Source organism: Lepisma saccharinum, chromosome 13 (genome assembly GCF_977018435.1).
Source record: "Lepisma saccharinum chromosome 13, izLepSacc3.1, whole genome shotgun sequence".
In the NCBI taxonomy this organism is placed as follows: Eukaryota; Metazoa; Arthropoda; class Insecta; order Zygentoma; family Lepismatidae; genus Lepisma; species Lepisma saccharinum.
Window position 1 is genome coordinate 39,409,475 of NC_139241.1, and position 144,179 is coordinate 39,553,653.

At 38.3% G+C, this 144,179-nt stretch overlaps 1 protein-coding gene across 1 annotated transcript; it reads right to left on the reverse strand.

Annotated features, from left to right (window-relative positions):
• Positions 1-25,950: 25,950 nt before the first annotated feature.
• LOC145996754 (uncharacterized) lies at positions 25,951-106,703 on the reverse strand. The gene is made up of 6 exons (XM_083133283.1): positions 106,452-106,703; positions 85,585-85,698; positions 62,966-63,229; positions 44,564-44,731; positions 35,911-35,982; positions 25,951-26,989 (listed from the first exon to the last, which is right to left on the reverse strand). Exons 1-6 carry the CDS (start codon positions 106,452-106,454, stop codon positions 26,927-26,929), a joined length of 684 nt encoding a protein of 227 aa, XP_082989409.1. The 5' UTR covers positions 106,455-106,703; the 3' UTR covers positions 25,951-26,926.
• Positions 106,704-144,179: the final 37,476 nt, after the last annotated feature.

Sequence of the window (144,179 nt, forward strand, 5' to 3'; positions counted from 1 at the left end):
GGGGAAAACTCTAGGTGGCGGCGTCCTCATAGCCGTAAAAGAAAAGTTTAATCCTGTATTAGTAAATGCTACACTAGTGGAAGAAAAGATAGATACTTTAATTATAAAATTTAAATCAGAACACGGTCTCGAGAGTTACGTTTGTGTAGTGTACATTCAGCCGCCATCCCCTTTACTGTCATACGTAAACCTGTTTTCCCACATAACTGCACATTGTCCTCTAGTGAGCCCACTTCTCATTGCTGGTAATTTCAACATACCTGAAATAACTAATTCCAGTAGCAACTTACTTTCATTAGGTATGCATTGTCGTGAACTGAAATACTTTCTAGATTTTAACGACTTAAAGAGCAAAGTTCTATTCAGAACGGCAACGGTCGAACACTTGACTTAGTACTCACAAATATCGAAGAAGTAACCGTGTTCCACCAAGATGCTCTTGTGCCTGAAAGACGTTCACCATCCCACTTTAGGAATACTGCATACCAAGACGAAACGTAGAATTCCAAATTCAAACAGTAAACGTTACAACTTTCACAAAGCAGACTTTCTTAATATGTATCACAAATTTGAACTAATGGACTGGAACCAACTAATGAATTTCACAGACATTGATCTTGCGGTGAACAAATTTTATGAAATTATTTATGACATATTTAATGAATGTGTCCCGCGCTTCAATACAGCTTCCAAAAATTCCTATCCATGTTGGTTCACGAAAGAAATTATCAAAGACTTGAGAACCAAATCCCATCATCATAAAAAATGGAAACGAAACGTAAGGAATATCACCAAATAAAGTTCAAAGCCTTAAGAAATAAACTAAAATCTGATATTAGAAAAGCTTACCAAAAGTACCTGGACAATTGCGAAGCAAGCCTTACTCATTCATCAAAACTCAAAGAAGGACCTCACCGGCGCAACCAACGAAATGTAATGATAATCCAATAGACAACTACAAAAATATCCAGGATCTATTAGCAAAATATTTCGAATCTGTCTATTCTACAGAACCGTCTTTTTACAAAACTGCTCAGACGAACACAAACTTGAACACGCATCTTAGTATGTTAAATTTTTCGGAAATGTCACTTGACGAAATCGAGCAAGCCATCAAGAAACGTCAACCGAAAAAGGCAGCCGGCCCCGACTGAATTCCTCCCTACGTAATTAAAGGATGTTCGGAAGTGCTTAAGTTCCCACTCCACACTCTTTTCAACCTAGCCTTAAAAACATCAACATTTCCTACAAGATGGAAAACAACAGAAATACGCCCGATTCCGAAAGCTGCTAATAAGGCAGATATATGTAATTTCAGGCCAATTGCGAAGCTATCGGCTCCTGCAAAACTTCTAGAGCAAATAATATGCAAACATATATATTCTCAATTCAGACCTATCCTCTCCACTCAGCAGCATGGATTTGTGCAAATGCGCTCAACGGTCACCAACCTTGTTGAACTAACGAATTACATTGCATCTAGTATGCACTAGTATCCACTCATACGACTGCTCGCTTCGTACCTACAGAATCGCCGACAATATGTCATGTACCAAGGCTAGAGGTCCTCTTATTACACAGCTAGCTCTGGAGTCCCACAAGGATCGAACCTTGGCCCCTGATTATATTTAATTTTCATTAACGACTTACCAGATGTGCTCACAAACTCTGAAAAACTTATTTTTGCCGACGATGTAAAAATATTTAAAAACATACCTTTACCGATCTTGGAGTCACTTTCGACCAATCACTGAGCTTTCAATCACGCATTGCGTGTATCCTCAGCGAAGCCCATAGAAATTTAGGATTCATAATGAGAATGGGCAGCCAATTCAGAAAGAGGGAAATTTTCTTGTTGCTGTACTATGCGTTTGTGGGATCGAAACTGGAATATGCCTCGGTTGTTTGGGACCCTCCCCCCCCCCCCCAGTCAAGAAAGAAATTGACAAAATAAAGAAACTTCAAAATAAAATTTTGAGGTGCCTGTTATTTAAACTCTGTGGTAAATATCCGAAGTTCACCTCGGGTAACACGTTGCGTGAAATGTTGAGTGTTCCGTCGCTCGAAAAAGGAAGACAAATGCATCAACTGACTTTCTTATCCAAACTTGTCAACGGAGAAACAGAATCTGAAGCTCTACTCTCTCAACTAAACTTTTATGTTCCAAACACTATTTTAAGACCCAGAAATAATATATTTAAAATCTCGTCTCTCATGGAAGAACCAACATGATACAAATGGAACCCCTGAGGAGAATGTGCAAGTTGTTCAACTCTGTCTAGTAATAACCTTAGTATCGATCTTTTCAGATTTAAAAGTCATTGTATTTTCTGAACACTGTAGCCTATACAAACAGGACACAATTAAGATTGTTATGTTCATAATATCACCATAAATTAGACATTATCTACATTTTTTTGTTTAACATTATTTAATATAAAATACTGTTTCAATTTCACTGTCGTATGTTAATCATTGTGTCTCTTATATGTGCAACTTATTACTTAATATCTCTTTTACACTACTACTATTTACATGTATATAAGCTGATTACCTCTGTATAACTTGTATACAAATATTACATAAACTCTATCAAGTCAAGCAATATATGAAATCAGTCATGTTTATAAGTATGTTGTAGATTGAAATGTCATATTTCTCACTTGATGTAATATTATCTTTGTATTTTGTATTACTTTCTTGTTTACTCTGTGAACACTGTAATTGGGCATGTTCCTGTGTGTTCGAAATAAATAAATAAACAATAGTAATTCACAAGAATTGGATATCCCCTTCAATTTAATGCTCAATCCCCCTCTAACTAAAGTACTCGCCATAATCTAAGACCTAGAGTTTGATACTGTCCCCCACAAAGTTTAATTCAGAATCCCCCTCAGAACTCAAGTGTCAATTAAGGCCTAATATTTAGGAGTTCGATACCCCCCTCAATTTCGATAATGCCCTAAACACTTTCATTTCTTCATCTAATGGATTAAATACTTAAGGTGTAAAAGTTTTACATATATTTTGGAAAAGATATAAATGTTGAATTTTATATTATTTGAAGGGAAAAAATTCCCCTCAAAAAATCTCGGTGGCTCAACATGCGCCATAAAAACCCCTGTGGGCACCCCTGCCAGAATTTAGCAACAAAAAAATCACGATAGCAACAGGTTAATCTTGGCAAATTTATAAAGAAAAAACATCACACGAGGAAAGGATTTCTGTTTGTTGCTTTAATTGTGGACACTAGTGTATGTTATTAGAAGCTTTCATCGCGTATGACACCCTATACACATTATGTAAATTAAACGTGCGTACGTTGTATTCGTATACGGAAATATATTTCGGCAACTAAGGGACACAAGCTCCACTTAATGAACCGGTTTCATAACATGTAAGGCGTGAGTAGCTAATTGCCAATCAGAGAAAGCACTATATGCATAACTAAGCTTAGGAACATGCGTATCTACTACCCACAACCAACTACTGATGTACTCAAGTTTCTTTTTATGTTGCTTTTCAATAAGAGAACAAAAATTCATTATCAAGAATAACAGTTTTATTTCACGTAGTCGTTGCTTTTTTAGATTTTTACAAAATGCTTAATAACTTTTTAACATAGATTTAAATCGTCGAGTAGGGACAATTTCATTTACCATTCTTGCGTATTATAGTCTTTGGTATAATTATATTGCATCAAATAGCATCATATTCAAACATCACAAAATGCATAGCGGACTCAAATTTATGTACATGCCGCAGACAATTAAATAATTACTAGAACATTTGCATTCTTACTACGTCACAAAGACTTTTAATGTTCTCACAACAATTGCACTTTAGAATTCACGTCTCTCGTGAACAACAAATGTACATTTACACATATCAATGTTTATATTTATACGAAATACTCATTAATGCTACTTGGAGGTGATTAATGGGATTAATCGAAAATTTAGGTAAGGAAGCTTTGCCTGTATTGAACTACGTCATACTACCTGCACGTATTTGTTACGTAAGATTCACACAATGTTTCAAAACGTTTTAGAAACGCTGGAATATTTTCTCGTACATTTACATTCAAAGTTTTCTCGTTAATTCTGTTGTTTTTAGACTAAGACGCGTGCATGCAATAATATATATTACTCGTTATACACTTCGCTGAAATTTTAGATTTTGACACTTCAGAGAACGTTTTGATACTTAGTTCGTGGGAACAAGAGCACGCAGTAGTTTAGCTATAATTCACAGTCTATTTTGCCTAGCATTTTATCGTGTGAAAGAACAAGGGAACGAAGAATTTAGTTAAGTTCACTTTCGGTTGCACTATTTTGCACTCGCCCAATAATCACCGAGTTCAAATAAGAATCCATTTTTAACGTACCTGTATTCTTATGCAATTTTGGTTTGCCACAAACCTATTCCTTTAATCGTAAACGTCCATATCCTGCTAACATTGTATTTAGATGCACGTGCATTAGCGCAGATTGCATATGGCGACCCGACTTCTTCCTCAGCAATTCCACAGGTCGTGCACGTTAACATGTAGGCACGTACAGTGGAATCCATGAGTATTACCGTGCAAATTGTCCATGACTATTTTCATTAATTTTTCTCTAACGTCCGATGTGCTTGAAAGCGATGGTTTTTTTACGTATGCAGAAGTTGTCAATAGCTAGTGTTGCCCACGAGACGAGACGGGACAGGCTTTTAAAAATTCGAGACGAGACGAGATTGATCATGCGTCCCGAGAACAAACTAATATTTTCGAGACGAGACAGCATTTCACAGCATTTTCACGAGACGAGACAGGCCAAAGTCTCGTCTCGTGGGCAACACTATCAATAGCTTGTTTTGAGTTTTATTTTCATTCTTGAAGCTCTTATTGGGTCAAATAAAGTGCACGAACATGGTGATGGACAATTTGCACGGTAATACTCATGGATCGCACTCCACGCACGAGCGAGCAGCTGTTGCAGCGCGTTGTTCCCAGTCTCTATGTTCCCGGTGAAGTGTGTGGAGGAAAAACAGTTAACCACTTGCCTTACGACTTTTTTCCAAATTGATGTGAAAATTTTACACTTTTTTATTTTATATTTTACTACTACTTTACATGCAAAATTACATTAACAATGATTTTTGGTACAACAATAAAAAATAATCAAAATATTCTACTCCAAATAGGCATTCCTTTATTAACCCGAGTATACTCGGAGCTGTTAAATGTGATATAAATTGTGATATTTACTAACAATAATGCAAGGAACAAAATGGTATGTTATTTATGTTATAAATGATATAATATTGATTTCAAAAGACAAGAGAAGTAATTATTATTTTCACAAACCACTCACATAATTACTAGCCCGAGTAAACTCGGAGCAACAATTTTCTTTTTAACTTGAAAATGTTCGTTTTACCAACGTGTAAGTGTTCTGCTACCTGTAGCATTTCACTTCAGACACTAGGTGCTGTGTGGTATACACGGAAACAGGGCACTACACACAAAGCCACATTACAGTCAGGACAGTAGAAGCGGGATTCCCTTCTGATTTTTTTGCCCCGGGCATCACGTACTCTTGAACACATATAACACTGCTTCGTAGGATTTGATTTCTTCGGAGTGGGTGGCAAATGCTCGAGGAAATGACGACCTGAAAGTCGTAGTGGACTTGGATGTATGCTTGGTCGTCCAAATCTTGGTGACAGTGATGGTGTGTGGTTCTGCTTGATCAGGTCATTCACAAGTTCCAGACGGAATTCCAGGTGTGTTTTTGTTCCACCACATTTTGTGTACAAAACAAACGACTTCCATATGGCCAGATCAAGAAGGTGTAGGAAAATCTTCTTATAGTATTTTTTGCCACGCTTTCTAGGTGTTGCATAATCAGCAAGATGCTGATCTACCCTATCCACCCCACCCATAGTGTCATTATAGTCAATAACAACCCGAGGTCTATATTTTGCTTCTCCCCGCCTCTCTACTTTCACCTGTACACTCGACAATAGACCAACATATTTTTTGTCGTTCCACTTCATAACTGTTACTTTACCCCTCCTGAAACCTATGATTCCTCCCTTTTCAACTCGTGCATCTTTCAGTTCCTTTGGTAAGTCTTTTCTGTTTGTATTTAGTGTACCATAAACGTCTGTCTTGTTTGATATAAGAATATCTGCCAGCTGGGGTGAATTGTAATAATTGTCCATTGTTACGCTGAATCCCTGGTTTAGAAGAGGATGTAAGAGAGACATAACAACACGGGAAGACACCGGTAAATCTTTGTATTCTTCCATGAAGTGTGTATCTTTCCCAGTGTAAACAATTATATCCCAAACATAGACACTTTTTGATTCACAAAGCATATACGACTTTATCCCAAACCTCGCTCCTTTTAGTGGTATGTACTGAATCCAACCCAACCTTCCCTTGAACATAAGAAGACTTTCGTCAATAGATAGTTATCTTTCTGGTGTAACAAGTGTTTGAAATTTCTGCCGCAGATGCTCAATAACGGGCCATATTTTATTTAGCTTTGGATTTGGATGGGTTGCTGCATCATAGGTTTGATTGTTTGAAAAATGAAGGTACCTTTTGATCTCAAGGAAACGACGGTAGCTCATTGTTTGTGAAAAAAATGGAGTTAGCAACAATGGATTTTTTGTCCAATAAAACTGTAGGTCGGGTTTCTTTACAATGCTTTGTAGTATTGTAAGAGCAAGGAAAATTCGCATTTCGTTCAGACTTACTTGATTCCAAGTTGCATTCCCTTCTTGCACGGCAAATGTGTTCGTTTCATTCACTATTAGTCACAATATCATTATCAATGTACTGTTCGAAAAATTGTATCAAGCCCTTACTTTCGTCTACATCATACTTGGCACGTGGTTGAGCCGAAAACGGAAAGCGTGGGGGAGCTGGTGCTGGAGATTCAGGATCAAGTTCTTGCCACACTCGTACAGACGTCAAACTAACATCAGAATGCGAACTTTCGATTGAAATATCATCACAGTCAGTTAGCGTTGTTTCACTGCCACTAGCACTTACACTACACTCTGATGCACTTATGTCTGTGCTTATATCACTCATTTTGCTGCCAAAAGGAGGAGAAAGTTCCAACCGAATCAACGCTTCCGAACAATGCGTTCTTGCAAGCAACCGAATATCATCACAGTCAGTTAGCGTTGTTTCACTGCCACTAGCGCTTACACTACACTCTGATGCACTTATGTCTGTGCTTATATCACTCATTTTGCTGCCAAAAGGAGGAGAAAGTTCCAACCGAATCAACGCTTCCGAACAATGCGTTCTTGCAAGCAACCGAATGTCACGCAATGCAGAAAAGCTGTTGTCTTTCTTCACTTCTTGGCGCCTCAAGGCAGGCACAAAAATTAGTGCACGCTCGAGACATCTGTTGGCCGGACTTGCAACTAACTCCACCTACCCAATTCATCATGAAAGTTCCACCCGACTTAGTACGGGCCGGTAAAAAAAATACATTCAAACTCCTCAGGTTTCCGAGATAACTCGGGATAATATTTTGCCGGAAGAGTACCACATCCGAGATAATTCGGGTTAGTAAGGTAAGTGGTTAACTTTCGACGTACAAACGTAGTATCGAAAAGAGCCGCTAGGAGGCAGCTAAAGTCAAAGAGCAAAGCAAGCAAAGCTGCCATTTGGTGGCAATTCAGAAAACTAGATCAAAAATCGAGAAGCTTCACGTACCCTGCTTATAATGGAAGGAAATTGAGTTTTCGTTGAAACGTCTAATTCTTTTGCATGAAGCATTTAATTGAATGTGATAATTGCTATGATATTTGGTACTTTGGTCTTGAAGATATTAACGGACATTCTAGACAGTCGACCATGTGCTGTTATCGTGACTTTCATTAACAATACGGGAGAAAATATACGCGTGGAATACTCTTGGTAACTAAAGTTTTGTTTATGAATTAGGTTCAGTATTAACATTATAATTATTATCATCATCATCATTACCTTTATAGAAATAGACACTGAAGCATTTGTATTTTTTTATATTTGCTGTCGTTTTTCTTCCGCTTGAAACTTTGATTTGATTTGATTTGCTTTATTTTAGTTCGCCTTTTGTGCCACTTTTGGCTAATTTGCGAAGATGGGGATGAGTGATGATATGATGAAATTTATGAATGGACACTCACAAACATCCATGCCCAGGCCAGGATTCGAACCCGTCGTAGCGCGTTGTGCTAACCACTCCGCCACTGGGGCCGGCCCGCTTGAAACTAATCGCGGCGATGATGATAACTGATGATTGCATGAAACGACAATGGAAAACCTACAAAACTTCCTTAGTGTCATCGACATGAATGTAAGGAAACTTTCAGACGAATGGGACAAGCGACACGGGATGTTCACACTGATGTGACTAGTGACACAGACACTTTCAGACTGTAAAATAGCAGTCATTGCGCATGAGGGTCCAGCAAACCGTTCAGCAAGCGACACGTTCATGTTTCGTATTCGCGAGCTGCTTGTTACTTCGGTTGGAAAGCGCCTTAAAGGAAGGGTGCTCAGACCGAAGTAACACACTACAGGGGGAGGTCCCAACTAAGTGACAAGCCACATGGTGTCTTCAGTCTATTAGCAAGCGTTTGCTGCTAATTGTGCGAACAACATATCTAGGCGACACGATAAGCCGCACGTGTCGCTTTGGCGCTTGCATGTCACTCAAACTGGGCCATTTCCTCAATAGCTTTCAACATGTTGCCGTGGTTTGTTGTTCGCGCACGCGTGATACGATGAGTTCTTTCTTTAGCGAGATTGCGCATCGAAGCGACAACCGGCACGCGACACTTGTCGCTTGAGGATTTCACCAACAGAATGCTGGTCTGTGCTGCCTGTCATGCCGCTAAGGTGTGAAACATTGCTCATGATTGGCTCGTTTCCAAGCAACATGTGTAGAGTGTCGCTTCGGTCTGAAAGCTGCTTTGGACAGAAGAATCCGTGTCGCTTTGGTGTGAAATCACCGTATCGTTTTTCGCGTGCTGATTTGGTCTCCTTGAGGAAACGGTGAAGTCAGATCTTGTGTCCCTACGTTTGGAAACGCTGCATTGATTACCGACTGCTCGCTTCCAAGCGACACTTGTGGTTTGTCGCCTCGGTATGAAATATCTCTCAGGATACAATTTATATTCTAATAACATTGAAAAAATTCTAGTGTACAATCCAACACCTGACGTCCGGAATCACATTGCGATGTTTCTTCTTGTATTACGCATTCTATTTATTTATTTTATTTTACTTTTCTTTCCAAATTAATGGCATTTCGTGACTGCAAATCATTCCACAAATATAATTGTTTCCATCAATTCACTTACCGCCTTTCTAGAGAAACAAATCTGCACAATATATTCCAAAAACTAACTAAGCCGTATTACTTTCATAAGAATATTAGTTGCGGTACTGATCGACCTGCCATCTATGTTGTCATCTGCCTCGGGAACCAATTTTTTGGGTCGTTTTCCACACTACCCATTCAAGGCGCTGTATTATTGTTAAGAGTATGATTAATAATATCGAGTTCGACTAACATTAAATCTAAAATCCATGTACGTCTGACATTTTGAAGGTCGAGTCATCCCTATCGGTTTTCCTGAGTGACGCGTGATCAGCGAAGGGAGTAATATATATTTCTATTCCCCATCTCTATTTCCTTCTAGCAGATTCCAATTGACCTTCAGGTGTTTAGCCAACACCGACAAACAATATACCTTTACCGTTCAACCCCCAGCACTGAAAGCATAAGTTTGCTTCAATATATTACCATTATCATTATAAAGTGAATGTGAGTGACTTTGCCATTGAACCTTTGCCTGGCGCAACCAAGGGGGTGGCCGTTGGGGCTGAAGTCCCACCCACCTCAAGGTCCAAAAGAGAATTGTTTACTATTCCCTAAACAACAGTATTATTTTTAGTGCCTCCCCGATGGCGAAGTTTTAACGTCGTCGCCTTGTAATCGTTAGGTCCTTGGTTGGTTCGTTACCCGGTGGAGGCAAAAGTGTATTTATTTATTTATTACGTCTTCTTTATAGTATCGAAATTAAGGTTTAGTAGCCTCGTCTACCACTTAACAATGTTTACCTCGAAATTTTAGTGTATGAAATATTTAAAAAAATTAAATCATTACATAAAGAGAGAAATATTGAAAACAAAGAAAGAAAAATATAAAATTACAAAGATAAATTACATAAAAAGGGGAAAAATGCATACGGGAATAAAATCTAACCCACTGGTTCCCAAAGTGTGCGCCGCGGCGCCCTGGCTTGCAGGGCCGCCGCGAGAAGTTCCAAAATTTAACCAAAATGACCCTTTTTCCAAATATGTGCTAATTTAGTACTTTTACTGTACATATAAAATGTTTCTGAATTTAAAATATGTGTCTATTTTTTAATTTAAGGCAAGAAACCTAACCACACTAACTGAGCGTTGCAAGTGTTAGACGGGCCTTGATTCTGACAAGAGCACAGAGGAAAAATCTTGAAACACTAAGGGCACCGTGAAACGAAAAGGTTTTGGAACGCCTCTCTAACCTATACCCACGGGCATACAACAAAACACACATACACATCCACACATACGCTCACGGCAGTAGTTAGGGATTTTAAATATTAAGGTGAGAAAGGGGTTTCAGTGTTTTTATGGACTTAGCTGTATTCAATTTTTAACTAACGTATAAGCTTGCACAAATATGATAACTATTTGTGCCCAATAAAAAATGTTTTAATTGTGTCTTAAAGACATATGCATGTCACTTGTACAACTGTCACGTACACAAACTGCATTGTTGTTGTTTGAGGTAGAGGATCATAGATGGCAGCATGCAAAAAGAACGACACTTATATCTGATGATTAGATCCCGGAAGTTTGGCAAAATGCCTCTTTTTATCTACTGCATATATTGATAATTTTTTTCCGGATATACGTTTCGTATGTTGTTTCGAATGTTTTAGAAGCCTTTTCATTTTGCCTATTTGGGACCTCACTGCCTATTTTTAATTATAATGCCTGTTTTTTTTTGCCTTTTTTCAATGAAATTTGACAATTTTTTTTAAAAAAAATGTGTATATAAATGATTTTTCTCCCAAAAAACGTTGTTGGCATTTATTTTTCTTCAATTTATTATGTGAATAATTTTCGCCTTATTTAAGTAATATTGAACTCACGCATGTTTCAACATTGCTGAAGGAGAAAAGTGTGAGAAAAAAGTATTTCATGCTGAGTTAGGATATTGCCTTTTGGTTAACATTTCCTTGTGAATGATTGACTGTTGAAATGGACAGGTTGATTTCGAACACAAAGAAAATATTCCTGAAATCTCCCTCTCGAACCCGAAAATTTGAGGAAGTTGCGACTGAGCTTAGTTTACCTCCGCAACCAGTCTTGACGAGATGGAGAACCTGGATATCAGCAGCTATATATTATGCTAACAACCTTGAAAAAATCAGTCAGGTGATCGATGCTCTTCCAGAAAATGAAGCGGTTTCAATTCGTGAAGTGAAAAAACTCCTGTGCTATTCAAGTTTATTTTTGCACATCATGGTGCATTGCCAGAGACAATTACAATTATAGCATCCATGAAAATCTACGAGGAATCTATGCAGCAGATGATGTAAGTGGCAGGAGAAAAGGCGTCAGCTGTTGCGGAAAAGTGCAAACGGGTAGTGAGTGCAAATGAGGACTTGAAAAAACTGAAAACAATTTGTGATATTCTAAAAGGTGAAAATGCTGTTACCAAAATGAGTCCAGCTACATTAGCTTGCTTTATGTATGCTCCAATAACTTCTGTCGAAGTAGAAAGATCATTTTCTTCTATGAAAAACATTCTCTCTGACAGACGACTTTCAATGGATGTTGAGAACTTAAAAAAAAACACCTTGTACTTATGTGCAATCAAGACGGAGAAAATTGAAATGCCCCTCCCAATGTAGATTTTAATATTTTGCCAGAAATTATAGATAAAAGTAAGCGACTTCCAAATGTGCCTTTTTAAGGTTTATTTTGCCTTTTTTCATTTTTAGTGCCTATTTTCCACATTATAAATGCCTTTTTGCCTGCCTATTTTAACGAAAATAAATGCCTGAACTTCCGGGCTCTACTGATGATGCATAAAGCAGTTTAGAAAGTGGGCCAGAGATGGCAGCACTCAAGAACACGTCTACCATTGTAAAAAGAGAAAAAGGAAAGCGCTTATGTGGTGAAATAATGATTGTAGATATTAATACTAATTATAGTGACATAAAAAACGAACTTAGTACAATAACAGGATAAAATAAGGTGGAAAGGGTAATTAATATTCAGTAATTGCATAAGTGATCATTATATAAAAGTAAAGAAGTCGAATTGTAATTACTATTCTGGGTCTCTTACGGTTCTCATGAACTGAGAGTTTCGTGCGGCTTTTGGGTTGTTTTCCCAGGTGTAGTGCCATTGGTAGGCGCATCTATTGCAGCTCCAAGTTAAGGTTAGCGCTGCCTAGGCGGCGATCTTTAACAACACCTTTCTCTTTGTTTGTCTGGGAGATCGATTTGGATAAGGTAATGCCAAAGAAACGAGGTAAGAGAGGAGGCAGGAAAACGAGAGAATCTATTCTGGCAAGACGAAAAAGGGAACGAGGAGAAATCATACAACCTCCAATCATCAACTATGATCCACTGGGTCTATTGCACGACGTTTCCAAACTAGAACGTGTATATAAGCTGCAGAACCTAGATATACATAGCGTTCAAGGAAGTATATACAAATATACAAAGGGAAGCGTATCTAATGATCCACGTACAAGTAAAAATCAATCCAGCCAGGATCTAAAAGGTTCATTAGCAAGACCAATGAATGAACCAAAAGATGTAAATAAAGAATAAGGAAAGGATAATGTTAAATAGATGAAGAAACTTAAGTAGCATCAGGAATTTGTAAATAAGGATGTAATAATTACAAGAAGAAGAAGCCTTAGTAATTACAAGAAGAAGCCTTAGTAATTACAAGAAGAAGAAGCCTTAGTAATTACAAGAAGAAAAAGCCTTAGTGACTGTAATGCACAGATTGGCAAAGAAGAGACATTTAAACCCACGATTGGTAAAGAAAGTCTTCATGAATTAAGTAATGAAAATGGTATAAGATTGATTACTTTTGCAACCTCAAAGAATTTAATTGTGAAAAGTACCACTTCTAAACATAAAGATATCCATAAATATACCTGGTCTTCTTCAGATGGTAAAACTCAAAATCAGATAGATCATATTCTCATTGATAAGAGAAGGCATACTAGTATAATTGACGTTCGTACGCATAGAGGTGCTGACTGTGCCAGTGATCATTATTTAGTAATTGCTAAATTAAGGGAAATACTTGCAGTGATAGATCATAAGCAACAAAATCCAAAAGTTATAAAATTTAATATAGGAAAATTTGCAGATGAACGAACTAAGAAAGATTACCAAATTAAACTGTCAAATAGATTTGATGTTTTGCAGAATTTAAATGATGATGAAAATATAAATGAAACAGACGTAAATAAGAATTGGGAGCACATACGTAATGCAATAGAATCAGCAGCTAAAGAAAGTATAGTATACCATAAACCAAGAAAAAGTAAGCCATGGTTTGATAATGAATGTCATAATGTAATAGAAATAAGAAATCAGGGTAGACTTTGGTGGTTAAATAACTCTCATGATACAAATCTAAGTAATTATAATAGAATAAAGCGAGAAGTTAACCGCACGTTTAGGAGTAAAAAGAGAGATTGCTTGAAAAGCAAAATTAACGAAATTGGAACAAACGCAAAAACAAAAATATCAGAGATTTATATAAAGGTGTAAATGAATTTAGAAAGGGGTGGCAATGTAAAGTAAACTTGATAAAAGATAAAGACGGTGATTTTCTAGCTGACCCAAGTGATATTCTAAATAGATGGAAGAACTACTTTAATGACCTTTTAAATGTCCATGTAGGAGATAAATCAGAAGTAAATGAAGTACACACAGCAGAACCTTTTGTTCCAGAACCTAACTTGACTGAAGTTAAAAATGCTATTAAAAGGCTAAAGAATAACAAAGCACCTGGCATTGATTTAATACCAGCTGAGTTAATTAAATATGGTGGAATTCGTTAATATGTCAAATTCATAAATTAATTTGTTTAATGTGGAATAAAGAAGAAATCCCTCAACAGTGGAAAGAATCCATAATTGTTCCTGTGTTTAAAAAAGTTGATAAAATGAACTGCAATAATTACCGTGGAATTTCTCTACTCTCAATAACATATAAAATATTATCTAACATTCTTTTAACAAGACTAACCCCATATGCTAATGAAATTATAGGTGATTATCAATGTCGATTTAAACGTAACAGATCAACTACAGATCAAATTTTTCACATCAGACAGACACTTGAAAAAGAGTGGGAATATAATCAAAATGTCCATCAGCTCATTGATTTCAAAAAAGCATATGATTCGGTCAAAAGAGATAAATTATATAATATATTTATTTATTTATTTATTTAATAGAAGATTCCAAATACAGCGTTAGCCATTTTACATTGGAACGTTTTTATAGAACATAAGGACAAAAAAGTAATAACATAATACATCAAAAATAATAACATAAAAAAATTACATAGGGTTAAGAGACTTACGAATACCTAAGAAGCTTGTTAGTATGATAAAAGTATGCACCAGTGAAGCAGAAAGTAAAATTCGTGCGGGTATTAATGTGTCTGACAAATTTGCAATAAATGATGGGTTAAAACAAGGAGATGCATTATCTCCATTACTCTTTAATTTTGCCTTAGAATATGCTGTTAGGAAGGTAAAGAAACTAAAGAAGGACTAAAATTAAATGGTATGACTCAGTTGTTAGCATATGCAGATGATGTAGACTTATTAGGGGATGATATAAATACAATTAAAAATAATGCTAAAATATTTTTCAAAACTGCTAAAGAGAGAGGTTTGGAAGTTAACAAAGAGAAAACTAAATATATGCTTACAGGCCGAAACCAAGTGTTAGGTAATAATCAAAATCTAATTATTGATAACAACTCGTTTGAACCAGTTTCCAAATTTAAATACTTAGGAGTAATATTAACAAATGAAAATTATATTAAAGAGGAAATAAAAAGTAGGCTTAAGTCAGGAAATGCATGTTACTTCTCTCTTCATAAACTTTTGTCTTCTCGTTTAATATCTAAGAAACTAAAAGTTAAAATATACCAAACAGTAATTTTGCCTGTAGTATTATATGCGTGTGAAAGAGGAACATAAATTGAGAGTATTTGAAAATAAGATCTTTAGGAAAATATTTGGACCTAAAAGGGATGAGGAGACAGGTGAGTGGAGAAGGTTACATAATTTAGAACTACATAATTTGTATTCATGTCCAGATATTATTAGAATGATTAAATCAAGAAGACTTAGGTGGGCAGGCCATGTGGCACGAATGGGAGAGGAAAGAGGAGTTTACAGGATTCTTGTTGGGAAACCTGATGGTAAGAGACCTGTAGGAAGGCCGAGACGAAGATGGAAGGACAATGTTGAGATGGACCTAAGGGAAATCTGTAGGGATGGAAAAGAGTATACCGGGTTTTCGTAAATGATTGTCGGGGTTTCCTCATTGTTGTAATCGATCTGGGTGAATGACACGGTGAACACAAATACACGATATTATTGAGAAACTCAACAAGTTTTGTTCCTTATTTGTTTCATAGACCTCTGTTTCCCGATTCTGTCGCCAGGTGGCAGTTTTCTAAAATGGCGGATATTACTAGTGAGAAGGCGTTCTGTGTCCTTGAATATCATGCAACGAGGTCCGTTACAGTTGTGCAACGACATTTTTGTGCGCGATGTCGGAAAGATGCACCGTCGGACAATTCGATTAGATGGTGGCATGCACAGTTCAAAGAAAAAGGTTGCATTTGCAAAGGCAAAAGCAGTGGTTGACCATCAGTGTCGGAACATGATGTGGAGCGAGTTCGTGAAACCTATCTACGGCGCCCGTAGAAATTGATTCCTGCTGGATCCAAGGAACTCAACATTCCGAAGACAACATTATGGAGTGTTCTACAAAAACGGCTAAACATGAAACCATACCGCCTAAGTCTGCATCAAAAGCCAACACGTAACGACAGTCGTGTACGTCTTTCGTCAGCGATATGCAGAATCTCATGGCTGACGATGACAATTTCATCGAGAATTTCGTTTCCACTGACGAGGCGACATTCCACCTAAGTGGAAAAGTAAACACACACAATGTGCGCATATGGGGAACGGAAAATCGTCATCAGTTTGTTGATTGGTTCGGGACTCGCCTAAAGTGAATGATTTTTGTGCTGTGCCACGAGAAAAGGTGCACGGCCCATTCTTCATGGAGAAAACGGTTACGGGATTGACATTCTTGGATATGTGGAATGAGTGGCTATCCTCAAGTGGAAGAAGATTCTAACACCATCATGCAATTGGATGGAGCCTCACCTCACTTCCACTGTGAAGTGCGATCATTGCTCAACAGAAAATTGAGCAACGTTGGATTGGGCGCGGGAGTGATGAGGATGAAATCCTTTCATCATGGCCGCCTCGTTCCCCTGACCTTTCTCCTTGCGATTTTTTTTTCTCTGGGGATACGTAAAATATACAGTTTCCCATTACCCACTACCATTGAGGAACTGAAAACACGCATAACGAATTCCATCAACAGTGTTACACGTGATATGCTATCCCGAGTGTGGCAGGAAATGGACTATCGCTTAGATATCTGCAGGATATCGCGAGGCGAGCACATGGAACATTTGTGACTTTGTCATAAAAACTTGGTGAGTTTTGTAACATTTTGCAAAAAATTGCATGTATCTATCTTTATTACGTAAAATACAGTGCTTGTTTTTAACCCCGACAATCATTTACGAAAACCCTGTATAGATCTTGCTCAAGATAGGGACAGATGGAAGGCCTGGGTTGCTGCAGCCATGAACCTTCGGGTTTAAGAAGGCTAGAGAGTTAGTTAGTTAGTTTAAAAGGCTTAGTAATTATGAGAAGAAGATGCCTTAGTAATTACAAGAAGATGAAGCTTTAGTAATTATAAGAAGAAGATGCCTTAGTAATTACAAGAAGAAGAAGGTTTAGTAATTATAAGAAGAAGATGCCTTAGTAATTACAAGAAGAAGAAGCTTTAGTAATTATAAGAAGAAGATGTCTTAGTAATTATAAGAAGAAGTTGCCTTAGTAATTACAAGAAGAAGAAGACTTAGTAATTATAAGAAGAAGAAGCCTTAGCAATTACAAGAAGAAGAAGCCCAAAGAAGAAGATTGGCTGCAATTAATAAGAAATAAAAATAGAAGAAAAATATTGTATGAAAAGATTTCCAAAGTTATCTAATATTTGTACATGATTATTCAAGAATATATTACGAATTGTACCCTCCGTAGTGTGTTAAATCTATTGTTTCTTTCCATATATTCGTAGTGTTAGCCACCCTGATCTGTGCCCAGTAGTATCTTCTTGTTTCTACCCTGTGCTAAGCTGGCAGATGCACACACGAGAGGGCTTGGCATGCTGAAGATGAGAATTCGAGGGGCACTGAGTACCAAAGACGAGAAGTGGAAAATGTGAAGGATTTTGAATAAAAACTTGACTTATGAAGGGGGATGAGTAGTTGAGTTCTCCCACGCGATCTGGTGTCAAGGCTGTGTGATTTGGAAAGCATTGAGAATCTGCTCGAGAGATAAGCCGGTTCCTTTGAACTAATTGCCCTATAGAGAAGGGTGAGGTTGTGTACCTGTCGCCGATCAATTAACTTGAGCCAATTGATCCCTATTTCAGATCGAAACTATAGCGGACGCAGGCGTTTTGTACTCGTTGAAGACGTTGAGCGAGAACATCTGGTAGGTCGGAATAGACAGAATCGCAGTAATCGAAGTGTGGAAAAACAAGTGCTTGCACCAGTTTAATTTTAATGCTAACGGGTAGAAAATGTTTAAGCCGAACAGGAGAGTGCAATGCAGCAAAAGCTCTTTTACTCGTTAAATTTATGTGATCTAACCATGTTAGATGCTGATTATATATTACACCCAGATTTTTGGCAGTTTGACCTTTCCCTTACGGGCGGGAGAGACGAAATTTCAAACGTGGAAAGCATTTTTTGTGAACCTATAATAATAGTTTGGGTTTTGGAAGAATTAATTAGTTGTCCATGATTAGCTAACCAAGTACTGATTTTGTTCAGATCATAATTTATGCCGCGAATTGAATTGAATTTTCAATATCCTTGGCAGGAAAGGATCGCGCTTCATCACTGGCGTACGCAGGATATTTTTTCAGGAGGGGCTGGAATTGAATGGGTGGATGCTTTCAGTGGCGCCAACTTATAGGGGCCCGTGGGGACGTAGCGCACTTAATAATTTGTCGTGTAATTACTATTATTATTTTAATTTATAAGAACCCATTGTTTTTCAAAACATTGTGCCCCCGGCAAACGGCATACACAACAAGATATTTCGTATATTTAGAACGTTTTTCTCCAAAAAATTTCAACTGGGAGTCATTTTATAGGGCTTGCATTTACTACTGAGTATTGTAACACCATTAAGCCTTGTTCCCATGATATGAAAAACTAAATATGCTGACCAAGGCAGAAATTTATTTTATTAAAAACATAAACTAAACGTAACGTTTCAACCTTCTAGCAAGGTCTTCTTCAGGCTCTGTATCAAGTACAAATGTAACAAGACACAAAGACAGGGCATTATATATACATAAACATTACTCCCTCCAGACTATTAGAAAGTTGTTCTGGAACTTTCTAGAAGGTGGCTTTCCCTTGTCAACTGTACTGTCACCTAAAAGGCTAAACATATTTACTTCCATATACTTCTCTGTTTTCCTTTTTCTTGTTTGCATTCTTCGCTATTCCTAAGATTCTTCTCCCTCCCTTCCTGTAAGTTTTAATGCCCGCTTTCCTAAGCACTTTGCATATCTTTTCTGTGGTCTTTCCCATACTCCTTATTCCAAACCTTCTCTCTGTTTCTTTCTCTTCCTCTTTTTCTTTTTCTTCCAATTCTCCCCTGACCCTTTTCTTCCTTCTTCTGTTTATGTCCAGTTTATCCTGCTTCTCATAGCCATTCTTTTCCAGCTGTTTCCATAGGCTATGTATGCAAGAATGCAAACAAGAAAAAAGGAAAACAGAGAAGAGGAAGAGCAAGGGATTATCTACGAAGTGAAATGTAAAAAATGTCAGAGTGTGTACATAGGAGAAACGAAAAAGAGGCTGAAAGACAGGTTGAAACAATATAGGGATGATGTACGACTTAAAAGAGAGGAAATGCGATATTTAAACACACGAGAGAAACAGGACATGACATAGAGTGGGATGAGGCTAAGCAGATAGGAAGGGAGAAGAGAATGCTAGTGAGAAAATGGAAGGATGCCAAGGAAATAGAAAAAGAAAGGTGAAGAAGACACAATGAACTGGATTGGGGGACTGAAGTTAAACAAAGAGTGGAAGAAGGTGTTAGAAAGAGTGGAAAAGACAAGAGAGAAGAGGAGAGGAGAAGGAAGAAAAATGAAGGAAAAAGTGAGATAAAAAGTCCAACCACATTCTATATGGAAGTAATTGTGTTTAGCCTTTTAGGTGAAAATACAGTTGACAAGGGAAAGCCACCTCCTAGAAAGTTCCAGAACAACTTTCTAATAGTCTGGACGGAGTAATGTTTGTGAATATATAATGCCCTGTTTTTGTATCTTGTTACATTTGTACTTGATACAGAGTCTGAAGAAGACCCTGCTAGAAGGTTGAAACGTTTCGTTTAGTTTATGTTTTTAATAAAATAAATTACTGCCTTGGTCAGCATATTTAGTTTTTCATACTGAGTATTGCTGAGATTTTAGTGCTTGTATTTGAAATGTTGATTATTAAAAATTTCGGAGGTGCTGTAGGCCACTCAGCCCCCTTTCTGCGTAAGCCAGTGATGCGGATTATCATATTTAAGCAGAAGCTGGATTAATAGCAAATGTCTATGTATTTAATGAACCTGATTGGTATTTTTAAAATTCTACCAAGCAAGAAATACAAAAGACCATATACTAAATATTTGACAGCGTGAGGCCTCCCCCCCAACCCTATCCCAGAGAGAATCCTGACTGCACCCTTGTGTTGAAGTGAAAGAAATTACAGCCGATTTTCTGTTCCAGTCATTTATCAGAGATTCATATAATCCTGATTTAATTTCCAAAAGTTACTACCCTAATATATAAATATTGGGAAGGCAGGGTTTGGGGGGAAAATGTAATTTCTTGTACAACTGTTGGGTGGGCGGGATAGCCAGCTATTGCATGTTCAACCACTCTTGTAACATCATCAGTGGTATATGTTGTATAGTACCTATTAATGTTTTTTTTCACTAAGAGCTCCCAAATATTTAACTTTTGGGGGGCTGCAGAAAATGGCGCTACTTCACTGGTGGGCTCTTTAACAGTACAGAGCATGTTGTCATGAACTTACAATTATTCTGTATCTCACACTATGTACCATTATACTTATGGTGAATTAAAACATTTTTGCGAGTTGGTATCTCTGTCTGCCAACCTGCTCTGTCTGCCAGCCTGCTCTGTCTGCCAACCTACGTTACCGAGTCTTTAGCACAGCGCGCCACATGGCAGGGGGCCTGGGTTCGAATTTCGGTCTATCCATGGGTGTTCTTTGCTAGAGTCCTTTCGTCATTTTCATCATATCAGCACTCACCCTCATCTTCACGATTAGCCAAAAGTTGCAGAAAAGAGAAGTAAAATAAACCAAATCAATACACCCTCTTCATCTATCTGTATATCTGTCTCTCTCTCTCTCTCTCTCTCTCTCTCTCTCTCTCTCTCTCTCTCTCTCTCTCGCTCTCACAAACATGCACACACATACACATAAAGAAGATTTAGTAAATTCAGATAACTGAAGAAAAAGGTGGAATCCACTGAAGTGTTGGAGCAGAAGGGGATACTTCAAGTTGATCAGCCAGTGTTATTTCGTCGTATGAGAATCAGAGGAACGTAACTCTGAAAATGTGGTTTTCAATTTTGTTTAAATAAGCTCCTCTAAAGTATTGGAAGCTCCTCTAAAGTATTGGAATCACCAGAAATTTTTGATGGAGGGGTCAAACTCAGGGAAAAGCAGACGCTAAACACTAATCTAAATTCACGAACATATGTAATCTTTTATTCTAGCCTTACTTTGTAAAATAGTATTGTGCATATGTGTTAAACACACAGTGTTGTGTAAAGGTTAATCTGTTAACAACACTTAAATAAATAAATAATAAAAATATGAGCATTTACCACTTTCTTCACTTGTAGAAAGCAACACACAACAGCTCTTCCCGGATACAAATCTATAGACTCTGCCAAATAAGTCAATCACTGTAGAATGAAGGTTTGGATGGATCACTTTGCACTTTTGGTTGGTGAACGTTTAACATATTCAGTCCTGAAAGTCGATCACCCAACATTGTTGATCTTAACTATGTCTGCACGCTTCGCATTGTGCTGAAAGATCTCTTCAATAACTGCATTCTTTGCGACAGTAACTACAGAAGGATACATTGAAGCGGTATGAATCACGAATTTTCGAATGTTGACGGCGTAAGGGAATCTTTGTTTCCATTGGTTCATTTAAAAAAAAAAAAAAAACAGCTTGTAGCCTCAGCCTCCAGGCTATCGAGGATATAGGAATACACAGTTGTCCATTTTGTTACCAACTTGCTGTACTTGTCGAATGTCAATAGTCTGCGGTTCTGAGGTATTTGGGATCAAAATAAACAGTTCCCGACAATGCTGGTTCTCGGGTGAAAATCGTAGATCTAAGGTAGCAATAAGTGAAACGAGGAATAGCTCAAATATTTGCCAGCGAGGTCGTGTTGGTACCACATACATTTGCTCACAAATTTGTTGAACTCGAATCTAAATGTCTGCAAATTTGTTGTAGATTTTTCCCTTGTCTTGCATAATTCAGGGATTGGAAGGGCTTATGCCCTTATGTGGCGGTGCCTATGGTGTCTGCCACCTACAATAGATCGACAATAATGCATTCCAAGCAAAAAAGTACAATGACAGGTGATGGTGTTAATGGGGAAGGCTCCTTGATTGCATGTGCGATGCCCAAGCTCAGTAACAACAGCGCCACTAGCTATGAAATTGGGAACTTACACGCAACGTCAAATGTGAATCTCCTTTGGTAACTTAAGGAAAATTTTCCACAAAGTGGAACTTCTTAATGCAATTTAAAGGGAGAAAGAGAAATTTCCTCAAAAGTAGGCGAAATGTAAGGGAAATCACCACCATGGATTTATCTGAATACATAATTTTATTGGCTACTGGTTCTCTATACGTCCTTATTGTGTGATTACAACCTTGTGCCTTTGAGAGATAACTTAGACTTGGGAATTCTGTTTTTGTGCAAGGATTCTGTTTTGTTTGATCTTTTGTGCAGTCGATGTGAAAAGCAATCTTCTGATGTAAATTATATTGATTTAGAGGTGTGTTGTCTTGCTTGTATATATACAGATATAATAGGGCAGGGTTCAACTTGAAGCAACGCAAAGCTGGAACAATTTTCTAATTATAGTTGTTACTATTTGTAACTTATAAATACTTCAAAATAAAAATGCATAACCCGTGGTGCAACAGTCCATTGAGGGCCTGGCCTACCTACCGACTGCCGGCCTCACTCCCACCTGACCCTACTCACTCACTCACCCGAGGTGAGACATCATAAACCAGTAACGGGGTGACGTGTGGTCAGCACAACGAACCCTAGTCGTTATTGTAAGTTTCCATGACCGGGTTACGCTACTCACTCGTAGCTCCAAAATTTCCTCACGATGATGGGTGACCACCGTTCCCATACGATGGCCAAAATCTCTGAAGAAAAGTTGTTACGCTTCCCCCAGGAGACTCGAAGTTGTACACGTCCCGTATCCCGATCCCAAAGCAGGATGCCACGACCACGGTACGGGATACATTAAAATAAAACCAATATAAATTCTTCCTATACAATTTGGATGTCTATTACTTAAATAACCATAATAGTATTTTTTAAACAATTAACTTGATTAGAATTGGACTTTAATCTTTAAAATACCTACTGAGTGCAAGTGTCTAATATTAATATAACTATTAGCCAATGTAGTGTTTTGACTCATTTTAAGATGTTTACGTATTTGATGATGCAAATAGTGCCAAATGTTCACTATACCAATGAAAGTATTACCAGGTGGAGGAACATTTCACAGTGGTCCGGATCATACTTTAAACTGTAAGTCCAGTCCCGATTAGCCTTCTTCACATAAACAAACAAACCAACGGAAGGGGTTTCAACTTGTTAACCCCCCCCCCTTTTATATTGTGTTGTGATTAGAATTTGATATGTGTTGCAATTGTTTTCTTTTGGTGGAAAATGTTTGATTGAAACAATATTTTGAAGAGATACGCAATGAAATTGAAACACACACACATACACATTCTAATTAAAACTAATAATAGCACATTTAAGCTACTTTGAACTTATTTATACATAAATCTCAAGTATTTCCTACTCTCTTTGAATCCTAACGTTTCATTCTAACTCTAAATTAACTTGGCACTTAATCTCATTACTTGCTTTGATGACAAGATACATAAAATAATCTTAAAATTTACAATAAAAGATTTTCAATTAATGGCACATAAGAAGTTGATGATATCGAAGTGTATTGGTTTTGATAACTCTACAATTCATTACATTTTTGTTCAAAATGGACGAAGGGATGTTCCAAATGTTTGCAGACTGATGTTCTATCTGGAATAGAGTATGACGGTTCCTACTTTGATTATACCTCGTAAAATGGAGAATTTGATCTGCAAAGATAACAAATCAAATATTGTGTGAGAAGATTAAACATGTTTTTTTATGTATGTCGAACCTATTTTAATTGTTCTTCACGATACTTACAAGTAAACGCTTCAATCATTTTATGTCTAAAAAAAATATTTAATTTTGTATCTTTGTGTGTGTGTATTCATATAATCTAATACAGCAAAGAATTATCTCAAATGTTTTGTCTTTTCTTTGGAAGATCAGAAATATATTGTAATTGCCTTTAATATCATGCAATGTAATTCAACTAATTGTATCTTTCGTGTGATCAGATTAAAAATCAATTTACTTAAGCAGCCAGATGAATATAAGTTGTTAAATTTAGTTCAAATTTTTAGAGTTTTGTATTAGAGGAAAGGAAAATATGAACGTTTCAGCAATCTATGATGTGGTTGTTCATTGACTCACTTTTGAGGAAATGGTCTCTTTGTTGTATTTATTTTATGTATTCTACTTTATGGATAGAATAATCACAACTATCACACCGAGACTTGTTGGTTAAATGGCAAAAACCGCCGCTTGGTTCGAACTCCAAATCCTTAGTTGCACAGCCAGAAAAACTAGGCAAATGGATCTGCTTAGATTATTATGTATGAACATATATCAGATGACAAATATACTGACATGATGTTCTTACAATTTTACTAGAAAATTCTGTGTGAGTTTATACATACCTTTCCAGAAAAATTGTGAAAAATATAGTGTCAATATCTTTGTCATCTGATAAATTTTCATCTATACATATACGCTGTCTGGTCAAAAGTATTAGGACACTACCTCGTAAACTCACGTCTGAGCAATAGGTATGTAAGGAATAAGGAGATATGCGTTTTTAAGTGATGAGTGCGAACAGAAAGGGTAAGTAAGTTTAAGGAGCTCAGTGGCTTTGGTCTGCTTATCGGTTGCCAGATGAACAAGAATTTGACCAGATACATTTCAGCCGTTATCAATTTGCCCAGGTCAACTGTTAGTGACGTGATTGTGAAATGGAAATCTGAAGGCACAAGCGCAACAAAACAAAGGTCGGGTAGGCAACGGGTAATGACAGAAATGCAAAACCTTACTTTGAATAAAGTGGTTCGCGATCGCCAGTCATTGTGTGAAAACATCACGCAGACGTTCCGTAGTGCTACTTACTGATTGTCCAGAGAGCATCTTGAATGTACGTCGAGAGTTGAAACAAATGGGTTTCCATGTTGGAGCAACCGCCCAAAAGTCAAATATTACCGCTGTAAGTGCTTATTATCGCATGTAGTGGGTAAGGAACGACGCCACTGGATTGTAGACCACTAGAAATTTCTGATTTGGAGTGATGAATCACGCTTTACCATGTGGATGTTGACGAGAGGGTTTTGGTCTGGGGAATGTTTGGATAACGAAACCTGTCAGAATGTGTAGTGCCGACAGTGAAACTTGGAGAAGATGGTGTCACGGTGTATTTGTTTCATGTAATGGACGTTCCTGTAAAACTGACTAGAAATATAAATGAGGAAGTGTGCAAAGACAGTTTCACTAGTTTCGTCCTGTCTACGATAGAAGAACAATTATATGATGACGGTTTCCTATATCAGCTTGACAACGCTCCTTGTCATTAAGCAAGACCTGTGAGAGAATGATTCGCAGACGATAGCATTACAGAAATGAATTTGCCGGCCCAGGGCCCTGACATAAGTCCCATTGAACATCTTTGAAATGAATTAGAACACAGGCTTCACTCCAGACGCCAACGACCCATATCGCGGTATGCTTTGGATACAGCTTTTCGGGAAGAAGCGGCCCGACATTTCTTTGGAGATTTTCCGACACTTAATTCAAAGTCTCTCCTGCATAGTTAGAGCTGTCATCGCATCAAAAGGTTGACCTGCTCCGTTTTAACGTCAATTACTGAAATTTGTGGCACAATGTAAGTCTGGTGACAGTTTTGAGTAGTTGTCCGGATACTTTTGACAAGATAGTGTACATATAGGATTGAGTGGGTGGTGTACAAGTATAAAAAGGAAAGCCTTTTTCATTGTCCTCATAAAATATATTACATATTTACAATCTCATATGTGTTACAAACATGATACATACAAAAATACAGGCCATGAATAATGCTCAAGATTAATTATTCAGTTGATTTTCAATTATACTTTCTAAAGTAATATTGTGTTGTTTAATGGCATAAATGAAAAACTACATGAAAATTCTGACGCTTCTTTGATGCATTTTAAAGCATAGTCAAATAATTAACTTCTGTGATACGTTATTGTCATGACGTGAATATGAGCGTTCACGGTTTGAAAGCAAATTTAATGTTTTTAGGAAAGAAACGCAAGTATTACTTCATAAATCTGATTTATATATTTATTGAATATAATATCTCAGAATTCTCTTAAAGTAATAATTATCGCTTCTACATTTGCAGTAACAAATTGTTAATTTATACATGCCTAACTATATCAAACTTTCTGTTAAAAGGATATTATAAAATGAAACGAAATTGTAATAAATATAACCTCAAGGGTTCCTTAACAATGACCTTAACTTATATGCCTTTCATAGGTAAATATTTAGTACACCTGCCACGAGTATTAAATATTAGGTACCCAACCTAAGAATGAATTAAAATATGTGATCACAATTTTATCATAATAATACACACATAATGAAACAAGCACATGCATGAACATGAAACAATGTCATTTGTAACAAATAAAATAAACATAATAAATTCATTCGTTTATGAAGCAAAGTGAAACAGTTGTGTAGAATTAACTACACTAGTCACCGTTCATGTAAGGTTAATATTACGTTTCTTAAATTTTCTTAAATTCAAATTACTTTCATTCCAAGAAATTGTTACGAAATATGACACTGAAGAATCTTTGGAGACACTAAAGAGGAACTAAATACAACAAAGTGTGACGTATTGGTATTTAAAATTAAATATCAATTAGGTTTTTGTTTAATAATTGTTCAAGATAAGTTCCAAATGTTTGCAGACTGTTTTTCTCTATCTGGATGAAAGTAGGCCGCTTGCTAGGGAAACTAAACCTCGCAAAATGGAGAATTTGATCTGAAAAAGGAAAGAAAAGAATGAGTGAGATAAAATCATGTGGAATACGTCACATCCACCTTGTTTATTGTTCTTGCATGCGATGCGAGCAGCTGGCTTAGTCAATATACGGGTCAAAGACAGTGATCTGTCTAAATGTTAAAATGTTAGTGTTTGAAGTGTGAATAACGATGATTAAAAATATATGACTTTCTTAGTGAGGAACGTGTTATGCCTATATTTGCCTGTTGCAGAAAATTTGGTAAACTTCTGCAATTTCATACAAAATTAATTGATTAATTGATTGAATTCTTGTTAACCCAAGTAACCCATACGATTAAATGAACGTTTAATAAAGCAATTAACCCACACGTTTTTTATCTACAACCAAGATAAATTTATTGTTTTGTTTGAAGGAATTTTATTTCCGCAGCCAGTTTATCAATTTGCAACTAAAATAAATGTTAATCTTACAATCAGATGTAGTTAACATATGAAGACGATATCAAACAATTTGCTTTATTGCTGATTTTTTTGTTTGATTATTATTACAAGAAAAATGCTTTTTATTAAAGAAATGGTATTCTTAGAAAATGAGTGATTGTTAATAAATTATGTTATTCGTACAAAATATTCACCTTTAACGAATATATTGACAATTTGAACCCGTAGAATACAACAACCATATTGCCTAAACTTTAAACAATGCTGAAACATATTGACTTTAAATATTCAATAACTATCTGAATTCTTTTAATTTATTTTGTATTGTAATATCTATATTTTCTGGGGTAGGTAATGGTTTGCTAGAACCATGCGATTTGCCTCAATCTGTGTTTATAAGTTTGAGAAGAGTTTGTCATTGGTTTTGTATTGAAAAGCAAAATTGTGCTTAACGTTTCAATGTGTAAATACAGTATGAATGTATTAATAATCTACTAACACACAGTAATTCATAAACTAGAAAACAGAAAACAGCTCTGCACGATTCTGTCAAAAATACCTGATTTGTTGGGTGTTAGAGTATTTGTTTTAAAAGAACTGTCTAAAAGCAACACACCATAAGCTGACAATTCTTTAATACAAATAAGCACTAATCAAATCTAAGTCAAGCACTTAGTGCAAACCTTAGGAGTAGACGCAACCCCAAATGTAAGTGTACCTATGAGCTCTATTATCACTGCATGTTCTAAAACCACTACCCGATCACCATTGTCTGCGACTACTTACCAACAGGGTAGATGCGTCTACTTGTAATTTATTTGCTTCAATACAAATGAAATTATTAGCGAATTAAAGTTCTAGAAGAGAGCGGAAAATAAACTCTGAAACACAAGAAGAAGGTGCATATTAGAACCACTGCTACACGTAAAAGTGCACTTGTTCCAGATTGGTGAACAATTTGCGTATGAGAAGAGAACGTGTGGGAATAATATGCTTGAGCCTCATTTCATATTGTTAACAATGTACTTGTCCGAAGAAGAGGTTTTCTCGGGATATAAGTCAGGTGATTTCCAGATAGCCTTCCGTGCTTTCGAGAGCTTACGTCACTCTCATCCCTGAATATGAGAGGGACGTTAGCTCTCGAAAGCTCGGAAGCCTATCCGGAAATCAGCTGGTTGATATCGCGAGAAAACCTCTTCATCATTCGCTGCTAAGAAAGTCTCCGATTCGTCTATTTTATATCCTGTGTGTGTATGTGTGTTTTACAAAAGAATATTAATTGTAGCCAATATTTATCAATCTGAATAATAATTTAGGAAGATTATCATTATGTCTAAGGTGCCTATTTCTATTCATACTATTCTGAGTCGTTGATGTGTGTTTGTGTGTTGCAAGTGTGCAAATTAAGCTTTTCTTGGTGTAGCTGTAATTAGAACTTTAGATCTATATCACATCTGCAGTAGTGTTAAATTAATACGTTTTCAAATACTTCAGTGCCTGTAAGTTTTGAGTATTTACAGCTGTTTTTCTTAAAGAAATATTCACTTAGCAATTTGAAGCATTGGTTGACATTTAACACAATTATATTTGCAATATTTAACATCAACATATTGTACAAACTTGGCAGTAAATTAGATGCTATATTATTCGTATTTAACATCGCTTGTTCAAAAATGCACTTCAGTGTTTCTTGCATAATTTGTATAATGCAAAGGAAATGTCTTTGATATTTGGCAATGAAATATAAAGATAAAGAAAGAAACGACCATTTTTGCAAAGTTGCATAATACTAATCAGATTTAAATATTACCGTTTGTGATTATTTAGTGAAAAATTATGTTTCTGATACTGATCCTTTGAGATGACCATTATACATTTATATGAGAAATGTCGCATGATTTTGTCTGTTTTCCGCGAAAAAAGAAAATATACAATGTTTAGTTTTTGAATTGAGCGAATGAAATGCAAAAGTTGTTACTACTAACGTCTCATTTCTACATTTTATGTACTTTATATCAATTAACTGAGCGATTCATCCATACACAAAGATCTAATCAGTTAATTGAAGGGTTCCATCGAATTTGAGTGCAGGCTATAATGTTTTCCTATAAGCCGTAATTAATATCAAAGATGATGAGTTCTGTTGGAAGTGATAACATATTTAACCAATAAGGAAGGACGAATCACGTCTCTATCATACGTTTTATTGTCATGAACACATGCATAAATAAACAATACCAATAACCCTGGCAGAAGTCCAGTTACCAGCCAGCTATACAGTTATACACTTTTAAATTTAGACCTACAGTCAATCCATATGATAAACGCAGTGATTTACTGAAACACTATACTTGTTCCTGATACTCATTCTTCGAGATGACCATTATACATTTATATGAGAAATAATGCATGATTTTGTCTGTTTGGTTTTCCACAAAACAGAAAATATACAATGTTTAGTTTTTGAATTGAGCGAATGAAATGCAAAAGTTGTTACTACGTACTAACGTTTCATTTCAAAATTTTGTGTACTTTACATGAGTTAACTGAGTGTCTGACCCCCCCCCCCCCTTCGCCTTTCTGCTTCCTCACTCAATTTTTGTTTCTTTCGCCGTCATTCCTTTGAACGGTAGCACAAAATCCTTTCAACTTTTATTCATCTTTTGTCCATAAATGGTAAAGCTTTCTTGCTTGTAATAACGGCATCAAAGGTATACCTGTACAATGCACCTCACCACGAAATCACATTGAATATGTGGAGATAGGGCTCCACAACTTCTCTATCTTAGGTTTGGTGGATATGATGCGATCAGCACCAACCGGCACAATCAAGAGCGCCGTACCATCAATGCGAGGTTAGGTGTTCACCAGAGCCACTTATGCAAGGACATACAAATAATTGCTACTTGAGAATCGAACCAGGACAACTTACACGACTGTCAGACCGACTTTACTAGTGAAATTCTAATATTCTAGTAGTTAAGGAAAGAAAAATTACAATATATTTTCGAAAACATAGACGCCAGAAAATCACACCTCTACTTAATAGACCCTACTTACGTACCGACACTTTATTGAGATGCTCAATTTACAAACAAACCTGGCTCATTCAATCGACACAACCCATATTAAGAGTTGAACGTAACGAAGCTTATTTTAAACCTTGTCAGAAGTTATTTGTATCTACTTTCCATGTTGACGAATTATATTTAGATAGTTACTGCTAATTAAACGAGTAATATAAAGAATCCTAGCTATGTGCCTGTCTATGGCAGTCTTGAAACCAAAAGTCAATTTCTATCATATAATATATATAATATCAGTCGATATGTTTGTTTGCTATCTAGAAATAGAAAATTAACTGCAACAATTAGCATTAAATTTTATTGTAGTGACCCATCTTTATCTAAAAAACAAATACAAATATATTGTTATAACCTAGTACAGTAGTTCCCAAAGTGTGCGCCGCGAAATGTTTTAATATTTTCACTGAAATAACAGCAATTGTTATGAATATGAATATGATTGAATATGATTGGTCGAAATATGTATTTATCTAGTACTTTTTACATGTAAAATGTTTCTGAATTTGAAATAGGGTGTTTATTTTTTCACTTAAGACAAGCAACATAACAACACTAACTGACCGTTGCAAGTGTTAGATAGGCCTACATCCGATATAAATATCGGATTTTGTTGATTGAATCTGTTTAATTAATGGAGAAATGCTGTTTAGCATTTTAGGTAATACAGATGTAAATATTTTTGAACAGATATCAGTATCAAATATGATCTTATTATGTTAGAAACACATATTTATGAACTAAAAAAGGTGAACCTTCTGAGTAGGGAAAGAATAAATAAGCAGATTGATTAATTGATAATTTTGTTCATAGGGTAGGAATGTCCCACCATAACTAACATAATTGACGATCAACTACATGTACGCCTAACATAGTAAACACTACTGTCCGGGACATTATGTTATAACTAGGGCTAGGATTTTTATGACTTAGCATATTATTTTTGGTAATGGTGATGTGTTCCCTAAATATGTAGAAATTCATATTGTGAAGAAACTCATTGAATTAAGGTGCTTTTTAAGGGCACATTTTGGCATTTTTGGCCATTTCTAAGTAATAAAGCATATTTTGATGGATTTTCGATCATATTCAGCATATTTTCACTTTTTAAAGACATATACAGTCGTTTTCCAAGTGGATTCGTTCTTACTCCCATGTTCACTCGAGCGGGCTATTTTTTTTTTTTTTTGGACTGCAGCAAAATGTTTTTAATTTTTAATTGAAAATTTACAGAAAGTATTCATTGTGCATTTCAACTCATCCGGGCCCATAAAGTGAACTAAAAATAGTACGTATATGAAAATATTTCAGCATAAGTTAGATTGATGTTTGAAACAGTCTAGTTATAAGGGCATATTTTTCAAATTATAGTGCATATTTTGTAAAATTTTTGGTCATAAGAGCATATTTTATTTTGTATATTTCGGTGATTTTTAGGTCATAAAAATCGTAGCTCTAGTTATAACATATTTTTGACTTGGCATCGGATCGGAAACTGTGGTGAGATCTTCACGTATCTTTTGAAAATCAGCCAAAATAGACGAACTTGCTAAGGCATATTTTGACATATTTTACCAATTTAGCGTTTTTACAACATATTTCTTCAATTTTCTTGTAATAAGTCATATTTCTGTATACTTTCGTAATTGTCTTGCATAATAAAAGGTTATCTTATAATTTATTCTTCATACCTTTGGCACAACATTTAGATTATACTATCAATGGCAGGATAAGGAAATTATGGACAAAGAAATTACGCGTAAAAGCAGTTGCAGTCTTTTCTTGACTGGTACAGAACAATAATACCTCCCTTCGTTTTATCCCGCCGGCATTTGATTTCAAATTCTATAGCCCCCAAAAGTCTGCTTGTGTATTGAATGCTGCTACAAGATGATATGTGCATTGTGGAACGGAAAATAATATTGAGTGTAACACGTGCTGACAAGAATGTGGTAGGTTGTTTTTCAGATTTTATTTAGTTAAAATCCGCCCAAAAAGTTGTGTTTGTGTATTAATTGCCTATATTTACCAGAACTGTAGAGATCTGCTTTAGTTTCCACGAAGGTGTAAATCTGACAGAATAGTAAATGAAACGTAGAATAATTGAAGTGAACCTCAAGATATTTTCAGTATTTTCCCACTACATTCTTTGGTTAAATGTATTCTGACTTCATTTAATACCCCACCCAACCCCAGTCGATCTTGTCACGTACCCACGCGTCCGGCTCCTTTGGACTCCACAGGTATCGTTACCTTCTTTGATCGGACACTGTTCTTAAGGGTAAGGTAACACCTGATCCGTTGCCAGCGATACAGGTAGGAATCTTCCGTTCTTAATCCTTGAACGGCTTGTTTCTATCTATTGATTAATTTTATTCGATGCTGTTGCTGTTTTCTCGATCACAAATCTTTGATTTGATATCACCAGCCTTATATGATACCGCTATTCCAAGCTGTAGCTTTACGTATCTTGAAATAGCTGCTGCCTGTGAAAAGATCAAAATGCTTGTTAGCGGTGAGAAAAAGGTACCCGAGTGAGAACCACAGTTCGCCTTAATGAAGACTCTGCTGGTGATTTAGTCGAAAGGTCCTGGTTGGATTTAGGTGAAAACCTCATCCCCTTTCCAGGTTTCCGAAGTGATCCTCATTCAGCTAAGTCGTCTTCCAACGGACGAAAACCCTGTTGGTGGGACTTTGGACGAAGTGAATACGAGTGAAAATGACATATGACTCCCAATACCTATCAGATTTTCCTCGCTTTTATAGGGGAAGCCTGTTTATTTCGTTGTCATACGACTTTCGGCTGTTTGAGGTAACTAAGGATTAAATTTAGCTTTTAGCTTTTCTGGCTATTCATAATTTATAAATAATATATCAGGATTATTCTTTGAATTTTATTAATCCTTTAAACAGATAATTTTCTTTAATATTAGTGGCATAATTAGTTTTGCTAAAATATAATTTCCATGTTTTAATATTGATCTTCATAATGTTGAGAATTGGAAAGCGGCCGTAATAGAGGAGTGTCCTGAATACATAAACTTGATAAATCGGCGTTCATACAGGTGAATCCTCATAATTGTCTTACATAAACGTAACTCTCGTAGAGGGGTACCTGTCAATCTTCCCTGGAAGATACTGACTTCCCGTGTAATGATAAATTCGAAAGTACTGTTCTGCATTTTTTTTGGCTTTACTTGGAATATTTCTGCATTTGCCTGACATTTTTAATTTTATGTGACATATTTTTCAATGTTATGTCATAATTACATACATATTTTACAGTTTTATACGACATAAAGTTCCTGGGCCTAGTAATCACTAATTATTATCGGTAGTAGGCCTACTCGCTGACCGAAATATTAATGTTATAAGTTACTGTGTATACTGGCAGCAGCCTGGTATCCTATTCGTTCTGCCAGGTCATGGTATCCAAGAATTGAGATGAAGCAGGATGAGTGATGAAGCTGAAACAGTGTGTCTTAGCCTGCGCAGCGGTGAAGAATAAGAAACAATACGGACAGCGGTTAAATTATGTTGAGCATCAAATAATTGAATAGGTAATAAAATATATGAAGATGAATGAAATATATAAAGCGTTTAGATGATACAAAAAACATGACTTAGCTTCAAACATTCCGCAATTCAACAATAAACGGAGGTTTCAAAAAAGTTAATGTACTTCCTTTGAGAAACAGTTCATGATAAGGAAAACTTTAATTAGAAAAAAATACTTCCTCTGTGGCCGAGTGGTTAGCACAGCGCGTACGACACCAGGTACCGATTTGAATTCATCATCAACAGGCAGAAAAGCGGCGCATATTAACGAAAATTGAAAATTAAATTGTCCACATTTTGAAACAAAAAAATCTTACCAACTGTGATAGGAGAAAAGTTATACCATTTTAATGGATCACAGCGGAACGATCTTAGCTTACACTAACAGCTAAGCCTCATATCGTCAGAATCACTCATTCATCATTTGCTGAAATTTTACTTACTACTTATTCCATGTCAAGGTAAAGAAGAGCGAGACGCCAAAGAAATGGAAACATTATAATTAGTCCTTTTCAACGTCATTAAAAGTGATGGGCATACTAGGTGTTATGTAGATATAAACACTTAGTACATGAGAATCCTTGAGTTACTTGCACTTCATATCTACAGATTCTTATTGTTATGAACATTTAGGAATATTCGAAACAGGTTAGATGTACTATCAAACTGTTATGAATTTTGACAAACATAATTCAAAACTTTTAAAACCCAACATAATTGAACGCTACTAAAAACCAAAATTGTGGCCTTGGATAGAACTTTTATACTTATGCTAATATTTTTAAATAAAATTTGCTTGAAAATACAAGCTACAAGGAAGAAATATATGGGAAATAATGGTGTGAATAATTTTTGAAGTGACAATCCTAGAGTTTGATTTTCGTTTATAAAATGATTTCGCGTCAAGCCTGCACCCTATCGAACATATTTGTTGGGCTTTTCTTGGAACAATTTATTGGTTGATAACTATGAACTGCATTTTCTGTAATATATTTTTAAGCTAAGAAATGTTTTCCTAACTAGTACCTACCTATGTATAATATTATTACTTAATTAATTTATCCAAAATGAAATTAAAAACTATCTGTAATGTTAATTATTGTTTGTCTTATGCTTCCAATAGTAACTGTCAGAGAGTAAAGTTTTATTTGATAAGAACATAATGATATTATTTAACGTGGAAAAGATTTTCCTTTTCTGCTCTATTGAAGTTGGCAACCTGTTCATTGGCCTGACAAATCGTTGCCATTAAAACTTACATGCAATGAATGTAGAGATCACTTGCTTGTGCTTGTTTATCTATGGCCGAATTTTGAGGGTCATATTATACCCTCTTAATGCTATTTTTTAATTTTACAGAAAAGCTAGATAGGTTCAAATTTATGATTTTAGTTTGATGTTGCATGAGTTTCAAGCGCTAGCAGGTTTGCGCATGCGCAACTGAAAGAAAGCAGTTTATTAGGAAGAGATACTCTGCAAAATCAGATAAAGCATGCGCAGAAGAACGAAAAGTAATTTGTGGGATGAACCTCGTCTGCAACGATGCGCAGTGCCATGCGCAGAAGTTCGAAAAGCGAACTATAGGAGGAGCATCGTCTGCAACGTTGCGCAGTGACATGCGCAGAAGTACGAAAGAAGTACGAAGGGTTGCTTCTGCAACTTAATATAAACGTGTTCGTACCGTGTGAATTTTAGCAAGTAAAAATCCAAGTTGAAATTTGTCTACCTAAAACTGGTTTCAGAGCTTCTGCAAGTGTGTTCTCATTTGATTGTCTGCTTCTAGCTCCATTACTCACCTGCTTCCTCTCCACTTGGCATCTCTAACAAACAATACCTTAGATAATGTAAGCTACTCACCCTCAGCACCGTGGATATGGAGTCCGTCAGGAGCCTGAGTGGGCTAAAGAGTCCTCCCTCGTTTCGTCCATCCTGCCGAATAGAAAAATGAGCTCCTGGTGAGCAGTTGTAACAATCAGGACTTAAAATACTCACTCGGGCTATCAGTATCTTCTTCACATGGAAGAGCAGTGGCGTATGTGAGTAATTGTAGTATGTACATAGTTTTTTTTACAAGCATGCACTTGTAGAATGATCACTAGCAGATATGACCTCCTATGTGCCAATCAGATTATTTGCAAGTCCATTGTTCGATATGCTATAACTATATTGTATACTCTGCTACACATCTGCAGAATATGTTTTTTGAAAAGTGATCAAGAAGTGGATGTCATTTAGATATAGACCCTACATACTGTATATGAGTACTAAAAGCCTTGGATTCCGAGAGTACTCTCCACTCCATCCAGGTGTAACACAATGAAAGTGATTTAATGGCGCCATATGGCCATTCTGAAAATACCTTCGCAACATGTCCATTTTTTAAAGATTTTCAATGCAGCATCCCCAAACATACTGGATATCTACTGGATAACCTTTGTATATCCATGTGTCCGCTATTTTAAAAATCCAATAGCTTTTCTGAGGAGATATTATTGACAAGATGATGTAGGCAGGAGGTAGGAACTTCTCGAAGGTGCGTTATAAAATGTCAATAACATGTGACAATTTGATCTCTTTCTGCAGTATGGCATTTCGAAAGTAAATGTACCAGGAATTATGAAAAATGTTGTGCAATAAATCTCATTGCCTAACGTAAGTCTTAACAGTCATACAAATATGAGTTGGCATTTGTTTTTTCGCTAATATGTCGATGAAACCAATTCATATTTACAGTTTGTATGGTATATACATGCTTGAAGATGATCATGTTAATCTAAGTAAATAATATCAGTACATTAGTAGGAAAACACGAAATGAATTGACGAAGAAATTATGCATATATCCACACCCACACTCCAGCACATGTGTTCCGTTAAACATATCAGATTTATAAAGTCAGCAGACCATTCTCAACATTTCTTTAAGATCCCTGCTACTCTTCACGCCAAAGGCCCTCGGTTCGAATCCGGGAAAAATGCATGTGTGTTTCCTTCATAATTCATTTTCGTAGTCGCGATAAGAAGAAAGATCTACAATATAATAACTATATTCATCTCTAGTGCAAAGTATACTAATATTCTCCAACAGCCTAGATAGAAGTATCAAAGGGTTTAGATCAGTTGCGATTCAAGGCCATACTAAGTATGAACACACAACGCCCTCATTGAGATGGTTACCGTTAGCCGAAAATACATTTTACCAATTGTTTAGATCGCTCTCCGACGCCAAGGGTCCCGAGTTCAAATCCCGCTCGGGCTTGGTTGTTTGTGATTGTCCCTTCATCAATTTCATCACTCATCTCCATCTTTGGAAATTAGCCAAGAGGCCCAAAACGCGAAGTAAAATAAACTAAATCAATCAATCAAACCAATTGTTTTGACACCAATGGTAGTGTCGAAAATACTGTTAAAAAATGTCCGTTCTTAAATTTGTGGCTTATGATGTTGTTCGGAAATTTGTTTTACTATGTCGTTAATATTTGTTCGTCAATGATATCGACAAAATCGTATTATTCAATTTGTAAATTAAAATTTGGCATATTTATGTCAAGCTGCGTGTAAATGACAAAATAAATGCATATCATACTAGTGATCATTCTACACTTGTTGAGTCATACAACCTTATTACAAAATATACTTTACATTTATACATACTTTTGTAATTCGTAGTACACACTTAATGTATAGTTTTACAAAAAAAAATACAGGTAGTCTACTAAGAAGAGCATCATGTGAAAAAGTGACTTTTAACCGGAAACTGATCGTGGGTAGTTCTTATCTTTAAATAATTTTAAGTACCACAGCTTCAACGTTTTATTTTTTTTATAAAAATAATTGCCTTACATTCATAATCGAAAATGCAATACGATCTTTTCAGCCCCTTAAAGCTGTTGGTTTAGTTTCAACTACTTTTTTTATCTGTTTATACTAAAATTGCTCTGGAATTGTGTATTACGTGGTCAATGTCGTTATCCTCGACACAAAATATCAAATTTTATTGTTAATGCTGACTCTAATGATGTTAAGTCAACAGCATGTTATGATTTGAGTGACGTTTCTTATAGAGCTCATACACTGAAAGACGTGTTACCTATGTATTCATTTTTACGACATGCAGAATCAAATGGAAGCATTCAAACTGACGTCATGTTCAGTGTGAATGTCTTCATTGTTTTTGTTTTGTTTTTTAAATGAAAGGCATGAATTATTCTTTCAGGAAGTACTTAGTGTGTTGCTTCGCTAGAGTGCGACACCATAGGGTGAGCGAGGACACCTAAATGTCCCATGCGAGGGCATTTAAAGAAAAATCAATAAGAATAGTTCACACATTGATCGTTTTTACTGCCCTACCAGGAAGAGTAGAACCTTCTGACGCTGTTGTCAATCCTAAACTAGCGAATAAAGAGTGAGGGGTGGAATGAGACGCTTGCCAAATAATAATGCCCCTTCGGCACCTTTATTCAATAATAAGTGGTTTTATCTTCATGAAAGGAAAACCGTACACAGCGCAAGAGACATATTACTTAAGGTTGTTGAAGGTTTTGCCAACGAATCAGGGGAAGGTAGTTCTAAATATGGCATATGAATACAAGAGAAGGGGGAGATTTTCGTCTGCGGTGACTGCGAGGGATCTTCCTCTTCGCGCAACAGATTTGCTACCTTGTGTTCTGACGTCAGACGAGGAATGCCTACGAGGTTAGGTTAAGCCTGTTAGGTTAGGTTCCATTAACATAAATACAATGAAAAATTATTATTTAGGCTGAGAGAACTAGACATGGCTAGCCTAACTTAACAACGTAGGCATTTAGCCTAAAATTAAAAAGCCTTCTCCCGTGACGTCAGAACACAAGGTTGCTCAAGTGTTGTGCGATGAGTGAGACCCGACTGCGAGGGAAGTGAACAAATGTAGGTGTAAGGGGAGGAAGGGGTCAACCTCTTTCCCACGTAGTACACCCTGGACTACATTTTGCAGACTAACGAGGCTTTGGCGTCTGGACTCGCAGCCAGTACATCCTTTATGGAACTTTTGATGTGTGTTGTCCTTGTATGTTTGTCGTTGTCTTTTCCTCAAGTTCACATTACTACTTATCATCTATGCGATTTGAGAAAAGTGACTGAAAAGCAAAGGAAACTGAATAAATCAATCAAGGAGTGAACAAATGACTGTCTACCTTAGTTCGTGAGTTGGCAGCAGTATTTCTCTTCCTGGCACCACTGTATTGGAAAGGGGTATATATATATATATATATATATATATATATATATATATATATATAGAGAGAGAGAGAGAGAGAGAGAGAGAGAGAGAGAGAGAAGGAAGAGGAAAATATTCTTAGAGTGATGGAGCGACTGAAAATAATGCAAATAAACTCAATGAATGAATGAAGTCAAAACCGTGGATGCGTCAACACTTAGCCTACTTACACCCGTCACATTATACAGGATTAAGCCCATATCATAATAAAAATCAAGAAGTGTATCTGAGAACTAAAATTTCCTTACCCAGGTTACAAGCCGAGGGGCACTCATCACATATAAGGACGTAATATAGGACAACACACAATCCTTCAAAGTATTATACTGGTTGTAGATCCAGATTCCAGAGCCTCTTTTGTGTAAGAAATGCTGTTTCTTGGGGTGTGTTGTGTGAACGTGAGGTTGACATTTAGATGCTTACAGGAAAGTTACTACTTATACCACAGAAAATATACTGAGAGATCGAGACGAAAAAAAGAATAATGGGAAAGCGAGAGAGAGAAAATGGTGATAAAGAGAGAGAGAGAGAGAAGGCAAGACAATGATTACATATTATCAATCACCCCCTCCACATCAGACCCCACATGAAAACATTTCGTTCACCCATGACGTCACTGCTTCTTTCAGTATGTGAATGAGCTCTCTTACTTTCAACACGCCAGAAGTTCTGTTAGTATTCACATGATATAACATAATTTATTTCCCGTAGATTATGCACATGTGCTGTATTGAAGGAACAATTTGAAAATAAGACTTTGAGAAATCGAAACCTAGCACTCTTTCGGTTATAAAGAAGTGTTATTCTCTATTAATGAACAGCATATTGTTTTCAATAAAAATAACAAATACGAAACAGTTGTAATGTAGATATATACATTTAGTTTTTCCACTAAATGCTAATTTTCTTCAAAATACTATTAGATTACGATCAGAATAACTTAAAAGTAGTTATTAAAAATAAATAATTGTTAGGAGTGCCATCTTCCGTCATATTTATCAACATGCTCTGTACCCAAAGGTTGCTGCTGACTCCGACAAAATTTCATGCATCTACACTCTGTCTCGGGAATCTGTGGAGCAAGGTCGAGCATAATGATAGAGAAGGGGAGAAAGCGAGAGTGGGTGGAGCTGTAAACGACTGGTATCTGCAGTCACGTTGCTCCTCCATGGAATCCCTTTCCCTTTCACGCGTTCTCGAGTCACTACTTGTGCACACTTGCTTTCATTCGCTTGATACAGAAATTCCCGAGACAGACAATAGGAATAATACTGGGTTATTAAACTTGCACGAGCATAAAGTTAGTATCTATCCTAGTTGAAATTCACAAAATAGCATGTAGTGTATTCTTGTACTGATTACTCTTAATAGAGGTCTAGAAAGTCGTTAATCATTCTGGAAACGAGTACACAGTCCAAAGAGACTGTCAATTTATGGTTCACAAGGGAATCACAAATACCGTATTTCACCGCATAATCGGCAAACTCTGTTTTTCACTCCACAAATTGGTTTATCCCCTTTCATCGCTTAATCGTCGCATTGGCGCGTCAGTTAACGAACCAATGATAGCGGAGCAGAATCTTTGGACACATATTACATTTTGTTCACTTAGTAAATTTTCTCAAGTATAATATTTCGACTACAATGCACAAACCAATAAGAACTAATATGTTAACTATTTTACAGAAAATAAAAAAGAATCGCTATACTGTCACGAAGAAATCATGTGCGTCGATTGGGAATATTCAGTTCTAACACATACGCTAGTAATCTGTGCATCCTAGCACCAAAGGTAGTTTAGTAATAAATCATTTTTAAGTATCGGCATTTTTTGTTTTTTAAAAAAGGCTTCACATACATTTTTGCAAAAGAAAATGGTATAAAAATGTGACGATAATACAGTGAAATACGTCTGTAGAGATATATTCTGAAGGAAAAAGCGTTACATATAAACAAATTATCAGTAAAACTAGTTCCTCAACATGATAATTTCATATTGCAAATTAGGTCTTGATCCACAAACTTTTGACCCCATGTCACTAATAGTTTTAGTCATCGTTGTACAAATTTGTAAAAGTCTAATTCGTCATGGAATATAACAATAACCGAGTGTATGCCTGAATGTAATATATTTTTAAAAAAATTAATTATGGACATCGTACATTAGGATTTTAATGTAGGTAACTTAGTATTTAGTTCAACTAGCTTGCAATTTACTGTCACTAACCTGAGCATCTACTTCGTCTTCAACTCTGTAATAATTCTTAGTATTATGCATGTTATTTAATATTTTAGTGGTCACTTGGAATTAACTGCAAGCACAGTACTTTTAATGATTTATTTAATTTTATCATAAATGGGAGGAAGGAATTGCCTCTTTCTTTGCTATTACCACATATCATGTATGCTCATATTATTCGCCAAATTTACCTTAATGATGTGATTGTGAAATGTTAACCAAATTATATTAAAAACATTTTCGTCTAACCTATTCACCAACTACATTTTTAAACTTTAACCTTAACAAAGGATTTTATACATAATATTTATATTATGATATTTGTTGATTCACTTAGATTCATACTTTTTCCCCAATGAATTGATATTTATTTAATCCTGTGTATAATCATATTGAATAACTGAATATTACAGTTCTGTGTTCACCAGCGTCTATATTGCTTACTTTCTACTTTTATTTCTAATTAAAGTTCATTATTTTCAATAAAACAATTAAAAATTGTGCAGATATAATGGAAATATAAATTAATAAATTGAAATTGTAAAATGATTCACTTTAGCGCCATCTATGTGCTGTAATCATACGATAACAGTACGGAATACGATATTAGTTTGATTCTGTATAAGAAAGCAAATAATTCCATTTGCTCACTTTCTTCCACCATATTTTCACAAGTCATCTATTTCAAGCCTTGGGTTATTAGTGTAAATCTTCCCTAATTCTTCACAACAACATAAGCTGAATTGATAAGGCAAGACTTGAAAAGTGCATCGTGGAATATTAAAGCGTAATATTAAGCAAAATGTTCGTTTTTTTTGTATACAAGTGTGTGTATATAAACGAGGGTTAATTAAAAGTATCGATCCCAATGAAGTGTGCTTCTATGGAGGGAACACATATATTTATGTCACGTGTATCACACCCAGTTGCCATGGTTATGAATATCTTGATCCAACTTCCTTTGCAGTATTTTGGATGCCAAAATATATAATTTGTGAATCGAAATGTTTGGAGCACTTTGTAAAGCGCTTTTACATGTCGCCAAAAGAACTGTGTCCAAAACTTTAATTTATCCTGGAAAAAGTGGCTAAAGATATGTTTATAATTGATTAAATCTTAATTTAATTTGCATTTAATCAAACAAAACGTGTTTCAAATTATATGTATGTATATATTTTGTGTTTTCATATGACGTTGAAGGCACATAAAAGTTCGGATCACACTTTAAACAGTAAGTCCAGTCCCGATTAACCTATCTGTGCATAAACTGAATGTAAATTACAAGGGCATTAATGCTGACCGTCCCCTTGATCATATGCAACACTATGCAACATGAACGTCGAGATAGTTGCCAGCGAACTGGCTGTACCATGCCTGTTTATTTCCATGTACTGCTGGTTGCATCGTTGAAAGCATTCAGTGGTTTATGAAGGTCTTCACAAAATCTGAAATACCACTTTTTTGGCTCCACATGATATTCGTTTTTTTTTTTTTTGTTTTTTTCATGTGCACTGGGTAACCTTGTGCTGTTTGCGGTTGGTGAGTAACTATTAAAAATTTACACGATGCTAAATTTTGGAGAGAAAAAATAGTTGATTTAGCACTGTTACAAGCTTTACCCTTGCATTGTTAATTATCAGATACATCTCTACTTGTATGCATTGTTAATTACGAGCCTACCAGTTTCAACCAGATGGTTGTTCAAACTTATATTGTTGGTTATTTATCGATCGGAGTTTGATCGTATTGGCATTAATCCTTTTATTATATTATTTGTTGTTGTTGAGTTGGTGTTTTAAGTCCACTTTATGCACAGTATGGCTAATCGGGACTGGACCTATAGTTTAAAGTGGGATCCGAACCACTTGTGCCTCCACCGGGTATCGAACCCGGGATCCCTTGATTACAAGGCAACGACGCTACAACTGCGCCAAGGGGAGGCCCTATTATATTATTTAATGACTACAAAAGTTTGAACATCATTTCAGTTACATCATTGCATTGTTGTTTTTAGATTCCTCCTCCAGTTTGAACATGTTGGATTGTACAACCTCATTATTGTGGTTTATGTGTCTGCCACAGTCATTTATGTTATCATGTTGATGTTCACTTGCCTACTGCAGTTTGAACTTGTTTCAATTTTTAGAATTGTGTTAAAGTTTAAGTGTCTACTCTGGTTTGAACACATTAGAGCCTGTGTTGCAATTTTTATAAGTAAATGCTGTTACACGTCTAAGGCTGTTTGAACATGTTAAGATCCAATTCATTACTTTGTTGTTAATGTACCTATATAGGCTATATGATACTATATACGTTCGAACATGTTAGGGTTATTTTAGATACTAGAGTTTCAATTCGTTTTGATTTATTCATTACATTGCTATAAATGTGTGCTCTAAAGTTTTAACATTTGATTTATTCATTGCACTTGTTCTAATTTGTGATCTAAAGTTAAAACATGTGACGATTAATTAATTACATTTCTTGTGTAAAGAGTTTGAACCAAATTATAACATGTACCATTTTTATGTTATTTAGTTTCCAGAGTTTGAATATATCAGGATTAGTTTCGCTACATTATTGTGTACGTTTCTTTACAAAATATACTACATATTAAACATGTCATGATTTACACAATTACATGTTTATGTGTGTCTATACAATACTACTTGTTGGGCATGTTAGTCACTCATTATCCCTTAATAGTCCAAATTACGTCACAGTGTTAGCACTTTTATTTTGTTATAGTGTCCTTTGTACACAGTCTCGAAAGTTTAGTTATCAAAAATACAAAGTTAGTCATCAACAAGTGTCCATTCCTTGAGGTTAGTATTAGTTAAGGAACTGTGGTCCACCTTCCAAGTCCAGTTAGCTTGAGTGTTAGAATTAGCGACTTTGATTCCAAGGGTCTTCGCGTCAAGGTGTGCGATCAGTCAACAACGTCCGTGATTGGCCCACTTGGTTGTGACGGCGTGTGGAAGCTTTGATTCTCTAGTTTTCTTCCCTTTTATATCATACCGTATCGGCCGCTGGTGAAGATGAGTTGTCGCCGCCCTCATCCGGGCTTCCTGGTGGTGCACCACCGGAGGAACCACCAGAGGAACCACTAGCACCAAGGACGAATCGCAACAGGGTGCCTATAAGGTCGCTGCCGCTTCCACCCTGCCGTGTGCCGTCTTCACCTTCCTGAAATTAGTGAATAGATTGTTTGTTAGTCTCCTAAAGCTACTTCACCAATAAAATGAAAGTGTTTTAGTAATATTTGCGTACCTTAATTTGACATTATCACAGTGTCATGACTAGTATCTTCAATATAGAAAATCTCAATGGCTTACAGATAAACACGTTATAGCAAACCCAAACATTCCACAATAACTTAAATCTAGTATGTATCCCTATGAAACCTAAGTGTATCGACGGAGAACCATCACACCTCTAAATGAAGTTGACTTAATCTATGACCTTGAAACGCGACCAACCCGCAGGCGTTTGCCTCAGTGTAGGGTAACTGCGTGTGCCACAAACATTGTAATGAGTTGAACAGCTCGTGTTCATTGTTCGTGAAACTGGCGAACAAGTTCGTTTAAGCAATGTGAAAAGGCATTTCGGAATACCCAATGTAACTGGAAGTTGCTGTGATTAGGGATGTCACACTGATGAACATGTCTTTGCCAATTTGTAGACTCGCATACAAAAGTGATTAAATGCTTGAAGGCTCCGCTTTCAGCATATGTTCTGGGCAGATCTTGTAATAATAAAGGTTACTCACATGATTTTTTTCCACAGGGAACCGTACAAGAATTAATTTATTGATGAATGTGTGGGTTTTCTAGCGAAGCATTGAATAATAATTATTATACACATACAATTACACAAACGTGAAAAACGTTTTATATTCCGAGAGGTTTTCTCAGCGCGGAACCAAGTGAAAGCGAAAAGCAACCAGCCCCGGCCTTCAGCAGGAGCCTGTCTTCCTACCAATATACGCCTCTCGCCTCTCAAAGTTCTCATAAAGTTCAAATAAAACGCTTTGCACAACAGCCCAAGGGAAAGGCTAACGAGATTTCTGAAGGCTTACACATGTCATGGCCCCGATTCTGGATCTTTAGATTGAAGGGATTCTCTCACACAGAACGAGGATTCCTGTCACAACTTGTGCTCCTTCCCCTCAATGCCAATAACACATATCCCCAGATCGTGTCATAATACCAATAAATGTTTGAATTTGCTTTGTTTCCACTTTTGGCAAATTGCGATGATGATGATGATGATGAGTGACGATATGAGGAAATCGATGAAGAAACAATCACAATAACACCAATACGCAGGGCGAAAATCGAACCTAGGACCCCTGGCGTCGTAGCGCGCTGTGCTAACCACTCCCCCACGGAGGCCGGCCATAAAGATTTTTTTCTTACTGAAATTTACTTCTTTTTAGAATTACTTAACACTTTACTTCAACCACTCCTAAAAATTGTTGATTTTCTTCATCTAACGGATTATATGTTACAGTAGATACTAAATGTGACTTGGAAACAGCTAAAGAAAATTAATTACTAAAGAAATACAGTAAAACCTCGTAAATCCGGACCCCGATAAGCCGGACTTGGCCTATTCCGGACAGACAAAAGGCAAAAATTTAAAAAAGCAGAATGCAAGGTTTTGAATGTGGCTAGAAGTCAACAAGAGAACTTCTCAAAGAAATGGCAGTCAACCACTAATGACATTCTGTTTCCCGCAGACTTTGTACTGTACTGTATAGTGTATTTAGGCCTATGCCCTTTAAATACACCATAATAAACGTGTTTTGTTGCTATAAACGGAGTTTTAATGCACTTTCTACTGTTCTTTTAGGTTACTTCAGTTAATCCGGACTTTCGTTAAACCGGATTAACGAGGTTATACTGTATATTCTGATTCGCCCCACTCCCCGCGTCATAGAACATATTGCAGCATGGTGCCAAAGTGTAAACTCTTTTTTAGACATCATTTAGAAAATGGCAGTATATGCATTATGAATTTTATATTTCATGTACTACCATTTTTTTTATAGCGAGTAGCTACTGCAATATTATCCCCCACCCTTCTACAAAGAGTCAGAGGTGGTACTGGGAGGAGACGAGTCCTGTCTCGGTCTCGTAAATGCCTGTATCTTTCTCGGTCTCGTTTCGATTTATATTGATTGGATGATTGACTTGATTTATCTCAAGTCCCTTTTATGCCACTTTTGGGCTAATTGCAAAGATGAAGATGAATCTTGATTAGATGGAATAGGTGAAGGGTTGATACGCTTTGTTTATTTTGACCATATGAAATATTTTATTTGTTTTCTGTTAATTTCATAGAAATCTGTTTGATTTATTTGTTAGTTTCAATACTGTTGTTTGTGTTGATTTAAATTTGTAATTTTTGCTGTACATTTGTTACACGCAATATCGGAAGTGGAAGTCATTTCCGGTTTGTGAAGATGTGTAGAACTGTCCAATCTTTTATTGATTCCGTTGCCAGGACAACAGTGCGTGAAAAGGAAAAAGTGAGTTGAGTTGCGTGAGATGATGTTTATTTAGTGAAAAACACTGTTTTATAGGAAAAGCCTCAACTTAATTCAAATGTGATTGCGTTTGTGAATATTATTGTTATTTTGCAGTGATTGTTTAAAGGTAAAATGTGTTATTAAATTTGTAAAATAGCAAGAAGCTATTTTTTTGTTCAAATCGTTTCGTCCTGAGAATGCTCATTGTAGCATAACATTAAGGAGAGTTTCATAACTCCGCCGCACAAGGAGATTGGGTAGTTACCGTGACGTAGTGATCCGTGATCCATTGGTGAACACCAGAAAGGAACGTCTCAGGGTCAATCACAATACACATGGACAGAGCACAACAAAATCCCTATAGAGGATTTTACTGGCCATAGGTCTAGGTGCCATAGCCTCGTTGTCCTGCAAGATTCCAGTTACCGTGCTGTACTACGTGAAAGGGCTGACTTTTGTAAACATTGCCAGAAGATCACACCTTACACGCCCGTTGTGATTTGTAAACATCCTTGCCGCCCTCCGTGCCGGAGTGGTTAGCACAGGGATCCCAGTTCGAATCTCCGCTTGACCATGGGCGTTACTTTGTGAGTGTCCCCTCATGTCTAATCATCACTCAACGTCGCGACTATCTCAAAGTTGCAGAAAAGCGGCTATAAATAACCGACTTACGTGACTTCCTATACTCGTGCCACATGGTTTCATGTGTTACGGAAGCTCCTTGCTATTCATGAGGAAGCGCTCGACTAACCTTGGCGTTAATTGCTCGTTAAATTGTCCCCAGACGTAACACCAAGGCTGAGGATCTCAACAATGAAACAATGGTTGCTAATGCCGTTGGTTTAGCTAATGTCTCTACGGCCAAGACTTCACGCTACAGTGACCATCGTTCCCTTTGCGGAGATTGGAAAGTCGGGACAAGAATTTGCTCTTAACACGTCCCCACTAATTTTGTTTTCTCTTTTCTTCCATCCGAACTCGGTGACAGTGTTGCTACATGAAGGGAAATTTTCCTGAGCTCAGGGAAAATTCAGGCGAATTTTAATTAAAAAGGGAAAAAATGAAATTTCTAGAGAAAAATTAACATTGAGTGTGATAAGCATTTCTATTTCTTTTGTCACCGACCTCTGTTGCGGAGTGGTTAGCACTAGGGGTGGCCAGATCCGGATCCTGGCGGATTTTTCGGATCCGGATCTGCGGATCCGGAATTTTCAGATCCGGATCAGGTACTTTCGGATCAGGATCCGGTACTTTTAGATCCGGATCCGTTTTGCCATCCCACATGCGCTTCTTTGGAAAGTAAGAATGTGCTTATAACATATTGTTACCTGCTAATATACATATATATATAATATACATACATATATATATATATAGTGTGTGTGCTCGCGTGCGCGATTTGTAATTAATTAATACACTTACTTACTAGGGAGGTCTAAGTCTTTCCCTCCGATTTCCATGAAACTTGGCAGGTGTATAGAGCACCCCCCCCCCTCAAATGTCAAGATGAGGAGAAATTGAAGTGGGGATCTGTCCCCGAAACCACGTAAATATGGCATAGGAAGAAACAGGGGGCATACGGCCTCTCTATACACCTGTCAAATTTCATGGGAATCGGAGGGGGACACAGGGGTCAGATGATTCCCACGGCAATTTGTCCTAATCTTGACATTTGAGGCGGGTTTTGCCCCCTAAAACAGTATTTTAGCCGAAACAAAAAAACACGTATTTCTTCCTTTGGGCCCCTCTATACACCTGCGAAGTTTCATGAAAATCGGAGGGGAACACAGGGGTCAGATCCTTACTTCAATTTGTCCTCATCTTGACATTTGAGGGGATTTTGCCCCCTGAAACAGTTTTTAGCTCAAACAAAAAAAGACGTAATTCTTCCTTCGGGCCCCTCTATACACCTGCCACGTTTCATGGAAATCGGAGGGGAACTCAGGGGTCAGATCCCCACTTCAATTTGTCCTCATCTTGACATTTGAGAGGAGGTTGCCCCCTAGAATTTTTTTTTTCCGAAACAAAAAAACACGTATTTCTTCATTTGGGCCCGTTTATACAACACCTCCCAAGTTTCATGGAAATCTGAGGGGGACACAGGGGTCAGATCCCCACTTCAATTTGTCCTCATCTTGACAATTCAGTGGGTTTCGCCCTCTAAAACCGTTTTTTAGCTGAAACAAAAAAAAACAACATGTATTTCTTCCTTTGGGCCCCACTATACACCTGCCAAGTTTCATGGAAATCGGAGGGGGACACACAAATCAAATGCCCACTTAAATTTGTCCTCATATTGACATTTGAGGGGGGGTTGCCCCCTAAAATCGTTTTTTAGCCGAAACAAAAAAAACACGTATTTCTTCATTTGGGCCCGTTTATATACACACCTACCAAGTATCATGGAAATCGGAGGGGGACACAGGGGTCCGATCCTCACTTCAATTTGTCCTCATCTTGACATTTGAGGGGGTTTTGCCCCCTAAAACCGTTTTTTATCTGAAACAAAAAAACACGTAATTCTTCCTTTGGGCCCCACTATACTGCCAAGTTTCATGGAAATCGGAGGGGGACCTTTAGATAACCTCCCTTGTTAGTCTTACACTTTGTCATTATTTTACACTGCATATATTATAATGTTTAATTTTAATTTGTAAAACTGCAACTGTAGAACAATTGTATAATTTTTGTATAACATTTCTATCTTGTTATATGTGTTAAAGGTTTCATCCTGGAATGGAATGTCTCACATTTATGTGTGTTTTCATTTCCAATACATTCAAATGAATACATATTCGTTTCAATGGCATTTACAAAATCACTTCGGACATTTGTGCACGAGTGTGTTAGCCGATGCGTAGCAAAGTATTTTAGGAACAACACTTGAGAAAAATTCTTGTAGGACTAAGGTGTGGTAATATTATAATGGGATTGAGATACGAAACTCTCGGATCCGGATCCGGATCCGGATCCAGATCCGAAACTTTCAGACCCGGATCCGGATCCGCGGATCCGGAACTCTCTGATCCGGATCCGCGGATCCGGAACTCTCGGATCCGGATCCAGATCCGAAACTTTCAGATCCGGATCCGGAATTTTCGGATCCGGATCCAGATCCGTAACTTTTGGATCCGGATCCGAATGGATCCGGATTTTTCGGATCCGGATCCGTTTGGCCATCCCTAGTTAGCACAGCACGCTACGCAGTCAGGGGTTCCCTCTTCGAATCCGACCTGGGCGTGGGTGTCTTTTGTGAGAGTTTGAGTTTGTGTTTTAAGTCCACTTTATGCACAGTAAGGCTAATTGGAACTGGAGCTACATTTTAAAGTGAGATCTGAACCACTTGTGCCTCCACTGGGTATCGAACCCGGGACCCCTTGATTACAAAGCGATGACGTTATCACTACGCCATCGGGGAGGCCCATTTTGAGAGTCCCTTCGTCAATCTCATCATAACAACACTCATTCTTATCTTCGCGATTAGCCGAAAAGTGCCAGAAAAACGAAGCAAAATATACCAAATCAATCAATAAATCAAGCCATTTCTTTTGTCTCATAATGTACAGGGTGTACCAAAAGTCCCATTACCTCCTCTTTGAACTATAGACAAACCTACAAAATGTTATTTTAACAGCATGCGTATGATGAGAGGATGGTATAACATTAAATCAGACCAATGGCCACCATTTACTCTGTGTGCACACCGCCATTTTCATGGCACAGTACCTACTATTCGCCTCCAGGTGCGATGTGAAATCCTCCGTAACTTAACTGGCGTGGGGAAAGCAAACGCACAGCGAACAGCTTCTTGAAGTTCCTCAGTTGTCTGATAACGATTATGGGCGACTTTCTGTTTGATATGGCCCCATAGCGCATTATCACAAGATGTCAGATTTGGACTTCGGGGTGGCCATTTTAAAGGTGCTGGTAAATTTGGCGATCCCCGACCAATGCGTTTGTCTCTGAACACATTATTGAGGAATTCTCCTAAAATGGCGACCCCGAAATCTGGATCTGACATCTTATGTTACGGAGGATTTCACATCGCACCTGGAGGCAAATAATACTGTGCCATGAAAATGGCGGTGTGCACACAGATCCTCTGGAGTAAATGGTGGTCATAGGTCTGATTTAATGGTATACCATCCTCTCATCATACGCATGCTGTTAAAATAACATTTTGCAGGTTTGTCTACAATTCAAAGGGGAGTAATGGGACTTTTGGTACACCCTGTATTTGCCCCAGACAGAATTACAATTAAAATTTTTAATTGAGCTTGCAAACAATGAATATCTATCTTGAGAGTGCCATCTGATTTTTTAAGATAATAGCAATAATTCATATAGTGTAAATCTAATGTTTACGAAACTTCATATTTCGCATATTTTCCGTCAGTTGTACAATTCGTCGCGTGAGAACCAGAGGGACATAACTCCAATTTATCAGATTTACAGGGGAGAGGAAATAATTTCTTCTTACGAATATGCCTGACTCTTAAAGAGAGTCAGTAAACTGGAGATACGTGACTCCTCCTTACTGCTAAAGCCTAGAGGTGGAGACGTGTCTGTCTGACTCTAAAAAAGAGCTCTTCAGGGTAGTTTATTTAAACAAAACTGTAAACCGCAATTTTTTTAGATACGTTCCCTTCGATTTCATACGACAAATTGCTCTCAATAGGCTGTGTTATTCCTTCCTTATTTCCAATCAATAGAAACAGTAATTATTCTACTACTAACAATAATAAAAATAATGATAAAATATACTAGGATTTTTTTTATTGCGATTTGATTTTTTCTAAAGTCAAGGGAAAATTTGGTTGAAAAGGGATATTTTTGCATTTGCAAAAGGGAAATTATGCTTTCGTTTGTGCAACACTGCTCAGATGGCATTTTAATGATACAGGTTTCTCACAGCAAGGCGAAACGTCCACGTGAAAACTAAGGAAGTCTAACACGACACTACTGTGATGTGACACGTGCCATATGAGTGACACTACAGGACATGTTTTCTTTTTCTTCAGACTCACATATACAGTGGTTTTTCACCAGATGTAGTTGCATGGATTAAGCACTAACGATGCCTGGAATAAATGAGCGAGAATGTTGAAGGGTTTGAGCAGTGGCGTACGGTAACATTTACCCTTGGGGAAGCAGCCCCAGAAAAATTAAGAAACTCAAGAATATTGACTCTTCAAAACGATCTTTAATAAGTTATTATTTGAAGGTGAAAAGCAGTTCTCTGTCTTTGCAAACTCATGTAATTTCTTGTCATAAATGTCCTTTGCTTAGAATGTTTACAAAAGATTTTTCAAAAGATCACTGTGGTGCAAAATTTGTTATTCTTCTGTCAAAAAGTATAAATTTGGGGTCTATACTGTGCCCCGAAGCGTTTAATTCTATTTTTTTAAAAGAATGCTTCGCTGATCTGCCTCAACGCTGACAATGACACTGGTACAAAAAAATCCCTGTACGTTGATGTTTAACCGTGCAGTTTGCAACACTACGGTAGCTACAGCAACAGACCTTGTCGATGGTACTGTGATTGCATACAGCCCCTGATGATTATGGGTAAAGCTAGCGTGCATAGAAGCTGGCCTGTTATTGGACGGTTCAAGGCCACATAGTCCGTTTTCATTTCTTGCTTCCCCTGGGTCCAATGTGTTGGCCAAAATACACAAATGTTTTGTCAAATTGCCACAAGATGGAAGTAAGGGTTGCCATCTCGAAATCCAACTGACTGAGAGGACTAAAAGTTTATTCCTTTGGGATTTTAGAAAGTAATTACAGAAAAAATCTAAGTAAAAATAAAGTATTTTGCAATTGATATACTGTGCTGGCCTTGCTGTAGTGGAATGCATGGATTTCAGCAAGCATATTTCTGGAGGGTCGGTAACATTTTATATTGCTGAAAACTGAATTTCGTATTTGTACTATGAGACCATTATTTATACGGTTTTACTGGTTTACTCGAGAGGGTGTACCCACTTCTGTCCTCCTTATCTCTCCCCTTTCCCCTCTTTTGGGTGTGTAAAACTGAAAACTTTTTCAGTCTATTTGCTTCATTAAGAATAGTCCCTTCAATTCCTGATGGAAACATATTTAACACTGGTTCGGACCCAATTGTAAATTATAGACCCAGTCCCGAATATCCAATCTGCGAACAAAGTGAACTTGAAAGAAACATCTTCAACTTAAGTTAATGCTGATCTATTACCTAAACGCAAAAGTGCAAAAGATGTATAACAAATAAGTACACAATTTTAAAAAAATGCTATACAAATGAAATGATGAAAAGAAAGCTTACAAAATACTACGCAAAGAAATCACAAAAGAAAATAGATACAGCAGATACAGTGTGTATGCGTAAAATAAACTGATAGTTTCTTAAAAAATTAAAATGATATAGTTCGCACAAGTGCTGTTGACGTAAAACTATTGAGTTGCTGTTTCGATCTATGTGGAATTTAATTTTTACATCTTTACACAGTTTGTACGTACACAACAGCATAAACTACAAAGAAACTACGTAATTTGATCGTGGATTGGAGGAATTGAAAACTCAATTAGAAACGGGACAAGAGTGAAAGTGAACGTATATGCAAGGAAACCAAAGGTGCTGAAATGACAGGAGACAAAGTAGCTGAATTATTACCAGGGCAAAAGAAGACAGAATGTTTGAGAAGGGTACGTTCTAAAATGGAATTAAATATGGCTCATAAAGAGAGCCGTGTGTGGAGTGTTCCTTTGTATACACCGTAAAACTGGAGAACATGAAACAGATATGAGTATCGGATTGAGTAGAAGTTCGGGATGGGATTTTGGCGGAGAATGGAAAGAATTATGTGGATGGATAGTGAGTAATGAACAAGCTCTTGAAAAAATTAATATGAAGGGAGAGACAAGATTTCTAAGTAACACGTGCACAGAGACACCAAAACTAGTGAATTGGCACATACATGTTGACTTCAACAACATATTAACGTGCATAAACTACAAATGATGCACTTTTTGGTGTCCAAATACACACAGAGAAATACATAAAAAGGAACTTGTATCAGCTGGTTTTCCGTGTGTTGCACTAAACATACATGAAACGGGAAGATCAGATAAGATAATTTCAAATATAACAAAATTTCACTTTTAATGTATCAATTGGCACAGCTAAATGCATAATTTTCTTATGTTTGAAATTATATTGTCTGATCTTCCTAATTGATGCATTTCTAGTGCACCACATTGAACCCTCTGACAAAAGTGTCGTTTTATGCATTTCTGTGTGTATTTTGACACACCAAAAAGTGCACCATTTGCAGTTTATGCATGTTAATGTGTAATTGGTGTCAACATATATGTGTCAAATGACAAGTTTTAAGTTCTGTGTGTGGAACGAAATGAACTGGAACTGGATAGAACATCTGTTGGGACAGATCGAATGAATACTGACAACGGCAATAAGGGTTATAAGAAGAAGGAAGAGAAGTGACACAGAGGGCTAGGTGGAAAGAAAACAAAGAGAGGAAGGAGAGAAAACAGCAACAGATGGCTAGGTGCAAGGACAAACAAAGAGAAGAAGGAAAGTTAACAGCAACGGAGGGCTAGATGGAAGAAAAGCAAAGAGAGGAAGGAAAGTTAAAAGCAACGGAGGGCTATGTGGAAGGAAAAACAAAGAGAAGGCTATGAGGAAGGAACAACAGAGGGCTAGGTGGAAGGGAAAATTAAGAGATTAAGGAGTAGAAAGGATTATGTGGAAGAAAGAAGAAAGAGAGGAAGAGTTATGTGGAAGGAGAATGAAAGAGAGAAGGAAAGGGGAAATAATTTTGGGAAGGAAGTAGTGCAGAATACTAAAGATAAAAGCTATGTATAGAAGAGGATGAAGACTGCTTACGAGAAGAATACCATGTGGTGTTGAGTTGCGATGAATCGTTATGAGGCGCGTAAGTAATGGTACCAATGAATATGGCGAGTTTTGGCTACATTCAGTGTGGAAACTTCCTAATTCAAAATTGTATTCGTATAGAAAGAAAACTTTTTTTACTGAACGAAGTAACGAATTAATGTTTCGTTAAGTTTCCTTGCAACGGACTTGCTTCAAAAGAATCTACAGAAGTAAATATATACGAGTATATGGGTGATTTTATAAACTGTTCCATATTGAAGGTCATATAAAATGAGTGTATACGTAGTGACAATTATTATCGTTAGTGTGCTGGAATAAATTAAGTTTATGGTACATTGTCAGAATTTACTATCAACTTTACAAAATTCTAGCGTTAAAATGTAACAGGTTACTTGTTAAATTACAAAAAATGGTACGCGTCGTTTTTAATTAAATTAAAATACAGGGTTTGTCCAATAAGTATCGGGACTGAAGTCCTAAAAATAATTTTATTGAAGATATATGGACAGTGTGTTAATATTCTTCAAAATATGACCCTCCTGCATCAACACACCGCTGCCAGCACTATTTCCACTCTTCATACGCCCTCTGGAAGTCGGAACCGCAAGCCTGTTCAGGCACCCCGTCGAAGCTCCTTTCAGGCTCCTTTTGATCCTAGGGAACAAAAAGAAGTCGGGGGGGAGCCATATCTGGACTGTAGGGTATTGTGCACAATGTTTGTCCAGTGCCTCTTTCACAATTAGCGACGTGTGACTGGGCGCATTGTCGTGATGCAGCAGCCAGGAATCGGCAATCTCCCTTCGGACGCGGCGGACCCTAATCATCATCGATCACAATTGAATGCACAGTGGGTTTCAGTAAATTTTACTTCTGTGCTATCAAACGAACACTTATCCGGCGATCACTGGTCAGAAGATCGCACTTTGGCCACATTTTCAGCGATTCGGATCGATGTCGGAGGTCCAGCGCGTAGTTCGTCTTCTACGTCTTCCTGGCCATCTTTGAATTTTTTTATGCCACTCAAAAACACGAGTTCTGGACATGGCTTCGTCCTTGTATGCCTGACGGATCATATCAAAAGTCTCCGTAGCAGATTTGTTTAGTTTATAGAAAAATTTGATGGCACAACGGTGCTCGATGGTTCGTTGCATTTTGACACTCGACGCGAGCACTAAACACACTTTCACTTCAGGCGCGACCTACACACTCCAAAGGCTCGGAGGCAACTGAGCTGAGTCTCCTAGCTCACGTGACATCTCGCAACACCGATCCCACCCACAGAGACCGCCCTCCATCCCTTCCCATTGGCCGGACAAACTCAATCCCGATACTTATTGGACAAACCTACACCATGAATATGATTTTAAAAACTCAATCACTTAAAATCTTAGGGTAACTATGTTATGGTTGGTAAGACTTTCAAAAAACGGTCATTCTTATTTGTTTACGGTAATTCTATCGATGTGGAAATTGACAGTCTTAGAACGTCATTTCTTCTATCACATTTTTGTGATGTACCGTTTTGTATTAGTTTTAAGTCAATACAATTCGTGATGAAGATGACGAGGATTTGGTTATGAATCATGTGCAATATTTTGAACCGTTTGATGTGTGAGCCATGAACATTCAAACTTATATTGAAAGGTGTGATCAGGTTTTTCAGGCAAGCCACAGTGAAGTCAATATGTATTATTATCTGGTGGAAGAGTGTATTATACCCTTATCTGTGGTATTATACATTCAATGATTTAGTTGTACACCCTTATCTGTGTTTGTGCATACAAAAGTGCCGGGCAAAAGATTTGAAAAAGGTTTGCACAGTCATTACAATTCAAAAATGAACTTCAGAGGGTGGATTAAGTGTAAGTCTTAAATTAATTTTGTTTTTCTTTATTATTTATACGTGTAGGGTGTAAGAAGTTACCTATTGCCATGCTCCACGGTGGAGTGGTTTTCACAGCGCGCTACGATGCCAGAGGTTCCGGGTTCGAATCAGAGCTTGGGCATACGTGTTCTTGATGAGTGTCCCTTCATCAATTTCATCATATCTTCGCAATTTGCCACAAGTGGCAGAAACCCTACGTAAAATTCAATCAATCAATCAGGTCACCCCTTCCTTCTCTATATATACGTATTCTCAAGTCAGCGTTAGTGCCTGTATACCTCAAGAAGAATTATCTTTGGGATGCATGTGCAGTCACTTATGAGCCACCGTGAAGGCCTTCTGCCCATCTTCGTGCGGAATGAGGCCATTGTAGAATTTCCTCCTCCATTCGTAATCTTTCTGGAGAATCTATGTAACTTTTAGTCTTCTGGAGGGTAAGAAAGCAATGTACTTCACTGGTACACTTCGCAACATCTTATTTGACCGCCCTGAAAAATTTCAAAGTCCGGAATTCGTAAATGTGGCAGCATAGCGCTTCAGAGCCAACTAAGAGTAGCCAACTTTGCAACATTTCTTCTTCCTGAATGAAATCGCTCGTGATTTTTTTTTATTCTTTCACATTCCATAAAGTAAAGATACACTAAAGGAGTAATAAAATACATGAGTAGACAAAAAAATGTTAAGTAGAAATACGAATGTTGAAAATATTTCAAGATTCTTCCTTCTGAATTTGAAAATAGGAAAATGTATGTGCATTGTGAAACACTGAACAGGTTCTCATCCACCTGGAAAGAATTGCGGACACATTTGAATGCAGGAAGGCAAATTTATGATGATTTTATGCGAAATGTTTAGTAAAGATACCTTGCACAACACCACACGATTCTGCAAAGTGTGTCTTTTCCTTGGTTCTTGGCGAAAAAAGGGTTCGAAACTCCGGCACAATGTTGCTTCAACTGAGATTAACGTGTTTCACTGAGCTTTCTGTTAGCAATCTCCTGGAGTAGTTGGTTAGATGACAGCACTTTCGTTTCTTTACAGTTTTCGTCAAGATCGAAACATCGTAGGTTCAAATCCCACCCTTTCCTTATTATCTTTTCCTTTTTATTTACCGAGTAGGAAGTGTTCTAATAACGTAACATAATATTATATGATATTACTGTAAATATTTATGCGAAGCATGCTCAGTGGCGACGATTGGGTTTCAAAACTGATGGGGCAAGGTGGGGGAGGGGAGGGCAAGGACAGTTTCTTTCCCTTGGTAGATAATGTTTAGCATAGTGCTGGGTCATCTGCCCCTCCACTCTCCATAATCTTCGCTACTGTGCATGCCTCAAGTAATGCTCCTACTAATGTTTTTAATCTTTCAGTGATTGGCAGGATTTTAGGAAATACTTTTCCTTTCATTCAGCTGTTATAAGTTAACACATATTAAGAACTTACATGTCAACTTTCTGCATCCGGAAATGCTGAACATAAATCGCATAAATATCAACGGAAATATCCAAGAAACGTAGATAAGCATTCTCGTCCAAAGCCGTTTACTTCCCAAAAAAAGATGTTGCAAAGAAGTAGGTTTAAACCCATGACCTTCCATTCCATAAGCAAACGACCCCCCTACACCACACGGTTCACGTTATTTTATGCACTCGGTTCAGATCCCACTTTAAACTGTAGGTCCAGTCCCGATTAGCCTTACTATGCATAAAGTTGACTTAAAACACCAAATCAACCAATTCATCTCCTTTCAGAGTTGGCCCTCTATGATACTGTAGTCGGCCAGAATCCGAAAATACAGTTCTGCTTCGCGTATACCAGAGTGTAATTGCATTTAATATTGTGACAAATTTTACTTTAAAACTACAGATTAAAGTGATAATAGTGTCCAGAAAAAGAACCTCAAAGTAGATCTTCACACAAAGTATTTTAATCCATTGCCAAACATTTCAGTTAAGAATAATAATACGCTTTTCCATTGACCGTATTTTCGATTCATGGTGAATTTGCTAAGAGGACCATGTCAAGAAATCTAAATATGTAAGTTTTACTAGTAAATGCATTTAAAATGCACGAAACACGAAACAACAGGGGAGGAGAAAAATAAACCTCAAAAATTAGTAAAAATGCAACAAAAACTGTTAAAAATACTGACAAATAAACTAAAAGCCAAAAAAGGCCGAAAAATGAAAAGAAAATGTAAAAAGAAAGTTTTTTCCGGCTCTAACCGAAGGGAAACGGACATGATATCAGGTTTAGCATTGTTTTTAAGGGTCAGAAAAAAAGTTGATTTTTCATCAACTTCCGGACCCTAATTAGTAATTATGAACATTGAAAAAGTTGGAGGTAGCTTACTTAAAATTCTCTTGCTGAGGGATCGTATAGTCCCATATCTCCACTTTACAATACAGAAAAAAATCAAGTTCTTATTTCGAAAATGACTTGGAGTTTGTCACCACGAAAATATGTTTTTCATAGTTTGAAGTTCGTTAGTATTATCTTTCAAGGTTTCCATTGTTATAATTTCAAACATATTTTATATTTCATACATTGAATATCCATTTCCTCTCTCTTTTCATACAGTCTTTGGAAAAAAGCTGAAGTTTCTTGTCAAACGGGGTCTGGTTCAAATGACTCCTTTCCGCTCTCCTGTTCCTACTTTAAACAAACAACAAAATACTTCGTAACTAAACGATTGCTTGTTCAAAACACGGAAGTTTTACACAATTTACAAAATATGACAAAACGCCAATAGACATGTTTATCATTTTTTCCTTCAGCGTTTCTCGATTTTATCTGAATTCGTTTCGTCATGAAAATTGCCATGAAAATTGCCATGAGGAAATTATAGACATGACATTATGTGTGAATTGGTTTCTTCAAACTGTAAACAAATTTTAACAAGAGCTACCTGGAGAAGAGATAGCGTGCTTGATTTTTACGAAGGAGGTCGTAGGTTCGATTCTCCACCTAGGCAGGATTTTTTTCAGGAGTATATCGTTGGGTGTGAGACCTACTATAACGGCTGGGGATACGTCGGGCTGACCCCCCGACTATTCCAATACTGGTTGAAGATCTCCACGCTTAGAAGTGACGAAGGAAAGCGTGGGAGGGAGACAGGAAGTCGGTAGGTATGCCTAGGCCCTTCATGGGCTGTTGCGCAACGGATTATTTATTTATTATATCGTTGGGTGTAAAGTTTATCCACCGTGCTAAGAAGTTAACATTGGTCTCTGTATTTCACGAGAGGAAAGGAAATAGTAAGAGAAAGTTATTTCGATGATAGGAAGAAGTCACATGCCACGTGGAATGCGCAGAATCAAGTTACATAGAGCTAAGTCTGTAATGGTGGTTTCGAATATTGCAAAGTTAGTGCGGAAAGTTTGTTATATCTGATACTCGTACTTTCTGTTCAAAGAAGACAAACATTTTAGATACAAAGCAGTGAGGAATTAACGATCATTATGAGCTTTTAAATTTTTTGTTTGTCACTCACTATATAAATACTTATTAGTAGTTTCTTATCGAATCGGCCTTCGTCGCAATAACAATTTATTTATGGTATTTAGCGATTTACTATTAGTTTTAGACGCATGGTAAAATGGTGGTGAGGGGATTGACAACAGTCATTACGAAGGAACGGACATAAAATTACCAATCTTAGCAATGTGAACTCATTAAACGCTCTCCTTCGTTACAGTACTGCACTACATCACTACTTAACATAACTGTGTATCTTTTTTTAGTATATCGAAATCAAATAATCAATATTTTAGGTGTCAGTGAAGAACAAACAATACATAACTTAAATAACATTGCATTTTGCATCCTGAATACATATATGTGATTTGTGAATTAATCATGATGTGTGTGTTAACACAACATATGAACAATAACTAAAAAGAAAAGTTTTAACTTTAAATCCTGGAAATCTCCAACTTCTAGGGGGAAATATACGCAGAAGGGACGTCCCTCAAGTGTGCATCGGATTCATTTTTCAAATATTCTAATATCAACAGTATCTGTTCAGCAAACAAAAACATGAAAAAAAAAGAAAGAGGAGATGGTGGGATTTGAACCCGCGACCTTTCACGCTTGACGAAAAATAAGGAGACCAGCGCCTAAACAAACTGCTCTACGTTAACTTTATAACGTGATACCCTTAAAAACATCTTGACGTTTATGAAGACTTCCACCTTCCTGTGTTTCAAGCACATTTTCTCGACAAGTCGTGTAAAATATATGTTTTTGAGAACTGTTCGATATTATGCAAGATATTGTAAATAAAATGTCGCATCAACTCCTCACAAATTTGCTTCTTTCTGCACAAACTTGATGGCAATTTCCTCCAGGTGGAGAAAAATTCTGTTCAGTGTTTAAAATCCCCCAAATTTCAAGTCGAGCAAGCAGAATCGTAAATATCCTTCAAGGTTCTTTTTCCAATTTATTATTTCTGTTTGATTGCGTATTATAATAGCGGTTTATAGTTTCTAAGTTCATGGGAAGTGTTAAATTGACAACCTATCACCGCAGCGTTTTTCGTCTAGTGGATGAACCTACTCAAAGTTGGCTACTCTCACCTGGAGCTGAAGTGCAATGTTGCTAAGTTTACGATTTCGGGACTTAGAATTCTTTCCAGGCGGTCAAATAAGATGTTGCGAAGTGTACACGTGTGTGGAGGAGGCGTCATGTTGAAATTGACAACATGGCGTCTCGAAGCCAGAGGTGTCCATTTTGAATCAACCTACCCTCAACCTCCGAGATCGCAGTCGCCCTCCACCGCCCACACCCTCATAAGTCTCTCGGAGGGTGAAGGTGAGGGTGAGGTCTGCCCTCATAAAGGTCGCCCTCCGGAGGGTGAACACCTCTCCTCGAAGCTCATTTGATCAACGTTGCAGCCTTGTGGTCGTTTTGTAAAAAAAAACAGTAAATACCTCATGTAAATTTCAGCTGTATACAGTTTGTCGTATAATTTTTTGTCGGACGTTTAAGGTTTTCATATGACTCACCATTGTGGAAAAGTACAGGTTCCGTTCATGGCTGTGTGTGTCCATATAGAAATAATGGGTGAGGTACACCTTATTAGCAAAGTACGCTACAATTTTAATAGATATAAATCATTAGTAACTATTTATTTAATTTCAATAAATATAACGTATATGATAAACTACCTAACTCTCTAGCCTTCTTGAACCAGAAGGTTCATGGCTGCAGCAACACAGGCCTTCAATCTGTCCCTATCGTGAGCAAGATCTATATACTCTTTTCCATCCCTACCAATTTCCTTTAGGTCCATCTCAACATTATCCCTCCATCTTCCTCTTGGTCTTTTACCATCAGGTTTCCCAACAAGAATCCTATAAACTCTCCTTTCCTCTCCCATTCTTGCCACATGGCCTGCCCACCTAAGTCTTCTTGATTTAATTATTCTAATAATGTCTGGACATGAATACAAATTATGTAGTCTAAATTATGTAACCTCACCTGTCTCCTCATCCCTTTTACGCCCAAATATTTTCCTAAGGATCTTATTTTCAAATACTCTGAATTAATGTTCCTCTTTCAACCTATAACCTATATGACACCTTTGAAATATAATCAATCACTTTTTTCTCCAAACAATTTGGATCTTAATATTGGATTTATACAAAACCACAACAATATTTATTGATTGATTGAATTTGGCTATTTTACGCCACTTTTCTGGCTAATCGCGACGACGAAGACAAGTAACCATATGATGAAATTGATGAAGGGACATTCTCAAAGAACACCCATGTCCAGACTGGGATTTGAACCGGGATTCTTGGTGTCATAGGGCACTGTGATAACCACTGCGCCAAGGAGTATTCTAAAACTGGTATTCTGGTATTGTGTGTAATTTTTACGTAACTTTCATAGGATTTTCAACCAGTGTAGTATTTTGAACAATTTTTAGATTTCTTTTTATTTCATTACACAATTAAGTGGAAAATATTTACTAAACCAATGGAGCCTAATAACTCCTCCCTCCTTATATATTTCCATGATTCCATGAAGAAGGTAAAATGTAACAGAATTTGTGATTTCTGTAAAGCATGTGGTTGGAAATGTACTAGAATAACTCACCTCCCCTTCATCGCCACCGCCTCCGCTGCTTCCGCCGAAAATAGTCCCTATGATATTGGTGAGAAACTCGATATTCCTCCGCTCCCTGACCACCATGCCCTGCAACTCCCTCACGTCCTCTGCCTGTCGCTTCTTGTCACCGGCGTCCTTGGCCAGGACCTCCATCCCCGTCTGCAGGATCTCGTCCTCCAGTCGCTTCTCCACCTCAACAGCCCCCAGGGCGACGCTCGCCAACGCCGCCAAATCCTCCACCTGCTCCTTCAGCTGCGAAGATGATGAACACAATTAGTCCTGCCTCATACTTTGAGCACATAATATATCACCTATTACCCTAAAGGGGAACTGGGGGGGTGGAACAAGGAAAGTTTACTTTATCTTAGTAGGCAAGGCTTAGCCATAGTGCAGGGGCAAAAGTAACGGGGGGGAGGGCTGGCCCCCTATTTGCCGCCACTGACTCTGTATATTATTTGTGAGGGTGGATTCAGGATGTTACAGTGGCGAACGACACCCTGAAATCAAGGGGCCATATATGGGATTCCTGGTGGGTGTACACATTGGTTTGGACCCTACTTTAGACTGTAGGTCAGGGTGTGAAATCGTTCAAGACAGGTTGGGGGAGAGATCTTAATTCACACATAAACAAATAATATATATATTGTACAGCACACCTTTATTTTGTTACTATTAGTTTGCATTGTCATAAACCATTTCCTTCCCGTTGGAAAGCCAATCATTTTTTTCTCAAAGCACAGTGGTTCAACGGTTTCTTGTTTTCTTCCACACCAGAAAGCAGAGGGGCCGTAGGGCTGGCTACCCCAGCTCTGACACTGGACCCAATGTTACCAAACCCCTACGTAAATTACAAAATCTTAACACCCAACGGCAAAAGAAATGGTATGCGAATTGTCCATCACCATTTTCCTCCAGTTCGTTTTCCACAATATGATGATCGTGAACTGAATTAGAACTTCAATAAGCAGAGCAAAACATTCTCTTCGCATGAACGAAATTCCATTTCTTAAAACAACAAAGGATGTAGAATAAAAAATAATGAAATTAGTGATGGACAATTTGCCCACTATTATCTCTGCCGTTCACTGTACAATCTGTTATCCTATGCATATGAGTAAAGGGTGGTTAAACATGTCCTAATAGAGTATAACAACAACAACAACAACAAATGCATACATATCAAGGGGTCCCGGGTTCGATAGCCGGTGGACATAGTGGTTCGGATCCCACTTTAAAGTCCCGATTAGCCTTACAGTGCGTAAAGTGGTCTTAAAACACTAAATCAACCACCGAACCAAGAAATGCATGCAAGAACTAATATAGTGGATAATACTCGTACAAGTATGAGTTGGTAGTGGGGTACGCGATGTGACTGAGGGTCTTCAAGATTTTTTTTCCTTTCTTTGCAAGTGAAAAACCCTGCCAAAACGAACCATGAAAGACGGTTTACTATTAGACTAAGGGAGGAGCCGAAGGGCGACAAAACAGGCAAATTGATTGGTCTTTTTTCCTTTCTTCTTTTCCAATTTTGTTGGAAGAGGGTGGAACAAATGTGTTCTTTAGTGCTTCACTGTTTTGTCACATTCCTTCGAGAAAAAAAGTGTTAAGTGTGGAAGGAGAAGGACGTTCAGGATTGAACTAATTGTTTTCTTCGTGAATCTTGCGCTGTGAACAGGGCTGTAATTGTGGTGGATGGGAAGATTCCTTCACCATTAACTGGTGCTGGACTATAGAAGAATATGACATCCTGCCACCAACACACGTATGTGTTCTGCAGGCGAGGATAGACTGCAGCTACCATAGGTTCAGCCTTCAGTGTGATGCAGAGCAGAGAAAAGAAGTAAGTCAGACTGCAGTAGTGTCTATCAGCATCTCATCTTATCGTCCTCGTCTCCACGACCCTCAACATCCAGCGTATATTTCAAATCAGTGGCAGAAAGAGTGGGAACTTCGACATTGCCTCTTTGAAATAGAAAAGTGCGCAAACTGAACCAAACCAACTTTGAAGTAATCACTCTGTCTGACAATGAATTGCAATGTCCACTGGATGTTGAGGGTTGTAGAGACGAGGACGATAAGTGGAGGTGCTGAAGTAACTCAATCCGGATAGTTTTTGAAACAGACGCGTTTCAAATGTGATAAAATGCACTATAAAATTTTCGAAATGTTACTGACAATGAATATGCACCGTATCAAAATTATCAATTGAAACAAGTAATTCGTGAGACAATATAGAGCGAAGAGACAACACTATATACGCTAACGTCTTGAGTGACATTGCCATTTAATAAAGCGTTACAGACCTAATTAAGTTTTTGGTATGATTCATTTACTACTTGCAGGGTGGTAAGCAGTGGCGTTGCCAGAAATTTCTCTTAGGGTACGCTCAAGGGCAGATAAAATATTTTTAGCCCCCCCCCCACCCCTCAATCAAAGTTGTGCTATACTGGAGCATTCTCGTTCATGGCTTAAATTCATACCTTTAATGTAATTATTACAAATATTTTGTTCGAAAAATTTATTATTGTTAAAAAAATTCGGCATATAAATTTCCTGTATTTTGTAAACAAAGTAATATTATTAAAAAGAAGCGACATACGCTTTCATCAAAGGAAAGCTTCTGTGTGCTTTTTGTAATGGAAAAAAATCATGAAATAACATTAAAAAATTAATTTACCAAAACTCATTCAGTCACAGTTACTGGGATAGTAAATATAATTCTGGAATTACCATTTTCATAAAATTTATTCAACAATTTTTTTCTAATTTTTGTAGGTTTTGTCATTGTTTTATGTGTGTTAAAACTTTAATTTGATCATTTTGGCGATCCCAGAAGACGGCTCCCAGCTCGGTCCCTCCGCTTGCTCCACCCAAGGGCAGAGTTAAAATTACGGTCAACGTAATTTTAACAAACACAAGAGAACAAACCAACAATCGTCAAGGATGGAAAGCGATTGGCAACAAGCACTGCCGCATCTCCTAACCTCGGAAAAATGACGTTTTGTTTATATTTTAATATTCTAACGTTAATGACAGGAAACCAAATAAGATGGAGAATCTAGAAATGTTCATTTTTGAAGTAAAACTGAGATATGTTAGTCAATTGTAAAAGCCAGTTTGTGTGTTTTATACTATCACTAGCTGATTGACCGGCGTTGCCCGGGTATTTATTTATCCCAATCTTCTATTAAAGTTGTCCAGGGGCACACCGCAGTCATTCGTAGTGTCACACTAAAATCGATCGTATTCGATTATTTTTACATGTCACCTCCCTTCCACCCTCTTATCGATCCCAAAAACTATAGATTCCACACTAATATCGATCGATTTCGATTATTTTTACGTCACCTCCTTTCTCCCCACCCAAAGGGTTCCAAGGGTTTGAACGGCATTCGTAGTGTCACTACTCATCTTAGCGACTCCGAAAACTATGGATGCCACACTAATATCGGTTGTTTTTTATTATTTTTACATGTCACCTCCTCCCACCCCAATCCCTAGGGGTGCCAGGGGTTTGAACAGCATTCGTAGTGTCAATATTCATCTTAGCGACCCCGAAAACTATGAATTCCAAAATAATATCGGTCGTTTTTTATTATTTTTACATGTCACCCCTTACTACCCTCACCCCTAGGGGTTCCAGGGGTTACTTACCCCTGGTGGTAAGTATGTGCTATGAGCACTTCATTCTTTTACGTGAGTAAAGTCTGCGTATTTCCAAGGTTACTCTACAATGAAATGGTCAACATTTTTCAAACGCTAAATGAGACGCTACGTAAACCTAAATGCAATACGGAAATTTTAAAGCGGTTGTTGAATGTAGTTGAGTTATTGCAGGTTGTATGTTTTACATATTGCTACAAGTTTAAGAAAAACAGGAAGCAATTTGCACTTTAAACATTTTTACCAACTTGCTACTCTAAAACTTTAAAATAAATATAAGAACCTATTATAGAATCTGAAAATACGAGTAGATTGTACCTAACGTTAGTAGTTTTCAACTTTTTTCAGATTATTTGGTCATAAACTTTTACGGCAGCCAATTGCACCGTATTCTATGACACATACTAATAAAACAAGCTGTAAAATCCCGCAATAAAACCACACTTCTTTTCAAAGTACAATTATTCAGAATTCTCCATATTTTACTTTGAACCCATTGGTTGTTAAAAGTTGTATTGAAATTTTAAAACTATAAAATATTATTTTCGTTCCGTGAGGTCTATGGCGTCATCCTTCGGGCTCCGTCTACGGGACGCGCGCAGGTTCGAGTCTCCTGGGGGAAGGGTAACTCCTTTTCTCCTGAGATTTCGGCCTGTGTATGGGGCCACGCACCATCGTGAGGAAATTGGAGAGCTACAAATGAGTAGCGTAGCCTGGTCACGGAAACCCTAAAAACGACTTGGGGTTCGTCGTGTTGACCACATGCCACCCCGTAACTTGTTGGATGTTCTCCCACCTCGAGCGAAGAGTGAGTTGGATCAGTTGCGAGTGAGGCCGGTAGTTGGTAGGCCTGGGCTCTCAATCCTGAATGGGCTGTTGCGCCAAGAGTTATGTTATGTTAAATGTTATTTTCATGTAATATAATAGACTGTTGCGTCATTAAAGTTGCCAATACCGCAGATAACGTGTATCTGTGCCAATACTGTCTATAGTATGTACTAAATTAGAAAACCAGCAAGGCGATGTGCAAACTTTAGTGGCGAGCGTCCAGGGTACGTACGATTTACGCACACTACTACTTATAATAATATCAATTCCATCTATCATCCTCCTATAATATTCAATTAGATTAATGGAAACCGCTGTTTCGCTTTAAAATTTCAATCGGGGCCTTCTCGATGGCGCAGTGGTAACGCCTTGGCTTTTATTCAGGAATCCCGGGCTCGATCCCTGATGGATACACAAAGTGCTTCTAATCCAACGTTACACTGTAGGTCCAGTCCCTATTAGATTCTCTGGGCTGTGGTGTTGATATAACGCCGTCGCCTTGCAATTAAGGGGTCACGGGATCGAACTCCCGTAGACACACATTGCTCAGTGGTTCGTATCCCGTACGCTATCCCAATTAACCTATATGTTAGAGTTGGTTCAGCACTAACTTTGGCACACGTTTTTTTTTATCTCTCGGAGCGGAGGAGAAGGAATTTACGTGGTTTGGACCCTACTTTAAACAGAACGTTCAGTTTCTCTATTTCTCTATTGCCGATCCAATCAGCTGAATAAATGTTATTTGTATCTATGTATTTCTGGAAATCGAAATCGCAACCTGCCATCTATTGTCCACCGCAAACACTTCAGAAAAACATTCATTAATTTCTAGTAATGCAGAAAAGAATCATCAAGAATAAATTTTCAATCTTGCACAAGAGTAATTGCATTTGTTATGAAGCTGTTGAAAACAAGCCTAAAAAAAAACAACTAATGCACGTGCACATGCACATGAAAACTAGATGAAACTACCTCTTGCACATTGCAACATACCGTGCATGAGCCTTGCACTGGGAATTAACTTCATCTAAGTAGCGCATAAAAGACAGTTATCGAGTCGCATGTAATAAATAATTTCCGATGTGTATCTATGGGCTATGTGTAAAATAAATCGAATTGATAAAAGAACGATAAATGTACAATGTATGCATTACAGACGATTTACGGCGTTAATTATGACATATTCATGATCTTTTTCGGAAGTGTGAGGTGTACTGGCAACATTGGTCGTGTCAGAAGGATCAAGTGTTCCAGATATTTGACTATAGCTCCGATTTGGTTCCACGTGGTGAATAGTTGGTGTCTGCGCCGTTTGCAATACGTACTGGAACGGTGCACGGTTTGGTATATGATCACGTGCTACATGCTAACCAGTCATATGTAAATTGAAAGCAGTTGACAGGAATTTGTTGAACCTTCTGATCTTTAGCATCTACTTGGTTGAACACAATTTCTTTGGACCAGCCTGACACTAGGGTGCACCAGCACTACACCTGGTGTCAAAAGGTGTAGCGAACTGGACGAGGCCTGTGGTAATCAATGCCAAGATGAAAGAAAAGATTTAACACTTATCGTGCAAAAATATTAACTTGCCTACATCCACATCTATACCTAGGAACATATATCTATACCTTGTATGGGATTAAAACCCGCACCCTCTGTATTGATTGATTCAATGATTTGGTGTTTTAAGTCCACTTGATGCACAGTAAGGCTAATCGGGACTGGGCCTACAGTTTGAGGTGGGATCCGAACCACTATGTGCCTCCATCGGGTATCAAACCCGGGACCATTTGATTACAAGGCGACGACGCTGCCACTGCGCCATCGGGGAGCCCCCCCTGTTTTCAAATTGCCTGTATCAGACAAGGTATCAAACGCATAGACTGAAAGATACCGGACCGTCCTTCACTGTATGTAAAAAGAAGTTGTTAAAAAAACGACTCTCTCACTGCTTGGTGGTCTTTTACACACGCGTTCACACATTTACACGAAGAATCTGTGCTTTCCCGGTGGCCTATTAGTTTTTTCCAGCCCCCGTATACACTACGTTGTATACCTCGCTTTCCTCTTATTACGTAGCATGTAAGGAAATTGTTCAGTCGGACGTAGGCTGTGAGAAAACTCTCACTTTCTCCCATGCTCTTGTGGCTGTGGTAAGTTTCCATACCGTTCGGAGCTTTTTGTACACGTGTACAGTCACGACACGTCTCGGTTGTAACGATCCCACTGGAAGAAAATGGTATCATTACCAGTGGGACCCTCCATCTTTTGAGAAACATTGCGTGAGCTAAACTCGGAGACATGTTTTATAAATTCAATAATATACGTCACAAGTAGGCCATGATTTGCCCTAAATGTCTTTTTAAGTTCCTAGGCTCTTACGCTTAAAAATAGTTTCAGGACATTATTTAGAGGAATATGTATATTTTGCAGTAGCTGTTTTGACTACTTTAGTCAAAGTGCCTGCCTATTTTCAAGATAACTGCTCTTTGAGTACCACATTATGGAAAATGATCTGTCGATGTTCATGTCTCCTAGCGCCTATTTTGTATTTTCGTGCTTTTTACCGTGCCTATTTTGAGAGTTTCCAGCCTTATCTATCCTCATCCTGGTCGTAAGCCTTTATCCTCCTTTACTTTCCTAATAACGATGTAACCGCGGATAGTGTAAATAATAGAGGGCGCTGACAAGTATCATATTTGATATGTAACAAATTATTATGAACTATGTTGATAACACTCACTCAGTAAGTAAGTTGTGAGAATTCTTTAAGGTAGAGCGTTTCCACAATACATTCCGTGATTATAAACGACCACACAATTATAATTATGTATAGCTATTACGAAATAGCTGGAATAACAATAAAATAATGAAAATTAGCCAAACGTAGCAGAACAACACATTTTAGGATGTAAGAGAAAAATTAATGAAAATAGTCATGGACAATTTGCACGGTAATACTCATGGATCCGTGTATGCTGTATGAATGAATGTTGCGAAGAAACTTAAAATAATAATAAGAAGAAACGTAATGGTCGACAAGTGAGAACACACAAAAATATATTTCGATTGTTAATGTGTTATTCTAAATGGCATTGTTAGAAGCAAATTGTGTCACTGTTGATGTTTACTGGATGTTTAGGTTTGTACAGTGGGATCCATGAGTATTACAGTGCAAATTGTCCATGACTATTTTCATTAATTTTCTCTTACATCCTAAAATGTGTTTTTCTGCTACTTTTTACTATTTTTTCCTTTTTTCCTTCTTTTATTGTTATGCCATTTATTGTTGTAGTTAACGCCAACAATTACACATCCACTAAAATTCTTTGAGCTGTTCTTTCGAATAATATCCGTATAAATTTCGTAATATACATAATTAAAATTTTGTCGTCGTTTATAATCACGGAATGTTTTTTTGCACACGCTGTGTAATGTCAAAACCTGCTTTCCTAATCTCAGGGACTCTATTCCTAAAATAAAATACATGGGTTGTAAATTTAAAAGTCACTATCAGCAATGTCAGTTGGGGCCCATGTCTACGTCTGGAGTGCCAAACGTTGTGTGTGCACGAGGTTGAAATTAATCCCATTTTGTGTACTGTCCTAAAACATGTTTACAAAGATAAAACAAAGATTGTGGATCAAAAATCAGATGACGCGTGGCAACAAAGCACGAGAATGTCATCACGACTTGCATGAAGCCTGTAATAACAATACCTAACCGTATCTGATTGTTGCACAATGACTAAGTGCATTTTTTGAGGAGGTTGGGATGTGTCAGTGAGAAAAACTCGAACATGAGGAAAATTGCATCATGCTGAGTTCCACATATTGCCACCAGTGTGCATATGATAAATATGTGCGTTTAAAAACGTAAATTATTTGGTGTGCTCAAGCCCCACAGGCCGATATATCGGACAAATCTCACGGATCAGGATAACCAGTAGGCGCTGATTGGCGCTGAACTGCCTACTTGGGTGGAAATCATGACAACCGAGCTGGCTGCTTGACTGGTTTTGAGGAATTGGCCATATTATAATTGTAACTGGCTATCTTCGACTGGATTCTGTGGAACAGATAATCAGATATAAGTTTGACCATGAGAAGATAATCTGTGAGTTTGCCAAAGAGAAGTTCTTGTCTGTGATTTCCGAGTGTTGGTTGTTTTTCTTCGCTTCTCGATAAAATAAGAAGTAACGATATATTTAGTTGAACAAAATAATTATTTTGTGAATGAATCCTGCGAATCTCATGTGTGAATATGGATACCCGAGTTCATTAGAAAGCTTGTTCAGTACACATTGATTACGATATTTTCTTTAGAGCCAATTTCTAGTCCATGCATTTATTTTTAATTTTTAAAAACAGCAGTAATTCTACTACAGCGTTCTTCAAATTATTCGTCCATCTTTATAGATTGTCTGCTCTGTGCAATGTCTTATGGGAACAAAGAATACCGACAAGTGCGGTAATAAGTATCCTGTGAGGCGAAAACTAGCAGATGGGTAGCCAGTCCAGCGCCAACTAGAGCTACTGGAAATCCAGATCCGTGTGATTGGGCCTTAAGTTGGCTCCCAGTACTGTCTAGTATTACCCCTGACTATCTGCTAGCAGGAATGGCGCTTGGTGACAGGAACTCTTGTTTTGTTTAGAAAATTATTTCAATCTGAACATCCAGAATCGGGGCCATGGCATGTGTAAGCCTTCACAACGCCTCGTTAGATGCTGATAAGTTAGCCTTCCCCTTGGACTGTTGTGCAAAGCGTTTTATTTGAACTTTATGAGAGCTTTGAGAGGCGAGAGGCATATATTGGTAGGAAGACAGGCTCCTGCTGAAGGCCGGAGCTGGTTACTTTTTTGCTTTCACTTGTTTCCACGCAGAGAAAAACTTCTGGAATATAAAATGTCTTTCCAAGACCGGATCCAATGGAACTTGAGCATGCTCATTGAAGTGACGTCAGCGCTTACGTCAAGATTGTCTTGGTCAAGGTTTACCATCTACAAATCTTATTTTTAAATGTTTCTGGAAGGGTAATTGTGAACCGGAGCTGGGAAGGTAAGGTGAGCCCGACAGTGGTGTTAGCTTCAAATACATTCGATTGATTGATTTGTTGTTTTAAGTCCACTTTATGCACAGATAGGCTAATCGGAACTCGACCTACAGTTTAAAGGGGGATTCGAATCATTATGTGTCGAACTGGGGACGCCTTGATTACAGAGCGACGACGTTACTACTACGCCACCGGGATGGATTGTTGATGAGATCATATCACCTCTATTTAACGCAGACCACCGTGGCTACGATGTCAACGATGTCATGGCTGCCAGGTCCAGGTTCGAATCCTGAACTGGGCCAGGGTGTCCCTTCATCAATTTCATCATATCATCATTCAGCCTCGAGCAATTATCCAATAGTGGCAGAAAAGGAACACTAAATGAAAAGAATCAATCACCCCCTTTTAACTCGAGTTAACCAAAAAGATAGTCAAATGCAGCAATAGATGGCAGAGCTGTCTTCTAAACGAAGCACGTGATTTAAAAATTCCTTTAGGAATATCCATTTGCTAAAACCGGAGAGATGTAGATAGTAGTAGTAGTACTGACATTAATTAGCGAAAGGCTTTAAGATAATTAATATTAACTTAAAAATAAATTATTAACTTTCTACTCCTCTCTCTAATGCATTTAAATTTTTCATCCATTATTGCATTTGAAGAGTTTATTCTACGCGTATTATTAGTATACTTGTTAAAGAAATGTAGATGATTTCCTGGAACTATACTTCGTCCCAAGGATCTTTGGAGCAACGCAGTGCATAACGAAAGAGACGGGGAGAAAGCGAGTGGGCGGAGCGTAGCAGTGCACTCTGATGAAAACTATTGGTGGCTGCAGTCGCGTTGCCCCATCCGTGCAATCCCTTTCTCTCTTGTACGTTTATTGGTCGAGTCCTCTCGAGTCACAACTTGCACAGATGACTTATTTCGTTCGCTTGCTCCCCAGTTTCTCGGGACAGAGTATAATACCATTTACATTTTTTGAATATTTACTCGAGCTCTGTGTATGAATTTCCAGCAAGAGTTCATTAACTGCTTCTTTGTATGCAAGTGTTTAGTAATAACATGTTAATAATAGCCAGTCAAGAAGACTTCCATTACATTAATATAATGACATATTAATAAAATACATGGCGATTTCCTCGGTAGTAGAGCCAGAGTTTTCTACGAAAATGTACATTGACGAGTCTGTGCAAGCAGTACTACCACACCCCTCAAAGAAGTGGACCATAATCGTGACCTTGAGATGCCACTCCGTGTAGAGTGGTTGCGTGTGCCACAACATGTACTCAGTGCAACCGTGCATGTTTATTGTTCATGAATAGTGAATACAGTAAAACTTCGTTAATCCGGACGCCGTCAAGCCGGACTTTGCTTAATCCGGACAGGCAAAAGGCAAAAAAAAAAAAAGATAAATAAAAGCAGAATGCAAGGTTTTAAATGTGGCTAGAAGTCAACAAGAGAACTTCCCAAAGAAGAGGCAGTGAACCACTGATGAAATTCTGTTTTCCGCAGACTTTGTACTGTACTTAGGCATATGCCCTTTACACACATCATAAAAAACGTGTTTTGTTGCTATAAACGGAGTTTTAATGCACTTTCTACTATTCATTTAGGTTATTTCAGTTAATCCGGACTTTTGTTAAACCGGTCCCCATTAGTCCGGATTAACGAGGGTTTACTGTACTGCGAACGAGTTCACATAAACAATGATTGTTTGTTTGAGTGTTGTTTCAAGTTCACTTTTATGCACTGATAGGCTAACTGAGGCCGGACCTACAGTTTAAAGCAGGATCAGAACCGCTATGTGTCTCCACCGGTTATCGAACCCGGGACTTCTTGATTACAAGACGACGACGCTACCACTACGCCATCGGGATGGCTTAAACAATGTCAAACGGCATTTCGGAATACGTTTGGCCCTCAAAGACGCAATGTGGCATGAGGTTTCTGTCATTATCCATGTCACATTAGCACATGTCTTCGCCAATGTTCAGACTCGCATACAAAAGCTATTAGATGCAGCAGAGAGTTATTTTCAGCATATGTTATACACAGACCTTGTTTTATAAAAACATCCACAGCAATACAATACTCATATCTGAGACGCCCTGGGTCTAAAACTCGATAATTCACAAACCGAGAAAAGTAAAGTGGAAGTTTCCCTTTGTCGGGGATGTTTGGGTGTCGTGAGGAGCATTGGCCTCACCAGGTTCCAGGGAGAGGTATATGTGTGCATACAATTTTAGGTTGGCATTCATTTTTCAGGGGGGGGGGGATCCCTGACACCCAAGGTTAATTCCCATCCTGCGTCCCGGACTGAAAATGGGCGTCGCTTCATCTTCAACAATCATCCTCGTCGTAGCGATTGGCCTAAGGAGATCGACATAAAATAAGATAATTAAAAATTCAGGCAGGGACGAAACACCGGATATAACCCTTCCGGAACTTGTTTAGGAGTAGGAAGTTGACTAATTCTTGTTTCCAGTGACTCTAATCGCACACACAACGACCGGTTCTGCACTGTCCTGAGGAGAGACACGCCAGATGTAGGAACCAAATCCTAGGAACAAGATGTTTGGCTTTTTTCTATGTGTTGACGTTGTAATTTCACTTTCGTCCAACAGGTGACCCGGTTTCCCACTCCCCACCCTGAGTTTTCTTTGGGAAGGGTCAGCCAGAATGTGGTCATTATCAGGAAGTTGCTTGTCTCTAGAGGTCGCCACTTTCTCTGCGGAGAACGTGGTTGAACTTTCACAGATACTTGGCGCGGAGGGATTCTTGCGTAGCCAACGACCTTCACAGCGCTGGTCCACGTTTATTCAGTTACGGGACTATTTTTTGTAATGTTCTTGACGTAACTTTTCGCCAAAGAGCACGTGACCTTCACAGACGGTCACGTGACGACCACTTGCGAATATTATGCTTGTATTCTTGTTATTTTACTCGACCAATGAACACGTGAGAGGAGAAAACGTGGTTCCAACTACCAGCCCTTTGCAGCAGTGCCATGCTGGTTCACTTAGCACACTCGCTTTCTCTCCTTCTCTGCCGTTATGCGCGGCTTTGTTCCACATGTTCCTGGAACGGTGTTTTTGATTCATTGATTTGGTTAATTTCATTTCGCTTTTCTGCCACTTCTGGCTAATCGCGAAGTTAAGGATGACTGATGATATGATGAACATTATGAACGTCATAAAGAACACCCATCGAACCCGGCACCTCTGGCGTCATTCCGCGCTATGCTAACCACTCCGCCACCGAGGTCGTCAGCTGAGACGACGTATAGATGCAATTGGGACCCTGTCTTTTGACTAATCCCAAATTACCTCTTAGTTAAGTTCACGGATTGCACAAAGGAAAATAACGACACAATAGTTTCCAATATAGTAACACATTTGTACAATCACCATGACAGCATAAATTTAACAGCCATCTCTTAGATGTTCAATATTTATCAGAAACTATTTGAACAAAGGAAACACGTATCAATGTCGCAAACACTTCAAAATTGTTTTCACTAAATAAGTTATTATCAATTATTATGAATGTTAATATGTGGACAGTCATAGCAGATATGGACTCGAACCCAGGAACTTGGGTGTTGAGATAGGAAGTCGAACACAGAACGAGCTTTGCAGGTATGTTTGGTATGTCTCAAGAGGTCGTAGCTACAGTGAAAGCAATTTTATAAACGTTTTATAGGATTCCAAAGTCTCTAACGAGATCGGAATTCTCGAACATTAAATCTCGTCTCGTATCGATATTTAAACGTTTTCTCGCTGGACGAGACTGAGACCTTTAAATAAAAATTGTCACTGTTAAGAAAAATATCCAAAGAATTCTGCTGAAATTTGTACTAGGCCTGTAGAATCCTCTGTAACAGTGGTTCTCAACCTTTTTCAGCCCAGGACGCACCTAGAAGAATATTATATTTCATGGGACCAATAAGCATGGGCGCCTGCAGAATTACTTGTAAGGTTATGTGCATCCAGCTTATAATCATATTTTTGCTAACATCGAGTACTTTGTTCTATTGATTTGCTTTATTTTACTTCGCCTTTTATGCCACTTTTGGTTAATTTGCAAAGATGGGGATGAGTGATGACATGATGAAATTGATGAATGAACACTCAAAAACATCCATACCCAGGCCGGGATTCGAACCCCGGGACCCTTGGCGTCTTAGCGCTATGTTGCTAACCACTCCTCTTGTACGCTTGTTTCAACAAATTACACACACTTCATTCTAGGAAAGGAAATATGTAATTTAGAAAATAATTGATTCTAACATCTAGCTAAACACACATGCTTAAATTGAAAACATTTTTTTTTCTTACTCGCTTAACTAATGTGACGGTTGGGGCTGCATTTTCCACACACCACACAAGCTGGTGTATGTTGGGTACAATGGTAGTTAACTTAAGTCGTAAATCTATTTCTGTAGTTGCTTTTCACTTCAATCAGAGATGAAAATCCATTTTCACACAAATATGTGGTAGATACCGGCATAAGCAATTAATGCCTCATCCGAAAGTTCAGGATACTCACATCTTAAAAATATCCAAAACTTTGTTAAGTCTGAATCTAAAAATGTAGTTTTAATGCCAGAATCACAGCTGATATCATACAATTGTTGTTCTCTTAGTTTTACTGACAACATACGCGTATTTCAATTTTCAAAATACAAGAGTGGATCTCGAATCCAATTCAATTCACCGTAACTTTCTGGAAAGTAATTAATATTCAGTCTCGTTACAGATGAGATAATACAGACTCGCAAAACTCACTAGGTAGGAAAAGGTCATTCTCACAGAAGATTCTAAGGTATGGAAGACAGATTTGTTGCCATTTTTTTTACATACACTGACCACAAACTGTTTTTTTCTTTCTCGAATACCGAAACGGAAACGACAGATATCTCACTCCCTTGAGTTAAACATCAGATAGATGCCGGTACCAAGGAATGGTTGAGCGTGAATAGCAGAAATGTAGAGTCTAGACTACGTACAACAAGGGTTGAAATTAAACTGTTAAAACGATTTATCTCAGTATTTTAAATGTAATAGGTTATCAAGATGCAGTAAATACATTTTCGAGCCCGTCTTCGCAACCCAGCAAACGCCCCCTTGGGGTACAGCAGTGGGTCGCGCCCCATAGGTTGAGAAACGATGTTTTGTGAGATGATGTACGTATTCGACGGAATAATTCTTGCATTGTTCTGTTCACTTTGTACGTGCAGCACGACCTCTTCGTCATGAGGTAATTCCCACCTGAATATCCCTCTTTTTCATTGTCTGGCTACGGGAACACCCAGCGATAATAAATTCTCTTCATTTTCATGATTTAAATTGTTGGTTTTTCCCTGCCCTTGGCTCAAATTCCCCATTTAGGGTAATGAAGCACTGTGGCTACTCTTCTCGGAAAGTGCGTACATCGCAATTGTCCTTGTGGGAGCGGTCGCGATTGATATGTTCTGAAGGCAAATAATTCTCTCTCCTCAGAGGGGGAAGGTGGTTAACGGGTCAAGGCGTCCATTTCATCTTTGGGTCAAGTGTTGGCTAGGTGTCTCATTACGCAAAGACAATGTCCTTCGGTGCAGGTGGTGATGGCCACATGTTTGTGGAAGCTGCACGCAAACGTACGTACAAATGGAAGGAAATGATGGGTTGGTTATGAGAGGTTTACCGTAGGCTGCGATTTGATTTTGATTTGATTTAATTTACTTCGCTTCTTCTGCCACTTTTGGCTAATTTTCGAAGATGGGGATGAGTGATGATATGATGAAATTGATGAGTAGACATCACAAACGTCCATGCCCGCGGCAGGATTCGAACCCGGAACCCCTGGCGTCGCAGGGCGATGTGCTAACCACTTAGCCACGGGGGGCGGCGGCTGTGATATGACTTTTGGAAGTTTTTATTTCAGTCTGAGTTTGTGTTTAAAGTCCAGTTTATGCACATATAGTGTAACGGGACTACACCTACAGCATAAAGTGTTATCCGAACATCTATACGCCTCCACCGGGTAACGAACCCGGGACCCATTGATTACAAGGCGTGGACGTTACCGATACGCATTTATTTCTTCTACATTTCTCATACCTTGTCCAACACACCTCTTTCTTTACTTTATCTATCTCTCTCTCTCTCTCTTTCCATCTCTTTCGCTCCTTGATTTCTATGTTTCCCTTTCATTCGCTTTCCAATATCTTACTCTGTTGTGTCTTTATTTATCTTCCCTTTCTCTGTGTGTTTCCCTCACTTCTGTATTTTAGTTCTTGCCTCCTTCCTCTCTCTTTGTCCGCCTGTGTGTTTGTCTCACTTTATCTCACTTGTGTTTCTTTTCTCTTTCATTTTTTTCTATCTCTTTACCTTCCATTCTATCATTCCCTGCCACTTCTTTTTGCTTCTCTTCTATTTCTCCTCCAAAGCGCTTCTATCTTACGATAGCATGAAAATATGACGTCAGTACACCTAACGTTTCGATTCTGACCCTCCTTCCCCCCTATCCCCACGTGGAAAATTTTCCGAAGGCACCTATACAAGGAAGTGAAATTGCTATGCTATGATTTGCAGATGATATGACACTCCAAATTGAGGATGAATCGGGTCTTAACAAAATACGAAACGAAATGGAACAAGTTCAGAATTATAAAATTAAAAAAAAAATGTGAAGATCCAAAAGATACTTGAATGCAATAGACACACATTATGATAGGGCAGACTAGAATCGACGAACTGCAGAAAATCTATCTTGCTAATTCAATAACTAATTTTCGCAGAGGCAGGAAAGAAATCACAAGTACGCTAGCGCAGGCAAAGAAGAGTATTTATCAGAAGAAACAATTGTTTTTAACCACCAGGAACATAGATTTGACTATTTAGAAGATACTGGGGAACGGAGGGGGGTATAATGTTTGAATGGACAAGAGAGCTTGACCTACCCACCTCAGTGTTGAAAACGTAAGAAGAATATTGGTTGGAAGTAGTTACAAATCTTCACAAAATGACTATGTTTGGGCGTATTTTATTTCAGTTAAGATTCAGCATATGTCTACTAAAGTTAAAGCATCTGCAAAACTTAACCACACAAAACTGTCAAAATAATAATTTTGTTAGTGTTCATAAAGTGAAGGTTCTGCACTCATAACATCATATAATGAATGAATATAATTCACTGAAATGGTGGATATGTCCACGTATAAGAAATCTACCTTACACACCGAGAAAAAAGTTTGTTCTTGTGTAGATAGATTTTCAGACCTATGGTGCCTTTTATACCTGCAGCAAAATTAGTTTGGTATTGACGCTTGTGAAGCACGTGTTGAAATCGGATCTACGTCACTGCGGGAGGTTGGGTTGCTGGCATGCGAGCCAATCAAAATCTGCCCAGTGCTTCACCCAAGCCCTGGTTACCTAGCAACAGAAAACGTTTATCTCGGTGTTGCCGCTTATCGGGCGATTCTTCCTGCCATCAGATTTCATGTTGGGAGAGGACGTGTTGTTTGTTTGTTGCGTTGCGTTGCTGTGATATTTTAACCGGTCCGTTTGTTTAGTGTTTATTGAATTTAGAGTATTCTTTGTTGTATATAGCGTGTTGTTTTTTGTACATAATTTTATGTGTTCTGCTTGAGTGTGTCGTGAGCTTGTGTGTAGAATATCAAGCACAGGAGGCAATACTCGAGATGACAATGTACCAAAGAGGCCATGCACTAAAAGAAAAAGGAATTCTTCTCAATGGTCAAGCGCGGGAGATGGTTTGTTCCGAGTGCAAATAATTTGAGCAAGATATAAACAATGGGGGTCCAATCATTTCTGTAAATAAAGTTCTGGACAGGACTGCTGCTGCTTTCGGCGTGTCTAAGAACACCATTGTTACCATAGGGAAAGAAAAGTATAATGTGGTAGAAATAAATAAATAAATAAATGCGAGGCTTCAAAATTGGAAACGCCAGGAAAGAAGAGGAATATCAGTAACGCGTGACAAATTTAGATACCTTTCAGCAAGATGCTATTCGTCGCCATATTTACTCTGTTGGGAAACTGCGCGTTTCGTTGAAAGATTCGGCATTTTTTCAAGGTGGGGAAACGTCTTGAAGGACAGTCTTAAAATATCTGGGATTCTCATACAAAAAAAAAAATAATGGACGCAAAATAAAGTAAAGTATGGAGGCATATGAGGATGTGGATGTAGAGCTCCACACATTCTCGACCTCGACCTAGGCTATATTATGGAGGTGATGCGGTGATGTGGTTCACCAACCGCCTTTACCGCAGGTTAACCCCAGGTACTCACTTGGGCTGAGTCGACCCTGGAGCCGCTCGGGATATTTGAAAAAGTTCCACAAAGCACCGCGGGTCTCAAGCGTGAAAGTCAGACGCCCCACCAACTGGATTTTGTGCAATTCAGTTGCGGCATAATTGAAAGACGGGCAGACTTTAACGGCGACTTTGGAAAGAAATGATTATTGAAAGTGTATATACAGAATGGATTGAAAAGGTAACCTGTAATCAATGCTCGTTTCGTTAATTCGTTCATGTTGTAAGGGAAATGGAAATGAAGAGAGAAAACAATAACACATTCATCATTGTTGTTATCATTGTTATTCAGTTTTCCTCGAAAAACAATAACACATTTCATTATTGTTGTTCCTTTTCATAACACGTTTTCCTCGACACAGCGTCAGACGGCTGCCCTGCGTACCTTACCGTACCGTACCGCATGATATGGCGACACTGTGACGCGTGTTCCTTCAGCTCTCAATACCAAACTAATTTTGCGGCAGGTATAGGTACTGCCCTCAAATGAAGTGATTAGTACTATAATACTATAAATTTGGAAAGTATTTCGTTTGTAAATGAAGAATGTAAATAAAAAATAGAGATGATAAACCTTTTCTCGAGCAGGCCCTATGCTGTCAAAACTAATTAATAATTAGTATAATACTTAACAATGAGATATTAGATGTAAAGTTAGAAGTATTTTTTTTCTATGAAGTAAAGAAAGCATACTAAATAAAAATGGAATATCATAATATTTTGTACTTGTTCTCAAGATTTTCTTTGTTTGATTTCCGCTGGAAAGATTTGTTAGTGGTTCGCATCTTGCTGTACTGATTAGCCCCATCTGTGTACAAGATAAACATTTATTCGAATGTAGTGGATGCACGCATCGTTTTCATACTGGTCTGCTCTACATAGCAATTCACATAGTGTAATTGATATCGATTCATAGACACTGATAGGTTCAGTTTATAAAGAACAGGTAACCGAATTTGTATACTGTGTATGTTACCATGACTACACGAATTTGTTATACAGAGACGAACATGGACTAAATGAATGCATGAATATGTTATGATTATTGTGATCAGTTATGTGTAAACCGATGTTGTTATGTTCAGTGATTTGCCTATTGACATTCATTTATCATGCAATTAGTCTAAAAATCGGGGAACATCAGACACTAGGAAGTCACATTACACAATATGAACGCTTCTTCTCTTCGTAACGCATTGTCAGTACACAAGTTAATGTACAATGAAATAATTGTTGACGAAATTCGACGAGCTGTGCAACAAATAATTCAGCGTGAGACACAGAATAATAACTCCTTCCTCCTATGACCTTCATGGATTAGAGAAAAAAAAAAGCAATTAACCCTAATTACACGGCTTTGAAGCGAGATATTATGTCATGGTAGTCTAGTGACCTTCGCTTCCCATCCCTCTTAGGAAATGCAGTTTCGAAACATTTCTTTGTCACTGGTCAGAGAAATCGTTCGTCACTTAGTAACTTGTTGTTCAGGGCCGGGTTAGGGCGCGGGGCGCCGCCTTCGAGAGGGCGTCAAACGTGGGTGTACTCCTTGAGCAGCACCAAAACCTTAATTTTAGTTATATAAGCATGGCTATTTGTTTCAAAAAGCGTTGTTACAAACCAAATAACACGAGATGGACAGAAAGAAGTTTCGAAAAAGGAAAATAGATGGCAGTGTAAGCTAAAAGAATATAAATAAATTGTTGGAGGACAAATGTCGATTTAATGAAAGCAGAAGTAAGACAATAAAGTGTAGAAAAGATGAATGCAATGTATGAAAAGCAGATAATGGATGAGAAGAAAAATAAATGTGGTTTTCATTACTCAAAAAGTTAAAGCGTGCAGTCAATTTTAGGTAAGCATAAGATACTACTTAACGAAGTAAATTAGACTCGAAAACAGCTTCTGTGTCTTTAGTGTTAACATCCTTCCAAGGAAGAAATTTATGAATTTACTGCTGCATAATATAATACGTACATTGCAAAATCATGTAGTAATTTAAGCTAAGAGATTACTGTTATTTTTACATCATTTTGTAGGTTTAAGATACATTTGCATTTCGTATTTCCAGTGACAAATTTATACGATTTTTCATAAGAGAAATGTTTCAATTCTTAGTTAACGCTTGCTAGAAATAGCAGTTCTAGCGAGGTATTTCGCTAATTTTCTCATGATTTTCGTAGGCGAGATAGTTACCTCATTCACCTCCCCAGACCCTCCTATTTAGTTTACATTAGTATCGAAATGTCAAAGGCGACTTCAATTTCAACAATTTTAAAACTGGCTAAACTGAAATCAAGACGCTCTGATAATATTCCCAGAAGATAGTGATCGACATATAGACAATTTGACTTGATTCTTAAGCCACTGAATACAGTGACGTTTAAGTTAAGGAAGGTAAAATTTCGTCTCTTACGCTACGATACCCCAGAACGGACGACCCAAGGTCACGATTCTGCTCTCGCAGTGTAGCCAGTCACCGGGGTTTTCTACCCCTACCACTACATTTCTTTGTATAAATAAATTATTAACAATATATCACAGTATTCAATTGTGATTCCAACAATAGCAGGCCCAGCGGATGGTGAAGTGGTAAATTCGATGCCTCGGAATCGAGGGGTACTGTGGGTTCACCACTCCCATGCTTGATTGATTGATTGATTTGGTGTTTTAAGCCCCCACTTTATGTACATTAAGGCTAATCGGGGATAGACCTACAGTTTATAGTTGGATCAGAATTACTAACTATGTGAATACACCGGGAATCGAATCCGGGACCCCTTGATTACAAGGCAACGAGGATACCGCTGTCCCATTGGGACAGTGGTATCCTCGTTCACACCTTCTGTGATTGAGCATCTTTTCATTGGCAATGGTGCCTTCAAAAATATATGACTTTTCACATGGTCAATACTGGTTCATTTTGGAAGACAACCCTCTATGTCTGGGAGACACAGAGAATGTTATACAATTTCAGGAAAGACTTTTACTATGACATATTATGTTCCCAACATTACTTATATCTTGGTTACAAACCACAAGAGCAGCAGACTTTAATGCACAATGATAGATGGCAGGTCCATAAACAATAAATTTTATACGTTGTTATTGGAATAAATCAAACTGATTGAGAATATATTTTAAATAAGGAGTAGTCAAATTATTAGAGAAATATAAATGAAAGGTCGGTAATGTAGAAGAAACGAAAATAAAGTGATATAAACGTTAGAGAATAAACACTTGCGTTAGTTCGATTGAGGCAAGTTAACTAACCAGTCATCGAAGATAATCTGTAGTGCTTATTCGAAGTATAACATATTTACTAAATCAAGTTTTTAAGAATTTTCATATCACAGTGCTTGCAAATCAAAAATTACTAGCATTCATCTAAGGAGGAACCTTTGCAAACTGTACCCATCGCGTTCCGAGTCTTTTCTTCAAAGGGTTCTGAGTTCGATGCCCGGCGGATGCACATAGTGGTTCGGATCCCACTTCAAACTGTAGTCCCAGTCCCGATTAGCCTTACTCTGCATAAAATGGACTAAGAACACCAAATTAATCAATCAATAAATTCAAATGCTTCGAGAGCTCGTTTAGTTCACAATGTATCCGGTTCCTGTCGAGTCATTGACGTGCGCGACTGAAGGACGATCTGGTAAAATTGCGTCAGTGTGCTGGTAGAGTTTGATGTGTAGAATATTTGATTGATTGACTTTCTTAATTTACTTTGCTTACTTTTGGGTAATCTCAAAGATGTAGATTAGTGATGATATGATGAAACTGATGAAGGGACACCCACAAGGAATCCATTACTAGTCCGGGATTCGAACCCGAGACCCCTGTCGTCGTTGCGCACTGTCGAAAGCACTGCACTATGTAGGTACGCGTAGGTTTAGTCAAGATTAGTCTATATGTGCATTAAGCGGACAAGTCTCCCCCCGCAAAACAAACGAAAAAGAAAACTGCAGGTTAGAATTACACGTGTCTACCACACCAATCAATGCGAAATTTTCAGACCACGTCCTCAAGGTCACTTCCGCATTCACCCTCATCTCCTCATAGTAACTGCAGCATAGTTCAAGTTGAATACTTATTCATAATAGGTATTTGTTTTTCTTACATCCAGGTACGGAGAAGCTGTAGAATTCAACTGCATACGATGTGTGCAACTAATGCAAAGAACTTTCGACATCCAGGCCAAATAGGTAAGTGAAACTTTGTTCTCAATATATAGCCACAACGCTTGTCCTCAAATTAACAGCGAACGATACAGACGCATGGCAAGAAAACATTAGACTCGAAAATTTCATTCGCCGATTTAAAAGCAACAAACAATATCAGTCGATGATCTGGACCAGTTTACAATGTTCAAATTCATGCTGTGAGGGAGAAAGAAGTTCTGGGCACTGTAACCACATCACACCAACCCGACGGTGAACATCATCGGCCAGGTTCCAGCGGTCCGCCGGACAAACTAGTTACCCCGGCCAACTGGAGGCAACAGCATTTTGTAATAAGTGAAGGAGCGCGAAGCTCATCCCTCCACTAAATAAGAAGTACTAACATTCACTCTTCGACTGCGACAGTTGTGGTCGAAAGCAGTACATTGACACAAGTTACTATGACAAGAAACGAGCCACAACAAGAAGTGTGGAGACACTGCGAACAAGGCTGTAAATCCATAGAATACAATCCGCCAAGACAGAACGGAAACGGTAATAGAAGAGCTTCTAGCTTACCTGTTCTGGGTTCTCTCCTGCCAGCGGCGATTCCTTCCTATCTTCTGGCACCGGAATGGCAAGCGATGACGTCATCATTACCAAGAGGAGCGTTGCTATACTTCCCAGATGCATCTGTAAATATTGAACACAGGAATTAACGTCTCTGATTTCGTTCAGTCAGTGCGCTACAGTGCTTAATGCATTGGTGCAGAACAGGGGTGGATTAACCCGGGACAACAAACAAATCTGTGTACATACTGTTAGTAATCATACTTACAATGCTTTTTTGTCCTAATTGGAAATAGTTTCCTCAGATTCATTTTCAGTGTTACCGGCCTCCGTGGCGGAGTGGTAGGCACGGGGGTCCTGGATTTGAATCTCGGTCTGGACATGGGTGTTCAACGTGGGTGTTTTTTCATCAATTTCAACATATCATCAATCATCCTCATCTTCACGGTTAGCCAAAAGTGGCAGAAAAGCGATGTAAAATAAAGCAAATCAATACAATCATTTTCAGTGATTATTTTTAAGTTTGCTATTCCTTATTTCTAATAACTCCATCTTCCCTAAAATTAACTGAATTAATTGCACAACCACTTTTTTCATCATCATCATCATCACCATCATCATCATCATTATATTATTTATTTGCAGTGGGTCACAGTTAAGCTTACAATACACTTTGTCCTTTTCCTAAGTATAAAAAAACGCTTTTTGCCCTACATGCATTAATATGTTAAGCTATGCAATTGTGCTAAATAAAATACAAAAGGGGAAAGTTCAAGACACATTATTTTGTAAAATTTTATATTCATTTCTCCGAATTCAAATTTCCAATTTTTGTCCTCCATTCAAGAATTACCATCCACTTCACGTATACCACAGTATGTTTTCCTCTTTGGTTTATTTTACTGTTGCCTACTCATTCTAATTTCCTACACGTATCATAAAACAAGATATAGTTTCTGAGACATGGCGTGTCTTAAATACTGACGACCAGTGACGGTGCCAGCACGATTAGCCAAGAGGCACAAAACGCGAAGTAAAATAAACTAAGTCAATCAATGAATCATTTTCCTAAGCCATTATTGATAGGAATAATATCACAGACTTGCTATTCATATGAACAGTACAAAATATACACCATAAAACTACATTCATTATGAACTCGCTGGATATACGTATAAATGCCACACGTAACACCATTTCTATGTAAAGAGTGTTAATCCTTTTTTGCTAAATTGAGAAACTGAACCACAACAAAAAAAACTACCATAAGATACATATGTTTGTGTGAGCAGCTACAACCTTGTTTAAATCCAAAGGTTTTGCAAGTTCTTTCTTAAAGGACAGAATAGACAGAGCACTCAAACTCTTGTTACTTATTCGATTACGAAGGTAACACTTGATTATCTTGAAACAGCCGTTGATGTGGGTATGCACTTTTTAATAACACAAAGCTTATAAAATTCGGAATAGGTAATTTTGAATGTTTCAACAATTGCAAGCAGCTGAGTTCCTTTCTGTCCCATAATGTGCCATAACTCTAAACTGTCCAAATCACAACATTAGGCAGCGGCAAAAGATTGTAGCTTTCCGTTCTTCAGAAAAGCGGCAATAACTTAATTAAGAAGGCATCAAATAAACAATAGCACCCTTGAATAAAAATGTGTTCATACCATTTTTCTACAACGGTCAAATATCTTACCTTTTCTTGATCAAAGACTGGAATTCATAACATAGGGCTAAAAATATGTAGGATTTGAGGGAAACTGTCTGCTTAGGAGCTGCCACTCTCAAGCAGGGACTGCGAACCGAATTTGAACTCGAACTGAAACATACTCCAGTTCGACTTATAGTTCGCACCCGAACCTGAACTGAAATGTTTCGCTACATTCTGGTTCACCATAACCCTCCGTGTACTGTCAATTTAAGTTCTGTTTCGGAATAAAACTTCGTAGTGAACAATTTTGGTCTTTTGGGGGGTGCCAAATCCGAAAATTTGGAAATAGATAAGATCCGAAATGCCATTAAGGCAGTGTTTCTCAAACTTTTTGCCTGAGAGTCCTCCTTGACATAACTGAATATTTCTGTGTACCCGTTATTAGGGCCGTTATTTAAAGATTATATATAGATATATTGAAATAACTGCCATTTTGATACCTTATATATATATATATATATATATATATATATATATATATATATATATATATATATATATATATATATATATATATATATATATATATAGTTGGGTCATTCCATGTCAAATGATTTGACTCAAATCAACACAATTTCTCAAAAAGTGAAAATTGTACAAGGTAGAAAAAAATTCTCAAAATAAGTTTATACCATCATCTAATAGTAGCCAGAATCTTGTTTTGGAATCATGAGATATAAGAGGTATAATGTGATTAGATTGCTTTATTTATTATGATTGTATGTACAGTACAATTTCTATCAATTGAAGTTAAATTTCTTAGTAGAAGATACGTAACTTTTTTGACAGTTAATTTTCATCCCGTTGTTTTGTTTGATGCCATTTTGAACTGAATCAACTACAGTAAAAGTGACGCGGCGGATTCATATAAACTTTTCGTTTTTATTTCACAGATAATTACAAAAAAAAATACAATTGTCAGTACAATGTGAGATACAGTTCTTAAATGAAGAAAATGTAAAAGTTACTCAGTATTTTTCTCGATCTCAAACATAGCAAAACGCGTCCAGATCCTTAACATTTGGGTCTGGAAACGGTTTAAGTTAGAGAACTGAAACTGAACTGAAAACTTTCATTCCGGGCCAAACTGGAAGTGAAAGTTCAGACCATCCAATTACAGTTCGGGTAGATATGCTCCGGTTTCGTTCCAATTTTAGTTCGAGAACTGAAAATGAACAGAAGGGTTTCATTCCGGGCCGAACTAGACGTACAGCCTTAGATCATTCCAGCTACGGTTCGGATAGATATGCTCCGGTTTCATTCCAGTTTCAGTTCGAGAACTGAAAGTGAACCGCAATGTTTCATTCCGAGCCGAACTGAAACTGAAACTAAAAGCAGGTTTCAACTGCAGTCCCTGCTCTCAAGGAACAATAATATTTTCTCTACAAATTTACCTCCACTAGGAGACAAATACATTGACTACAGTTAGAACTCTTGTACTGGGCATTTTGTTCGGTGAGAATAACTGCTTAATATTTTTTTTCCAGAATATATCATTCATAAATACTTATCAGAATTGGATCAATAGTTTTACATATGCTCCTGCACGGAATCAAATTAGGTCACTATTACGGTACTGCAGAAATGATTTTCTAACCTCACAAATGATAATTAATTAACATGTAGGGTTAGGATTCGGAGCAATAAAATTGCCCAAGCTTGCTGATTCTCGCACAGTGTTGCAATTATTTGATTGGGTTTGTATCAAGGTGTATTGATTTAAATGATGTTGATCTAAATTAGGAATTAAAAAAACATACAAGCAATTTTAAGGGTAATTTTTGTTTAAGAAAATCGATTTAAATAAAAAATATCGTCAAAAACGTTCTTTTTTTAAAATAAAAATCGTTACTTTAACCCGCCTTGGTTTGAATTAAGGTCCACTATATACTCAGAGGCTAATCGGGACCAGAGCTACAGCCTCTAGAGGAATACGAACCACTTGATGAGATCTTACCTTCACCGGGGATAGAACCCGGGATCAAGGCAGCATTATCGTTAGATAAACAGTACTGGGAACTCAATTTTAATATTTTCAATTCTGGAGAATTTAGTGGGGTAAAGGCAGCCAAGTGCACCACATAACCCTCACCTTCGGCTGTGATCAAGAAAGTGTGAGGCCCTAACTCTACAACCCCTATACGCTATCATGACGTAATGCAAAGCACAGGGGAGAACTTTAATTTTTTATTTATCATTTAAGAATTAGGTTGTTTGTGTACTCTTTCAATCTTCAACATCATATATCTCCCTCTCGAATATTTCCTGCGATAAGGATAGATATAACGATGAAACCAAAGACGAAAGATCGCCAATACTTGGGCAATTGCCGGTACTCGAATGAGGAACTAACAAACAGAAAAGAAACATAAGGTTTCTTTAGATTTTGAACGTTTTCCTACTTATAAAAATGCATTTGTCACATCTGCTAGACCTATTCCGAAATACAGGGTGAGTCAAAAGTCAATGACCACCCCTTATAAAATGAAAGGGAGTGTAGATTGCAGCAATTCCTCATGGTAGTAATATGTTAGGCCTAGGGGGAAACTTTTTGGTGCATGTCATGACAACGTCCGCCATCTTGGATCCAACTTCATTTCTTTAAATGGGAAGGGGGGCATGTGGGGCATGATTTAGGGCTAGAATTTCACCAGGAATGGTGAAGTCAGATTTGTGAAAACTTTAATGATAAGTAAGTTATGGGCATATGAAAGTTACACATAATACTACACAGTTAGCTCTAGGTATATGTCAGCACTCAAAGATCAATCTCACAGCCACTGCACACGTCCACCTAGCAGAAAGGCATCAGATTTCGTAGCATTTTTGGTGACTCATGATTGGCCAATTATTTGGTATCAAATTACTACTTGCCACTGTTATCCAGGCATATCTGAAGCTGCCCTCCACTTTGAACACATCGTAATAATGTAACTTTGCGATCTAACCGAACTCGATTATGATTTGCTTATTTTATTTCACTTTTTGTGCCACTTTTGTCCGATTGGGATGAGTGCTGATATGATGAAGTTGATGAATGCACACTCCTAAACATCCATGCTAAGGCCGCGATTCGAACCTGGGACCACGGGGGCAGGTATACCGAACTAGAGAATGTACTTGAACATTGTACTTGCCTCAATCTAAGTTTTGACATGGAAAATGTAAAATTCTGTTTTGTTTTGTTTGATGTTTTCGATCGAAATGCGTCTACCGTACTGCAAAAATCTAAGGGGGCTGAGAGCTGCTTCGGGGGCTTCAACCCCTACCCCCCTTTAGCTCTGTCCCTGTATATGACCTAATTACTATTCTAGAATCCTATCCTGCTACCTAATCATTTACTCAGAATTGGCGTAGTTATCATCTGTGGCGTTAGTACTTATCGATCCAAATAGATGGCGGAAAACAGTTATGAGTAATGATAAATAAAAACAGCATTATATTTGTTAATATATCTAACATGTAAACACAGTTTTACATGTTTTATATTTCTAAAATGTGTTTTCAGTGCGTGATAAATGACGACAGAAAGTTCTTCATTTCTTATATTAACTGGCTAGCTGTCATAGTAAACAGACTAATATTTCTATTAAATAATAGGTTGGATTCCCCCCCACATTAGTTTGGAAATTTTAGAACCTGTTTATGGGATTTTTATAATTGTAAAATAGAAAATGCTGGTTATGTTATAATGGAAGAATCAACATAAATTAACATGTACATCTTTACATCTGTTCAGATTGAAATGCGATTCCATGGACGTGACATTATTAGAACGTCTGAATTTTGCCAAAAATAAAAGAAATAATAGAACTGGAGCCTGTTAATGTTCCGATAACGTTATTTGGCAGTGTCTGCATAATTGTTTTCAGTCGAGCAGGCCTCATCGTAAAGAAACTGGCACCAGAAACTCAAATTGATTATATTGTGTGAATATCGTGAAAACATCACGACACACTCGTGAATTTTCATGGTCTACAACTTCATTTTAAAGACATTCAAATGGAACTCTTTGTATGTATTTGTGGATATTTCAGGATAAAGTAACATACCACAAATAAGAAAAATTTAAGGAAAAATATTAGAAATGGAACTTATTCTCTTAAGCGAGTCATATCCAGTGATGTGCGTCTACGCGTAAACAACGATAGTCTACATTCTACAATTAGACTATTTTATACACGTAGTTAACGTAATCTACGTAAACAACATGGCGGAAGGTGAAAATTTAGCTATGGGCGCTGTGGAAGTAAAACAAAATTATACTGCGTATCAGTTGCTGATGTGTAAGGAGAACTTTTCATACTGTCCCTTCAAAATTCGAACAATTTCTCACCTAAGAAAGAAACCTAATATAGGAAATATTCTAGTGTGTTATGGGAAAAGACTAATTTTGCCTCACGACTGACATCTGTTGTTTGTTCGGCACACTATTTATCATCTTCCATAGTTGGTGATTGAAGAGAAGAGAAATTTTGTTGTAAATAGGATTCTTGTCAGTTCGTTAGGAACCAATATAATTGAAAATGTCACTTTCCTTTCATGAAAGCCTTGAAAGTTAATGTAAATGCACATTAGATTGTCTACGTAGGTTATGTAAACTACAACCCAATGTAATCTACACGTAGATTACGTGTAGACAACTCATGTAGACGTAAGCTTATAGTCTACGGAATATCACTGGTCATAACTCTTATCATCTGTGTCTACACGGAAAGTCAAAGGAGGGGTTACTTGAACTCCCAGGAATAGGGGAAAATGTCACCTTATTATTTTCTTCTCTTTTTTCTAGCTTTCGATTCTTTCAACATTTTTCATATTTCCTTGTTGTGCTCACTTCCCTTCCTCTTTATCATTTCTTTTTCTTTGTATTTATCACATTTTTTGTGTCACCTTCTCCTTTATCTTACGCTTACTCTGCCATGCTTCCTTAGTTTTCCTTTCGTCTCTCTCTCTCTGGTTTCTTTATTTCTCTCTCTCCTTCTATCTTTCTGCCGACTCCGTAACGAAGTGGCTATCACAACGGGCTACGACGCCAGGGGTGTCTTTATCAATATCATCATATCGTCATTCATACACGTCGTCGCGATTAATAAAAAGTGGCAAAAAAGCGAGGCGAAATAACAAAAAATCAAATTGACTCCACAGCCCGGTAACGGTCCGAAGACCGGCGTTTGTGAAATACTGGAACTACATTCTTTAATCTTCATTATTTTTTTCTCTATTCCTTATTTCACACCCACACACACACACAATAAATATATATATGTGTATTCGGAAATTTCCCTTAAGAACTCCTAGGGCTAGTAGAGGAGACTGAGTAGACAATATTTGGAATAGGAACCCATGTCAGGAAACGTACCGTTTCCGTGCTACAACCATGACAATGTGTCGGATGTGCCTGTGTTGGTATGCAACCGGGTAGGCAGTACATGACGTCAGATGGCACGTGACGTCTACCCTGCCGCGATATCCTGTCTGGAGTCCCATTCACGTGCCTGTGCGTCTCCGATAAACATGGTTAAGTACATGTTTGCAGAATACAAGGACATGATCCTTGTGTAAGACGCAGCGCAGCGGAAAGGAATGGAAGAGCAGCTCGTCGGCTGTATCAAGAGCGTTATCCACAACGTGCGACTCCATCGTATACACTTTTGGCCAGCATTACGCAACGGCTTCGAGAACGAGGTAGCTTCACCGCCGACAGGAAGGACTGTGATGCTCCAAAGAGACGTCGCACGTCCGAATTGGAAGAGGCTGTACCGCACCACGTTGAACAGGACCCGTCAACAATTACGCGAACAATTGCGCGCGCAATGGATGTTTCTCGCAGCATCGTGTGGGAGGTTCTGCATGAGCAACAACTACATCCTTACCACCACCAAAGGGTACAGACTTTGAGACCAGTCGATTTTGTACCACGTGTTAACTTCTGCACCTGGTTTCTGCACCGCTGCATCGACGAGCCCCAGTTTTCACGTCGAGTTCTGTTCAGAGATGAATATAAATTCGCTAGGGAGTGTGTTCTCAATTCTCGAAACAACCATGTCTGGGCAGACGAAAACTCTGATGCGACGCATGTCCGGGGATTCCAGCACAGATTTGCTATCAATGGTTGGGCAGGTATTCTGGACGGTCATGTGATCGGGCCGTGCCTTCTTCCATCCAGGTTAACTGGTGTCGCGTACTTGATCTTCCTACAGGAAATATTGCCCCTGTTCTTGGATGCTTTGCCATTGAACGTCCGTCAGGAACTGTGGTTTCAGCACGATGGCGAACCGCCTCACATTACACGTGACGTTCGGAGATATCTTTACCGAAGATTCGGGATGAAATGGATAGGCCGAGGTGGTCCAACTACGTGGCCGCCACGATCGCCGGATATAACTCAATTGGACAATTTCTTGTGGGGTCGTATGAAGAGTATGGTGTACGAGACTCCTGTAGAGACAGAGGAAGAACTGATGGCACGAGTTATGATCGCTGCACAAGAGATTGACGGGACATCAGGTGTGATGGAGCGAGTGTACTGAAATATGATTTTTTGGTACAATGTGTGCAACGACGTTGGTGGTCGTCACATCTAGCCACTGTTGTAGTTGAGCAGTGCCGTATGCAACACATTCAGTGCAGAAGACAGAAACAAATTGTTACGTTCCACTGTCGCCACAGGTGTTATTGTGATCAATGAATAGTAAGTTCATTTTTTGTTCCCTTGGCATTGTTACCAAATAAATTGGTTTGTGTACCTAGGTATTATGGACTGAGTCACACGTCATTCACTTCTGTACCTTACGTAACCCCTCATTTGACATGGTTGTAATAAATGATTACACTTTAGGTCATCAGGTTATCTTCTGACGTCATGTACTGCCTACCCAGTTGCATACCAACACAGGCACATCCGACACATTGTCATGGTTGTAGCACGGAAACGGTACGTTTCCGGACATGAGTTCCTATTCCAAATATAGTCTACTCCGTCCCCTCTACTAGCCCTATGAGTTTGTAAGGGGAATTTCCGAGCACCCTGTATATGTACGAACTATCGTGATTCGATAGTTCTTCCACTTATCATGAAGTTGATTCATTTACTGCCGTGGCATAATCTTTGGGGATTTGAAGTTTCTTTTTAGCAATAGAAGTAGCAGAGAAGCCGCGTCCCAAATCATCCTGAGAAAATGAGAAAACTGGGGCACAAAACCAACCGGAGATGCGCCGTCAGCGATTCGTTCCCACGACAACCGGAGTACGAGCCAAGCACCGTAACAACTTTCGAAAAGAACATGTTGACTACGTAGATGGATAACAGTTCGTCTGTAACCATTAATCAGAAGCGCCAGAAATGAATCAATTATAATATTTTGTTCAAGAACCAAAGTTATTGTTCCCATTCTTGTGGCAGTATTATTATTGCTACTTCTACTAACTTATTTGTACACTCATGTTCAGAAAGGATGATACACTAAATAGTATTAATGAGTGTGCCACTTAAACCGAACGGAAGTGAATTTTATTTTGAATAGGACACATGTTTCTTGCATGAATATTTTTGCATTTATATGAATTTCAGTGCCTTCAAACTACTTTACTTGTAATCAAGGAGTACTGGGTTTGTCAACAGGTGGAGGTAGATTGCACAGTAGTTCGGATTCCACTTGCAACTGTACGTCCAATCCCGATTAGCCTTTCTTATCATAAAGTGGGCTTCAAACAACAATTCAATCAAGCAATTCGAACGACTTTGCAAGAGCTTTTGTAGCGTATACACTGTGAACCACTTAAAAATACCACCAGAAATATTTCATGAACAACAGTAAATATTGAAAAACTACACTCGAAGATATAAAGGTATGAGAGGGGCTTGTGATTTAGTGAACACAATACGTTCAGCTACGTGAAGAGGTTCGATTTTCAACACAAACTTATGTTTCTTTAAAAGGAAACCCCATATTATTTTAGTGCAATTGAAAGTAGGGAAAAATTAATTAAGAATGGAGTTTGCTACGTTGTAATTCTTCAAGTAGTTCTCAAGTAATTTTAACGTAAAGTTAAAGCTTGAAACAAACATCTCAGAAGTAGAACTGTGCGATATTTCGATGCAGAGTCGATATTTTTAAAATATCGAAGCGTCTATATTATAAAAATATTGATGTCGATATATCGTATTCGATAATATCGACGTCAATATCGATATTCAATAAGTCGATAATATCGATATCGACATGTTAAATATCAACGTATCGGATATCGAATATCGATATCGAATATCAATATATTGAATATCGACGTATCGAATATTTATAGCATAAATACTATGACAGATAGATTGTCTTGGTATAGAGGTGTCCCATAAGTCTGGACCCATAGGAGAAAACACATAGAAAATACAGAGTGTGTTCAAATTGTTCGCCATTGCATCGCAAATACACAGTTTAAGACTAAATCTCTCCTCCTGCAATACTTTATGGGTTAAAGTCGCAGAAATTTGAGGACTCGCCTCCCAGTGCATTCTAGATTTTGATCTTGTTCGCCGTGGCTTTTAGGTGGCCCCACAAATCCAAATTGAGCGGAGTTAGATCTGGGTTTCCTGGAGACCATTTCATTCATCCACAGCGTACAGTCCAATATGAGACAAAAAGTATGTTTAGGCAATGTCGCATTGTAAGCACGTTATGCGGAGGTGCGTCATTGTGTTGAAAACTCCTATGTTATACTACGTTTTTTCTGCCACTTTTGGCTAATCGATAAGATGAGAATGAATGGTAATAAGTTGAAATGGAAAGAGCAATCACAACACTAGCCCCACGGAGGATTATACGGACTGTGGGTGCAGACGCTAGTGCCTCGTTAGTCTCCAAAATGCAGTCTATGGTGTACTAGGTGGTAGAGAGGTTGGCATTTGGGTATCCTCGGAAAGCGTCACGCTTTACATCCCGTGTGTGTGGGTATTGATTGATTGATTTGATTTCTTTTACTTCGCTTTTCTGTCACGTTTGGCTCATCGCGAAGATGATGATGAAGGATTATATGATGATTGGGATGGAAGGACACCCCCATAGATGAACCATGCCTAGGTCGGGATTCGAACCCAGGATCCCTGGCGTTGTAGCGCGATGTGTTTACTACCACGTGACCCAATTGCGTGAAGTCAACAGGAGTATGCCTAATGTCGGTCGTACTGTTCGCCTTGTAAACTTTCACTAGTGAACTAATTTTTCAGAAATATGCTGTAAAAGGGTATTTCAGGAAAGGGTATCAATTTTATTGAATATATTGGCAGTACATAATTTGCATTTTTATTTAGCTCGTAAGTATGTGCCATTCAGTAGATTCAGAGAATGTTCATTGCCATATCCTGAGAGCATAATTTCCCTTTATCCGATGCAAAATTTCCCTTTTTTTTCCAAAATTCCCTGCATCTTAGAAAACTGCAATTCTTGAATGCCATAACTCCATCAACCATTGTTGTTGATATTATGCCCATAGAAAACATGAATTTACTGTGCTTAAGGCACTGTGCTTCGGGCTCCGACTGCGGGACGGCATGGGTTCGAGTCCGCCTGGGTTCAGTCTCTGGGTTCCTGGCCTGTGTATAGGACCGGTGGCAATCCACCATAGTAAGGAAATTGAGGAGCTACGAGCGAGTAGCATACCCCGGTCTCCTATAACGGCTGGCGGTTCGAAGTCACAACGTCACCTTATTACCGGTTGAAGATCTCCACACCTCTAGGTAGGATTGTGGAAGGGAGATTGGCAGTCGGGAGATAGACCAAGGCCCTTCCAGGGCTGTGGAGCCATGGATTATTAATATTATAATATATATTATTGATAACAAAGATAAACCTGTTACGAAAAATTAATAAATATGAGAATTTCCATGCGAATAATAAACGTTAGGTTTATACTGGATGCATCATTACGATAATTTTAGAAGTTTTATAATGCAAATTTTCTTTTAATTTTTTTTATGGGAAGATGATTTCCCGATGAGAGAAGGGAAATTGTATATCCAACTTCCAAGAATGTAATATGTGCAACAAGAATGTTCAATAGTCCCTCAAATTTTGATTTTTTTCATAAAATTTATATTTCCCCTTTTTCCCTGCGTTAAGAGAGATTTTTCTTCATGTAGCAACACTGGACTTTCATTTCTTCTAACCTTCATCTTTCCCGCTGTAAAGCACGTGCCACGCATGCTCATAGCGTCAGCCAAGGATATCTAGCTGCACATGTTAACCCCTCTTACTTACCCGGAGTATAAGATCTTTTCGTTCGACACGTTTTTGCGAAGTGTTTCGCATTCTTATTCTCTGTAAATTGCACGCAAGGTTGGACAGGAGTCCCGTATCAGCTAACCTTGCAGAAAACCTAAAACCGGCCCGCAGCGTGCCACTCCAAGCGACAGGACGGTGCAAGGAAAGCGAGTTGGTGTTACACATGCAGACTTTTCAAAGGCGTTTGATAGTGTCGATCATGTACTGTTCTTTGAGTAATTTCTCATGTTCCCCTTATATTTCTTGACAACGGTCAGTGCTAAATTAGATTCAGCACAACCCCGCTGCTTTAGCCTTGTAATGAAAGGTTTTCTAGGTTCGATTCACGGTGTAGTCACTGAGTTGCATCTGAAGGTCGAGACCTAATTATTTTACACTCGATGGTAAAACAGGTTCTTCATAGTCTTTGCATGGCGTTTCGTAGTGAGTCAGCTTTCAATTGTATTATGTAAACGTTAATTCACACTCATCTACCACCCAGAAAAGTGACGTAAAATATGAAAAATACAATAAAATTAAGAGATATAATCGGAGGATGCTAGAGGAAGATTTATGAACTTTTAATTTATAGATGCAGGCCATTTGTCTGCCATACTTATTGCTTGAATGAATGACAGGAATAAAATGATAAAACTTTTGATTTAAATTAGGAGTATTTTCATGCCCGTCCTAGGGCCTCCCCCATGGCGCAGTGGTAGCGTCATTGCCTTGTAATCAAGGGGTCCCGGGTTCGATACCCGGTGGAGGCACAAGTGGTTCGGATCCCACTTTAAACTGTAGGTCCAGTCCCGATTAGCCTTACTGTGCACAAAGTGGACTTAAAACAGCAACTCAAACCAAACGCAACTCATGCCCGTCCTTTTTGTACCATACCGACCTCCATGGCAGAGTAGTTTGAACATCACGTTATGACGCCAGTAGTCCAGGGTTCGAATCCTTGCCCTTTGCATGGTTGTTCTTTGTGAGTGTCCTTTCATCTATTTCATCACATCATTATTCATCCTCATTAGCCATAAGTGGCAAAAAATTGACGTAAAATAACATAATTCAATCGATCAACCAATTTTTGCTCCAAAAAGTACTTAGACTGAGTATGACCTTTTCTTCAGTTATTCGATAATGATAAAACCGTTTATCTTAATTATGATATCGTAATATTTTTAGACCAGAACAAGGGAAAGAAAATTATGTATTTGTAAGAGCTTAGACCTGCAAGCATTAAACTAACTAACTAACTAACTCTCTAGCCTTCTTGAACCCGAAGGTTCATGGCTGCAGCAACATAGGCCTTCCATCTGTCCCTATCCTGAGCAAGATATACATATATAGTCTTTTCCATCCCTACCGATTTCCTTTAGGTTCATCTCAACGTTACACCCCCATCTTCGTCTTGGTCTTCCTATTGGTCTCTTACCATCAGGTTTCCCAACAAGAATCCTGTAAACTCTTCATTCCTCTCCGATTCGTGCCACATGGCCTGCCCACCTAAGTCTTCTTGATTTAAACCAGTAAATAACCAAAATCGAAGTTTTACTCATTACTTATTTTCCCATATCCACAACAATAATATTTTTAAGATAATGTGTGTAATCAACTATTAAAATATGGATTGGTAGAAAGTACAGTGCCTTGAATAACTTAGTGTGGAAAACGACCCAAGAAACTGGTTTCCGAGACGGATGAGAACATACATGGCAGTGCGATCAGTATCGGTGCTAATTTCCTTATGAAAGTGATGCGGCTCTGTTAGTTTTTGGAATATATTATGTAGATTTGTTTGTCTTGAAAGGCGGTAAGTGAATTGATAGAAACAGTTATATTTCTGGAGTGATTTGCAGTCACGAAATGGCATTAATTTGGAAAGAAAAGTAAAATAAAATGAATAAATAAATAGCATGCGTGCGTAACACAAGAAGAAACATCGCAATGTGATTCCGGACGTCAGATGTTGGATTGTGTACTAGAGTTTATTTTTCTATGTTATTAGAATATAAATAGTATCCTGAGAGATATTTCATACCAAGGCGACAAACCACAAGTGTCGCTTGAAAGCGAGCAGTCGGTAATCAATGCAGTCTTTCGAACCGTAGGGACACAAGCTCTGACTGCACCGTTTCCTCAAGGAGATTTTTGACCAAAGCGACAAACGATACGAGGATTTCACACCAAAGCTACACGGGTCCTTCGGTTCAAGGCAACTTTCATACCGGAGCGACACTCGACACATGTCGCTTGGAAACGAGCCAATCAAGAGCAACATTTCACATTGTAAAGGCATGACGGGCAGCACAGGCCGGCGTTCGGTTGATGAAATCCTCAAGCGATAAGTGTCGCGTGTCGCTTTGGTGCGCAATATCCCTAAAGCAAGACACTCATTGCATCGAACAACAAACCATGGCAACACGTTGCAAGCTATTGAGGAAATGGCCCAGTTTCAGCGACACGTGTGGCTTATCGTGTCGCCTAGATCTGTTGTTCGCAAAATTAGCAGCAAACGCTTGCTAATAGACTGAAGTGCCGCTTCAAGGCTGTCGCTTGTCACTTAGTTGGGAACTCCCCCTGTAGCGCGTCGCTTCGGTCTCAGCACCCTTCCATTAAGGAGCTTTCCGACGGAAGTAACAAGTAGCATGCGAATACGACATATGAACGTGTCGTTTGCTATTTCGTCCCTCATGCGCAATGAATGCTATTTTAGTCTGGAAGTGTGAACATCCCGTGTCGCTTGTCCCATTGGTCTGAAAGTTTCCTTACACTCATGTCAATGGCATCAAGGACGTTTTGTGGGTTTTCCCTTGTCGTTTCATGCAATCATCATTACCATCATTGCCGAGATTAATTTAAAGCGGAAGAAAAGAGACAGGAAATATAAAAAATATAAATGCTTCAGTGTGTACATCTTTAAAGAAATGATGATGATGATGATAAAAATTATGAACCTAATTCATACACAAAAATTCAGTTGCCAAGAGCATTCCACGCGTATTTTTTCTCCCGTTTTATTAAGGAAAGTATAACGATAACAGGACGTGGTCGGCTGTATAGAATGTTTGTTAATATCTTCGCGACCACTGTACTAAATATCATATCAATTATCACATTAATAGAAATGCTTCATGTAAAAGAATCAAACGTTGCAGCGAAAACTCCATTTACCTCAATTATAAGCAGACGAATACCATGCACCGAGACCAACACCAGCGCCTCTAGCGGTATCATATTCGAGTGGAACTAGCCAGGGGGCTCAGAACCGTGCCGTTTTCCACACTACGTTATTCAAGGCGCTGTAGTAGAAAGATTTTTAGAACTTAAGAAATATTTTCGAACGAAGTGCCTTCTACCAGATTCCCACCCTTAAACATTAAGACATACGCCCCTGCAACTCCGTAAGGGGTAGCATGTAAAAGCAAAATTGCTCGTTTTGACCCACGTCATACATTTATGTGCATTAGAATATTGCATGGGACCACTTCGTTCGCTCGTACCCGTCCGAGTCTGAAAGCCTGGAGAGTATACAATGGAATATCATTTTAATGTCACAATAATCATAGACACAGAAATATGTGAAATATCCGTCTTGGCAGTTTCAGCCCACAATCATCTGTTTCACTTTGATATAACACTGTGTATTGGTAAGACAGACGAAAATACATTTTAACATGGAAATAATGACTAAGTTTACTTAAGCTTCAATTTCCCTGTGTCTTTCACCTCACGATCCATATTTGAGGACCTACCACAGTCAAATTACAGTTGTACGTAAACAACTGGTCGTCGAGCGTATACCGCCCGTTTTGCTTGTTCGAGCATTAATGACTGGAGAGACAGAAGCTCTCAATTCCGTACGCTATCTAGCGTCGTCCGTGGAAACTATTTGGCACTCGACCGAAATGTTCTTTCTGCAGCTCTCTAGTACGCAGGATTTTTTTTTTCGGAGGAGGCGGGGATTGTAAAGGTGGATAATACGTAGCTATGTTCTAGGAGGGGGGTACATATCAAAATATTTTGTAATTACGATTATTAACCACCGGCCTCCGTGGCAGAGTGGTTAGAACATCGCGCTATGACTCAAGGGGTTCCGGGTTCGAACCCCTACCTGAGCATGGGTATTTGTGAGTGTCCACTCATCACATCATCATTCATCCCCATATACGCGATTAGCCAAAAGTGGCTGAAAAGCGAAGTAAAATAAACTAAATCAAATCAATAAAAACATTTTTGACCTTCGCTTCAAAATTTGTGTATAGATAAAATTGGATGTTGGAGGCCATTTTAATGGGAGTGGGTTGTATTCAACTTTGTTTTCCCCCATAGTTTTTTATTGAAAATTTTGATTTTCCTAAAATTTCGGTGCGGATATAGCCCCATTATCTCCCCCTTGTTTACGCGTAGCGTAGAGTTCAACGCTAGAGTAGGAAAGTATCCTCTGTCACACTGTTGTGTATATTCATGTGCAATTTACTCATGTAAGGGTGTTTCATAAAGTGCGCAGGTTTTAAATAGCTTGTCATTATTTTGTTTGAAGGTTGGCAACACTGTTCTTATCATTTTCTTTTATCTCTTATCATTCCGATTATTAATTGAGCAATTGTTTTTTTCTTGAGATGTTCAGTTGAGTTGCCATGGAGCGGTTCACTATCGAGCAAAGCGTCGTTAATTTGAAAACACATTACAGAAACGGGGAATAGTATGCAGAGACGGCTCGTAAACTGTCAACAATGCGGTAGCTATGCATTGTTTGCTTAACGGATGTATATTCCTGACACCCCGACAACAATAGAAAAGTACAGGAAATCAGATATTCACGGTATCCAGCTCATCTAGAGCAGGCCACTCCCCGTTTCTGTAATGTGTTTTCAAAATAAAGACGCGTTCCTCGATAGTGAACTGCTCCATGGCAACTCAACATCTAAAGAAAAAAAAACAATTGCTCAATTAATCAATTTCAGACCTAAGCGACAAGCAGGGGTTTACACCGAAGTGACCAGCGATACGGACTCCTTCAGTCTATAAGCAAGCATTCGCCGCGCATGCGCCAACAACAGACCGTGGCGACACGACAACGCCACTGGGAAAACGACCCAGTACGAACGACACGCAAGCGACAAGCGATACGTGCATCTTGTCGTGCCTATCCGTTATGAAAAGTTGCATTGGTTACTGAGAGTTCGCTTCCAAACGTCGCTTCTTGTTCCCTGTCGCGTGTCGCTTGAGGATTTCACCAATAGAACGAAGGCTTGTCATACAGTTACGGTCTGTAAAGTTTCCTTTGATTGGCTCGTTCCCAAGCGACATATATCGCTTCGAACTGTAAGCTGTCTTAGATTTGCCATAAACTGGTTGTTTAATGGTGAACTGAAGAGGTTGTTCTGTTCTCCTTTCCTGATGCGGTAAGCTGGCTTGTGAGAAGAGTCGAGGTTGTTGGTTGTTGAAGCGATACTTGATAAGCTTGGGTAGTGACTCCATTTGTCTGTTGTCACGAAAAAGTTAAAAATACATGAAAAGGTTGTAGAATAAATTAATATTCATAGACAACTTACTAAAACGCCGTAATGTTTAGCGTAACATACTACATAGCCCGGGATTCCAGTTTCGAATGTTTGGTAAGGTATGAAAGTGTCCAATTATCTAATTGTTGAGTTCAATAATCATCTTCATCTCCGCGATCAAACTAGGAAAGTAGAAGAGCTGCGAAAAATAACCAGATTAGTTTCTAAAATGTAACTTGCTACGTATTGAAGCTTTTTGAAGCATTTAAAGTGATACAGATCTATAAAGTGTGGAAACACTCAGAAGCGGCAAGTACATGAAAGGTACAATCCCAATATTCGCATGGAATGTATGAGGATACCATGATGACACCACTCGACTTGGCAGCATATGGGAAAGACTAGTATGGTCGACCTCGGACCTATTTTATGCACAAAGGCTCACCGAGATTGAACATAACGGTTTCGTGTAGCTCTTGAATGAATCCCGATACTACTTACAGAGGTTCGAGCCCATCATAAAAGGCAGCTGCCACATACATGCATGGCATTCATCATAAAAGAAAGGGAATATTCACTTTATGCAATCGTTTCACTTTCCACAGCGCCTCTTATGAAACTTTCTAATTCTAATTCAACAGTTTGCGAAACCAGTGGTCTTCGGTTCGTATTTCTGTTAAAGCATTCGAACAGTTTAACTGCTATGATGACTAAGCTCTTCACGAATTGTAAACCTATACCCCTGTGCATTGCTCCATGCTATGAAAGCACATTCTTCACCCAGGTATAAATACTAGAGGTGATGTAATCAGCAGCACGCTCCGGCCACATTTACCCTTCAGGGTTGTCTGCATGTACTCTTCGATTAGAGGCTGGGTGAAACCCAGAACTGAGGGATCACTGACGTAGAAATTCCCACTCAAGTTCACCCACTCCGGGAATCAAACCCGTGTTTCCTGCGTGTCAGTTAGACATCCTATTGATTGGACCACCACAGTTCATTTTCCGTAGCCCCCGATAACATCTGCTTGCAAAAGACAATTTTGAAAGAAAATTATCATTGACTAAGTACAGTCACCAGCAAGTACAATGAGGCACCCATATCCTAAATACTTGCTTTGCTATATGGTGATATGTGTGTTACCTAACTATTCTGCGGTAACAGAAGTATGTAAGACTTAATGCGGAAGTTGAGTTACCGCAGTAAAGTTATGCAACACACACAATTACATGCATCTACATTTTTCAGGATATAGGTGTCCCTTTCTTTGCGTGTGACTGTACACAGCTGTACAGTCACCGACGATAAAAATGGAACACCTAGAGTCTGAAATACTCGCATTCCTGCAAGGTGTTATGTGTGTTGCATAACTCTACAGAGATAAGTGATCAGCGGTCGACAACAGACCACGGGACGTGGGTGAAGGGAAGTCACTGTAGCCAGTTGGATCCTCTTAAGAGTCCAATTTCAGTGCAAAATTGTCATTTATGATTTTTCACGTAAGTGCATGGCCAACATTTAGACACATGTTGCTTGTGTCTGCTGACAAAATTTCGAGCAGCCAAGGTGATATGTCCCTACACTTAAAACATATAAGCGCCAGTCATAAATCCATCAAATGCTGCTGCACATTACCAATATGGTCGAAAATGACAGATTGACATCGCATCAGTCATCAGACGTTTAATTATGACGTTTCTCATAATTATTAAATATTTTTATGATCGAAAACTTTAACGCTACCTTCTTCCAGTTATTAATATACGTACATAATTTTTTAACGGCGTAAACTTATAATGTATAGCATTGAAACATACTTCAATGAATGAGGCTTTATAATGCAGAAAACCCGGTGTAAATATCTCTTACGGTTTTCGTGATATAATTTTTCAAGGTCTGAGATGAGCGACTTTTGAAACATGCTGTACATCCTCCCCGGCAGGGCACTCATTTTTATCGTCGTCATACATGGAAAGATGCTTCCTCCAAGTTGCTTTGGGCCCAAACAAAAAAATAACTACCGTTTCTAAAACAAAATATGCATAAATATTATCAGGCAAATGGCATTGCAATATAGGTCCAAAAATTGGAACGGGATGACCTTTTCCAAGAGCACTCAAGGATCACTTAAACTTCCCTGGATTGCATTTTCGCAGACTAACAACCAGTATACTTGAGTTTGATCTTTATTTTTAAGTTAATATTATGCACAGATAAGCTAATCGGGACTGGGTATACAGGTTGGATCCGTACCACTATGTGCCTCCAGCGGATGTCAAACTCGGGACACCTTGATTGCAAGGGGACGACTTTACCACTAACCCATTGGAAAGGCCCATTCCAGGATTATCCTGTGCGGCCCTTGTATTGTGTTCTCGCCATGTGCGTTTGTGATTGTCTATCATCAATTGCATCTTATCCCCCTCCATTCCCATCGTCTTAGTTAACCAACAATGGTACCACCAATTCAATCAATCAATTCAACACAAGAAAAAACGAAATCCAATCCTTAGATGCAGTTAGTAACATCGGCAACAACCGCGTGAGATGTAAAAGACTTGTGATTTCATTTTTTGTCCTACACTTTTCTGTCACTTTTGTCTAATCGCAGTGGTAAGTATGAGTGATGGTATGATGGAATTCATGTTCTATGACCAGGCCAGGATTCGAAATCGATACCTCTGGAGTCGTAGCGCACTGTGCACTCCACCACGGTGGTCAGGGTTAAAGAATTGTGAATGAAAATAGAGGTGAACTATGTGCTTGGTAATATTCGTGTACTCCACTGTACAATAGTTCCGAAATGTGAGGATGCGGTACTCCACTACTGTAAATGTGGCGAAGTACATATGTATAGTTCAATCACTAGTGCATGCAAATAAAGACACACACATAGAAAGAGATATAATTATTGTCTTGCTAGGGATTTGAACTCGGGACCCATGACCTTGCAGCGCTTTAGCGTAACCACAGCACCACCGCCATTAGTTTGTTATTTTGACCGCTGGGTATTTACATGACTACAATAACAACAAGAAACAATTGCAAGGATTCACACTCGATATCTCCAGTTTGAACAATCCCACTGGTTCCCATAGTTTTCAAATAAGGGTAGACAGCACAAAACATGTAACATGTTATTTGCTTAGCACTTCGCGCTATGACGCCAGCAATGCTGGGTTCTTGTGAGTGTTCCTTCAACATATCATCACTCCTCTTCATCTTCGCGATTAGCCAAAGTGGCAGAAAAGCGAAATAAAATAAACCAAATCATTCAATCAAAGTAACATGCTATTTCTTACCCCATCCCAAAATGTCACGAAGAGACCAAAAAGTTTGCAAATCCCGAAAAACCAAACATGCATGCAGAAAGAAAACCACAATTTATAAATATTTACCATGCTCTCCCAGCAAGTCTTGCCAATCCCGCTAAACAAACTGTCCCGTACAGAAAGTGTGAAAGGGAAGGCAATGATTCTCCCGATATATACCTTTCTTTTGTCCTGAGGAACTTCTTTCCACACGTTTTGTTTTTTTGGTGTTTGTTTTCCTCGTCGAACTTCGATGGTACCTCCTCACTCACTGGTTCTTCCTCTTGGCCTATTGCAACGCGCACCGTCGGCAACGGAATAAGTAGCACACTGGAGGTCTTGTCGGATATGGTTCCAGTGGAGAAGGTCGAAGAAATGGCGAGGAGAGAGAGAAAGGGAGGGAAATTCCACTGGCAGGAGGAGAGGGCGTTGATAAAGAGGGGAAGGTTGAGGAGAGGAAGATTGGTAACACCGAGTGAGAGTCTTTCGGAAAGGAAAAACAAAGCAAGGTGCTTGTGTGTTACGTAACACTCGTGTACCGTTAAAAGATATTCACTACTGAGCTCTGGTGTGTCGTTATGTGCTACTAGGCCAGCCGATCCCGAAGACTTTGCCAGGATTAAAGTTGGCTAAATGTTCCAGGAAGCGAGACCAGATTTCAACCAAGTTTATATTCTGTGACTGTGTTGATGTGATTTTGACAGGCAACGGTGTACAGTGGAATCCACTAGTATTGCTCGGCAAATTGTCCATGACTATTTTCATTACTTTTTCTCTAACATCCTATGTGTTTTTAAGCAATGGTGCAGGAGTTGTAAACAGCTTGTTTTGAGTTTTCTTATAATTCTTGAAGCTTTGATCCAACATATATAAAGCCCGAATCCCACCACTCACTGACATTAATGTTCTCCATGAAGGAAGCCCCGAAGGCAAAAAATGCTCGATTGCGAATCTCCCCTCCCCCCATTAAATTGTCTCAAAAGGCCAAGAAAATTTAAAAAACACTCACTTAGCCCTTTTTTTAAGGGTGAACATGGCCTTGTTCATGTCTTTAGCAACGTCCGTTTCCATGGGCATTTCTTGCAGCACACATTGTTTCCTTCATTATTCATTGTCTCAACATTGTTTTTCATAGTTCAATAACACACAAATGAATCATAAGGAGATTCTGTCCAAATATAGAGAGTGGTAGTCAATGCGAAAATATCTACATCGTGATTGATTTAATTAAATGTTTAGAGGTATAATAAACAATTCTTTAGAGCTTACCATGTTTGTTGTTGACCATGGAAACAGATGTTGCTAGGGAACTTAAAGAAAGAATATTTTCTCCCCGAAAACTTCGGTAAGTTAGTATACTTGAATTATCTTATTTCAAAGCATGAGCGTCAGAATTTATTACAAGGTAGGAATTTGAGGGGAATGACGGGAAACAATTATTTTTCAATTACGTTTAAAAATGTCAACAAAAGTAAATGTTGCTCTTCCAATTTAGTGTCGCTATTCAATTAGTTTATACAATACATAACTATTTTGAGTATTTGTACAATATTAGAGTCCGTACACACATGACGTTACGTTCTAAACATTTAAAAAAAGAGAACACGCCAGGGGTCCCAGGTTCGAATCCTGGCCTGGGCATGGATATTTGTGAGTGTCCATTCATCAGTTTCATCATATCATCACTCATCCCCATCTTCGCATATTAGCCAAAAGTGGCACAAGAAGCGAAGTAAAATAAAGCAATTCAAATCAAATTAAATCAAATAAGAGAACATACGTACTCGTTTCCCTTCCTCCAATAAAGAACTCCGATATTTTCAAAAGCATTTAGAGCGTTGAGGGACCAAAAACATTACCGAAAGTCTTGCCGGAGAGCTTACAAAGGCCACGTCGAAAGTGCGCTAGGTGGGTCAAATAAAGTGCACGAACATGGTGATGGACAATTTGCACGGTAATATTGATGGATCCCAATGTACAGTGTCTCTCAAAAGTTTTAGGACAACGACATTTTAAACTAGGCAACCCAATTTACACAAGGCGTTGTTGGGTTGCGTGTAGAGTTAGGCTCAATTTCAGGGTTGCCACACGCACAATAGATATTTGTGAAATACGCGAAAGAAATGAAAATAAGTATTTTTGTATAAAATTATTAAAAATATCAATATTATATCGCAAATGACGAATTTCTTTCTAAAAGAAAAGAAACTAGGTTTTCTAGTATTTCATCGCAGATGAGCCTAAGGAAAGGATAAGAGGTTAGAAGAAACGAAAGACGACAAAGGAGAGGATAAAGAGAAAGCGAAAGGAGAAGAGGAAAAGTAGAGGAGAGAAGAAAGAGAGGATAGACGAGGAGAGGAGATGTAGTGAGAAGAAAGGAAAAATCGAGGAGAGATGAGGAAAATGGATCAAAGAAGAGAGGAGGAAACGGAGAGGAGAGGAGAGGAGGAGACGAGAAGAGGGGAGTGGAGAGTAGAGTAAAAGAGAGTAAAAGGGAAGAATGAAAAGAAGAGGAGAAGAGTGCAGTGGAGTCGGAAATGTAAGACAGGAAAAGAGATAAGGGGAGTGGAGAAGAGTGGAATGGGGACAAGATGCGAGAAAAATAGAGAAGGTGATATGAGATAAAAGCAGAGTAGAAGGAGGGGAGCGAAGAATAAGAAGGAGAAGAGAAAATAGAAGAGAATTGAAACGAAAGGAGAGAAGGGGTAGTTGGAGAAAATATCGTCTCGGCGTCAAGAATTGATGCATTGATCAAATTATCGACATGAAACAAAACACTCAATAACGTTTTGAAACATATTGGAGAATGTATTAGATCGATGCCATATGCCTTTTGGCTGAGTTCAGAGCAAGATGAAATGTTTCACGTAAGATCATTGATTTTACCTGCGATTATACCACTAAAAACATGAATGTAATTTTAACATTTATAAGAATTATCCAATTCTTTTTCGGTTCCTTGAAATGAAGATGTTGTAATTTAATATTTCCCCTCCCCCCATCGTTAATTCCAAACTGAATCATTCCGTTTCACACAGCGTGGACAATGAACACAATGGGATATGTCTAAAACTTACGAAAATTTTCTGCCACCGGAGGGGTTTGAAACTACGACCATCAGATTGACAATCCTTAATGGTAACCATTACCCTACAAGCTGTCGCTCCTGAAAGCAAGTAGAAGGAGCTGTCAACGTGAAATGTAGATGCAACTCTCCTCCTACATGTAATGTGCAAAGAAAACTTGTTTGTAACAAAGAAAACGAAGGTAGAACGAATCGGCGAAAACATTTAACGGAGAATTGCACATGTTGAAAACTTTTCATTCCATATTTGCGGAGGTATCCTTGCATTGATCTCGAGTGGGAAAAGGGGTAAAATTAGTATATCCTGAATTGCCGCAAATATAAAGAGTTATTTCATTAATATTTGTCAATATCTTTAAACGAATACAGAATTATCGCTAGAGTATCATAATTCATGATCTTATTCATGGAAATATCCCTTTGAACGTGTGTCAATTCATTTATTTGTTTTTTTTTATATATACATTCCAGATGCAGAACAATGTAGCTACTTTACACTGCTATTACAAATAATGTTACCATGCTCTTGTTTAATAGAAGGGGAAATATATTTTCTAGTATGGAGGATCGAACCTGGGACCGCAATCAATGCTTTCAAGAACTCTAACCAATACACTACGCCCTTCGTTTCCCTTGGAGCAACAATTCTTAATCATTCTCTCGCCTCAATATTGTAAACCTTATCCTGCAAAAGAAAAGTTCAATACTCTGATGTAGCTCTGTACTTCTAGAATTACTTTATACACATGCATTTTACTCTGAATTTCTTTCTGCGTATTAGTATATCTAAGCTTGTGAATAATTTATTTGTAATTTCATAACGGTTACATGAACATTTACGATATAGTTCCTTACAACTTGGAATCTAGTAAAGAGATACTTTCAAGTCTTCAAATTAATTTCAGACTACTAGATTTTTGCAAGGGAATTGTATATGTGATCCGTTTCCAGTCATTCATTGCTGAAGCAAACGTTTTAATACTCTGTGGAATTTTCATTCTGAGATAAGTTTCTTTACTTGCTACAAGTATGCGAACTACACTCTGTCCCACTTATCTCTGGAGCAGGTGAACGAAAACAAGTATCTGAGCAGCGATGAACACGTGAGAGGAACGGGATTGCGTGGAGGGAGGAAAGCCACTGCAGTTACCAGCCTTCCCAGCAGCGTGCACTGTTTCGCTCTGTCCAGTCGATCCCCCCTTCCCCCTTCTCCCCTCTCCCCTTCTTTTCTGCTATGCGCGGCTTTGCTCCAGAGATGGGACAGGACACAATTAATTGTTTTCGCAAAAAGTATCTCTGTGTGCCACACATTTCATTCTTACTCACATGAAAAAATGTCAATTTGCATTCAGGGCTAGATTCACAGTTACAAACTCTTTTGTCCTCGATGAGAAGTTTAGTATAAATAGGCATTTTGTTTATAATTTTGAAATTGAGGTCTAAGGTTAAAATCCTCATATTGAGGGCTTGAACTTGTAATCAAAGAGGTTTGAAGATCCGTCCTCTTCTTTGTGCGTGACCTTTTTTATTTCTTTCTGTATTCATTATTCATCCTCATCGTCGCGATTAGCCAAAAGTAAAATAAGAAAAGTCCCCCTGCTTGACTGTGCTGTCTAAGGAGCTGTGCTTTGGACTCCGACTGAGGGACGTCATGGGGTAATGGGTTCGAGTCCGCCTGTGTTCAGTCTTAGGGTTCTCGGCCTGGGTATAGGACCGGTAGCAACCCACCATCGTGAGGAAATTGGGGAGCTACGAGTGAGTAGCGTAACCCGGTCACGGATATCTCCTATAACCGCTGGTGGTTCGACGTGCTGATCCCACGTCACCCCATTACCGGTTTGAAGAACTCCACACCTCTAGGTATGACTGTGAGAGAGAGACTGGCAGTCGGGAGATAGATCAAGACCCTTCGAGGATTGTCGAACCATGGGTTATTAATATTATTATTATTATTATTATTATTATTATTATTATTATTAAAATAAGAAAATACAAGGGAATGAAGAAAAATATATTTTTTAAATATTTATCTATAATAAAGCAACCATTCAGTTTTATTTTGTTTTTCATGGATCTGTTGCCACTACTACGCTGTAATCCCGATAAGTGTCTTACATGTTACAGGATAAAGCACGTGTTACTATTCCAATACTTATTTAATAAGCTTTTTGTATGTCAGGAATTATGACTTAAACTTATCCATGTTGAGCTAGTGCCCACCTAGACGCCTCTGATGAAATTATCATTCTTCAGATTCTTTTAAAAATTCGACTCTGGTCACTTGTAACTTGCTGGGTGCAGACGTTGTGCATCGACGCACAGCGTTTTGCGATAAGAAGCGGCCTTGAATATAGCGTGAGTCACTTTGAACGCGAGCAAGCTACGCTACCAAGCTTGTCTGCCTTTGAAACCAAAGTCATTTTTTTCACTGTTTGCTATTGTAGAAGTATATATTCTCTCAAAAGAGCAAGAAAGGAAATTCGACCAATGTTCTCCCGTCGTTTTCTGAACATAGAATTATAATGAATTTTCAATGGCGCTCGGACAATTTGAACTGTTTTGTAATCTCTCTTTCTCTCTCTCTCTCTCTGTATATATATATATATATATATATATATATATATATATATATATATATATATATATATATATATATATATATATAATTTTGGGCCTGACCCCTGCCTCAAAGAAATCCTGGATAGGTGCCTGGTCTACGTCAATGACAGAAATGCAAGCAATGTTTTTATTTATTTTTAACGCAATTTAAGGAATGTGTAAGAATTTAAAAGAAATTAGAAAGAGTGGAACTACTATTGCTCTTCCTTAAAAATTGTTGTTCATCGATGAAGAAAAATAAGCATTTAGTCCAGCACCTTAACACAGTGTCCCACGAGTATCTCTTGACAAACACTGTCAAATGTGATGTGATTTCATGAATAAAATATTTCCCCTGTGTACGTATAACGTTTCTCACATTTGGCAGTTCGCAAACATTTTTGCAAACGGTGTAATTATTTCGTGTTACCTTGCGCAACAGCAAATACATTTCATAAGACTGTTCTAGACGCGAGACTAGCGTCAGTAAACAAGCATTTTGTCTGTTACAGTATCACAGGAAGAGAGCATCGTTCTGCAATGTTCAAGCAGCTAGATATTTTCCATTCCTATTCATAATATCTAATCACAATAATAAGTTAGAAGAAATAACTCGTATTTTCGTTGTGTTATATACTAGTTTTTCATCATCACATCAAATTATTTCTCGAAGATAGCTACTATTGATTGATTGATTTAGTGTTTTAAGTCCACTTTATGCAAAGTACGGCTAATCGGGACTGGACCTACAGTTTAAAGTGGGATCCGAACCACTATGTGACTCCACCGGGAATCGAACCCGAGACCCCTTGATTAAAAGGCAACGCGGAAAGAATTTACAATACCGGATCCTTCTGTAATTTCTATGCTACGTCTTATACTCACGAAATAATTAGTCGCGATGATTTATCTCAGTTCAACATGTTTGGGGAGGTGAAGAAATTGTTCATTAACGTGTAGAAGTTGTAAAATAAGCTTTTCAATTCTCGCAATGACTCTCCGTATACAAGTATCGGAGCCATATTTGTTTGACGTTCGCAATTAGTTACGCTGTCTACAGCGTTGCCACACTGTTGATTTCATACTTGGAGAGCATGGAAATGCGTCGAGGATGACGAGGAAGACGACAGTGACAGTGACAATCACGATGTAGAAGAACATGTGGAATGTGGACTGATTTGATTACAGGTAAGTTTGGCAACAGTGCATCGATCGTAAAATTGCAGAATACGAAGATGGCATCTTCGATGATGAACGTTTCCCGTTAAAGTGCTACGAAAATAAGATTTTTTATCGGTTCGTTTTCACAATTAGCGCAAAACCATTCACGGATAGACCCACTGACCATTCTCGGTAAGGTTAGGTTAGGTTAGGTTAGGCAAACATAGTTAAAATTTGTGGTCGTAAAACCATGCACGGGTAGACTCACACACCATTGATGGATAGCCCAACGAACCATTCACGGTGGTTAGATTACGTTAGGTTAGGGAAGGCAAGCATAATTAAAAATCAGGAATGTATATTTCTCTTTTTTAAAGTATTGGAAACAAAATTTTCCGGTAAATAATGAGCAAGCGTGCCGATCGCGGACCACTCAATTTAGCTTATTTTGCAATTTCTACACGTGACCCCCAAATTTTAACTTCAAATTCGTGATTTGGAGGCCTCAATTAGTGAGTATGCAACATATTACAAAAATCGGGGAGGGGTCCGGTAATGTAAATTCTGCGCCACCGGGGAAGCTGGCTACTACAAGAAAGCAAGTCAAAATTAAAGTAAAAGTTTAACTACATGTATACCCAACGACATTTACAATATGATGCTTCAACGGAAGGTAAAAGCGTGGTGTAGTTGCGTAGTTGCTAGTATTCTCGATTGGGCTGCTAGCTGCCTAGGATCGATCCTCCTTACGAAGTGTTCTCTTTTTTTCGATCCTCATTTTATTAAACAACGGCATGGTGCCATTATTTGTAATAGAAGTGTATAGTGGCTACATTGTTCTGCATCTGGAATGTATATATAAAAAAACAAATAAATGAATTGACACACGTTCAAAGGGATATTTCCATGTATGAGATCATGAATTATGATACTCTAGCGATAATTCTGTATTCGTTTAAAGATATTGACAAATATTAATGAAATAACTCTTTATATTTGCGGCAATAAAGGATATATTAATTTTACCCCTTTTCCCACTCGAGATCAATGCAAGGATACCTCCGCAAATATGGAATGAAAAGTTTTCAACATGTGCAATTCTCCGTTAAATGTTTTCGCCGATTCGTTCTACCTTCGTTTTCTTTGTTACAAACAAGTTTTCTTTGCACATTACATGTAGGAGGAGAGTTGCATCTACATTTCACGTTGACAGCTCCTTCTACTTGCTTTCAGGAGCGACAGCTTGTAGGGTAATGGTTACCATTAAGGATTGTCAATCTGATGGTCGTAGTTTCAAACCCCTCCGGTGGCAGAAAATTTTCGTAAGTTTTAGACATATCCCATTGTGTTCATTGTCCACGCTGTGTGAAACGGAATGATTCAGTTTGGAATTAACGATGGGGGGAGGGGAAATATTAAATTACAACATCTTCATTTCAAGGAACCGAAAAAGAATTGGATAATTCTTATAAATGTTAAAATTACATTCATGTTTTTAGTGGTATAATCGCAGGTAAAATCAATGATCTTACGTGAAACATTTCATCTTGCTCTGAACTCAGCCAAAAGGCATATGGCATCGATCTAATACATTCTCCAATATGTTTCAAAACGTTATTGAGTGTTTTGTTTCATGTCGATAATTTGATCAATGCATCAATTCTTGACGCCGAGACGATATTTTCTCCAACTACCCCGTGTTGTATATTTGTGACAAGTGGTTATTTTATAAATGAAGTGTCAGAAGGATCCAATAAGAACATACGTATACGATCATGCGGCGTTTTTTGAATTATTCGAGGACATGCAGTGTAATTTTTCAGTCTTGAGCTCATATTGCCGCCAATTCTTCTTATTCGTTGGTGCTATATCCCAACATACATAATTCAATCAATAATTAATATGTACTATGCTGCTTTCTGCTGAAGTGTATTCATTTCAGCAAACAGATATACAAGGCAGCAGGTAACTTTCTTCCACACACACAATACTACACACATTTTACAATTCCAAATGGAAACTGACCGCGCATAACCACATCAAACTATCTTCAAAATATGGGAGCTGGAGACCGACAGCGGAACACCTAGCCTCTGAGGTGAAGCATACCCATCCAACTGAATTAATATAACTCAAATCAATGGTCTTAAACCACATGCTGATCTACTGTCGCTCTCTGGATCCCTATGCACGGTTTGTAACAAGAAAATTGTAACATGCAGGGCGCGTGAGCTCTCAAAACTATAGATTTCGGATCCCGAAATCCGGTATATGTTAAACAATGCATACATACACACAATACTTATATCGTATTTTAAACATATTCCAGCGAAGGTTCATGTAAAAAATTAATGGTATAGATGTATTAACATTGTACTGTACTGATACCAATGTAAATATACAAAATTATATTTATGTTATATATTATGTTTTAAATATTATTGTAATTGTCAAATTTTTATTTCCAGATTTATGTAAAATGCAAATTTCAAATAAATAATGGAGCGTAACAATAACGGGGGAACCGTAAAACGAGCAACTGCCGTCCCAGTTTTTCACAGAGGCACTGGGACATGCGCATACCCTCGAATGTATGCGGGTGGAGGTTAGGATACATTCGGGGGTTTCCCTCCTTATTGTATCCCAACATGATTTTTCCAAGACACTATATTTTGGCTGAGGTTCCACTGACATTCGTGGCTAATAAGTTGAGGTGGTAGCCAGACAATTGCGGTGGCGGACAATTGAGATACGGACAATTGCGATAACATTTTAAATCTTTATAACATTGAAGGGTGACTTAATACCCCGTACAATACCTCTTACAAGAGAATTATGTGAAATATTGATATTCTCGAATAGAACACTGATTCCTCCAGGCTTGAGACTGGCAAGGTAGCTTGTAAACGTACTTGCATTACAACCACTTTGGCGTGTTTAAAACCAGTATAATTCCACACATCGTCCGTCCCAGGCCCCGGATTTTGATGACATGTCATCTTTTTTTCCTTATGTAGTATGCATTGCTCTGAGGTATTAAAATCCTAAATATGAACCTCTAATTATAAAAAAGTGAATTTTATTGTGCATTTTTTCGTCATATTTTCTAATTTTTAAGTTTTAGGTAATATTTTTAAGATTTACGTAACTTTCCGGTTATTTTAATGGTCTTTTTTGCCGTAATTGCAAACAAAAAAGGAATGTAATTGCATTACGTTTCACTGACTCATTTTTAGCCAGGAACTGACATTTATCGCTTGATATCTGTAGCAATGAAAACAAAAATTCTATCGCCACGTGATTGCAGGAACAAAGCAACATGCTGTTCGACAATACCTACTGCATTAATTTTGAATAAGTTAAGATTTTTACACATTTTTAAACTTAACATTCACAGACATCTTGAAATTTCAGTTCTAACTTTACAGAAATAAGAACTATGCCGTACTACGTGTCATAACCTGAAATAGAACCAACATTTTTAAGTATTTTTTTTAGGTCATTTTATTGATATTTTTAGGGTCATGGTCATAACAATTTCCTCATTTTCGTATTTTGGTTAATTGCCTTTCTCTTTTTTTTTTTATTTCTTGTCAGCACGGAACTGCTTCTGGCTGGGAATTAGGATCAATCAAGTTTTTGAACATTGGCTATGGTATGCCATGAACATTCCATTCTTCTTATTTACAGCAACTAGACGATAAGAATGACCATCATACAGCGCGATAGGTTTTCCTTTCTCCGTTTGAATAACTTCCATAATTAAGCATGCTATCCGAATTACTACTAAGTGAAGTGCACCAGAGCAAGTATGGATCAGAAATGGCAGATTTTTAAAAATTCACCCCTAGCAAACTTCCGCTGCTAGAAGGTGGGTAGGGGGATTCCAGATATTTGTGACACCTGCACAGAAAACTGTATTCCGCAGGACAGATAAGCAGACACCTGGATTAAACTTTCTGTGATTTCAGACTTAGGAAGAAGGGTGGAGGGTAGGAAGGATGGGCTGTCAATTATGGCTCACCTGTGGGTTGGTTAGTCATCCTGATCGTAGCAATTGTCCTACCATTAATTTGCAAAATGACCTTCGCCGTCAAAATCATCGCAATTGTCCGTGATTTTGGCTTCATCGCAATTGTCCGCCATCGCAATTGTGCTAAATTTGTTGAGGTTACTGTATACTTACACACTTACTTGACCACTTCACAATGTGTAAGGAAGTGGAGTGTTGTACATAAGCTCACCGGACATAAGTTCACTGCCAGTCTTATATTACAAGTGCGGACAAAAGCTCACCGATAGTGGACATAAGCTCACTTACATATAAAACATATAATTTTATGGAGCGATTTTACAATACCGGACACTTCCCCAATTTCGTTCATATTTCGCATACTCAATAATTTAGGGCTCCTAATCACGAATGTGCAGATAAAATTTGGCGCTCACGTGTCGAATTTGCAAAAAAAAAAAAAAGGGGTCCGTGATCGCAACCGACAATGCACGATTGCTCATTATTTACCCCAGGATTTTGCGTTTCCAATACTTAAAAAACGAAATATATATTTCTGATATTACTACGACCCCAAATTTTAACTATGTTTGCCTAACCTAACCTAACCTTACCGTGAATGGTTTGTGGGACTACGCCTGCATAGTTCGTGGGGCTACCGGTGCATCGTTCTAGGGGTGTAAGGCTAATTGCGACCAGGCACCGTCAAAAAATGTCAGTTTCGTAGCACTTGAGCGATAGTGTAGGTTTAAAAAAAGTGTATTAAAATTCTTTGTAGTATTTATTCCATTGATTATTATTTTATAATACAATTGCATTATTTGTGGTGAGCTTATGTCCGGTGAGCCTTTGTCCGCTTTTGCATTAATATAGGTGAGCTTATGTCCGGTGAGCCTTTGTCCGCTTTTGCATTAATATAGGTGAGCTTATGTCCGGTGAGCTTTTTGCCGTGAGCTTATGTCCGCCACCCAAGGACGTGGCGGCAAAAGCTTCCAACCACTTTTTTGTGGTTCTTCTAGGCAGTTACATTCTGTTTGTGTCTAGGGAGGTGTAATGGGTGACCCTTTCTCAAGACACCCAACTGCCAACTTCCCTTCTACGTAATACACCCTGGACTGCAGAATAGCGAGGCTCTGGCGTCTTGACTCACAGCTACAATAATCCTCTTTGGGGTTCGTGTTGTGTCGTCGAGAAATGTTTGTGATTGTCCCTTCATCCATTCCATCATCACTCATCCTCATATCCGCGGTTAACCAAAGTGATAGTAAGGCAGAGTAAAATAAAAAATCCATCAACCGAAGAATCTCCATTTGGCTGAAGTCCCGCAGGGCTTGGCGACTAAACTGTACAAGTTACGGTATACTTGCACATCCCACCCCCTTTCCCCTTATATTTTACACACAATATCGATATTTTGCTACAAAAGGCTTTTTTTCTTAAATCCCCAACGTCTTAGGATTTGACGGCAAATGCTTTCAGCTACCTTTTGGTGGTTCTTGTTTCGGTTAAGTTGTTACGCTGTGTATCTGGAATCCGTGGAACAAGTCAGTGCATAACGGCAGAGAAGGGGAGAAAGCGAGTGGGCGGATCAAATCAGCTTACTCTGCTGCAAACACCCTCCATGAATTCACTTCCTCTCTCGCGTTTTCATTCGTCGAGCCATCTCGAGTCACTGCTATCGCAGAGACTTGTTTTCATTCCCTTGCTGCAGAGAGATCGTGGAACCGAGTGTAAGGGAGAATTCACACCGAAGAGACACGCGACACGCTACACGAGAGTTTCACACGGAAGAGACAAGATGCACGCGACACGCGACATGCGACACGCGACACGAGAGTTTCACACCGAAGAGACAAGATGCACGCGACATGTAACACGCGACAGGAGAGTTTCACACTGAAGAGACAAGATGCATGCGACACGCGAGTTTTACACCGAAGAGACAAGATGCGCGCGACATGCGACACGCGACAAGCGAAAGGCGACACGAGAGTTTCACACCGAAGAGACAAGATGCACGTGACATGCGACACGCGACACGAGAGTTTCACACCGAAGAGACAAGATGCACGCGACACGGGAGTTTCACACCGAAGAGAAAAGGTGCACGCGACACGCGACACGCGACATGCGACACGCGACACGAAAGTTTCACACCGAAGAGACAAGATGCACGCGACATGCGACACACGACACGAGAGTTTCACACCGAAGCAACAAGATGCACGCGACACGCGACACGCGACACGCGACTTTTACACCGAAGAGACAAGATGAACGCGACATGCGACACACGACACGAGAGTTTCACACCGAAGAGACAAGATGCACGCGACATGCGACACGCAAGTTTTACACCGAAGAGACAAGATGCACGCGACACGCGACAAGAGAGTTTCACACCGAAGAGACAAGATGCATGCGACATGCGACATGCGACTTGCGACACGAGAGTTTCACACCGAAGAGACAAGATGCACGCGACACGGGAGTTTCACACCTAAGAGACAAGGTTCACGCGACATGCGACACACGACACGAGAGTTTCTCACCGAAGAGACAAGATTCACGCGACATGTGACACGGGACACTGAAGTTTCACACCAAAGAGACAAGATGCACGCGACATGGGACACGCGATATGAGAGTTTCACACAGAAGAGACAAGATGCACGCGACACGCGACACAAGAGTTTCACACCGACAAGACGAGATTCACACCGACAAGACACGCGAAATGCGACACGCGACAAGAGATTTTCACACCGAAGATACAAGATGCACGCGACATGCGACATACGACACGCGACACGCGAGTTTCAGACCGAAGGGACAAGATGTACGCGACATGCGACTTGCGACACGAGAGTTTCACACCGAAGAGACAAGATGCACGCGACACGGGAGTTTCACACCTAAGAGACAAGGTTCACGCGACATGCGACACGCGACACGAGAGTTTCTCACCGAAGATACAAGATTCACGCGACATGTGACACGGGACACTGAAGTTTCACACCAAAGAGACAAGATGCACGCGACATGCGACATACGACACGCGACACGCGAGTTTCAGACCGAAGGGACAAGATGTACGCGACACGCGACAAGAGACATTGCTTCCTTTGCTCAGTTTGCATGTTGGTACCGATATAATTGCATTAATCAGTTTATTAGTCACCCGAAAAAAACGTACCAAGAGAGACTGTTACATGTAAATTGCGTTGTAAAATTTGTGCAAGTTATTGAAACTTGCGAGAGGCATGTTGTGCATGAGAAAAATGAGAAATAATATGCACTGACATCAAATACACCTCAAACTATACACGCTAGACTTTTCAGCCTGAATAAAGCGAATATTTATTTATTTATTTATTTATTTACTTCTTCTTTTGGATGGCGAAGTTAAGGCACAAGCCTTTTCTTACACTTAACCATCTCTACTTCACATTTTACAAATTTAGTTGAAATATCTAACAGTTTACGAAACATAAAAGATCAAAATACCAAAGAAAATAAAAAAAAACACAAAAAAAGAAAAGAACACAAAAAGAAAGAAGAAAAACACAAAAAAAACAAGAAAGAAAAAACACAAAAAAGAAAATAAACACAAAAAGACAAAACACAAAAATAAACATATATGCTGTAAGAAACGTGAAAAATGCACGTACAGCTTGAACACACACATAACAAAAATACTTAAAATACAGAAAAGTCTGTCGGTGTTTGGCCTGCAAATTTAGATCAAGAAAGGTTTCATTCTATTTTCTTTCCTTGTTTCCAGTACTGATAAGTTGCCTCCAGAAGATGCTTTCTTAATTTTGATTTAAAATTGCCTAGAGAAGAAGAGTTTCTTATGCCATTGGGGAGGTCGTTCCACGCTCTGGTGGCAGTGACCGTGAAGGAATTTCCGTAAAACGCTGTCTTGTGGGAGGGGATGGTGAGCAGGGAGTTGTTTCGTGAACGGGTAGCAAAGGTGTGTGCTGCGCTTAGGGGTTGAAATCGTGAAAATAGGTAGGGGGGTTCTCTTGAATGCACTATTTTGTAGAGCGCTGTAAGAGCGTGGAAGCGACGGCGTGTTGAAAGGTCGAACCAGCCTAGGTCTTTGAAAGTCGGGGTAAGATGGTCAAAATGTTTGATGTTATAAATAAAACGTACACATTAGTGTTGCCCACGAGACGAGACTTTGGCCTGTCTCGTCTCGTGGAGCCTCGTGGAAATGCTGTCTCGTCTCGAAAATATTCGTTTGTCTTATGACACATGGTTAATCTCGTCTCGTCTCGAATTTTTAAAAGCCTGTCCCGTTTCGTCCCGTGGGCAACACTAGTACACATGCATTTTGTATTCGCTGTAGACGTCTTGCTAGTTCACCGTTGAGGTCAACATACGTCAAGTCGCAGTAGTCTATTTGCGACAAAACTAGCGATTCCACGAGTGTTTTCTTTACCTCTTGTGGTAAGATGTTTTTTAGGCGGTACAGTGAGTGTAATGTTGCGTAAGATTTTTTGCATATGACCTTCACATGGTCACTCCAGGTGAGGTTTTCGTCCACAACAATTCCAAGGTCTTTGACCGAAAGTGATAGTGAAATGGGTATTCCGTCTACAAGAATGTCCGGGATGGAGGACTTTGCTGTTGTGGATATGAGGTGCCGTGAGCCAATTAAAATACATTTAGTTTTCTCAGCATTTACTCGTAGACCGTTGGCCTGAGACCACTTGCAGACGTTCAAAATATCAGCGTTTAGAGCTTTGATGGCCATATTGATGTTTGTTTTAGGGAACGATAAGTAACATTGGACGTCATCAGCGTACAGATGGTAATTCGTTGATTGAAATGTTTCCGATATGTCATTTATGTACATGGAGAACAGTAGCGGAGACAAAACGCTTCCTTGGGGAACACCGCAATTTATCGGCAGCCATGACGACTTATTTTCAGAAACTAATGTGCATTGCTGTCTGGCTGCTAAGAATGATCGAGTCCAGTCAACAGCGGGTTGGGAGAAGTTGAAATACGATGGCAATTTTGCCAGCAGGATATCGTGGTCGACGGTTTGGAAGGCTTTGCTGTAATCGAGGAGAACCAGCATTGTCAGATATCTCTTATCCATCCCTGACCTTACGTCATCCACCACTTTAATGAGTGCTGTGCTGGTGCTGTGTTGTGGGCGAAAACCGGACTGGAAGGGGTTTAACATATTTTTCGATTGTACATAATTAAAAATTTGCTCGTGCACGATGTGTTCAAATACTTTTGACAAAGTTGGGAGAATACTGATCGGGCGCTTACTGAGTTGGTGATTTTAGCCAGGGGGCGTATGTGAGCGAGTTTCCAAATATTTGGGAACGTGCCAGTATACAGGGATGTGTTGAAAACGTCTCCAATTGCAAATGAGATGTGGGAAGCGATACATTTTAACATGTTTATAGAAATTTCATCTGCTCCGGTTGCATTGGATTTTATTTTATTAATTGCAGTTTGGACCTTAGCATGAGTTATAAAAGAGAAATCAAAACTATTTTTGTTTTTGCTTTTGTGAACACTTATGGAGTCGATCGTACGTTTCTTAATTTTAGGATTTATGTCTGATGAGTTCTGAAAATGACCATTTAGTTCTTCAGTGGAAATGCCAATTATTTCATTTCTATCACGTTTTTTGCCAAGGCCGAACATTTTAAGTTTGTTCCACAGTGATTTCGGTTGCGATCTATAGTTTAAGAGTTGCCCGGCAAAGGAAAACTTTCTCTTTCGTATTTCCTGCGTGCACCGATTCCGAAGAATGCGGTATTCTTCGAAATAATCACGCACTGACTGCAGGTTCGATTTGAGTGCGGACTTATATTGCCTGTATGCTGCATCCCTGCGGGACATCAGCTGCAGGATCTCGGGGGTAATCCAGGGGCTGGGAGGTCTCGCAACTCTCTTTCTTTTCACGGGCGCGTGCTTGTCGTAAATCTGTAGGATGAGGTAGTTCAGGAAGTTCACTTTCTCATCCACCGTTTGAAAAGAAGCGACCAGGTGCCATGGCATATTTGCTGCTTCGATATTCAGGGCTTGAATGTCGAGTCGTTTAAAATCTCTGAGGGAGATTACTTTTGGTTTGTATTTATATGTTTTAAGAGAATAGGACATAAAAATAAGATCGTGCTTCGATATGCCTGGGACTGGGAATTGTCCGAAACTTATAATTTTTAGTGGGTTAGTTGCTAATATGTGGTCAATAAGAGTTTCGCTTTGTTGAGAACGATGTGTAGCCTTTAACGGGCAGGCTGACAGGTTGAGAGACGATATGGTGTCTTTGTAATTCCGTACTTCCGGTTTGGAGCTCAGCAGGTCGAAGTTTAGGTCGCCTAATATAACACAATTTTCGTATAATGGTAAAAATTTGGATATTTCCTTTTCAAAATTTTCAAAAACTGTTTTTGGGGGTCGATACACTCCGCTGAGGAGGATTTTCTGGTTGTTTATATTTAGCTCAAGTATCAAATATTCCGAACTACCCGAGTATTCTCCTTGAGAACAAGAGATGATTTTTACGGGAATGTTTTCTTTTACATATATTGCACAGCCTTCGCCTCTTTTGTTTATCATGTCGCAACGATAAAGCCTGTATCCCTGCACTAAACACTAGAGAAATGGTTCTCAACCTTCGTGAAACCATGTCACGGTATTTTGTTTCTTAAGTCAATGCCCTTAGCCCAAGAATTTTCCTCGTAAATCTTTACAGTATTTAAGATTTTATGCATGAATTAACATGTACCTATAAAACTAAATATTGATAAATAAATTCTAGCATAACAATAAAGAGTAATAATAATTTGATTACGTGTGTAGGATTGTTGACAAATATAAATATATGAAAGACCAAGTGGTAACATCCTATCCTTGTAATTAAGTGATCCCAGGTTCAATAACCGGTAGAGGCACCGGCGAGATCCAGTTCTGATTAGTCTATTTGTGCATAAAATGGACTTAAAAAACGAAAACTCACAACTTAAATATGATATTGGGATTATGATAGTTGTCAACCACTTTCAGCAGAACTTTTCGCTGCTCACTATAGTTGATACGAGGGCACGGCATCGGGTTGAGAAACAATGCACTAGAGTACTTTCCCATGTTTACTAATATATTTTGGACAAAAGTGCCTCCATATGCTGGCTTTTTCAAATAAAAGCACTCAGGTAAATGACCAAAACACGGCCTCTTTACATGATGTTGAAGGCAAATTACAGCCGATAGATAACTGCATCAAAAAAAACTTGATAAAGCTAAATGAACGTTGTGTTCAAATCTCAAAACATTGTTAAAACATTATGCATATCGATACTTTATTATATCAGCAAATTAGAGGTTAAAATATGATCCCGGCTGGGCTATCTTCCAGAGTCTAAATATAGCTCGTTGCAATGAAGCATTCACTGCGCATGCGCGAACAACAAACTGAAGCGACACGCTGCACGGTATTGAGGAAACGGCACAGTTCGAGAGAAAGGTGCATCTTGCCGTGTCTCTTCGGTTCGAAAGGTTGCATTGATTACTGAGTGTTGGCTTCCAAGAGACATGTGTCGCGTGTCGCGTGTTGCGTGTCTATTCGGTGTGAATTCTCCCTAAATTTAATGGCTCTCTTTGTAAAAATATTTGTGCTGGGGTGGTAATTCATGTCAAAGGGGATGTTCAAGATATTCGTTGTATGGGTGGCTTAATTAATAAAACACCAATACCAGAATTTGCGTATGAGTAGATTAGGCAGGCGTCTGCTTTAATGTAATGGTAACGCTATCGCCTTGAAATCAAAGGGCCTGGGTTCGACTCCTGAAGGGGCATTGAACAGTGGTTCGAATCCCAGAATAAACTGTTGGCCAAGTCGTGAGTGTGCATAAAGTGAACTTACATAAAACGTGGGTATACTTTTGAGTAGGTTAGGCACTTAAGTTCTGATCCTCTCTCTAAATATCATCGATGCTCCTCATGATATATGACGTGAAAGTGATTTTAGTTAAGATTAAGTGACAAGTTGTAAAGTGAAGGGGGGGGGGGGGGATTGTCTCGGAACGGAGTTTTACAGTCCGTTGTACAACAACTTTTGTGAATACGATCTCACCTCCATAACTCCATAGCAACTTTTCCGCTTTCCATAAGCGTCTAATATCTTCTTATAAAAACTTATTCTTTTTCTGAGGGAGGGATATCCGGAAATTCAATGGGAAGTGATGAGAGACGGATACTAGGCTGCTCTACGTTGACGTGTGATTCAAATAATTGGAAAAGATGGTCAAAATTATCTTCACCCACCCAGGATACCGATAGATGAAAGTGTAGTATTGTTTTAGTAATACATTTTACGTTTGAAAAATGACAGGGATAAAGTGAATTACTTATAAATTACATTACGACGCATAATTATATTTTCGCATACAAATCTAATATTTCAATCAATCCTCTATAGGTGCAGGATATATTTATAAGTATGTTACCATATCCGATGTTAAAATTTAATAGTAGTCAATATATAATATAGGTTTCTAAAACATAAGCAATCCTAAATCATTTATATTTTAAACTCTCTTTTCATGAATTTCTTATTTTTTATTAATCTTAACAACTATTGCATAGCAATTATTAACTATTATTTACATGTATGTGCATCATTATTTGCCCTTCTTCATGATTTAGTGTCTAGCTCGTAGTCTTGTAATCAATCGGTCCATAGCTTCGTCTTCGGTGAAGGTACAGTCACAGGTAATAAAATGTTGGCACCCAAATCCTGAAATACTCGCTTCTTTGGAAGGTCTTATGTGTGTTGTCTAACACAACGGCGATAAGTGGATTATGGTAGCAAATATCCAATGACAAGTTATGCCACAGCCGTAGAGTTAGGCAACACACAAAACGCCTAGCAGAGAAGCGGATGTTTGGGGATTTAGGTGTCACATTTTTTTGCCGTTGACTGTACACCGCACAATGGTTTGCTTACTACACATTATTTATATTTTTATATGTATGATGGCACCGAAATAAATTAACGTGTTTGCAATGCTTTCGGAGAACGTTCACTTGATCGGTCGTTGAAATTCCAAATAACGTCGTGAAAAATCTGCAATGGCATAAAAAATTTACACATACATTTGTGCCTGGCGAAGATTGACAACGAGAGGATTCTGGGAAATTCCTCCCCATTACATCAAACTATTCCGTCAATGAATGTAGTTTTTCGTTCCTGGCAGGGAAGGTTTTTACCACCTGCCTCTATAACAGTATACATGGCAATGTGTGAAACAGAGAACGAACCAGCTTAGTGTCAAAGAGTAGCTACCTTACAATCTTTTTACACCGTTACATGGATAGCGGTTCTTACATGAAAGCTTTGATCCAAGAAAGGAAAGCTGATACATTATTACTGGGAATATATATATACATGCTTAAATTAATTCCCAAGTAGTTCCACACTTGTTCTCACGATATTGGATCAATATCGAAATTTTGCGGGTTCAGAACGGGATCGATCTGAGGACCGTTCGCACCAGAGGCGAGAGCTCTAACTCTTTTTATCCTTGTAAAAAATATAAAAACCCTAAGAGGTAGTTCACCTGTCGATCTCATTGTATGTTACCTTATATCAATTTTACTCAATTCTGTATTTTCCCATTCGCGCATCTCTAATTCGGAACTTTAATCGGGGGCTCTGGCGCGCTGTGCTAATTACACCACCATGAAGGTCGACAATTTGACTATGCGAGAGCCCGCTCACATATCCTATAAATGTTATGTTATGATAGCTCTATAAGAACAGTTAAAATTTTGTTTAGAATGTGAAAATGGCAAATCGGTGTTGTAAAATCAGTTTAACCTTTACAAAAAAAAGAAATTTCTGCCTAGATTTGGTTTATTTTACTTTGATTTCTTTGACACTTTTGGCTAATTGCGAAGATGAGGATGAGCGATGATATGGTGAAATTAATAAATCGATACTCATGAATAGGCCTGGATTCGAATTGGGGACCCCTGGAGGGCTGTGCTAACCACTCCGCCAGTGACGTCGGCACACATAGTGGAAGAGTTATTTTCCGTGCAATTTGGAGGTGTGAGGAAATGAATATAGTGTTCTTATATTAGTTTAAAATACAGTACCGTAGGCTACTAGTGCATTCATATTGCTTACTGATAGGGTATATAATATTATTAAATATAGCAAGTCGTGGTATCTGGTTGAAATGTTGATCCCTTGGACCAGTAGAGACAACCACCGTACAGGAAGCAATTTCAATTCTAATCCCCCGCAATGAAACACATGTACAGTCATGGAAAAAAGTTCTTCCCCATAAGGCTTTAATAGGAGCAAGTAATGCAGGAGGGTAGGCAACACATATTGCACCCTTCGATGATCGGGTGATTTTGCCTGTCTTAACACCGAGAAATGTGTTCCACGCGAAGGTCAACATGACAGGAAAGCAAAGAGGGTCACGTGACTATTGGTTACGTGGAGTGTTGTGCTTCTCCACGTCCCCAGTTCTTGATCCACATTGCAGAAAAAGTAGAGCTGGATGCAATATATGAAAATAGGTTGTTTTCAACTACACGCTTAATTATGATTTTCCCAATTGTAAATCTATCAGACGTGTCTCCCGATTTAGTCGGGACAGTCTTTTACTTTGAATTCCTGTTTGTCATAGGCGTAACTTGACGGGAGCAGAAAGGGCATTTGTAACCCCCCCCCCCCAAAATCAGGTTTCTTAAAGCTGCTAAAACAGGAATTAAATACTATCATTTGACGCGTCCAAAAAAAGTATTATATTGAAAGATTGTTCCCAAATACGTAGATAGCAATTTAATACTTTGAAAGTGTCTCAGATTTGTTTATTATGTCACATCTTAGTGTGGCACAGATCTACTACAAAAGTGGAATTTCGTAACAGAAATATGAACCCACTCCTTTTATTTCGTAGCCGATTTCATCTTGAAACTGAAATTAAGAATATTAGTTAACAATGTCATTGGTAAACAATAAAAAAATGTGTTAGACCCAATTCTTTAATACCTTATCATAATCTTTATCGCAATTTTAAATTTTGTTGTAAGTCCACTTTATGCAAAAAAAAAAAAAAAAAAAAAAAAGGTAAAGTTCTCACCTGTGCTTAGCGCTACTCCATGAAGTCGTATAGGGGGTGTGGGGGTAACGCCCCACACTTTCTTGATTCGTTCGTGAGTGGGGGTGATGTGATCAGCATCACGCCGCCCCACACTTTCTTGATTCGTTCGTGAGTGGGGGTGATGTGATCAGCATCACGCCGCCCCACACTTTCTTGATTCGTTCGTGAGCGGGGGTGATGTGATCAGCATCACGCCCCTGACCGCCTTTACCCCCAGGGTTTCCCCAAGGTACCCATGTCATTCGACGCTGGGTGGGCGCCGGGGTCGCTTCCAACGTTAGAAAAGTTCCCGGGCTTGAACCGGCCGGGGATCGAAACCGGGGCCTATAGCATGGTAGTCAGACGCGTTACCGACTCAGTCACCGGCACAGATAGACTAATCTGAAATGCATACAGTTTAAAGTGGGATCCGAACCACTATGTGCGATCACCTGGTATCGTACCCGAGACCCCTTGATTACAAGGCCTTACCACTACGCCATCAGTGAGGCGCACACAATCTTTGTATTTCGACCTTTTTAAACCTATATGTATCATATAAGAGGTTGTTTAACGTTGCTATGCCTCTATAGATTATATTTAGCCAGTATTCGAGCACATAGCGTCAGGTTTCATAGAATATAAGCTTCTCTTCCATGTTTATGGTTTCCTGTCTGCAGTAGAAAAACTGGCAGGTTCCCATTGCTTTTCTTTCAATAGTCTTCCAATGGTTGCATATCATATCACTCAAATTTGATTCATTCGTTGCGAACACAATCCCCGATGGCGGAGTGGGATCGTGGGCGCCTTGTAATTAAGGGATCCCGCGTTCGATACTCGGTGGAGGAACATAGTGGTTCGGATCCCCCTTTAAACTGTAGGTCCATTCACGATTAGCCTAACAGGACATAAAGTGGACTTAAGACACCAAATCAAGCAACCAACACAATCCCGTTATTGTCCAGATTATCGAATCCAGAACCTTCGTCGCGAATAACATAAGCAGGAAGACAACGTGAAATAACCGAACAGAAACAGAACCTAAAACCTACATCGGATAGATTGGATTAAGTCGACGATACAGCACGGGTTCTGAAATGAAAAATAATACGAAAGTTGAAGGACCTCTATACGCACCCACTTTTCCTCCACTCAATGGGGAAGATATCCTTCTAGCTGAGAAGCCTTTACGTAGGAGTGCCCTGAGGGAACTTCAAGGCCACGACGATAAAGTGTTCTACGTGCAATGACGGGACCAAATCATACGTCAGATAGTTGTGTTCCTCCTTATTTCGTACGCCACTGATAACTGGAACACGTGACCTCGTCTTTGGTAGAGCAGAAGCCTGCTTGCTTGCCACCACCCTTTAGTTCAGTGACCTTCGCCCGTAGTCACCAAGAGTGAATGACTCACCAGATACTTGTTGTCTGTGAGGCTACACAAGAATAGATATTTCGTTAGTGGCTGTAAGTATTGTTTCATCTGCAGTTATATCAGTTAACATTTCAATAGTTTCCTAATGGTTACGTTAGTGATAAACATGTAAATTAGTTCTCGAGAGTGAACGTTTTATCTATTTGAACGGGGGATTTTTATACAGCCTGCATGTATTATTTTTTCCTGAAACAAGAAGAAATTCGAAGACGCAAAAAGAGTTGTATAAGAGTAGTTAACAAAAGGAAAAAAGAAGAAGAAAACGAAAATGTAAATGCTGAAATAAATTATGGTAGAGATCGAGTGAATAACATTTTGTCATGGGGCCTCCTCGATGGCGTAGTGATAACGTCGTCGCCTTGTAATCAGTGGATCCCGGGTTTGATACACGGTGGATGCACATAGTGGTTAGTATCCCACTTTAAACTGAAGGTCGAGTCCAGATTAGCATAGCACCAAACCAAAACTAAGAAAGAAATTGTCACAGTGTAAGAAAATTTCATGTTCAACCAGATACGAAACAAAAGGGAATAATATATTGCAGGTTGGAGTTCACATCTGTAGCATCTAACCAGCACAATTATGAATCGCAACATATCGTATCAGATCCATTTTTATTATACATGTATGATAATATAAGGGAAGTAGAGGAAAGAGAAAACCAAGCGAAACACGGACGCCTTCTCCAGAATTTCAAATCTCGTTACGTAAGGTTCTGGGTTGGAGTCCCGAACAGACATGACTTTCTTGTTCTTGCCCTTTTATCTGCTTCATTTCATCATAATTCATCGTTATGGTTTACCTGCAGGGAAAGAATAATGACAATAATTGCCAATACAAAGCCAATGACAAACAGAACAACTCGATTACGGAGGTGCCAAGAATAAACGAGACTTGACAGTTTCTCCGTCTCTCGGTTTGTCGAATTGAAAATTGCTCTCCCGTTCTCGGTCTCGATTAGTTAAATATAGAAATCGAAAATGTATGTGAGAGATGAAGTAAGTACTCTTCCATCGTATTTATTTTTATAATTTTTATTCCCTGTTCGATGATCGCGACGATAAGGACGAGTGACCATTACATGAAATTGATGACGAAATAGTCAAACACCCCCGACAAGGACGGTACTCAAACCCGGGAACTTTGGCGACGATATCGAATGTCAATCACTTAATGAGCTTGACCACCGAGCCTGCTTAATGTTGTTTCTGTCAGGTAATTCGTAATAACTATCATTTGCTTCATAATTTATCTTATTGTTGTGATTAACCTGAATTCAAAGAATTAGTTGAAAGGCAAAAATGCAAGATTGAATGTCTCTGATGTTACTTCGTGCCGAATAATATGACGTGGTATTATGATATGAATTTATTAATCATATAATATGCCTATTCATTCCATTGATTGATCCCAATTGAGCACACAAAATATGCTATAATGTCCACTCCATGGAGGAGTGGTTAGCACAGCGCGCTACGATGCCATGGATCCCTGGTTAGAATCTCGACTTGGGCGTGGGTGTCCTTGGTAAGTGTCCCTTCATCAATTTCATCACAGCATCACTCATCTTCATCGTCGTTATTTGCCAAAAGTGAAAGAATAGCAAATCTAAATAACAAACATCCAATCAAATCGAACATCTCTACCGATTTAATTCTATACGGTACCGAATTCCCACTTTATTACTGCATCTTAAGTCATTTTACAGCATCTCAATTGTTTTCCGATTCGAAAACATTTGGAATGTTGTTTTGTGCAGTTGATTGTGCATTGTTTCGTTGTTTGGATTGTTTAATTAACGTCGCATTAATTAGTTTTAGACCAATCGTGACGGGAGAAGCAAGAGCACAAAGGAAGCGAAAAACACAAGGAAGAGACCACGGCTTTCTTTAAAGATAGCATCCCGTGAATACAACTCAAGTGACTGCAGAATATTATGAATAAAATTTATTTCGCTTTTTCCTTTTATTTCTATTTCAGTTATTTTACTTCGCTTTTCTTCTACCACTCGCGTTACTCGTGTCTGCTTTGCTCCTCCCACTCGCTTTCTCCCCTTCTCTACCGTTATGAACGACCTTGCTTCACAGATTCCCGAAACTGACTGTAGGTACACTGACATTATTATGTGTATGGAAAGTGTGAAATTATGTATATATGATGGACATGATTTAACTGGTTATATATGCTTGGTATAAACTTGCACACGGTATATTGAAATGGTGAATAGGAAGGTGGTACTCATAACGGGCGCGGACATTATGGGAATTGCGGAATTATGACAAATAAATGTAATAGGAAACTATCTGACACAATTGTTTGGAAGAGAAGGGAGATATGGGTAGGCATGTAAGAGGGGGAGGGGCGATGTATTGAACAGAATACCATTCAATGCAATTCAATTAATCTTTATTAAAGAGCAAGGTTGAGTCTACCACTGTTCTATCCTCAATGGATATATTAAAGACACATAAAAAAGAAGAAAAACAAAATAGAAACGCACAAAAGGAAAGAAAGACAATAATAAAAAGGTTCGCTTACGCACACACAAAAATACACGAATTTTATGTATATATATATGTGCATAATTGTCCCGCATCGTGGCTCTGCTGTCGTTCGAGTCTCCTGAGGGGAAGCTAACAACTTTTCTCCTAAGATTTTGGCGAGTGTATTAGACCGATATCCACCCATATCGTGTGGAAATTAGGTAACTACGAATGAGTAGCGTAACCCGGTAACGGAAACCTATAATAACGACTGGCGGTTCGTGGTGCTGACCACATGTCATCCCTTAACTGATTGGGTGATCGACCACCTCGGCAGGTGGAAGTGGTAGGTCGGTAGGTAGGCCCTGAACCTCACGGGCTGTTGCGCCACGGGTTATTTATTATGAATATTGATACATATATTTAAATTATGTATGTATCTACGTATATTGCAATACAAGAGTGAGGGCAAAATATAGTCAAGGATTGGGAAGAAGGGGAGGGTAGGGGGGCAAAGAGGAAATATAGGAATGGTTGTTTTCATCAAGTTATTTCAGGAGTGAGAATATGATGATAGCTACAGTTTGTGAGTGTTTGAACACAGATATTGTAAGGTTCAGGCCAATGCATGTCGTTACAGGCATTGCAAGCTGTTGTATGCTACAAGAACTTGGGACAATGAATGTGCATATGCAGAAAATTATATTTGGCTGTGAAACGAAAAAGCAAATTAAAACTCCAAGCAAGAGGAATGCAGGAATGGGAACAAGCCGCTTATATGAAGCAAGTGGTAGCAAACTGTGGAATAGCATGGTTAAGGCTCGGAGGATGGATGCACATTTCAGTGAAAATAGAAGAAGAATGTGTAGTATGTAAGGAGGTGATGGGCTGACAGCACGTTTTATTTTTACGTCAACACGTAAGATGAGAGAAGAGGTTTTGTCTCGAAACGTAGTGGACAATGCATATGTTCAATGAACAATGAAGATTGCATGCTAATGTACAACCATTGTCACGTACATTCAGAGAATTGTTAGATAGCCGACATGGAATAGGAGTAAAGTTAGATTTCAGATATTATGTGAAGAGTCTAATCAAATATACTAAGAATGTTAACCACTTTGCATTTCTCTGTAAATACAGACAACATAATGTAATTCCTAAAGGATTGAGACTCACTACGTCTTACAAAGCAGTATTCCAGAAAGTCTTTAGCTTAATCGTTTTTCGAACAGAGCTCATCCGCTCACCCTTCGGGAAGCCGTAAACACTACACACAAAGAACTAACTGCATCACATCTATTTGATGCACCAGAAATGTATCCATTGATGTACTAAAGTGTGTTTTTTAAACTTTTGTCAAGAATCAGGTTTACGGTTTCATGAGAGTTTGTAAAGGTAACGGCAAACTGATCATATTATGCAAAAGAGTACTTTTTATACTTTTTATAGGCACCTTCCTCGATGAGGCTATTAAGCATTTGATCTCAGATACATTCTTTACGCATTTAATTTTCTGTATGTGTGTGTGTGTAGTAAAACGTAGAGACTTATTACGAGGCAGTAACTAGCAAAGAAGATCTACATGATAATGTTACTCTAAAATAAGCATATGCTAGCTCTTGCTTTTAAAGCTAAACTAAAATTTTCACCTTCTAAATCTCTTTATTAATTAGCTATTAGTTCATTATGCTTTAATTATCTTTTATCAGTTTTCCATTTAATATAATAATATAATGCATTAACTATTCTTATTCCCACTAATTTGCAGTCCGATTTTTTGATATAGTTTTCGCCTTGAACTTTCTTATGATACTGTGCTGCCATCTATTTTTTTATCCTGTAAGCGAACTTATTTTCTGACCCAGGGCTAGCGACAGCCTTAGCAGCTTGGAAAAACAGTTGAACCTGAGTTATACGTATGTCAAGGTGAAGAGAAAATAATACATATAAGTGAAAATTACTTACAAATCAGATTTAGATACCATGTCATATCATTATTAAAATACTGTAATTGTATCTATTTTGAGGAAAAAAGATATACATAATACAGGTTATTTAGAAATTTTAATTCTTAAATACATTACATTTTCCACTTTATTAGATAATACTTTGATACTGAAATACTACAGTAGACACTATAGTTTTATAGTTTTACTGTCCAATTTTTTAAAAAATCGTCTAAAATAGCATTTCTTGCAGTTTTTTCAGTTTTAATTTTATGTTGATTAGTGTCTATTTTCCGTATAAATTATATTTCTGGTCAACCGTGTAACTTTTTCTCTGTTCTCCAAGACCGACCAGTAGCAACTGTCACTTCTGTGACATTCTAGCTTGGTTACGTACAAAACAAATGTAATTTATGAAAACTAGTACGTATAACACAGAATTATGTATAAATGCATTACGTACAGATAAGGTATAATTAACACGTTTTTAAATTATATTTTACCGAGACCTAATTTATGTAAAAACAGAATTACGCAGAACTGAGTTACGTAAAAATCAGTCTCAACTGTACATGCTAAGAGCACCAAACCTGATCAGCCTAACCTATCCACGCATGCATATAATAGCTTAAATAAACAAATTTAACCTGCCTAATCAATTTACATGCAAATTTCTGCTATTATATGCCTACGCGGATCGGTTAGGGAGGCCAGGTTTTGTGCTGTTAGCATATATCTCCCAAGTTCCCAAGGCTGTCGCTATCTGCCCGTCTTTTTCCCTAATTAAAATTGTCTAAGTCCAGTTTCTAGACAGAAAGCTTACAATTTAAAGTAGGATCCGAACCACTATGTGCCTCTTATCGGGACACCTTGATTACAAAGCGACAACGTTACAACCAAACCGTGCCTCTCTTCCTTCTTGTAACAAACTTGAAAGGTTGAAATGGATTCTTAAGCTCTTGCACAAATACAAACCAAACAAACTTGAAAAATATGACCACAACGATAATTTTGAACGATTCAAAACATTTTAAAATCAGTTCAAAAATATACAAAACTTTCGATCGGGGATTTTTCGAATTACAAAGCAGGTGTTAGTGGGTGGGATTCTCGAATTTGAAATCTTTTAGTTGTCCGGCAGGTACAAAACGTTTCTTCGAATGCATGCACCAAAGATCACACAGTTTTCACTGTGAAATGACGTAGTTTGAGTTGACTTTCATTAAAGTGTTAATAAGGTGTCAACTTGTAGTATTCACAAATGCAATGTGGGAATTGAAGTTTTTCTTTATTGTAGGAGGTCCAGGGCTATGATCCATTGCTACATTCCGATTCAAATTCTTTATTTGCATGGTCGAGGATCGACTTGAAGTTGTTCTGCCACTTAACCCAAGTCATGGAATACTTTCAAGCAGGCGCGTAGCAGTGGGTAGGCTAAGGGGGCTGAAGCCTTGTGCGTCATGCACAGCTTTTTTTAAAAAAGCCAACAAAAAATATGCGAAGGAAAAATAAACTACCTGAGATCGTCAAGGGGTCACGAACAGTAAAATCTCTAAATACGCGTATTGTCAATTGAAAAAGAAATTTCAGAAATGGTCAATTTGGTAGCATAGTATACGATGTTGTTTAATTGAAAGGAAGTCTAATTATTTTCTTTCTGAGATATCGGGTTTTATAAATATTTATAACATTTTGTAAATTGTACTGAGATGCTAGTTTTTCAAGCACAGTTGAATAATTTTAAATACATTTTTTTCTGATAATATACTGCATGCTGAATTATCTATTTCATTTTTTATTATTGTTAACCTTTCCCCTTCATTTACTTGTAGGCTTATATTCTGGTAACATATTATTGAAATTTTATGTTTTCCAAAGTAGTAGTAATAGTACGTTTTCCAAATAATTATGTTCTAAAGGCATTAAGACATAACTGAAATATCGTAAAATATGCAACTTTTTATTAAAATCAGAAATGGGAACTACGAATCTTTAAATATATCCTGTATTATCTCCTTTCTTTTGTTTCGTCATTTCAAAATTCATAGGATGTATGGCATATGAAGAAAATATCAAAGAACGAACATAAAATGCCAGTGCTTGGTAGTTTGGCGTGGGGAATAAACCACTATCCTGCCTTGGGCACCAGAATATCTAGCTACGGGGCTCCATTTATAGTTACTTTTCCGAAATACTGTTACAATATCGATGCATTTAGTTACAGACTAATACTATTGATCAAATAATTGCTGCATATTACATAAATGAAGATCATTACAATGAAAGTGCTGGAAAGACAAATACATAAAAATTAAAAAGAAAATATAAATAAAAATCATAACATAAACACACAGATCACTTCGTAGTGCTTCAACATATTTGATATGCTCTATGTAGGGCATTCCAGGTTATTGCAGCCTTAAATGAAAACAAGGTCTAAAAAGCCTACACTCTGTCCCTGGTATCTATGGAGTAAGCGGACGAAAACAAGTCTCTGCGCAAGGACTAATACGAGGCGGTTCCACCAACGAACATATGAGAGGGAACTGGATTGTGTGGAGGGGGAAAGCGACCACAGTTACCAGCCTTCGCAGCAACGTATTCGCTCTTCCCATTCGATCCCCCTCTCCCCTTTTCTGCCGCTGTGCGCGGCCTTACTCCAGAGTTATTTGGGACAGTGTACAGTCTTAGAAAAAAATACCTGGGCCACGGGACGTAGAATTTCGTAACGTCTTAAGCCTGTTGTTTATGCAACCCAAATAACAAAATATTCGCTTAAGTTTGCCTGCTGATTCTGAGTTCTCGGGAAGGATTGAGCTTTGATAGCATGAGTCACATGACTCGTGCCCCAGCCACAACAAACAGCTGGGTGCTACGATGCCTCCAGAAGAAAATTTCAGGAACTGGTTTCTTGACGAAGCTACTCGTAAGGAAATACTATTCTTTCAAGTGATATTAGAGTCATTGTCAAGAAGGTTCGCTGAAATGATGGTTCTCATCACAGACCACATGCCACACGTTAATTGTTTAAGTCTGTTCATGCACTGGACCTACAGATTAAAATGGGATCCGAACCAAATCCTCTCTATTTGGTATTGAATTCGGAAGGCTTTCATTACATGGCGAAGACGTTACCACTACGACATCAGAGAGGCAATGGAACCCCCTGAGAAAGAGATAAGCGAAAATTGCTACGTGACAAACCATATTTGCCCGTAAAATATCTGCGTTTTCGTCTCCGTGCACTAACTTCCCCTCTGAAAAGTTCATTGGTGACTCTCCAGTCACTGCTGGCGATGAGGACTTCTTTTCGTTTGCTTGCTACAAAGATTACCGGGAAAGAGTGTAGTAGTACATACATCTCTTTTTGTCAGTTGTACAAAGCAGTATACGAGCAATAGTACGTGTAGAACATAAATAAAGCGTTTATTACAGAAGGTAACATTCAAATTAAATTCGAAAATATCCTATGGCAGAATGACCTAGATTTTCTTACATGTGTAATGCTTCTAAATTGACTCCTTTGACTCAGTGGCGGCGATTAGGGGGCGTGGGGGCAGTTGCCTCTCCCAATTTTTGCCACTTTTGCCCCCGCGCTATACTAAGTCTTATCTACCAAGAGAAAGCAAACATTTTCTTGCGCCCCCAGTTTAAGCACCTTGTCTTCCCAGTTATGGAACCCAATCACCGCCACTCAATGCTGTACGCAGGATTTTGTTTCGGAGGGAGCTGGAATTTTAAAGGTCGCTCTTACGTAGCTGCGTTTCGTAATTGCCGTTTTTTGACTTTCGTTAAAAATAGTTGTGAATATACAAAAATGGTAATCGCAGTTCATTTTAAGGGAAGTTTTCATTAACAAGTCATTTCCTAGTTCTTAAGTGTTTTAATTTAAAAATATTTATTCCCTGAAAATTTTGGAAGGGGCAGCAGCCCCAAAAGCACCCCTTCTGCATACGCCAGTGCCGCCACTGGTTTGACTCAATTTCGGAGTGTAGATTTTTGCACATTCATTCTAAGAATTATTTTTTTCCTGACGGATAAATGTAAGTCAAATTGAAATACTGTAGCACTTGCTTTGCAATTCGAAAATTTCCTCATCCAAAATTATTTTGTACTAATTTATCATATTTGAGTACTGCTCTTAAAATGCATTCAATTGTTCAAAATTTCCTACATGAGAATGATTTTCAAGTTTATATGGTTTTGTATTTATCTAACAAATTCAAAATCCACTAAGTTTGCAGATTTGTTAGAGCAACATTTTTATAGGAATAAGGAAAGATGGCAGCACTGTACGTATAAAAAGTTTTACGTAAAAGTAATACACTAAAATCGGGTTGGAAACTATCAAATATGAAAGCAGTTCATGAATCTAAATATTGTATAAAAAATGTAACAAAAATACAAGATAATGTAAGAAAAATGTAATAATGTTAATTAATTTCTGGTTTGCGCATATGAAAGACATGGTTTCATATTGGAAAGTGTAAAACCACTTCAGTGCAGTAGTATTTCTCCAATTTTAGATTTCTGCAATATATTTTTGAACCCAATCCGTTTGATGAGCATTGTACACCCTTAAGCGAAAAAACTACGAACAGTCGAAAATTTCAAAGTCCAAATCTGCACGAAGCGAGAACAAGACGCGGCAGTGTAGCAAACCTCACGTACGAGAAAATAACATCACCAGTACGTCGATGTATTGGTGATGTTATAACAGGTATGTAATTGGTGTATTTACTAATTTCTGACGGATAATTACAAATAATTAAACAATTGATACATTTCACAACACATTCTTTGCCCCTACTACATCCGTCAACATTGGTATTGCTGCAGATGACTTGAAGGGCCGGAGTCTGGATTTATACAGACACCCGCTCCCCCCCCCCCCCCACACACACACACTGCTTATTATTCACAAATGAACACAATAGCAATTGGGTTTCTGGTCATATAAATAACATACGTGTTCTTCATAATTACGTGTCCTACCATGTCGACAATGAAACTGCAAAAAGTGCGAGTTCTTCACAATTTGTAACACTGCCGATCATCGAGTGTGCTACATTGTGCTGAAAGTTTCGTTAGAGATTTTTGTTTGCATTTATCAGAAACATTTCAAGAATGAGGAGCCTAATGTAACAACGTTTATCAAAATATTACTTGTTCCTTACAAATATCGGACTGTCTAGTAGTTCATGCATGTGTTGAAGGAAACCATAAAATAAATATGTATTTTTTTTCTGAATTCATATTATGCAAAATTCAGCACGTAATGTTTATCCAGTTGAAAGTAAATATTTTTAATCCTCTTTTGGAGCCAACATACCAATCTTATTTCACGTTTTCACCCAGTTTTATCGCTCCTTCAAGTTTTCTACAGAAATAGCAATTTGGCGAATGTAGCAGGGGCAAAGAATATGTTGTAAAATGTATGAATTGTTTAATTATTTGTAATTATTCGTCATATATAAGTAAATACAACAATTACATATCTGTTAAAACATCACCAAGACTTCCACGTACTGGTGATGTTACTTTTTCCGTACGTGAGGATTGCTACACTGCCGCGCCTTGTCATATCGTGCAGATTTTGACTTTGTAAATTTTCGAGGGTGGGTGTTTTTTTCGCTCAAGGGTGTACTTCTATAAAGAAAGGAACCTGTTAGGTTCCGTTTTCACCACTATTATTTCACTATTTTCCAAGACACATTACTACTACATTACACATTACGTAAAACCCCTCACACCACAAAAAACACGAGTTTCTCTATTTCCTTTAGCATGTAATAATTGACTTAGAATTTTGAAGTTTTCTTTCGCGTATAAATCTTTTTTGTCTGTTGTGCAAAACAGTACATAACCAGGGGCGTAACATACAGGCCCTCAGAACACAAATAAAAGTACAAATTATTCTCATATTTCTCATCTACAATTTTTACACAAATTTTCAGGATAACTTGCTTGTATTTAATTTTGTCTTGAATAAATAACTACTTTTTTCCCTTGCCTATTCTTATTTACCTTGTACCTGAGAACTTAACCTGCTAACAAGAAATTACACACATTTCCTATCCATCTATAGAGAAGAGAATAGTAATACAAAGATCAACGCGCATCTGGATTGTAGAAAGAAATTTTAAGACGATTGAAGAAAAAAGACTTTCGTTATTAAAGCTAAGGTCAAAGTTCTGATGGTTCATCTCTTACGTACAAGGAGTTAAATCTAGAATAGTGGGAAAATTGATAATCGCTTAGTACGTTCACTGTGCAACCACACTTTCAATCTAGCTTTGAACAATGCTGCATGTGAAATTACCAAAGTAAGACAGTTTTACGAAATCGTTTGTTGTGTCAATATTTTGAAGGTATTTTGGAGTATAATGCAAAGTGTTTCACTCGCTCTCGGCCCCTGATTTTGCTTATAAAAATCAAACTATTGGTCATAATGTAACAAAACTGCTACGGATATACTTTGGTGTATGAGAATATAGTGACGTCATTGGAGATGGCGCCATTAGCAGTCCAGAAAACATGGCAGGAAGTCTGCTTTCTGGAAAGAAGGAGGTACGTATACTCTGTCCCAGTTACATTTGGAGCAAGGTCACGCATAGCGGAAGAGAAGGGGGAAAATCGAGCGAAGCAGTACATGTTGCTGCGAAAGCTGGTAACTCCAGTCGGCCACTACACGCAATTCCCTCTCACGTATTCATTGGTGGAGCCGTCACGAGTCACTACTTGCGCAGGGGCTTATTTTTGTTCGCTTGCTCCAGAGTTACCCGGGACAGAGAAAAGTTGTTTTTCTCCTTTTGCATACACAAGTGTCAAAGGGATATAATTTGTAATCTTTGACAATTCGTACGCACAGGTTCGACGTGTATAATTATTTAATCTAGCCCCAACCCAATTTAAGTAATTACTTAAATTTCTAGAAATATACTTTTGTTGCTGGGACCCAAATTTGTTTCTTGCGGGCGGACCCTTTAGAATTTTGTTACGCCACTGTACATAACCCATAATACGAAATAGCGTAGTAATAGTATCTGTTGACTTTTCTAAAATGCTGCTATAGGCAGCTGTAGCAGCATTCGTTATTTCGAAACATTGAAAAGAATTTAAAACCTTCTAAAGATGTACAAAAGTACACAAGGCTCATAGGTCATTCTGGAGTAGGTTGTTTTCGAACCCAAAAATGGTTCAAGTACAGCAAAACCGAAAACGTGTCAATTGACACACATACGGTGCGTTCTTTTTGGCTCTGGGCCGAGATAGCGCGTGACATGGCGCAGATGCTGGCATTTTCGTCCCGTAACGTCTCGCTTATGTATGCACATATCTTTAGCATTTAGACAATTATATTTATATTCCATAACGAGTACTAACCTGTGTTATAAGAGTTGTTCAAACTTCTTCACGCGCTATCTCGGCCCAGAGCCAAAACGAACGCAAGATTTCACGTCCAGGCACAAACGCAATCGCATCATATGCCACTTGAAATCGACATTCAGTGGGATATTCATAGTATTCATAGTAACGTAGAGAAGTCAAAACTCTCGTTAGAGTCGGAGAAAATATTACGCAAACACGTATGGATTAAAGAGGGGGAGGAACAATGCAAGATAATTATGACTGATTGCGTGACAAAAATGTTGCAAGAGCGCTGTAAAATAGCCATCGAGGAAAATAATATACAGGAAGCAGTGGGATTAGGATATCATATTTTTGAAAGGGCCGGAAGGCATATGATAAAGGGAGGGGGAAGGGGGGCAAAATTGTTATGGGAGGGTGGTACAACGAGAGATGCAAAATAATGAAGAAAAGGTTGGATCGGGCTTTGAAATTTTAGAGAAATACAAATAGCGAAAGGGGCAGAAACGACTACCTTATAGTCAGAAGCGTATAATAGCATTTTAGAGGAAGAAAAAGAAAAATGGCAAGTTGAACAATGCGAAGAAATTAAAAGGGGAATATTTCTGCATTATGGGGAGTTCTACGCAAGCTGAGGGGTCACAGAAACAGTTGGGTACATATTGAGCCACATATTTTGGAATCTCACTGTCGTTCTTTACTTGGCGGGGAGGGGGGTACATTTCAGACAGAAATTGCACGGGAACGTTACTTCCTAGGGGACTACATACCGATACTTGATGAAGATATACGAGTAGATGAGCTAAGAACGGCAATTATGAAACTGAAAAAAGGGAAAACGGCTGGGCTGGACTGTGCTGGACTTCTTTACAGCAATGGGGGAAGACAGGAATATGTTAGAAAATAACCGTAGACTACTAGACAAGATTTTCAAAGAGGGATATTTTCCGATGGATTGGGCTACATCAATAACACTGGGGAACAAAAAAAAGATTTTATTTTGCGGCATAAAGTTTAATAACAGTTTCAGCACACAAAACACCTGTGATGATTGGTTCAGTTGAATTGACTCCAGTTATAAAAATAAACACACCATGGAAAATGTAGGAGGTAAAATTACTCTACGCTTTTCTCGGTAATATCAAAATTTGATAATGGGCTGAAATTCCCATAAGAAACTTATTTATTTATTTGTAAATTGTTGCTAGGCAACTTATGAAGCATTGCTAGGCAATATATCGGACACTCAACAAACCTTAAGGAAGAATACCAAAACATAAAAATGGTTTTAGAAAAAAATTGAATATGCTGAACATAAGTGGCTCGTGTGTGTGGATCTGAAGATGGTGAATTTTTTACTAGGACAGCAAAGTGGGTACACAAAGTATCCCTGTTTCCTATGTTTGTGGGATAGTCGTGCTAGAGAAAAGTATTGGACGATAAAAGTTTGGCCCCCAAGGGAAAATATTAGTGGAAAAAGCTAATATCATTCATGAACCGCTGATAGATAGGGACAAAATCTTCCCTCCGCCACTGCATATTAAACTTGGGTTGATAAAACAGTTTGTCAAGGCCTTAGATACAAGTGGTGATTGTTTCAAATATATATGCCACACTTTTCCAGGACTAAGTATTGAAAAATTGAAGGCAGGAATCTTTGACGGACGACCACAAATTCGTACACTTATAAATTATGCCAATTTTACAACTTACATGTCTTACATCGAATCTGAGGCCTGGCTGAGCTTTGTGTCCGTCGTCAAAATTTTTTGGGGAATCACAGAGCAGAAAAGTACCCCGATATAGTTGGAAATATGTTGAAAATTTTTGAGCAATTGGGAGCTAATATGAGTGTGAAGATACATTTTCTACATAGCCACATTGACAGATTCCCTGAGAACGTTGGTGATTTTAGTGAAGAACGGGGAGAAAGGTTCCATCAGGATATAAGGATAATGGAAGAAAGGTACCAGGGACGGTGGGATCGCCACGTGAAGGCCGACTACTGTTGGAGCTTACAGAGGGATTGACCTAAAAAGCAATACAGCAGGAAATCGTATAGAAAACGTTTCACATAGTTTGTGACTTCATTGTGTACATATTTTCTTAATTATTTTGATCATAGGCCTATATACATTTATTTTTATAATAATGATAGTAATCACAAAAAGAAATATTAAATTGTTGTTGGAAGTTCATTTATATGTATATCTTATGTTTCCGCCATTTTGGTTTAGTTGCATTTATTTCATAAATTAGAGCCAATTCAGGAAATATATTATTATATCATTATTCAGCAGCATGAAATTGCCCTAAATTAGCTCTCAAACACTGTGCCGCAATTTCACTGTTCCCCAGTGTAATCTGTCCTATATACAAAGGCAAAGGGGATAGGAGCGGCGCGGGCAATTTTAGGGGTATCTCTTTGCTTCCAATATGGAGCAAAATATATACGCACATTTTAAATCGCAGAATACAAAAGTGGACAGAAATATTTGATAAAATTTCCCCGTTGCAAGCTGGATTTAGGAAAGGGTATAGTACCCTAGATAATATATTCATACTGCACACATTAGTACTTGGGCGAAT

Excerpts from the sequence above, each read along its gene's own strand:
- LOC145996754 (XM_083133283.1), bottom strand. Across the intron at positions 63,230-85,584 it reads CAGGAGAGAACCCAGAACAG|CTGAAGGAGCAGGTGGAGGA; the intron begins GTAAGCTAGAAG and ends TCATCTTCGCAG. Across the intron at positions 44,732-62,965 it reads GCGGTGGCGATGAAGGGGAG|GAAGGTGAAGACGGCACACG; the intron begins GTGAGTTATTCT and ends CACTAATTTCAG.